Source organism: Anomaloglossus baeobatrachus, chromosome 3 (genome assembly GCF_048569485.1).
Source record: "Anomaloglossus baeobatrachus isolate aAnoBae1 chromosome 3, aAnoBae1.hap1, whole genome shotgun sequence".
Lineage (NCBI taxonomy): Eukaryota > Metazoa > Chordata > Amphibia > Anura > Aromobatidae > Anomaloglossus > Anomaloglossus baeobatrachus.
In genome coordinates, this window is record NC_134355.1 from 655,013,935 (window position 1) to 655,138,211 (window position 124,277).

The 124,277-nt window shown below is 47.9% G+C and overlaps 2 protein-coding genes and 2 long non-coding RNA genes across 4 annotated transcripts; 1 reads left to right on the forward strand and 3 right to left on the reverse strand.

Moving 5' to 3' along the window:
• Window positions 1-36,305: 36,305 nt before the first annotated feature.
• LOC142297384 (adhesion G-protein coupled receptor F3-like) lies at window positions 36,306-90,333 on the forward strand. The gene is made up of 14 exons (XM_075341610.1): window positions 36,306-36,351; window positions 42,471-42,650; window positions 47,480-47,583; window positions 49,980-50,038; window positions 50,127-50,257; window positions 52,031-52,258; window positions 55,105-55,326; window positions 55,944-56,075; window positions 62,267-62,466; window positions 64,729-64,911; window positions 71,800-73,176; window positions 77,804-77,842; window positions 87,309-87,344; window positions 90,253-90,333. The coding sequence occupies exons 1-14, from the start codon at window positions 36,321-36,323 to the stop codon at window positions 90,331-90,333; spliced, it is 3,003 nt and encodes a 1,000-aa protein (XP_075197725.1). The 5' UTR covers window positions 36,306-36,320.
• A 3,694-nt stretch (window positions 90,334-94,027) lies between these two features.
• LOC142295716 (uncharacterized) lies at window positions 94,028-96,851 on the reverse strand. The gene is made up of 3 exons (XR_012751534.1): window positions 96,781-96,851; window positions 94,379-94,468; window positions 94,028-94,155 (listed from the first exon to the last, which is right to left on the reverse strand). It is a non-coding gene; the product is annotated as an uncharacterized LOC142295716 (long non-coding RNA).
• Window positions 96,852-98,881: 2,030 nt separating this feature from the next.
• On the reverse strand, window positions 98,882-99,849 carry LOC142295717 (uncharacterized). Its single transcript, XR_012751535.1, has 3 exons — window positions 99,761-99,849; window positions 99,188-99,289; window positions 98,882-98,982 (listed from the first exon to the last, which is right to left on the reverse strand). It is a non-coding gene; the product is annotated as an uncharacterized LOC142295717 (long non-coding RNA).
• A 34-nt stretch (window positions 99,850-99,883) lies between these two features.
• Window positions 99,884-110,930, reverse strand: LOC142297385 (microtubule-associated serine/threonine-protein kinase 3-like). Its single transcript, XM_075341611.1, has 9 exons — window positions 110,668-110,930; window positions 104,796-104,897; window positions 104,231-104,324; window positions 101,803-101,873; window positions 101,439-101,524; window positions 100,907-101,115; window positions 100,302-100,440; window positions 100,069-100,201; window positions 99,884-99,997 (listed from the first exon to the last, which is right to left on the reverse strand). Exons 1-9 carry the CDS (start codon window positions 110,893-110,895, stop codon window positions 99,884-99,886), a joined length of 1,176 nt encoding a protein of 391 aa, XP_075197726.1. The 5' UTR covers window positions 110,896-110,930.
• Between the last annotated feature and the right edge of the window lie 13,347 nt (window positions 110,931-124,277).

The window sequence follows — 124,277 nt, forward strand, 5'->3', positions numbered from 1 at the left end:
GTATAATGGCTTAGTAACAATGAGTTTGAGTGTGCAATGCAGGCAGACGTGCTGCAAATATCTTTGCACTAGTGGGACAATACAGAAGTCCAACAGCCACGTTTAGGATGCCACTAGGTACACTCAGTGTTTGCTAGTATAATGGCTTAGCAACAATGAGTTTGAGTGTGTAAAGGGCAGGAGGGTACAGTGGCAGGGTTGTGGGTCTCTGGGTAGAGGAAAGGAAGCCTGCCTTTCTATCCCTCCTAATGGGGAAATGCAGCGAGGAAATCCCTGACCTTAGCTACACAGACGCTGTCATCTTGTGTAGCTGTTAAACTCTGTTTTAAACTCTGTCACCTATGGCTCTGACCCTTAAAAGGACTGATGGAAAGTGCTATCCCTATGCTGTACAGCGCTGTGTATGGAGCGTACACAGCAGTATCAGCGATAGGAGCTGCGCCAGTGATGTCTGACACCAAGGACGCAGAAGAGATAATGGCGTGCTGGTGGAAAATGTCCGGTTTTATAATGCAGGGACATGTGACATGGACATCCTATCACACATGCCGTTGCTTCTCTGGCTAAAAGTCCACTTAGCTGTGTGTGTGTCTGGGATTGGCTGACATGCTGGCCCGTCCCACTACACGCGCGTGCTTAGGGAAGGAAGACAAGGGGAAAAAAAAAAATGGTGATCGCCATTATCCATACAGCAGTGATCTGAATGCGCTGTTCCCGTACACTATACGCTGAAATATCATAATAGTGTGAGTCACAGAGTGACTTACACTGTTACAGCGGAAAGCCAGCTAGGAATTAGCTGTATTTTTTGCTGCTAGAACCGTTCTCGGACGTATCTAGAACTATCGAGCTTTAGCAAAAAGCTCAAGTTCTAGTTCGATCTAGAACAGCCCCCAAAATCACTCGAGCCGCGAACTGGAGAAACACAAACCACGAACCGCGCTCAACTCTAGTAGCGAGTAGAGATGAGCAAACCTCCCAAGGTTTGGTTCGCCGAGCCCACCCGAACATATGCTACGTTCACCGAATCATTTGCCGTACCAAACCAGAACCCTATTGAAAGTTTCCGAACCTCATTAAATTCAATGGAAGGCCAAATGTAAGGCAAAGAAAGCACCTTTAGGGGGACCAAAAAGCTTCCAAAACAGCAAAAATATGTTTTACAGTGCAGCACCACTGTTTTGGCATAGCCATTAGCTTCCTAGGCTATTGACAGAAGAAATATATATGTGGATAAGAATCAGGTGTAGGGCTGGTGCTCCTATACCCCTGCCAGTACAGACAAGACACAACTTGGAGACCCATCTTGTAGTCTCGACATTCAAAATCTTTTCAGGCAGACAGCTGTACAGTAACATCTATTGCCCCCCTCCCCATAGGGCCTTAAATGAGCAGGGAGGTATGATTATTGTTATTATTATTATTATTTATTATTATAGCGCCATTTATTCCATGGCGCTTTACAAGTGAAAGAGGGTATACGCAGGGCCGGATTAAGGTTGGTGGGGGCCCCTGGGCAGAAAATCTAGTGGGGGCCCCATAACGTTAACATTTTTAGCCATAAACAGTAGAGCGCGAACCGTAGCATTTAGATATAAATCCAATGAACATTTATCTTATCCTGTTCTGCCACATTCAGATTTACAGTACTTCAATACAGACACAGTCCAGGATCACTCACATCCGTCACTTATACACAGATAGTAGAGTTAGGCTATGTGCGCACGTTGCGTTTGTCTCTGCAGAAATTTCTGCAGCAATTTGAACAGCACACATGCGCTTCAAATCGCTACAGAAAGAGTCCGTAATGAAAAGCCAATTTCATGCGCTCTGAGTGCAGCCCCTCCCATAGACAGAGCAGGGGCTGCATCCAAAGCACATGAAAGAAGTGACATGTCACTTCTTAGAGCGCAGCGCTTCAGGCAGCAGCCGAATCGCTGCGCTCTAATACACCACGTGCACACGGCTCCTGCATAATCTTCATAGATTGTGCTGGGGACGCAGGACGCATGCAGTTACGCTGAGGTGCAGATCGCAGCGTAACTGCATGCAAATACGCAACGTGCGCACATAGCCTTACTCACATACTTTTTATTGATCCCAATGTTAAGGCAGCCAGGGCCGGCTCCAGGTGTTTGTGGCCTCCGGGTGAAAGAGTCTCAGTGGACCCCATCCACACACAGACACGCACATACACACACAGACACGCACATACACACACAGACACGCATATACACACACAGACACGCACATACACATACAGGCATACGTGTATATATACATATTTGAAGACAAATTCAGAAAAATACATATAAACAGACAAATATATGCACAGTCATATACACTGACATACATGCAGACACAGACGCATTAGGGCTCGTGCGCATGTTGCGTAATTCCATGCATTTACACTGCGTATAGCACTGCAGTGTAAATGCATGCGTCCTGCGTCCCCTATACAGTCTATGTAGATTGTGCATGATACGTGCGCACGTTGCTTTTATGAACGCAGCGATTTGGGTGCTAAAATGTTGACCCAAATCTGTGAGTTCATAAAATGAGCATGTCAATTATTCCGTGCACTATGGATGCAGCTCCCACTCTGTCTATGGTGGGGGAAGCAGCCAGAGCGCATGAAATCGGCATTTTTTGTAAAGAAAAACTGCATCCATTATGCAGTGTTTCTGCAGCGATTTGACGCGCACATGTGCTGTCAAATCGCTGCAGAATATTCAGCAGTTACGTGTGCATGAGCCTTTACAGGTATTAATATGGGGAAATCGCCAGCAGCCTGACTCACCTCTCCCGCTTGTTTCCGTCCAGCTCCTTTAGGACATGTGGCTGTGTTTCACGATGGCTGTCACTAACAGACATGACTGCACACTGACAGCACTGCTGTATATACATCACAGGAGGGGCTGGGGGCTACAATATATACATTACAGGAGGGGCAGGGGGCATAGACGTTACTGGAGTGGCAAACAGCTCTGGTGGTGTACTCATTACTGGGATAGGTGACATAGCGCTCTGGGGGATCCATATAGTTCTGGGGTGCTGCACAGACTGATTCTTACACACACAGCTCTGACACACACACACACACACAGCTCTGACACACACACACAGCTCTGACACACACACACAGCTCTGACACACACACAGCTCTGACACACACACAGCTCTGACACACACACACATACACAGCTCTGACACACATACACAGCTCTGACACACACAGCTCTGACACACACACACACACAGCTCTGACACACACACAGCTCTGACACACACAGCTCTGACACACACAATGCACCCACCCATCACCCCCCCTCCCCACACACACACACAATGCACCCCCCTTTACCCCTACACACACACACAAAATGCACCCCCCATCACCTCCTACACACACACACACACACACACACACAATGCACCCCCCTTTAACTCTACGCACACACACACAATGCACCCCCCATCACCCCCTACACACACACACAAACACACACTGTTAGGGCCAGGTGGACGGGCGGACCCAGGAGGTGGATCCACTGGGCCGAACACCTTACTGAAGGCAAGGGGTCCGGTAGCCGGAGCACTACGGGTAGCAGGACAGTCCGTGCAAAAGAGTGGAATGGAGAAGTCCCTGGGACCACGGAGTCACTGATGGTAGTCCGGGTGACGGAGCTCAGGTTCGGAGGCCGAGATGTTGTCAGGCAGAGTCCAGAACCGATGGAGCGAGAGGACGGGTCACCACAGGGATCTGAGATGGTACGGACTGACGGGATGGCAGATAGTCAGCGTTCGGGGTTCGGGAATCGGCAGGACCGGATGGTGAGGCAGGAGCGGCTCTAGGAGAGAGAGAGGTAAGTATATCACAGAGACACAAGGAGACCTGACTCCTAGCTTAGGAAACACAAAGAACAGGCCCCACCCACTTGGACATTAAACCCCTTTATACCCTGTACCTGTGTGTTCAATATCCTGTCTGTGGACGCTGGCCCTTTAAGAAAGGGTCAATGACCGCGCGCGCGCCCTAATGCGCATGCGCGAGGCCCGGGTGCCAGAAGCCAGGGCAGGGAGCGGCGAACAGGAGGCAGGGGAGACGGGCTGGAGCGAAGCTGCCGGCGGACGCTGGGAGCGGGGACCGGGACGCCTGGGGATCATAGGTGAGGAGGCCTGGAGGCTGTGGAGCGGGGGACGCCGGACAGAGGAGCCGGGGAGCGAGCCAGGGAAGCCGGGGAGCGTGGCAGGGGACCCGGGGAGCGTGACAGTACCCCCTCTCCCATGCCCCCCTCCCCGCAACCGGGACAGGAAGGCACGAATCAGAGGAGTACCCACATTCTCCCGGGGTTCCCAGGACCTATCCTCAGGACCATACCCCGCCCAGTCCACCAGGAAGAACTGTCGGCCCCGCACGGTCTTCATGGCCACGATATCCCTTACCGCATAGATGTCATCATCAGCAATAGGAGGAGGAGCCGAACTGGCAGCAGCGGAGAAGGGACCAAGGACAACCGGCTTGAGCAGGGAGACGTGGAAGGAGTTGGGTATCCTCATCGTGGCCGGGAGCTGCAGCTTGTAGGAGACCTCATTTATTCTGCAGAGGACTTTAAACGGCCCGATGTAGCGAGGACCCAGCTTGTATGATGGTAGCTTCAATCGGACGTACTTGGAAGCAAGCCAGACGAGATCTCCTGGAGAGAAACACGGAGGATCCAAACGCCTCTTGTCTGCGTGTCTCTTCATCCGCAGGGAAGCACGTCCAAGGGACGCCTTGACAGAGTCCCAAATTGTTGCAAAGTCACGGGCTACAGCATCAGCAGCAGGGACATCCGAGGAAGAGGATACAGGCAATGGGACGGAAGGCTGAAGTCCGTAAACGACATGGAAGGGAGAGCTGGAGGAGGACTCACTGACGTGGTGGTTATGGGAGAATTCAGCCCAAGGAAGAAGCGTGGACCAGTCGTCATGATGGGCGTTGACGTAGTGACGTAAGAAGGTGGTCAAGATCTGATTGACTCGTTCCACTTGGCCATTCGACTGAGGATGGTAGGCTGAAGAAAAGTCCAGAGTCACTCCCAGATGTTTGCAGAGGGCCCTCCAGAAGCGGGAGGTAAACTGAGTTCCTCTGTCGGACACAATGTGTGATGGAAAGCCATGCAACCGGAAGATGTTCTGTATGTAGGCGTCAGCGAGTTCCTGGGCCGAGGGCAGTCCAGCCATAGGGACGAAATGAGCCATTTTGGAGAACCGATCCACCACGACCCATATGACTGTGTGTCCGGAGGACAGGGGCAAGTCCGTAATGAAGTCCATTGCAATGTGTTGCCACGGAACTGAGGGTATAGGCAGAGGCAGATGACGGCCATATGGCAGGTGTTTGGGCGTCTTGTTCCTGGCACAAGAGGAGCAGGCTGAGACAAAGGACGCGACGTCCGTGCAAAGGGATGGCCACCAGTAATGACGTACAATCGTACTCCATGTTCTTTTCTGACCAGCATGGCCGGCTGTTTTCGAGGCATGGCCCCAGTGCAACACTTTTTACCTGTCAGTCTCAGAGACGTAGGTCTTCCCGGGCGGTATCTGGGCCAGGGTGACAGGGGCCACCGGAATGATTTTACTAGGGCAGATGATGGGCTGGGATGTCTCCTCCTCCTGCTCCATGGGCATGAATGACCTGGACAAGGCATCTGCGCGTACATTCTTGTCCGCAGGTCGGAAATGGAGCTGGAAATTGAACCTGGCAAAGAACAAGGACCACCTGGCTTGCCGTGGGTTCAGTCGCTGAGCGGACCGCAGGTATTCCAGGTTCTTGTGGTCCGTGTAAATGATCACGGGGTACACTGCTCCCTCCAGAAGGTAGCGCCATTCCTCCAGAGCCAGTTTGACTGCCAATAGCTCTCGGTCACCGATGGTGTAGTTGCGTTCAGGCGCTGAGAAGCTCTTGGAGAAGAAACCGCAAGTCACCATCTTCCCGGAGGAGGACTTCTGCATGAGCACTGCTCCGGCTCCCGAGGAGGAGGCATCCACCTCCAAGGTGAACTGTCGGTTTAACTCCGGACGGTGGAGCACAGGGGAGGAAGCAAATGCCTGTTTCAGGGAGCCAAACGCGGCGTCGGCCGCAGGTGACCAGTCCTTTGGATTAGCCCCCTTCTTGGTCAAGGCGGAGAGAGGTGCAGTCAGAACCGAGAAGTGAGGGATGAACTGACGATAATAGTTTGCGAATCCCAGAAAGCGTTGGATTGCCTTCAGTCCAGAAGGAGGGGGCCAGTTGAGAATGGAAGAGACCTTCTCCGGATCCATCTGCAGTCCGGTATCGGAGATTACGTAACCCAGGAAGGGAAGAGAAGACTGCTCGAAGACACACTTCTCGTACTTGGCGTACAGACGATTCTCCCTCAGTCTTTGTAGTACCAGCTGCACGTTCTCTCTGTGGGTCTGGAGGTCCGGAGAAAAGACCAGGATGTCATCAAGATACACTACCACACAGATGTAGAGAAGGTCCCGGAACACGTCGTTCACCAATTCCTGAAAGACTGCTGGTGCGTTACACAGGCCGAAGGGCATCACACAGTATTCATAGTGCCCATCGCGAGTATTGAACGCGGTCTTCCATTCATCCCCAGAGCGGATGCGGACCAGGTTGTAGGCACCCCGAAGATCCAACTTGGTAAACACACGAGCTCCTCTAAGCCGATCAAACAATTCGGGGATGAGCGGCAGGGGGTATTTATTTTTCACGGTGATTTGGTTCAATCCCCGGTAGTCAATGCATGGGCGTAGGTCGCCCTCTTTCTTCTTAACGAAGAAGAAGCCTGCTCCAGCAGGAGAGGAGGATCTCCGAATGAATCCCCTTGCCAGGTTCTCTGTGATGTAGGTAGACATGGCCCTTGTTTCAGCAGGAGACAGCGGATATATCTGTCCTCGAGGTGGTGTAGTTCCCGGGAACAGGTCGATGGCACAATCGTAAGGACGATGTGGCGGCAGTACCTCTGACTCCTTTTTATCAAAGACGTCCGCGAAGGACCAATAGGCCGAGGGCAGTCCCGGAGGTCGTCGGATGGGTTGAATAGTCTTCAGACAGTTCTCGTGGCAAGAGGAGCCCCATCGGGTGATTTCACCAGTACCCCAGCTGACTGAGGGAGGACATAGAGAGCGATGTTCTCGGTGTGCAGGGCACCGATACGCAGTTCCACCGGCTTGGTGATCCACGAGATGGTGTCAGAGAGGGGTCTCCCATCCACAGAGGCAATCACTAGGGGTTTGTCGAGTGGAGTAACAGGCACCTGGTACTTGTCCACCGTGGCCTGCTGGATGAAATTGCCTGCTGCCCCGGAATCGAGGTACGCCTCGGCCGTGAACCGCGTCTCTCCCGTTGTCACTTGAACAGTCCACGTAACCGGGTCTGAGAGAGTCCCAGCACCTAGGGTGGCCTCTCCTACCAACCCTAGACTTTGGAGTTTCCCGGCCTCTCTGGACAGGAGCGTAGAAGATGTGTGCCCTCTCCGCATTAGAAGCAGAGACCCTTGGCGAGCCGTTCTGCTCGGCGTTGTTCAGACTGCCGCAAACGGTCGATCTGCATGGGCTCGTGGACGGAGACACCAGATGACGTTGACTGAAGTACGGCGGGCTTCTGCGGAGGAGAGGAATGCCGTATCGGACGTCTCTCACGGGACACCTCTTTGGATCGTTCCTGAAAACGAAGATCCACTCGAGTCGCTAGGGCAATCAGGGCATCCAGGGTGGACGGCACGTCACGACCAGCCAGCTCATCTTTGATACGACCCGAGAGGCCTTCCCAGAAGGCGGCGGTTAGAGCCTCATTGTTCCACCCGAGTTCCGAAGCCAAGGTATGAAAACGGATGGCATATTGACCCACCGTCAGAGTCCCCTGACGTAGCCGGAGGAGAGATGAGGCAGACGCGGAGGCGCGTCCAGGCTCGTCAAAGGTGCCACGAAATGCCTGCAGGAACTCCTGGATGTTGGTGGTCACTGGATCCTCCTTCTCCCACAAGGGGTTCATCCAGGCCAGTGCCTCACCCTCTAGATGGGACATCATGAACGCGACCTTGGCTTGGTCAGAGGCAAAAAGGTGCGGCAGCAGCTTGAAATGGAGGGAGCATTGATTTATGAATCCCCTGCAGGTCTTGGGATCTCCGGCGTACCGGGGTGGTGACGCCAACCGAAGTCTGGAAGCATCCGAGGAGGCTGCCACCGGAGCTGTGGCCGTGGATGGTACAGTGGAAGCTCGAGATGCTGAAGATGTGACCGACGCTTGTAGCGTGTTCAGGCGGGCGTCCACAGAAGATATGAAGTTTAGCATGCGGGTCTGGGTCTCACGCTGGCGTGTGAGTTCCTCCTGCAAGGCTGCTAGTGCTTCGGCGGGATCCATGGCCTGTTCTTACTGTTAGGGCCAGGTGGACGGGCGGACCCAGGAGGTGGATCCACTGGGCCGAACACCTTACTGAAGGCAAGGGGTCCGGTAGCCGGAGCACTACGGGTAGCAGGACAGTCCGTGCAAAAGAGTGGAATGGAGAAGTCCCTGGGACCACGGAGTCACTGATGGTAGTCCGGGTGACGGAGCTCAGGTTCGGAGGCCGAGATGTTGTCAGGCAGAGTCCAGAACCGATGGAGCGAGAGGACGGGTCACCACAGGGATCTGAGATGGTACGGACTGACGGGATGGCAGATAGTCAGCGTTCGGGGTTCGGGAATCTGCAGGACCAGATGGCGAGGCAGGAGCGGCTCTAGGAGAGAGAGAGGTAAGTATATCACAGAGACACAAGGAGACCTGACTCCTAGCTTAGGAAACACGAAGAACAGGCCCCGCCCACTTGGACATTAAACCCCTTTATACCCTGTACCTGTGTGTTCAATATCCTGTCTGTGGATGCTGGCCCTTTAAGAAAGGGTCAATGACCGCGCGCGCGCCCTAATGCGCATGCGCGAGGCCCGGGTGCCAGAAGCCAGGGCAGGGAGCGGCGAACAGGAGGCAGGGGAGACGGGCTGGAGCGAAGCTGCCGGCGGACGCTGGGAGCGGGGACCGGGACGCCTGGGGATCATAGGTGAGGAGGCCTGGAGGCTGTGGAGCGGGGGACGCCGGACAGAGGAGCCGGGGAGTGAGCCAGGGAAGCCGGGGAGCGTGGCAGGGGACCCAGGGAGCGTGACACACACACACCCACACAATGCATCCCCCATCACCCCCTACACACACAATGCACCCCCCATCACCCCCTACACACACAATGCACCCATCACTCCCTGCAAACACACACACACACAATGCACCCCCCCATCACCCCCTACACACACACACACACACTCAAATACAATGCACCCACCATTCCTCCATACACACACACAAATACAATATACCCCCCATAACTCCCCCCACACAAAACACACATACAATGCACCCACCCATCACCCCCTACACACACACACACACACACACACACACACACAATGCACCCACCCATCACCCCCTACACACACAAAATGCATCTCCCCATCACCCCCTACACACACAATGCATCCCCCCATCACCCCCCCCCCACACACACACACACACAATGCACCCTCCATCACCTCTACACACACACACACAATGCACCCCCCCATTACCCCTCCCCCCACACACAATACAATGCAACCCTCATCACCCCCTACACACACAAATCACACTTCCCCATCCCTACACATTCCTGCCTCCCCCCTCGGAATACAGTACTCCTCCTCTGCCTGCCACAAAGCTGTGTTCCACTTCCTTCACAGATGTTCCCCGTTATGTGTCCTCAGCCCCTCCCCACTCATCATCATTAATTAAACCTGTCTCTTCGGCTCCTTCATGGAGCGCTTACCATCTGATGTCCCGTGTGCCGGCGCACGCAGTCTGCGATGACGTCAGCAAGGTGCTGATCTCATCACGTTGCTGCACGTCGGGGGCGGGGCCCAGTCCCGGCGCGCTGTTCAAATGTATTTACGTCTGAAAGACGCAAATACATTTGAATAGGAAGAAGGACGAAGCTGCGAGCACCGGCTCCGCTGCACTCCTCATTGTGTGCATGCCGGACACACAGCACACAGCAGAGCCGGCACAGCACAGCGCTGCCTCCTGCTCCTGCTGCAGCTAGTGTGTCGGGCCTGCATGCACACACTGCGGAGGAGCGTGGCTGCACATACAGCGGCCCATTACACCGTGTCCCTGCTTCTGGGGGGGGGGGGGCAGGTGCCCCCCGCCCCTCGCTGGGTACGCCCATGACGGCCGCAGCACATAGGGAGCTCATTGGCACACCTCTGACCCCGGAAGTGCAAGCACTGGTACTTCCGGGGTCATTCAGCGTCCTGTGCCCGCAGTTTGTTTTTGCGTCTTAAAGACGCAGATACAAATAAATGCCGGTGCACCGCCCCACTCCCCCCCCCCTCCGAAAACACAGCTGATTTATTAGACTGTCTTTACGGAGGGGGAGAGGGTGTGAAGAAAAAAAAAATGCTGACAAGTATGGCCCTGGTGGTGGGGGCCCCCTTAGAAGCTCTTTTGGTGGGGGCCCCTGGGCTGGAGCCCCGCCTGCCCCGCCTATAATCCGGCCCTGGGTATACGTACAACAATCATTAACAGTACAAAACAGACTGGTATAGGAGGAGAGAGGACCCTGCCCGCGAGGGCTCACAGTCTACAGGGAATGGGTGATGGTACAATAGGTGAGGACAGAGCTGGTTGGTGTACTGGACTGAGTGTTATTGTACTGTAGGTTGTAGGCTTGTTGGAAGAGATGGGTCTTGAGGTTCCTCTTGAAGCTTTCCACGGTAGGGGAGAGTCTGATGTGCTGAGGTAGAGCGTTCCAGAGTATGGGGGAGGCACGGGAGAAATCTTGTACGCGATTGTGGGAAGAGGAGATAAGAGAGGAGCAGAGAAGGAGATCTTGTGAGGATCTGAGGTTTCGTGGAGGTAGGTACCGGGAGACTAGGTCACAGATGTAAGGAGGAGACAGGTTGTGGATGGCTTTGTATGCCATGGTTAATGTTTTGAACTGGAGTCGTTGGGCGATGGGAAGCCAGTGAAGGGATTGGCAGAGTGGCGAGGCAAGGGAATAGCGAGGAGAGAGGTGGCTTAAGCAGGCCGCAGAGTTTAGGATAAATTGGGGGGGTGCAAGAGTGTTGGAAGGGAGGCCAGAGAGCAGGAGGTTGCAGTACTCGAGGCGGGAGATGATGAGGGCATGCTGGTTTTGCTGATTCTTATTTAAAGAAAGCACGGATCTAGGAGATATTTTTGAGTTGTAGTCTGCATGAGGTGAAGAGGGCTTGGATGTGTGGCTTGAAGGATAGAGCAGAGTCAAGGGTTACTCCAAGGCAACGAGCTTGTGAGACTGGGGAGAGTGAGCAACCATCAAGTTTGATGGAAAGGCTTGTTGGAGGAGATGAGTGAGGTGGAGGAAAGACAATGAACTCTGTTTTGTCCATGTTAAGCTTTAGGAATCGCGCAGAGAAGGATGAAATAGCGGACAGACATTGTGGAATTTTGGTTAGTAGAGAGGTAATGTCAGGTCCAGAGAGGTAGATCTGTGTGTCATCGCCATAGAGATGATACTGAAAGCCGTGGGACTCTATGAGCTGTCCCAGGCCGAGGGTAAAGATGGAGAACAGCAGGGGTCGAAAGAACTGAGCCTTGGGGGACACCGACAGATAGGGGGCGAGATGAGGAAGTGGTGTGAGAATGGGAGACGCTGAAAGTTCGGTCGGTTAGGTATGAGGAGATCCAAGATAGGGCCAAGTCTGTGATGCCCAGAGATGAGAGAATCAGTAGTAGGAGGGAATGGTCTACTGTGTCGAAGGCAGAGGACAGGTCCAGGAGGAGGAGGATAGAGTAGTGTCGCTTGGCTTTGGCGGTTAGTAGATCATTGGTGACTTTGGTTAGGGCAGTTTCAGTAGAGTGATGTGGTCGGAAGCCAGATTGTAGCTGGTCAAAGAGGGAGCAGGAGGAGAGGTATGAGGACAATTCAAGGTGGACATGCTGTTCCAGTAGTTTTGAGGGATAGGGGAGAAGGGATATGGGGCGATAGTTTGACACAGAGGAAGGGCTTTTTGAGGATGGGTGTAATGGTGGCATGTTTAAAGCATGATGGGAATACACCACTTGTTAGTGATAGGTTGAAGAGATGGGTTAGGGCTGGGATGAGGACTGGCGTGATGTTGGGGATGAGGTGCGATGGGAGCGGGTCCAGTGCACAGGTGGTTAGATGTGATCTTGAGAGTAGAGTGGAAATATTGTTTTCTGTCATGGTGGAGAACCTGGATTTGGAGGAAGAGAGCTGAGTAGCTATGATGAGGGGCCGTGGTGATTGTGGGCCAAAGCTTGCTCTGATGTTGTCAATCTTCTGCTTGAAGAAGGAGGAAGTCTTCAGTTGAGATGAGAGGAGAGGGAGGTGGTGCTGGAGGACGGAGGAGAGAATTGAAAGTGTTGAATAGCTGTTTAGGGTTGTGAGAGAGAGAGAGAGGATATGACGGATGAGAAGTAGGTTTGTTTTGCAGCAGTGAGTGTGCACTTGAAAGTGGTGAGGGACTCTTTATATGCACTGAAGTGCTCAGTGGAATGAGACTTCTTCCATCTGCGCTCAGCAAATCTGGAAGCCCGTCTCAGTTGTTTGGTCTGACTGGTGTGCCAGGGTTGCCTGTTGATTGTGCGAGTTTTGGTGTGTGAGTGGGCAGCTGATTCAAGAGCTACAGAGATTGTAGTGTTGTATAAAGTTGCAGCAGCATCTGAATCATGTAAAAATGCAATGTCTGTGAGAGGGAGAAGGGACTGAGAAAGTGCGTGTAAATCAAGGTGTTTGATATTTCTGCGAGGGTGTGAAAGTTTGTGGAGGGGGGGTTACTTGGAGAAGAGAGGGAAGAGAATGTGAGTAGGTTGCAGTCAGACAGGGGAAGAAGTGAGTTAGAGAGGTTAGATAGGGAACAGAGGCGAGTGAAGATGAGGTCCAGCGTGTGGCCATCTTTGTGAGTAGCTGCAGAAGACCATTGGGTGAGTTTGAAGCAGGAAGTGAGTGTTGGAAGTTTGGAGATAGATCAGTGGGAAGTGTCAGTGGGCATGTTGAAATAACTCATGATGATGGTGGGGATGTCGGTGGAAAGGAAGTGTAGTAGCCAGGTGGTGAAATGGTCAAAAAAGGCAGTGGCTGGCCCTGGAGGGCGGTAAATGACAGCCAGTTGAAGGTTGGTACGCCCCGTAGATGCGTACGGAGTGCACCTCAAAAGAGGGAAGAGTAACAGAGGGTGGTAGTGGAATTGGTGTAAATGAGCATTGGTTGGACAGGAGCAAACCAACTCCTCCACCATGCTTGTTACTGGGGCGGGGGGTGTGAGAGAGTTGGAGACCGCCATAAGAAAGTGCAGCAGGAGAGGCTGTGTCAGAGTGGGTGAGCCAGGTTTCAGTGATGGCGAGGAAGGAGAGTTTATTAGTGATGAAAAGATCATGCTAGTGGGACTGGGGGAGCGTGTGGCCATCTTTGTGAGTAGCTGCAGAAGACCATTGGGTGAGGCTGAAGGAGGAAGTGAGTGTTGGAAGTTTGGAGATAGATGAGTGGGAAGTGTCAGTGGGCATGTTGAAATAACTCATGATGATGGTGGGGATGTCGGTGGAAAGGAAGTGTAGTAGCCAGGTGGTGAAATGGTCAAAAAAGGCAGTGGCTGGCCCTGGAGGGCGGTAAATGACAGCCAGTTGAAGGTTGGTACGCCCCGTAGATGCATACGGAGTGCACCTCAAAAGAGGGAAGAGTAACAGAGGGTGGTAGTGGAATTGGTGTAAATGAACATTGGTTGGACAGGAGCAAACCAACTCCTCCACCGTGCTTGTTACTGGGGCGGGGGGTGTGAGAGAGTTGGAGACCGCCATAAGAAAGTGCAGCAGGAGAGGCAGTGTCAGAGGGGGTGAGCCAGGTTTCTGTGATGGCGAGGAAGGAAAGTTTATTAGTGATGAAAAGATCATGCTAGTGGGACTGGGGGAGCGGGGGCTGGGTGGATGGGTATGAGGTTAGAGAGGTTGCGGAAATATGTGTTAGATTGTGGATGAGGGTTTGAAGTGACAATAGGGATGTGGTGAAGAGGACCTGGATTAGGAGACATATCTCCAGCAGTGAGGAGAAGCAGTGAGAGTGTTAGTAGGTGGGAGCAGGAGAGGCCATGAGATGGTCGTGTGTGTCTGGAGACACTGGGGTGAAATGTGGAGGAAAATATCTGAGGAGAGGGTGAGATGGGTGGGGGGGATGGTGGGAGAGATGAAAAGTTCATTACTGGGTTTAGGGATCAGAGGGGGGCAGTAGAAAGTGAAGTATTATAGGGGTGTAAGTGAAGGTAAACACAAACATTGTTTACTGTGACTATGTATCCAGTTACCTTCCGGTCACTTCCGGCCCAATTGTGGTCTAATTCAATGCACCATACTTATATGGTGCAGACTTGTATTGGTGCAGATGAAAAGTCTTGTGCAGACTTTTAGGTGCCCCAATATATACATATACAAGTGCAATCCGCTGTGAAGGGGTGGGGTGCAACAAGAACCTCTTGATCACTAAATCAAAGAAGCCAGATGCAGCATCACATAGGCAGAGTAAACAAAGGTCATAAAAGGAATGGGGGAGAGGTCACAGTGAGATGCTGGAGAATGTCAGGGAGATATTGAAGCAAAGAGAGAACAGGCCAGAAATATTGGGAAAGTAGGGTGGATGATTCAACATACCAGGTATTAGCACACACAGCAGAGGAAAGGGGAGATCAGTTCAGTTCATGGGAAAGTAGGGTGGATGATTCAACATACCTGTGGGAAGATAGACATGATGATTAGATGATGGCAGAGAAGTGATGATAGATGACCAAGTGCATCATAATAATATATCTGGCCTAATTCAATGCATCATACTTATATGGTGCATACTTGTATTGGTGCAGACGAAAAGTCTGGTTCATGTAAAACACAGGCTGTGGCCCTGCATTTCAGTTTTAAAAATGAAGAAATGCTTGACTCACAGGAGTAGGCCTCTTGCTCCCGGAAGACTGGCACTACCCACAAGACAAAACTTGGAGACCCATGTTGTAGTCTCAACATTCAAAATTATTTCAGGTAGACAGTAGTACAGTAGCATCAATTGCCCATCTCACCATAGGGTCTTAAAAGAGCAGGGTGTGGGCTTGCATTTTAATTTTAAAAATGATGACATACCTGAGTAGCAGGTATAGGCCTGTTGCTCCCAGAAGCCTGGCAGTACACACAAGACAACTTTGAGACCCATCTTGGAGTCTGTCTCGACATTTAAAAACCTTTCAGCTAGACAGCAGTACAGTAGCATCAATTGCCCACATTCCCATAATATCTTTGCACAGCAAGGAAGTACGGTCCATGCAACACACAAGCTGTGGCCCGGCATTTCAATTTTAAAAAGTGAGAACACGGCGACCATGCCTTCTGCAGCAGCGTATATAGGACATAATAGTGCCCTAAAAATTTCTGTACAACCGGGTTGTTCCATGCAGTTAATATGTGTTGTTTGCCAGGCGTAGTACCACCACCAAGTTTGCACCGTAATTGCACATGGGCTTTCCTGGCTCCAGGTTCAGTGGAGACAGCCATTTATCAAACTCGACCTGGATAGTGTTCCACAACTCTGCAGTTGTGTCATTGCGTACTCTAATGCATATTAATTTAAGCACTGACTAATTGCGTTGACTTACACACTGACTGACATTTAAATTTTAAAACTCAACAGAAATGTTTAAAAATATTTCAGGCAGACAGCAGGACAGTGACATCAATGCCCCCCTCCATTTCACCATAGTGTCTTTGCACAGAAGTGAGGTATGGTCCATGCAACACACAGGATGTGGCTTGGTATTTAAATGCTAAAAATCAAGGGATGCATGACAGACAAGCGTAGGCCTGTTGCTCCCAGAAGATTGACACTACAGACAAAAATCTCTTTGCGTGTGAGGTGAAAACAAAAGGGTATCCTTTTCATGTAGACTGTAAACACATCATCAGACTTGGAGTGACTAATTTTTCACACTAGTTTAGCAGCGTTGCTACCCTTGTATACACAGATGAATGAAGACTCCATTTGGAAAGATCGCAGCTCAATGAGCCCATGCAGGCGTTTCTGCAAATATGATGAGAAAAGGACCTCTCACAAGAAATATCGAAGCAATATGGGACCAAGTAAACCAATTTCTGAACCAAGAAGAAATATATTAGGTTGCAGGATACAACTAAAGATGAACGAACCTCTGGAGGTTTGGTTCGCCAAGCCCAATCGAACAAGGGGTACTTTCATTGAATCTTTATTGAGCTGAACTTTGAACCTTTATCAAACCTTTTCGAACCACATTGAATTCAATGGGTATTTGGGAGGCCAAATGTAAGGCAGAGAAAACACCTTTTGGGGAGGTCAAAAAGCTTTTAAAACAGAAAAAAACATGTTTCACAATGCAGCACCACTGTTTTGGCATAGCCATTAGCTTCCTAGGCTATTGACAGAAGAAATATATATGTGGATGAGATACAGGTGTAGGGCTGGTGCTCCCATACCCCTGCCAGTACAGACAAGACACAACTTGGAGACCCATCTTAGAGTCTAGAGATTTAACAACATTTCAGGCAGATAGCAGGATAGCGACATCAATTGCTCCCCCTGCCCCATTGCCCCATAGTGTCTTTGCATAGCAGGAAGGTATGGTCCAGGCAACACACATGATGTGGGCTGGCATTTCCATTGTAACAAGTGAGAACACAGCAATAATGCCTTTTGCATCACCGCATCCAGGCAACCAGGCAAGAATAGTGCCCTCAAAATTTCTGTACAACCAGCCATTTTCCCTCCTCGGTGCTTTGTGACTTATTAGTGTTACAAGGTCTCAGGTGTGAATGAGGTGCAGGTGTGCTACATTTGGAGATTTGGAGTTATCGCTCACACACTCTCTCATACTGGTCACTGGAAGCTCAACATGGCTCCTCATAGTGAAGAGAATCTGAAAGAAAGAATTGTTGCTCTACATAAAGATGTCCGAGGCTATAAGAAGATTGCTAACACCCTGAAACTGTGCTGCAACACGGTGGCCAAGACCATACAGAGGATTAACAAGACAGGTTCCACTCAGAACAGGCTTCGCCATGGTCGGCCAAAGAAGTTGAGTGCTTGTGCTCAGCATCATATCCAGAGGTTGATTTTTCAAGATAGACTTATGAGTGCTGCCAGCATTGCTGCAGAGGTTACAGGGGTGAAAGGGGGGTCCACCTGTCAGTGCTCAGACCATATGCCACACACTGAAGCAAATTAGAATGTATGACTCTCATCCCAAAAGGAAGCATTTTCTAAAGATGAATCACAAGGAGTCTGCAAAAGTTTGCTGAAGACAAGCACATTAAGGACATGGGTTACTGGAATCATATACAGTGGTATGATGAGACCAAGATAAACTTATTTGGTTCAGATGGTGTCGAGCGTGTGTGGCAGTAAAGATGTGAGGAGTTCAAAGACAAGTGTGTCCTGCCTACAGTCAGGCATGGTGGTGGGAGTGTCATGGTTTGGGGTTGCATGAGGGATGCCGGCTGAGGGAGCTACTGTTCATTGAGGGAACCATGAATGCCAACATGTACTGTGACATACTGAAGCACAGCATGATCCACTCCCATCGTATTCCAACATAACGACCACTGCCTTGTTACAATCTGAGGGTAAAGGTGTTGGACTTGCCAAGTGTCTCTAGACCAAAACCTTATTGAGCATCTGTGGGGCCTCCTCAAACAGAAGGTGAAGGAGAGTAAGATTTCTAATATCAACCAGCTCCGTAATGTTGTCATAGAAGAGGATCCAGTGGCTCCTGTCCAAGAGAGTTAAGGCAGTGCTTGAAAATAATAATGGCCCCACAAAATATTTACATTGTGGGCACAATTTGGCCATTTTCACTTATGAGGTGTACTCACTTTTGTTGCCAGTGGTTTAGACATTAATGGCTGTGTGTTGAGTTATTTAGAGGACACCAAATTTACACTGTTATACAAGCTCCACACTGACTATTGTACATACTTAGATCCTAGGAGAGGCAATTTGTTGGCTGTTTGTTGGGCACACTCTGCTGGCGGTATTATTTATGGAGGACAGTTGGCAGAGTTTGGCTTATAGTGGACCTTTTTAGGTGATTGAAAGACAGCTATCACTATTATTGGGGGCCGCTCTGCTGACACTGTTTATGGGGGTCAATACTTTTGGTTTTATTTACAAGGGGCATTTTGCTGAACAGTTTTTAAAAAACGAATACATATTTAAGACTTCTTTGCTGTGATTCAGGATGAGAACCTCTCTTTCCGCATTATTTCTGTATCTGATGATTGGAAGAATCCAAGGTTACTGGAACTATGGGAAGCAGCAGAGCCTATCATCTCATGACCAGGTAAGAAAGTAACGGACTGTACTTTACATGTATCACTTAATCTACAAAATGTACCCTTTCATACTATAAACTAAATCCTAGCAAACAACAAAAAAGAACAAAAAGTATAAGGCCGTAAATAATTTTTTACTTAAAATTAAAATATAACAAAGTAAAAACTGTATGTTATGATGATACAGGTATAAGGACATTGCTATATAAAACCAGGTTAGTTTAGTGCTCCAACTGCCCAGCTTGCAACTCTCAACAAGTAGTAATAGTAGTAAAGGACCAGTGTGACCTCAACATGAGCATGTGTACCGCCCCGGGGCTCGGCTAGCAGCCTAGCCGCTCGGATCCGGGCTCGCGGTGGGTGGCTCGAGCGCCTCCGGACCCGGGGGTCACGTCGCTCTGAAGGGTAAGCTGGCGCTACCTGAGGGGGGTGGTTTTCGGTGGGGAGGTTCATGGCCGGGGCCGTGGTGTTTAGGGATTTAAGTTCGTGACGCCACCCATGGATTGTGGTCAGTGTGGACACCACCGCTGCCGTTAACTAGGCTCCCGGGGACGGTGTTGTGCAGCCTGGTGTTGACCCCTCTGAGGGCAAGGGGTGATGGTCTCGGGGCCCGATGGTTGCGAGTTGCGGGCGTGTTAGTGCGGTGCGGTGCGCGGCCCGAAGGCACTGTTGTACTCACTATGACAGATACACCGGAGTCTCTGGTAAACCAAAAAGATGGTGGTCGGTGCCCGCAGTCGGCTGCGTCTGATCCCCCACCCGGTTCGGTGGTTCCCGCCTTTCTCCTGCACCTCGTTTTGTAGATTTTGACTGCCTATGCTTCAGCGACGGTAGTCCGCTCCCTGGATTTGTGTGTGCCAGGAGAGCCCGTTTGCCCGCAGATGATGGCCCGTGGGATCTCTCTGCCTGAGCGGTGGCTTTCTATCCCCCTCGTTGGGCTGTTGTCTTCAGTCGGGACTTGGGTGGGAAATAACCTAAGGTCCAAACCCCAATCAGTGAATTCGACTCGGTCCAGTGGCTTTTGGGCCTCGTTCTGGGTCTGAGTACCCCTCCTGGTGCTCCGGTTTCCAGTTGGTTTCCCGGTTCGGTACCGGCGGGCCACTACCCTGTCCCGGTCCCTTACGGTTCCACCAGCCATCTTCCCGGCTCCTGCAGGTGGCAACCACCGTCTGCCTCCTGGCCACAGTATATCCAGGTTACGACCCAGATCCCTGACAGACGTTTACACTTAACTCCTCTCCAACTACTCCACTCTCCTCTCCCTCCTAACGGGTCTCTTGTGTTTTTCCCGCCTCAGACTATCCGAACTCCTTGGTGGGCGTGGCCAACCGCCTGGCTCCGTTCCCTGGTGTGAACATTAAGACCAGAGAGGGGTGACTCAGGGTTTTTAGGTTGGCTGCTGTTACCTTGTTAGGGGATGGGTGTTTGTGCAAGGGCCTGTCTGTGACTACCTGGCTAGTCCAGGGTGTCACATCCCCCCTTGGTTTAATGCAGACCGTCCGCGGGCTGCCCTACCACCACCGGTTTATTTTTGTTTGCTGTAAAAGAAAAACGAGAAAAACAGGTACAAGTATACTAAACTTGTTTGCATTTTAAGCAGGTTTTGAAATAATCCCTTACGGGAGGCACATTCTTAAAGGAGTGGTTCACCCATTTTTTTTATTTTCTGTATGAGCTCTACTTACCTTTCTAGGCGTCTTCTCCATTGGCTTGTGTTTCCAGTTCTGGCACTGAGCGGCGCTATCCTGCACGCTCAGTGCCAGTCACATGACCCCCTGGAGCTGTGGCCGCCGGCATCCTCTGACGTCCCGGCATTTCCGGGCTCTCAAACAAGACGGGTACGTCACAGGATGCCGGCGCCACTCAGATTGAGTGACAGGGCTGTGGGCGGTGACTACCGCACGTCACAGCTCAGCATCGAGGGGAGGATCTGGAGGACGTTTGTGTGGAGCCGGCGTCCTGCAGAGAGGCTGAGACACGGGGCGCCAGGGTGCAGTACGGGGGGGGGGGGTCTTTAGCTGAATCCCCCCCTGCACGTAAGTATGTGATCACACTGTCCACCCGCCCGCTCTGCTGCGATGTCAGGAGAGCGGCCGGTGTCGGGCAGTGTGATCGTGTGCTCCTCCCAGCAGCAAGACACTGACAGGCATGTCACCGCTGTGCTCTGCCATCTGTCCTGCTGCATGGGACCAACTGTCTGCACTCTGTCACCTGCACCACAAGTCACAGAGTGGAGACAGTTGGTGACAGAGCACCTCTGCCCCCCCCCCTGTTCTTTCCCCACTCTCTTCTCTCCCCCCACTCTTCTCCCCCTCCCCTCTTCCCCCTCTTCTCTGCCCCCCTCTTATCCCTCTCTCCCCTCTTATCCCTCTCTCCCCTCCCCTCTCTTTTCCCTCGCTCTTTTCCTCCCCCCTGCGCTCTCTTTTCCTCCCCCCTGCGCTCTCTTTTCCTCCCCCCTGCGCTCTCTTTTCCTCCCCCCTGCGCTCTCTTTTCCTCCCCCTGCGCTCTCTTTTCCTCCCCCTGCGCTCTCTTTTCCTCCCCCCTGCGCTCTCTTTTCCTCCCCCCTGCGCTCTCTTTTCCTCCCCCTGCGCTCTCTTTTCCTCCCCCCTGCGCTCTCTTTTCCTCCCCCCTGCGCTCTCTTTTCCTCCCCCTGCGCTCTCTTTTCCTCCCCCCTGCGCTCTCTTTTCCTCCCCCCTGCGCTCTCTTTTTCTCCCCCCTCGCTCTCTTTTCCTCCCCCCGCGCTCTCTTTTCCTCCCCCCCTCGCTCTCTTTTCCTCCCCCCTCGCTCTCTTTTCCTCCCCCCTCGCTCTCTTTTCCTCCCCCCTCGCTCTCTTTTCCTCCCCCCTCGCTCTCTTTTCCTCCCCCCTCGCTCTCTTTTCCTCCCCCCCGCTCTCTTTTCCTCCCCCCTCGCTCTCTTTTCCTCCCCCCTCGCTCTCTTTTCCTCCCCCTCGCTCTCTTTTCCTCCCCCCTCGCTCTCTTTTCCTCCCCCCTCGCTCTCTTTTCCTCCTCCCTCGCTCTCTTTTCCTCCTCCCTCGCTCTCTTTTCCTCACCCCTCGCTCTCTTTTCCTCACCCCTCGCTCTCTTTTCCTCACCCCTCGCTCTCTTTTCCTCACCCCTCGCTCTCTTCTCCCCCCCCTCGCTCTCTTCTCCCCCCCGCTCGCTCTCTTTCCCCCCCCCGCTCGCTCTTCCCCCCCCCCCGCTCGCTTTCTTTTCCTCCCCCCCCCTCGCTCGCTCTCTTTTCCCTCGCTCTCTCCTGGCATGGTCAGTACAGAAATCTCTCCATCGTGGAGGGGTGAGAGGGAGTAATAAACATGGAGTCCCTACTGTGTCTGTGTATTTATTTCTAATAAAGTATTTTTCTCTGTGTGGTCTTTTTTTTTTTTAACCCTTTATTGGAGATTCTTAATGGCCAGGTCAACCTTGGCCTGACATTTAGAATCTCGGGCTTTATACCAGCGGGTAAAACATAGCTGGTATTAACCCCTTATTACCCAGCGTGCCACCTGCCACCAGGGCCACTGGAAGAGTTGGATACAGCGCCAGAAGATGGCGCTTCTATAAAAGCGCCATTTTCTGGGGCGGCTGTGGACTGCAATTCGCAGCGGGGGGCCCAGAAAGTTTGGGCACCTTTCACTGCGGATTCCAATCCCCAGCTGCCTAGTTGTACCTGGCTGGACTCAAAAAATCGGCGAAGCCCATGTCATTTTTTTTTTTAATTATTTCATGAAATTCATGAAATAAAAAAAAAAAAAAAGGGCTTCTCTATATTTTTGGTTCCCAGCCGGGTACAACTAGGCAGCTGGGGGTTGGGGGCAGCCCGTAGCTGCCTGCTGTACCTGGCTAAGAAAGAGATAAGCTGCGCTCTACTACAAAGAGGATCGGTGCTCGGGAGAAAAAGCAGTTCCAATATATTAGAAAACCCGGCACACAATTGAAGAAAAGGAGAATATCCAATCAAGTTGCTTTTAATATGCTGGTGTTTTATTCGTGAAAAAATTCAATGCAGTCAATGTGTGGCAAAACAAGCAGGGTGAGGTCCAACGTTTCGGCTCATATGTGAGCCTTCACCAGGGACATAAGATGCTGAAACGGTATTGTACAGAAATACAAAAAGGGCACAATTTACAATAACATCATGATATAAATACATAGCATATCAACACAGCGTATGTGGGATGATACATGGGAAAAAGGGAGAGGAGAGGAGGGGATCAATTACCGTGCATGGGTGACGGGGTGTGTAATGGAATCTACATCAGGTGTGAAGGAGAAGAATATATGGTAACAAGGAGAGGAAAAAAGAGAGAAGAAGAAAGAGCGAAGGAGAAGAGGGAGGAAAGGGGAAAAAGGAAAAGAAAAGGAAAAAGAGAAATGCAAGCCAAGAGAACAAGAGAAACGAGGAAACAAAAGGAGGAGGCGGGGCTTACCCGTTTAATATTATAGTATTAAGGAAGAGTCCTGCACATACAGTATATGTGAAACGTACTGTAAGGAAAAGAAGTGAGAATTATATACAATGTATATAATGTGACGCAATCAGGAGATGAACTTCTATATAGACTTACATGTAGGATGGGGGCACAGCACAAAGCTATAGAAAATCCGTGGTTCGAAATGTAGTCAGGATAAGGGTTTATACGGGCTAAGATCATAAAAAGGAGAAGGAATTGAAAAAATGTAGAAGGAAGACATGAAACAGTATGGTTACAGGTAGTGGAAATATGGATACGTACCAGTGTTAGGGATATAATGTGTATTATGTAGGGGCTCACATCAAAAGGATGCAATAAAAGGTGATTGCTAGAAAAGGCAAAATATATAATGGAGTTAGGTATAGTATGAGTACAATGTAGGGAAAATGGAAAGGACATACCAACACTATGACGATGGGATACGTCAAGAAAGAGAAGCCTGTGGACTGTACTTGATGACCATATAGTAGGGGAATCACCCCATGTGTTTGGCAAGGCTGCAAGGATAGACAGTAAATGATGAGAGCTAGCAGACAAGAAACATATATGTATATGGTACAGTCCATAGGACCAGAGGACATACCTAATCAAGAGACGGTATACAGACCACAAAATGCTAGGTGACCATGTAATAGGGGAAACACCCCATGAGATAACCAGGCTGAGGAGATAGAAAAAGAATGGTGAAAACTGACTGTAGGAAACATATATGTGTGGTATAATCCATAGGACAGAGGACATACCTAATCAGGAAGCGGTATAAAGACCGGGGTAATCCGGGATGCCTACGGTTAGGGAAAGGGGTAGGCAAATTAGCGTTACAAAGAGGGATAAACAGGGTGGAACCAGAGATAGGACTAGTAGCCTTACCTATTGCAGCATGTGACCAGATAGAAGGAGCCCAAAGGACAGAGCGGAAGGAGGGAGGTTTATATACTGGTAGTGTATACTATGGCGTCTTAGCAGCATCCGGGTGGGGGGAAGCTGGGTAAAGGTGACGTGAGTGCGCGCATGCGCATTGCGCTGTAGGCACACTGCCTTCCGGGCTATGGAACGCAGGTGCCTGACACGCAATGTACGCATGCGCTGTGCAATCCGGCGTGACGACAGGACAAGGGCGTGCTGTACGTTCCTGTGAAGTATCGTGAGATCCAAGGCACAATATAGCAGGCAGCGGTGGAGCGTGTTCTAGAGGGAAATACTGTGCACGCTATAGGGACTGGTGAAAGGTGTTCTAGGACATCTAAAAGGGGAAGAAAAAAGGGGAAAGTTAGAACAATAATACAAGATGTAAAACAACTTTATATACACAAGCAACAGTTTTAGAGTGTTAACTACGGGTTAATAAGACTACATGAAATAAGTGATAACAAAATCCATAATGCATTAAACCATAGATATATGGGATATATAATGTATAATTGATACAGAAGGGAGATTGGGTCTATCCCCATTTGGAAAGAAATCACATGATAATGCATTATTAAACATCATTAATACCGACCAGAAGCAACCATCAGGTGCCAGGGGAGTATCACATGTACAGGGAGACTCCAGTGGACAATCTTAAGGGAAAATTGTTACAATGAGCACAACATAGAATTAAATGATATTAATCGACACAAGTAATGGTCAAGGATGACATTAATATGGTGAAAAATTATTTCTTATTTTTTAATTTTAGGTCCTTTAATAAAAAAATTTTTAAAATTAAAAAATTTTTTAAAATTAAAAAATAAGAAATAATTTTTCACCATATTAATGTCATCCTTGACCATTACTTGTGTCGATTAATATCATTTAATTCTATGTTGTGCTCATTGTAACAATTTTCCCTTAAGATTGTCCACTGGAGTCTCCCTGTACATGTGATACTCCCCTGGCACCTGATGGTTGCTTCTGGTCGGTATTAATGATGTTTAATAATGCATTATCATGTGATTTCTTCCCAAATGGGGATAGACCCAATCTCCCTTCTGTATCAATTATACATTATATATCCCATATATCTATGGTTTAATGCATTATGGATTTTGTTATCACTTATTTCATGTAGTCTTATTAACCCGTAGTTAACACTCTAAAACTGTTGCTTGTGTATATAAAGTTGTTTTACATCTTGTATTATTGTTCTAACTTTCCTCTTTTTTCTTCCCCTTTTAGATGTCCTAGAACACCTTTCACCAGTCCCTATAGCGTGCACAGTATTTCCCTCTAGAACACGCTCCACCGCTGCCTGCTATATTGTGCCTTGGATCTCACGATACTTCACAGGAACGTACAGCACGCCCTTGTCCTGTCGTCACGCCGGATTGCACAGCGCATGCGTACATTGCGTGTCAGGCACCTGCGTTCCATAGCCCGGAAGGCAGTGTGCCTACAGCGCAATGCGCATGCGCGCACTCACGTCACCTTTACCCAGCTTTCCCCCACCCGGATGCTGCTAAGACGCCATAGTATACACTACCAGTATATAAACCTCCCTCCTTCCGCTCTGTCCTTTGGGCTCCTTCTATCTGGTCACATGCTGCAATAGGTAAGGCTACTAGTCCTATCTCTGGTTCCACCCTGTTTATCCCTCTTTGTAACGCTAATTTGCCTACCCCTTTCCCTAACCGTAGGCATCCCGGATTACCCCGGTCTTTATACCGCTTCCTGATTAGGTATGTCCTCTGTCCTATGGATTATACCACACATATATGTTTCCTACAGTCAGTTTTCACCATTCTTTTTCTATCTCCTCAGCCTGGTTATCTCATGGGGTGTTTCCCCTATTACATGGTCACCTAGCATTTTGTGGTCTGTATACCGTCTCTTGATTAGGTATGTCCTCTGGTCCTATGGACTGTACCATATACATATATGTTTCTTGTCTGCTAGCTCTCATCATTTACTGTCTATCCTTGCAGCCTTGCCAAACACATGGGGTGATTCCCCTACTATATGGTCATCAAGTACAGTCCACAGGCTTCTCTTTCTTGACGTATCCCATCGTCATAGTGTTGGTATGTCCTTTCCATTTTCCCTACATTGTACTCATACTATACCTAACTCCATTATATATTTTGCCTTTTCTAGCAATCACCTTTTATTGCATCCTTTTGATGTGAGCCCCTACATAATACACATTATATCCCTAACACTGGTACGTATCCATATTTCCACTACCTGTAACCATACTGTTTCATGTCTTCCTTCTACATTTTTTCAATTCCTTCTCCTTTTTATGATCTTAGCCCGTATAAACCCTTATCCTGACTACATTTCGAACCACGGATTTTCTATAGCTTTGTGCTGTGCCCCCATCCTACATGTAAGTCTATATAGAAGTTCATCTCCTGATTGCGTCACATTATATACATTGTATATAATTCTCACTTCTTTTCCTTACAGTACGTTTCACATATACTGTATGTGCAGGACTCTTCCTTAATACTATAATATTAAACGGGTAAGCCCCGCCTCCTCCTTTTGTTTCCTCGTTTCTCTTGTTCTCTTGGCTTGCATTTCTCTTTTTCCTTTTCTTTTCCTTTTTCCCCTTTCCTCCCTCTTCTCCTTCGCTCTTTCTTCTTCTCTCTTTTTTCCTCTCCTTGTTACCATATATTCTTCTCCTTCACACCTGATGTAGATTCCATTACACACCCCGTCACCCATGCACGGTAATTGATCCCCTCCTCTCCTCTCCCTTTTTCCCATGTATCATCCCACATACGCTGTGTTGATATGCTATGTATTTATATCATGATGTTATTGTAAATTGTGCCCTTTTTGTATTTCTGTACAATACCGTTTCAGCATCTTATGTCCCTGGTGAAGGCTCACATATGAGCCGAAACGTTGGACCTCACCCTGCTTGTTTTGCCACACATTGACTGCATTGAATTTTTTCACGAATAAAACACCAGCATATTAAAAGCAACTTGATTGGATATTCTCCTTTTCTTCAATTGTGTGCCGGGTTTTCTAATATGCTGTACCTGGCTAGCATACAAAAATATGGCGAAGCCCACGTCATTTTCTTAAAAACGTTTTCAGGGAAAAACCTTTATAAAAAAAAAAAATGCTTCCCTGCATTTCTATTGCCAGTGAAAGTAACACCAAGCAGCGGGAGCCCACAAACAATGTGATTTTTTTTTTTTTTCTTTATTTTTAATTAATTTTTTTTTTAAAAAAAACGGCATGGGCTTCGCCCATCGAGCACCAGAGCATTTTACTGCTCAATTCATCCCAAGTAATCAGATGACTCCAGTGTCGGCCGATTACTTGTTCTGTGTCCCCCTGCATCCATCGCAGCGTGTTCGGGCTGTGAGGTCAGCGGAGTGGAGACAGTGACATGCTCTGCTCTGACTCATAGTGTGCTGCATGTCACTATCTTTCTCCACTCTGGCACTTGTAGTGCAGGTGACCGGATTTAACATGTCACTAACTGTCTCCACTATGGGACTTGTAGTGCAGGTGACCGGATGCTACATGTCACTAACTGCCCCACTCTGAGACTTGTTCAGGTGAGAGTGTATACAGTTGGTACTATGCAGCAGAAATCACAGAGTGGGGCAGTTAGTGACATGTATCATCCGGTCACCTGCACAACAAGTCCCAGAGTGGATACAGTGACATGCAGCACACTATGTGTCAGAGCAGAGCATGTCACCAACTTGCTCTGCTCTGTCACCTGCGGTGCTGCATGTCACGTTTTTGCCGCGATTTGGTGCCTTTTTTGCTGCGTTTTTGCTCACTGCGTTTTTAATCAGTGCACAATGCCATTAAAGATTGTTGATGAAAAAAATAAAAAAGGTCTGATGTCATTTCCTTATTCAAAATGTTCATTGTATGCAGGAGAGCAGACAGCAGCTGCAGAACTACAAGGCTCAGCATCCTCCATTCACTAGTGTATGCAGGAGAGCAGACAGCAGCTGCAGAACTACAAGGCTCAGCATCCTCCATCCAGGACTGTATGCAGTTTTTTACCCAAAAAGAAAAAAAAAATGACGTGGGCTTCGCCATATTTTTGTATGCTAGCCGGGTACAGCAGGCAGGTACGGGCTGCCCCCAACCCCCAGCTGCCTAGTTGTACTCGGCTGGGAACCAAAAATATAGAGAAGCCCTTTTTTTTTTTAATTATTTCATGAATTTCATGAAATAATTTAAAAAAAAAATGACGTGAGCTTCGCCTAATTTTGGTGTCCAGCCGGGTACAACTAGGCAGCTGGGGATTGGAATCCACAGTGAAGGGTGCCCATACAATCAGCTGATGCATCAGTAGAAAAAAAAATAAATAAATAAATAAATACTCACGTCTGTGCTGATGACCGGCAGCTCCTACAGCGGAGTCTGATCCTGGCCCATCACTGCAGGAGCTGCCGGTAATCAGCTGATGAAGTCCCCTGACGGCAGGATCAGCTGATAGCCGGCCGGGCGCGAAAAAGCCGGCGAGACTACGATCAGCTGATGCGTCAGGTGACTGCATCAGGTGATCCACGGCCAGGTGCTGCAAGCTTCGTGCGTGCCCCGGGGAGACTGCACACAGCCGAAGCGGCGGGACCGAGACAGGGGCTGGAAGCAGGCATGGCACCGGGACCCTGCAGACAGGTGAGTATGACATACACACACACATACACACTCACACACTGTATATATACACACACACACTGTATATACACGCGCACACACTTTCTTCCCCTGGCTGTGCAGAGCTGCTGTATCTGTGATTTCTCTGAGTGCACATCCACTGGGAAGAGGCAGGGAGGAGGGTTTGGGTGGGAGCAGAGTGTATTAGACACAATGGGTGTGTTAGATAAGCTAGACACCGCCCTAAAGCCACAAAGAATTCTGGGACTTGTAGGAACTGAACACAGGAAGTCAGAGGAGAGATTAACCCCATCAGAGCTGGAGCCAGCAATGACCGTGTGCTGCTAGTGCACAATGAAAGGTAATTTTGCTGAAAAAACATAATAGATGTGTTGAGGGGCACATATTAGCAAGATTTATCAGAAAAAAAAAAATCAGTTTTGGTAACTGGACAACTTCTTTAAACGTTGCAAACATTTTTATTGTAACTGGAAACGGGACAGGACCGGGTCCTTTCAGTCACCCACCCAAACAAACCTAGACCTTGGTGCCACCGCTAAGCAATAGTGCGCACCCCTTTTCCCCAGTCCAGGAAACAGGAACGGGTCCGGGTATTGCCCAAATGGGACGGGTACAAAATTCCATACCCGGTAGTCTCTCCAGAGGCCCCATGTCCAGGAGAACCCTGACCCGGAGGGTAGTCACCGGTTGCCATGGTGACAGGGCCTCAGCCTCCTCTGCCGCAGGCCCTTCCTCCAATCAGCCTCTCTGGAGACTGTAGGACCTGAAAGGGTGATCCGGGAATTATTTACAAACCCAAAAGTTATTGGGTGGCCTGCAAGTTCTCGGCCTTGTTCATTTAAACGGGCAGAAACGGGGATCAAACAAAGTCCCAACGGGGACGGGTAGTATGGTAGCCGGGAACCATTACCTCACTCAACAGTCCATTCTCCACCGTGGGCCTCCAGTACCACCTTCACATGGTACACTGCTCTGGACCCCGATGGTAGCTCGCTGCAGGCGATCTTTCTCCATATACATGCGGGCATGCACATCCGCTTTACACGCCTCTCAGGCAACGATCTCCCTGCGCAGCTGCTGTTGCTGCTGCTCCCAATACAGAGCGCCGGCTGCCTGCTCCGGGTCAGCCTGTGTGGGGGACGGGCCCAGCCGGAGTCCCTCCGTGCCGGCTACGACCGGCACCTTTGGCAACGAGGGACCCCGCTGTGACTTGGCCTGCTCTGCCGCTTGGCAGCTACATCCCCGCCGTGCCTCAGCCGATGCCAGGTATCTGGGAGCGGTCAACGTGACTTGCAGTGCTGGCTTCGGGTCGAGGACCGCCTCCATCTTGGCCGGGCGGACTGCCGAGATCGTTGTCATCTGGAGCGCGGCTTCCTCTGGGACCGCTGGTGCGTCCAAGTCGGGACGAGGTACTTTCTGGACGCGGGTGCGAAGTGGGGCCGGTATGGGTGTCGGAGAGATGACGGGCTGACTGCTGGCGTCTTCTGCAGGCGGGTCTTTGTAGGCTGGTAGAACGGACTCCACTGCCGATGTTGGTGGCAGCGGACCGAGCGGGGGAGCAGTGGCAACCAGTACAGGCAGCGAGGGAGGCAACATAGAGGGCAGGGGCAGACCAGGTCCCTCAGCCGCATCGACCGACCCCTCAGGGACATAGGGGCGTGGGTCGCTTACCCGCTCCTTCAAGGTTGCCTCCACTTCGCGTGCTCGCACGGTCGCAGCCAGCTCCTCCACCTCGGCCATCCACCGCTCCATTCGGGAATCAGCCTGGGCCTGGATCCTCCGACACATCCTTCCTCGTTGGTGTCCAGGAACGGGTTTCGGCAGAGTCCTGGCGTCCCTGCACTTCACAGCGTCAGTTACATGCCGCAGATCTTCACCCGCTCCCCCTTGGTCTTTTCGCGGCACTCGGCGCTCTTTCTGTTTAGGTTTGCTTTTTAGCTGCGCGCTTTCCTGTACCGCTCTGTTCCCAGGGGGCGGGGCTTCACTCTCCCACTGTTTTCGCGGGGAAGAAGACTTTGGCGGGAAACTTCACGCCAAAAGATGGCGGATTCTGCAATTTTTGAACGGGTCACCGCTGACTTCTACGTCAAGGCGCACTTCCACCGGTAAGTGGATGGGTTCAATCCTGCTCGTGACGCCAAAGAAGTCGATGTGTACCGCCCCAGGGCTCGGCTAGCAGCCGAGCCGCTCGGATCCGGGCTCGTCGGTGTGTGGCTCGAGCACCTCCGAACCCGGGGATCACGTCGCTCTGAAGGGGAAGCTGGCGCTACGTGAGGGGGTGGTCTTCGGTGGGGAGGTTCACGGCCGGGGCCGTGGTGTTTAGGGATTTAAGTTCGTGACGTCACCCACGGATTGTGGTGAGTGTGGATGTGGCGCCCTGGACAAGCCAGGGGCCACAGGTAACAACACACACACACACACCCAGCAGTTTCACAGCAGACATCCCCAGTGAAACTTGATTCCTTTCCTCGGGCTCAGACTGACACACCAGGTGGGCGGAGTCAGGAGATGGAGATGCCCACCCACGAGTTAGCTGGCCTGAGGCAGGAAACAAGCCCAGTCAAGTCCTAGGAGAGGAAGAGAGAGGAGGTCTGCAGAGAGGCAGACATAGCCAGGGGCCTAGGATTGGAGCCTAGGGCCCGCGTGCAGCAGAGAGTCAGGCAGACGGTAGTGGCCGTCTGCAGGGAGCCGGGGAGACAGTTGGTGGAACCGTAGGTAGCCGGGGCTGGGCGGTGGCCCACCGGTACTGAACCGGGGAACCAGTTGGAAGCCGGAACGCAGGAGGAGTGTGCACGGAGGTGAAAGAAAGGACTTATACAACCAAACTGGGTCAGGGGAGAAACAACAACCGCAGCCGTCTGTGGGCACCCGTCCATCCAGCCGAGTGTTTTACCAAGGACTGTGTCGTGATTACTGGCTGAGTGAGTACCCCGTGCCGTGCGGCACAGTGCTGCCCCTGCGAGCCTGCACCTCACCAGGCCCCGCAACCCGCCTGCTACCCATCCACCTACCTCACCGGGCCCCGGGACAACCAACCCCCTACCCACGGAGGGGAGAACTAACATCTAGCTGCTCCATACCATCACTCCCGGGATCCCCGTCCAGAGCAGCGGTGGTGTTCCAATCTCACCACAACCGTGGGTGGCGTCACGGACAATAAATCCCTTACCAAATCCCCTTTTACTGTGGAGCCTGGGATCACAGACCGGGTCACGCCACCGTGATACCCACAGAAGTGACCTCGTGGCCCGGATCTGAGTACCCCCTGGTCCCCGGGCGACACATTTGGCGTCACGAACAGGATCCTACCGCTCTGTCGTTTGGTAGAGGTGCGCCTTGTTACCGCCGGAGGTGTCCGGCCGAAAATTTTGCAAAGCCGCCATCTTGGGCGCGAAAAATTTCCCGCTCGAGCGTCTTCCCCGAGCAGGAAAGGCGTGAAAGTGGAGCCCTGCCCCCTGAAGAAGGAAGTGCTAAAAAGAGGCTAAGGGGGACGGGATGGCGTCCGGCCGCATGTGAACCGCGGCTGTGGAAGCAGGGACGCCAGGACTCTGCCAGTGTTTGGTTCCTGGAACACCGCTGCACGAGATGTCCCGTCCGGCCGGCACCGCTGAAACCTCAGTGCCCGCGGCCAACGCCCCGACTGACCCGTTACCCCTGTCACCGGTAGCGGAGCTCGCAGCGTCTGTGAGGGAGGGCCCAGGCCTTACCATCGTCACCGCCCTGCCACCGGTCCCGGCTTCCATCCCAGCCGCACCGCCGATGACGACGGCCCCGACAGTCTGCCCGGCCGTGACGGAGATGACGACGGCTCCGGCAGTCTGCCCGGCCGCAACGGCAGCGAAGCACCCATCCCGTTAACTATCTGGGCAGCCTGGTTCTGGACTGGGGTCAAGGGGTGCTGCCCATTTCTTAGGGGCAGCATCAGGGCCAGGTTGTTTGGGTGGGTGACTAAAGGACCCGTTCCACTGTTATTATTAAAAGTGTTTGATCACTGTTGCAACGTTAAAGTAATGTGCATCCTGTTGTGGGAAGATTGAAAATGCTTGTGTTTAATGTTTTAATCTTTTGCAGTTTAAAAAAAAAAACGAAAAATAAAACCGGTGATGGACGGGCAGCCCGGGGACGGTCTGCATTTTGCAAAGGGGGAATGTGGCGCCCTGGACAAGCCAGGGGCCACAGGTAACAACACACACACACCCCCACCCCCAGCAGTTTCACAGCAGACATCCCCAGTGAAACTTGATTCCTTTCCTCGGGCTCAGACTGACATACCAGGTGGGCGGAGTCAGGAGATGGAGACGCCCACCCAGAAGTTAGCTGGCCTGAGCTAGGAAACAAGCCCAGTCAAGTCCTAGGAGAGGAAGAGAGAGGAGGTCTGCAGAAAGGCAGACATAGCCAGGGGCCTAGGATTGGAGCCTAGGGCCCACGTGCAGCAGAGAGTCAGGCAGACGGTAGTGGCCGTCTGCAGGGAACCGGGGAGACAGTTGGTGGAACCATAGGTAGCCGGGGCTGGGCGGTGGCCCACCTGTACTGAACCGGGGAGCCAGCTTGAAGCCGGAACGCAGGAGGAGTGTGCACGGAGGTGAAAGGACTTATACCACCAAACTGGGTCAGGGGAGAAACAACAACCGCAGCCGTCTGTGGGCACCCGTCCATCCAGCCGAGTGTTTTACCAAGGACTGTGTCATGATTACTGGCTGAGTGAGTACCCCGTGCCGTGCGGCACAGCGCTGCCCCTGCGAGCCTGCACCTCACCAGACCCCGCAACCCGCCTGCTACCCATCCACCTACCTCACCGGGCCCCGGGACAACCAACCCCCTACCCACGGAGGGGAGAACTAACATCTAGCTGCTCCATACCATCACTCCCGGGATCCCTGTCCAGAGCAGCGGTGGTGTTCCAATCTCACCACAACCGTGGGTGGCATCACGGACAATAAATCCCTTACCAAATCCCCTTTTACTGTGGAGCCTGGGATCACAGACCGGGTCACACCACCGTGATACCCACAGAAGTGACCTCGTGGCCCGGATCTGAGTACCCCCTGGTCCCCGGGCGACACATGGACACCACGGCTGCCATTAACTAGGCTCCTGGAGATGGTGTTGTGCAGCCTGGTGTTGACCCCTCCTTGGGCAGGGGGTGATGGTCCCGGGGCCCGGTGATTGCGAGGTGCGGGCGTGTTAGTGCAGTGCGGTGCGCGGGCACTGTTGTACTCACTATGACAGATACACCGGAGTCTCTGGTAAACCAAAAAGATGGTGGTCGGTGCCCGCAGCCGGCTGCGTCTGGTCCCCCACCCGGTTCGGTGGTTCCCGTCTTTCTCCTGCACCTCGTTTTGTAGATTTTGACTGCCTATGCTTCAGCGACGGTAGTCCGCACCCCAGCTTTGTGTGTGCCGGGAGAGCCCGTTTGCCCGCAGACGCTGGCCCGTGGGATCTCTCTGCCTGAGCAGTGGCTTTCTATCCCCCTCGTTGGGCTGTTGTCTTCAGTCGGGACTTGGGTGGGAAAGAACCTAAGGTCCAGACCCCAATTAGTGAATTCAACTCGGTCCAGTGGCTTCTGGGCCTCGTTCTGGGTCTGAGTACCCCTCCTGGTGCTCCGGTTTCCAGTTGGTTCCCCGGTTCGGTACCGGCGGGCCACTACCCTGTCCCGGTCCCTTACGGTTTCACCAGCCGTCTTCCTGGCTCCTGCAGGCGGCAACCACCGTCTGCCTCCTGGCCACAGGGTATCCAGGCTATGACCCAGATCCCTGACAGACGTTTACTCTTAACTCCTCTCCAACTACTCCACTCTCCTCTCCCTCCTAACGGGTCTCTTGTGTTTTTCCCGCCTCAGGCTATCCGAACTCCTCGGTGGGCATGGCCAACTGCCTGGCTCCGCCCCCTGGTGTGAACGTCAAGACCTGAGAGGGGTGACTCAGGGTTTTTAGGTTGGCTGCTGTTACCTTGTTAGGGGACGGGTGTTTGTGCAAGGGCCTGTCTGTGACTACCTGGCTAGTCCAGGGCGTCACACATGTGTCGCGCCCAGGGAAGGGTGTACTCGGTCCCGGGCGGTTGCAAATGGGGATGTCACTCTGGTGGTCGTTGCCCGGTCCCATGCCCTGGTGCTTCATTTGTAAAAAGGGGGTATTTACAGTAGGGGTGAAAGTTAGTGTCCATGACGCCACCTGCGGGTTACGGTTAAAGGTGTAGAACCGCCACTGCTGAATGTGGGTACTCACAGAGCTGGTGGTGGTAGCAGCAATGATGTTAGGCCCTCTGCAAGTAGAGCCGTGCCTGAGAGATGGGAAGGGCAATAACGGAGATCACACAAGTTTGTCTTGAACAGTCTCTACTCACTCAGGCCCTTGGATTGCTGGTTCAGGTCCCTTGGAGTATCAGTGCCAATGTAGCGACCCACGTTGCGCTGTCCCCGTCACTCTCTGTTGGTTGGGAACCGGTAGCGTGGAGTGTTTGGGGCTCGACTGTCCCTTTTGGGGGTTGCAGTCTTCTTTTACATACGGCGGGCAGTGCGGACCCTGTGGGGAGGTAAGTGTCCAAACCCCATTCCTAGTTTACTGCTGATGCCACTAGATTATTTGGTTCGGTGAAGTCCATGAAGGTGTCCTCACCGTGCAGGTGATTATCAAGCCGTGTACAACTGGCGCCTGATCTAGGGCCCTGTGCCCCGTGCGTGCTCTGGTCCCAGTGGTATCTGTTTGTACCTGCCCTGGCGACCTCTCTCCCGTGCCCCCGGGTCACTGTTGCACAGACCCAGCTCAGGCAGGTCCACACACCTCACTGTGTGCCACCGACTCATTGTCCCCTGCCACCAGGCTGGCTAATCCCGGGACTCGTTCCTACCTCTAGGCGAACATCCCCTTTCATGGTTAACCCTCTATGCCTGGTGTGGTGTGTAGAACTAGGATTTTGGTTGTCCTTTGGTGGTATCGGCACTGGTGTTCCGGGTCCCAGGGGGTAGGTCCTGCATCACCAAGAGGATGCAGTTCCTTGTAGTGCCCTGAGTGGCTCAGGGGTGCTACACATGTAACCTAAACTGAATTTTGTAGTGACCCACAATAGACTGCGGCACTAAAAAATGGCTGCTATTAATCCTTATGTTTTCTTTTCGAACAGGAGAGAGAGTTTGGTAAAGAAAGAGTTCCGAGGGCGGTGTCCTGTAAGTACCGCCATATGGATATCTAAATTACAATAGCGGGATGATAGCAACAAACAGACATTTTTGCTCTGGTAGACTTGAAGCGTTGCTCTTATCTTCACCAATGAGTATAGTCGGATAGAGCTTGTAAAAAGACGTAGTTTTGCAATTTACGGCATATTAAAATTTTCAGATATTAAGATTTTTCTTAAATGTTTTTACTTTACTGATTATTGCCTTGGGGACTGACCACCGCTGCTAGCCAGCAGAAAATGCATAGTGCTTGCAAGTACATTTCTATCGTGACCTCCTAATCCCAGGCATCTTCAGCGCAGTGCTTACAAGCTAGATAGTAGCGGTGGTCGGTCTCCTAGGCAACCAGTTGTAAACAAAAGAAAAAAGTATTGATATCTCAGAAACAGCTGCAAATTATAATAAGCAGTAAATTGCAAAAGTACCAATCAAAAATATCTAAATATCTATCTATGAAGAAGGAAATAAAGGGAATTACTCTTTAATAAAGAGTTGGATATAATATTCCACTTCTGTTTGTTGCAGCTCTACAGAGTGTATATCAGTATGTGTATTACACGGACCTCACCCTGGAAGGATACGCCAGTGCTGCAGCTGAAGCTTATTTTATAAGCCCATTAGCTGTACCATACACCATCTATTTCAATTCTACTTTAAGCATGACCCTGGCACAGATCACGATCACTACAGGTAAAACTTTTATACGTTATCTGCAGCGGCGTAGCTAGGTGTTTGACTCAAGGCGGCGAACATTTCTGAATGGGCCCTTAACCAGGTAACCATGTTTACCCCTCTGTAACCCTCTTTCCTACACAGCCTGCACCCCTCTGTCACAGCCTGCACCCATCTGTCACACCCTGCACCCCTCTATCACACCCTGCACCCCTCTGTCACAGCCTGCACCCATCTGTCACAGGCTGCACCCCGCATCACACCCTACACCCTCCTGTCACACCCTGCAGCCATCTGTCACACCCTGCACCCATTTGTCACACCCTGCACCCCTCTATCACACCCTGCACCCCTCTATCACACCCTGCACCCCTCTGTGACACCCTGCACCCACCTGTCACACCCTGCACCCATCTGTTACACCCTGCACCTCTGTCACACCCTGCGCTCCTTTGTCAGACCCTGCACCCATCTGTCACATCCTGCACTCCTCTGTCAGACCCTGCACCCATCTGTCACATCCTGCGCCCCTCTATCACACCCTGCACCCCTCTATCACACCCTGCACCCCTCTGTGACACCCTGCACCCACCCTGCACCCATCTGTTACACCCTGCACCTCAGTCACACCCTGCACTCCTCTGTCAGACCCTGCACCCATCTGTCACATCCTGCGCCCCTCTATCACACCCTGCACCCCTCTATCACACCCTGCACCCCTCTGTGACACCCTGCACCCATCTTTCACATCCTGCACCCATCTGTCACACCTTGTACCTCAGTCACACCCTGCACCCTTCTGTCAGACGCTGCACCCCCCATGACCTCCTCTTCCCTCATTACCTGTTATGTGGCCTTATCTTCTACAGCTTCTCCTTTATTTCATGGTTCCTCCCACAAGGGTCACATGGGCTTTACGTTATCGTAGGTACTGCACCACTTGTAGATATTTTGTTCCGTCTGGGCTGGTTAGGCTGCTTTCACACATCCGGTTTTTGCAGTGCGGCTCGATCCGGCTCAAAAACCTATGCAACGGATACGGTGAAAAAAACTGATCCGTTGCATGTTTTTCCATGCGGTCCGTCCGTTTTTTGATGGATGCGGCTTGATACTAAGCATGCGCAGTTCAAAAAATCGTATCCGGCGGCCGGATGCGGTTTTTGCCGCAGGACACCGCATCCGGCGTCCATTGGCTTGCATTGTAAATCGTGCCGCATCGCGCCGGATCCCGTGCAATGCGTTTTTTTCGCCGCACAAAAAACGTGCCAGGCAACGTTCCATCCGGCTGCTGCATGGGCTAAATATGCCGCATCCGGCAAAAACCGGACGCAACACAAGGCCATGCGGCACAATACGGTGCTAATGTAAGTCTATGCGGAAAAAAACGCAACCGGCGTAAAAAAAAAAAAGGTTGCGTTTTTTCTGCAAAGCGCCGTATTGTGCCGCTCAGCAAAAACCGGATGTGTGAAAGCAGCCTTACCTGCAATGATAAGTTGGTCAATAGCAATTTGTTATTTCATACCCATATAAATCAGCTTTAATCTGAAAGAAGGTTACTACAATGAGGCAAGCATCAAAGGCACATGAAGAATTGTTAACTTTCTGATATAAAGAGTACCTATCTTTTTGGGTAACTTTTCAGAATAAGCTTTTGTGTGTTTTTCTGGTCCATATGATGTGTATTTTTCATCATTTTTCCCATTTGCAGGCCCTAGCTTCAATTTTCTGTTGTCTCTGAGCTAGTGTGAAGTCTTCTCCCACTAGCTCAGCGACAACTGAAAATTACAGCTAATTCCATGTCTGTAGTTCATATAGACACGAGGGATTCCTGTTCTCCCGTCCAGGGCTGTATATTCGGTTTCTGCTGCATTTTTTGTGCCAAATCAGTGGAGGGAAAACATTTCTCTGATATTTTCCTCTAGCTAAGTTATTCTTAAAGATAAACAGATCGATCCTCAGAGGATAAACTTCAAGTTTAATGTCTTGAGATCCACAGATACCCGGGAATCAGAACACTCTGCATTTCAATTTGTGAGGACCACTAAATAAACAATAACCAGTGTGATGTCACGCACTGCTGAAGTATCAGCCAGCGAGATATTCACATTTTGCACTTCACAATTTTCAGAATTACATTTTTTAAATAATTAGAAAACCATATATCATTTACTTTACAATTTCAAAAATACCACTTCGTGTTAGTAAAATCCATTAAAAATACATTTGTTTGTTGGGGTAATATGAAAAAAATGCAGAAAAGTTGACTGGGTATGAATACTTTTTCAAGGCACCGTATATAGTCACATTACCTACACACAGCCACGTTTGTAAGTGTATTACATATACACTTATTGTGCCTTCTTATAATTGCGCGAGACAGGAGCATGAATTTGTGAGTATTAGTGATGAGCGGACACTACCATGCTCGGGTGCTCAGTACTGGTAACTAGTGATGAGCGAGCACTACCATGCTCAGGTGCTCAGTACTGGTAACTAGTGATGAGCGGGCACTACCATGCTCAGGTGCTCGGTACTCGTAACTAGTGATGAGCGGGCACTACCATGCTCGGGTGCTCAGTACTCGTAACTAGTGATGAGCGAGCACTACCATACTCATGTGCTCAGTATTTGTAACTAGTGATGAGCGGGCACTACCATACTCATGTGCTCAGTATTTGTAACTAGCGATGAGCGGGCACTACCATGCTCAGGTGCTCTGTACTCGTAACTAGTGATGAGCGGGCACTACCATGCTCGGGTGCTCTGTACTCGTAACTAGTGATGAGCAGGCACTACCAGGCTCGGGTGCTCAGTACTCGTAACTAGTGATGAGCGGGCACTACCATGCTCGGGTGCTCTGTACTCGTAACTAGTGATGAGCGGGCACTACCATGCTCGGGTGCTCAGTACTCGTAACTAGTGATGAGCGGACACTACCATGCTCGGGTGCTCTGTACTTGTAACTAGTGATGAGCGGGCACTACCATGCTCATGTGCTCAGTACTTGTAACTAGCGATGAGCGGGCACTACCATGCTCATGTGCTCAGTACTTGTAACTAGCGATGAGCGGGCACTACCATGCTCAGGTGCTCGGTACTCGTAACTAGTGATGAGCGGGCACTACCATGCTCAGGTGCTCGGTACTCGTAACTAGTGATGAGCGGGCACTACCATGCTCAGGTGCTCTGTACTCGTAACTAGTGATGAGCGGGCACTACCATGCTCAGGTGCTCTGTACTTGTAACTAGTGATGAGCGGGCACTACCATGCTCAGGTGCTCGGTACTCGTAACTAGTGATGAGCGGGCACTACCATGCTCGGGTGCTCAGTACTCGTAACTAGTGATGAGCGAGCATTACCATACTCATGTGCTCAGTATTTGTAACTAGTGATGAGCGGGCACTACCATACTCATGTGCTCAGTATTTGTAACTAGTGATGAGCGGGCACTACCATACTCATGTGCTCAGTATTTGTAACTAGCGATGAGCGGGCACTACCATGCTCAGGTGCTCTGTACTCGTAACTAGTGATGAGCGGGCACTACCATGCTCGGGTGCTCTGTACTCGTAACTAGTGATGAGCAGGCACTACCAGGCTCGGGTGCTCAGCACTTGTAACTAGTGATGAGTGAGCACTACCATGCTCGGGAGCTCTGTACTCGTAACTAGTGATGAGCGGGCACTACCATACTCATGTGCTCAGTATTTGTAACTAGCGATGAGCGGGCACTACCATGCTCAGGTGCTCTGTACTCGTAACTAGTGATGAGCAGGCACTACCATGCTCAGGTGCTCTGTACTCGTAACTAGTGATGAGCGGGCACTACCATGCTCGGGAGCTCTGTACTCGTAACTAGTGATGAGCGGGCACTACCATGCTCGGGAGCTCTGTACTCGTAACTAGTGATGAGCGGGCACTACCATGCTCAGGTGCTCTGTACTCGTAACTAGTGATGAGCAGGCACTACCATGCTCAGGTGCTCTGTACTCGTAACTAGTGATGAGCGGGCACTACCATGCTCGGGAGCTCTGTACTCGTAACTAGTGATGAGCGGGCACTACCATGCTCGGGTGCTCAGCACTCGTAACTAGTGATGAGTGAGCACTACCATGCTCGGGAGCTCTGTACTCGTAACTAGTGATGAGCGGGCACTACCATGCTCGGATGCTCAGTACTCGTAACTAGTGATGAGCGGGCACTACCAGGCTCGGGTGCTCAGCACTCGTAACTAGTGATGAGTGAGCACTACCAAGCTCGGGTGCTCTGTACTTGTAACTAGTGATGAGCGGGCACTACCATGCTCGGATGCTCAGTACTCGTAACTAGTGATGAGTGAGCACTACCATGCTCGGGTGCTCAGTACTAGTAACTAGTGATGAGCGGGCACTACCATGCTCGGGTGCTCAGTACTAGTAACTAGTGATGAGCGGGCACTACCATGCTCGGGTGCTCAGTACCTGTAACTAGTGATGAGTGGGCACTACCATGCTCGGATGCTCAGTACTCGTAACTAGTGATGAGCGGGCACTATCATGCTCGGATGCTCAGTACTCGTAACTAGTGATGAGCGGGCACTACCATGCTCAGGTGCTCAGTACACGTAACTAGTGATGAGCGGGCACTACCATGCTCGGATGCTCAGTACTCGTAACTAGTTATGAGTGAGCACTACCAAGCTCGGGTGCTCTGTACTTGTAACTAGTGATGAGCGGGCACTACCATGCTCGGGTGCTCAGTACACGTAACTAGTGATGAGCGAGCACTACCATGCTCGGATGCTCAGTACTCGTAACTAGTGATGAGCGGGCACTACCATGCTACGAGTGCCGAGCATGTGAGCATGGTAGTGCTCACTCATCACTAGGTATGAGTACCAAGATCCCAAGAATGGTAGTGCCTGCTCATTATTAGGTATGAGTACAGAGCACCCGAGCATGGTAGTGCTCGCTCATCACTACTCTTTACTCCTCACCCTTCATAGAGTTTAATAAGCAGCTGTAACCTGATACTTTAGTGAGCTGGCAGTATGTCTTGCTTTGGACCAAGATGGATTTCAGCTATACAATGTGGAGGGATTGCATGGTAGTGCCCGCTCATCACTAGTTACGAGTACTGAGCTCCCGAGCATGGTAGTGCCCGCTCATCACTAGTTACGAGTACTGAGCTCCCGAGCATGGTAGTGCCCGCTCATCACTAGTTACGAGTACTGAGCACCCGAGCATGGTAGTGCCCGCTCATCACTAGTTACGAGTACCGAGCACCTGAGCATGGTAGTGCCCGCTCATCACTACCGTAGTTACGAGTACTGAGCACCTGAGCATGGTAGTGCCCGCTCATCACTAGTTACCAGTACTGAGCACCCGAGCATGGTAGTGCCTGCTCATCACTAGTTACGAGTACTGAGCTCCCGAGCATGGTAGTGCCCGCTCATCACTAGTTACCAGTACTGAGCACCCGAGCATGGTAGTGCCCGCTCATCACTAGTTACAAGTACTGAGCACCCGAGCATGGTAGTGCCCGCTCATCACTAGTTACAAGTACCGAGCACCCGAGCATGGTAGTGCCCGCTCATCACTAGTTACGAGTACCGAGCACCTGAGCATGGTAGTGCCCGCTCATCACTAGTTACGAGTACTGAGCACCTGAGCATGGTAGTGCCCGCTCATCACTAGTTACAAGTACCGAGCACCCGAGCATGGTAGTGCCCGCTCATCACTAGTTACGAGTACCGAGCACCTGAGCATGGTAGTGCCCGCTCATCACTAGTTACGAGTACTGAGCACCTGAGCATGGTAGTGCCCGCTCATCACTAGTTACCAGTACTGAGCACCCGAGCATGGTATTGCCCACTCATTACTAGTTACGAGTACTGAGCTCCCGAGCATGGTAGTGCCCGCTCATCACTAGTTACGAGTACTTAGCGCCCAAACATGGTAGTTGTCACTCATCACTCCTCACCCTCTATAGAATTTAATAAGTAGCTGTAACCTGATACCTTCCTGAGTTGGCGGTACGTCTTGTTTTGGACCAAGATGGATTTTAGCTACTTTTAATGAAGTGAAGATACAATGTGAAGGGGTCTGTAATACAATGTCGGAAAGGAATTCTCCAATATGACTGTCTCTTGTTCTAGAGTGTAATGTGACGGATACAGGGAAGATGTGCGCCTGTAAGACCGGATACATATGGAACATCGCTGTGTGCTACACCTATCGTCCATGCAGCAATTCCTCCTCTTTTTGTTCCTGCCTGATTATCCCGGACGACAATATTCCCTACTGTGAGATTCCTCGAAACATATCTGATTACAGAGGTAAGTCAGTATACTGTACGGCTACCATCGGGACATAAAAAGAACAATAGAGAAATCCAGGACACAGAGCACCAGATGTCCTCCTTTTTGTAATTTTATTAGTGTAGAAAATTCACAATATTTCGGCCATGCAAGGCCTTTATCAAGCCATAGAAAAAGAGAGATATGGCTTGATAAAGGCCCTGCGCTGCCGAAACGTTATGATTTTTCTCTACCAAAAACATTACTAATAGGAGGACGTCTGGTGCCCGGGTTCCTGGAATTCTCTGTATTGCTACAACCTTGTGGAGGGTTGCACCAAGTGCGCACAGAGTGGTGCTCGGAACTCATCTATTACAGATAAAAAGAAGCATACTTCTTACCTAAAGGGTTAATTGTTTGTGAAAGATAAGCTGGCATTTAGCTAGGTATAAACCCTTAGGGCGGCTTTGCACACTACGACATCGCAGGTGCGATGTCGGTGGGGTCAAATTGAAAGTGACGCACATCCAGCATCGCATGCGACATCGTAGTGTGTAAAGCCTAGATGATACGATTTACGAGCGCAAAATCGTCGTAATCGTATCATCTGTGCAGCGTCGGCGTAATCCATAATTATGCTGACGCGACGGTCCGATGTGGTTCCTCGCTCCTGCGGCAGCACACATCGCTGTGTGTGAAGCCGCAGGAGCGAGGAACATCTCCTACCCGCGTCACCGCGGCTTCCGTAGGATATGCGGAAGGAAGGAGGTGGGCAGGATGTTTACATCCTGCTCATCTCCGCCCCTCCGCCGCTATTGGTCGCCTGCCGTGTGACGTCGCTATGACGCCGCACGACCCGCCCCCTTAGGAAGGAGGCAGGGCGACGGCCAGAGCGACGGTCGCAGGGCGGGTGAGTGCGTGTGAAGCTGGCGTAGCGATAATGTTCGCTACGCCAGCTATCACAGATATCGTACCTGCGACGGGGGCGGTGACTATTGCGTGCGACATCGCAGCATCGGCTTGCGATTTCGCAACGTGCAAAGCCCGCCTTAAGGACCAAGCCATTTCACATTTCTGTATTTTACCTTCTATCCTTCCCGTTCTCCAAAATACTTCTTTTCGTTTTCAGTAGACATAGCCGCATGAGGCCATGTTGTTTTTTTTGTGCAGGAGAAGCTGTAGTTTTGAATGATTCCCTTCATTTTCTATGTAAAAAAAAAAAATTGAAAAAATTTAATTGTCTTCTTTTTGAAGTAAAGGGGTTTTCCAATTTGGGCTGTAGTTGGTTTAAAGAAACCTATGTTCTTTACCTCAGTGTTTGTAGCTAAAACCAGGAGTGGAACGATCAGAGGAAAAGTATAAAAGAAACATGGGCACCACTGCTGTATTTTTTACCACTCCTGGTTTTGGCTTAGAAATACTAAGGTAAAAAAATCTGTGGCCTAACAGACACTGCGAGCAGCCATGGAGACAAAGCGCTGATTCCAGGGAGGGTAAGAACAAGATTAGTTTTTGTTTTTTTACACCCCGTCATGACCTTGGACATATCAGTACATACGCAGGCTCGTGTGGTGAGCCCATGTTTCCCTGCAGATGTCTCATCAGCCGACTCGTGCCTCTAACAGGTGTGGGTGGATCGGTGATCCACACGCTCCTGTTAACTAATTAATTCCTACCGTCAATCTCTGGCAGTGGGATTTAACGCCGGCCTGTGGGGAATGCATCATTCCCTGCTGCCATCAGCGACCCTGCGACATGATCATGGGGCGCTAATGGGTTGTCATGACAGCCGGGGGTCAGTTGATGAGTAGTGATGGGTGGACCCGGACTGTAAAAGTCCGGATCCGTGAAGTTTCAAATCTGAGCTTGGTATCATAATATGGGGAGACCATACGCCAATTTACTTATTTTTATACAATGACAGGGGCCCACAGAGAGGTTTTGTGTTTGCAAGCAGTCAGACACTGTCACACAGGCTGGCAACACATCTGACTACAACCAATCACAGACGCCAGGACTGCTGGTGGGCGGGGAAAGCAGTGAATACGGATGAGCAAGAATGAATGGCACCGGAAGTAAAATGAGGGACCCGGAAGAAACTACAGCTGCGGCAGTGCCTCGGTATATATAGCGTGCTTGCTTTAATCCCCTTACACCTTCTACCACCATTTATAAGTGCCGGAGTGCGGAAATACCACAGTATTTCTACACATAGTAAAATTCATGGTCTCCTTTGAATCCTAGGCAGGTCTCAAGGGAGCTATGAAATGACAAGCCCAGAGGTCTTCAGTAGACCCCCAGCTTTTACAGCAGCCCATCAGCGCCCCATGATCATATCACAGGCACGTTAATGAGTACATAGCATGTTGCGCCCCCATGCCGGTCCACTGCTGTCAGAGTTTGATAGCGGCATTTAACAGGTTAATAGTTGCAAATGGCAAAAGGATTGTTGGTGATAGCTCCTAGCTGTGTCACAACTATTACCTGCTGGGTGTGGAGCGAGCTCACACCCACTACCTGCTTGCATGTACAGTACAGTGGATGTCGGTAAGAGATTAAAGGATATGCAATTAAAAGATTGGACCACCAACAAAAAAAAAAATTAGAGGCCCTGAAAAAGTTGTAAAATGAGAAAATAAAATAGGAAAAAATAGTAGACTTGTTTGAAAGTTTACATATATGATAATGTTCCCCTGAGGAAGTAATATGCAAAACGCGCGTCGGGTGCATTTTTCCTGACTAGTGGCTTGAATCATATGTCACTGTACATTTTTACCTTTCTCATTCCCATTCTTATGGGTCATTAATTATTCTATATAATAACTTTATTGCACCATTCGGATCTCCATTTGTAACTATTTTGACCTCTTATATTATACTAGAAGATGGCCCGATTCTACGCATCGGGTATTCTAGAATTTACATATTGTGTAGTTCATGTATGATTTTTGTTATATATATATATAGATGTTGTTGTGTGTAGTCACCAAGTGTTTGTGTAGGGCGCTGTACATGTTCTGGGTGTTGTCTGGGTGTGGCGGGGGGTGAGAGCGGTGTTGTATGTGTGTTGCGTGTGTTGCGTTGTTTGTGGAGTGCTGTGTGTCTGTAGCGTTGTGTGTGTGTGTTGCGCGGTTTGTGTGGGTGTGGGGTGTGTGTGTGTGTTTTGGGGGGAGGTATGTTTTGTGCAATGTGTGTGTTGTGCGGTATGTGCGTATATTTATGTATGCCGCGGTGTTTGTGTGTTGGGTGTTGTGTGTGTGCGGCGTTGTCTGTGTGTGTGGGTGTCTGTGTAGGGCGGTGTTTGAGGTTCCCAGTGTGTGTGTGGTGTGTTGTGTGTGTGTGTGTTGGGGGGAGGTGTGCACCTCCCATCGTGCTCCATCCCCCATGCTGTGCACCCCCCATCGTGCCCCATCCCCCATGCTGCGCACCCCCCATCGTGCTCCATCCCCCATGCTGCCCAACCCCCATCGTGCTCCATCCCCTATGCTGCGCATTCCCCATCGTGCTCCATCCCCGATGCTGCGCACCCCCCATCGTGCTCCATCCCCCATGCTGCGCACTCCCCATCGTGCTCCATCCCCGATGCTGCGCACCCCCCCATCGTGCGCCATCCCCCATGCTGCGCACTCCCCATCGTGCTCCATCCCCCATGCTGCGCACTCCCCATCGTGCTACATCCCCCATGCTGCGTACCCCCCATCGTGCTCCATCCCCCATGCTGCGCACCCCCATCGTGCACCATCCCCCATGCTGCGCACTCCCCATCGTGCTCCATCCCCCATGCTGTGCACTCCCCATTGTGCTCCATCCTCCATGCTGCGCACTGCCCATTGTGCTCCATTCCCCATGTTGCGCACCCCCCATCGTGCTCCATCCCCCATGCTGCGCACCCCCCATCGTGCTCCATCCCCCATGCTGCGCACCCCCCATCGTGCTCCATCCCACATGCTGCACACTCCCCATCGTGCTCCATCCCCCATGCTGCGCACTCCCCATCGTGCTACATCCCCCATGCTGCGCACCCCCCATCGTGCTACATCCCCCATGCTGTGCACCCCATCGTGCTCCATCCCCCATGCTATAATAGTTCTCCTATTATACTCAGAGAGGAGTATAATAGGAGGACTATAATAGGAGGAGTAGTCCTGGGGGGAGAGGAGTATAATGCCGGCTCCCTGCACATGTGTACCGGGATCCGGTGTACGCTGGTAACTATGATACACATCGGGTAACTAAGGGACCTTAGTTACCCGATGTGTATAATGGTTACCAGCGTTCACCGGCTCCGTCATGATCCCAGCATCACAAGGGTATGTTTGGCGCTGCTGGGATCGTGACGGAGCCGGTGTACACTGGTAACTATGATACACATCGGGTAACTAAGGGACCTTAGTTACCTGATGTGTATAATGGTTACCAGCGTACACCGGCTCCGTCGCGATCCCAGCAGCGCAAGGTTATGTCTGGCGATGCGTGCGGAGGGCCGAGGCGAGCGGGCAATCCATGCGGAGGGCGGGGCCAGGCCGAGGCGAGCGACCAATCCGTGGGGGGGCGGAGCCGAGGCGAGCGGCCAATCCGTGTGGGGGGCGGGGCCATGGCGAGCCCAGCGGCCAATCAGCTTTGTGTCACCGTAAGGACACAATTTTGGAGCAAGACAGACAGACAGACAGACAGACAGAATAAGCCAATTATATATATATAGATCATATCTGTATGTTCATATACTAAGTAAGATTTATAGACGACCTAAAAAACAACCACCTCTAATATACTGGTTCATTTGGTTCAGATTTACCTTTAAAAGTTTTCCACCATTTCTTTACATTTTTCATAAATATTAAATTGTATTTTTGTTTTTACTTCTCCAGTTTACATGAAGGGGTCAATTACTCTAAATGAAACCTTTACAACAGATCTCCTAGACCCAACCTCGGTAAAGTACCAAGAGATGGAAATCAATATAACTCTTTCCGTAAGTATCACTGTTTTGTCCTGGTACTAGGACTTGTTTGTCCAAAAGCCCCAAATGTGAAGGTAACCTTCTTTCAGTATTACTAAGGCCTCCTTCACACCTCCCTGTCTCCCCATGTGAGGTGTCCGTTTTCACACGTACCGAAGCCACTTTAACATGCATTCTAATTAAAGTCATTAGAGAGCTTCACACCTCTGTGTTTTCACATGGACCGTGTGCCCATATGAAACAACTGCGTGTCCAGGTGATTCTCATGGAGACAAGTCAGTTTTTTTCCGGCAGCAAGGGTCAAATACGAACTTCACAAGGATGGCATCAGTGTGACATCGGTGGAACTCGTACTGGAAAAAACAGATGATACTAAAATGAATGGTTTTCTTGGTGTAAAAGATCATAGAATCATAGAATGGTAAAATTGGAAGGGACCTCAAGGGCCATCGGGTCCAACCCCCTGCGAGTGCAGGTTTTCCTAAACCATCCCAGCTATATGTTTATTCAGATTCCACTTGAAAATTTCCATTGATGGAGAGCTTCCTACCTCCCGTGATAGCCTGTTCCACAAATGTGCAAAGTTAAAAAATGATAGATAAGTGAGAGATAGAGGGAGAGGTAGAATAGAGTAATATAATACAACAGAGAGAAAAGAGAGATAGTTAGATTTATTAAATAATTTACAAAAAAAATGACATGGGGTTCCCCCCTAATTTTCATAACCAGCACAGGTACAGCAGCAGCTGCAGGCTGTAATCCTCACCTGTCAGCTGTACCTTGGCTGATTTTTAAAAATAGAAGGGATCCCATACTGATTTTTTTTTTTTAATTATTTGAAAAAAATAATTACAATAACGGCACAGGGTCCCCCCATTTTTTCAAAACCAGCCAAGGGAAAGCAGACAACTGGGGGCTGATATAATTAGGGTGGGAAGGGTGATGGTTACTTGGTCCTTCCCAGCCAAAAAATAGCAGCCCACAGCCACCTCACAAGTGGCGCATCTATGAGATGCACCAGATCTGGCTCTGTACTTGGCTCTTCCCGTTGCACTGCTGCAGTAGAAAATTGGGTAATATATGTGGTTGATGCCAGCTGTGAATTGACAGCTGGTATCAAGCCCTGGTATTAGTGATGGGTGGGCATTTATCGGACACTCCCATTACTAAGCCAGTAGTTAAAAATAGAAAAAAAACAAGTATAAATATAAATATAAAAATATTTATTTAATACAATATTTAAGAAAACACCACCTGACTACAGCCCTTGTTCACCAATTTATTTAAAATTAAAAAAAAGCTTTGCTGTAATCCATATGGAGGTCCCACGACATTCACAAATGCGAACCTGAAAAACAGTTAAAGAGAAAATTAGTGAAGAAATAAAGACAGAACACACCCTCATTTACAAATTTATATCCCTGTAAAATCCCTAATCCAAGTCACCTGTAACCCATATTGAGGTCCCACGACGTTCCCAGACTCAGTGTCCCAGCCACGGACAGCAGCCACGGCCGGCTCATACATTGTACTGTGTGATAACCATGGCAGTGACTTGCAGTGGTCTCATGAGGGCCTATGCTGGGGGTTGAAACATTGCTGCCGTTTGTTTATTAGTGATGCCATAATAAAACAAACTGAATATTACTGGATGCTGAGGTCATATTATTTTACTTGGACTTTAAAAGGACTCTATAAATGGGTTATTGCTACCGCATCTGAGAACAGCATGATGTAGGCAAAGAGACTCTGAATCCAATGATGTATCCCTTAGATTACTGGGTACAGCTATTCTGAAACAATCAGAGATTTTAGATTGAGCCATGCAGCAGAGTTGAAAATGCTGGCCCCGCCCACACCAGGCTCTCTATAAACATTGTTTATTGACAGTGAGGTGCCAATCAGAGGAGGGGGTGTGTTTGATGGCACAACCAGCTAGTCAGAACAATAATAAGGTCCTGCTTCTAAATCATACATTGTAAATAAACAACACCACAGATCTTGACAAGAGAGGTATTACTGAATTCTCTGTGTTAACCCTTACAGCATGTTGACTTCAGATTACATAGCAAAACCCTGCTGAGAGATTCCTTTAACTATTTTATCAAACTATCCGAAATTACTTCAACCTATCCAAATGTAACCTTAAATTCTACACTTAACTTTTGCATACTGGTATATAAAGCAATTGAATTGTAATTATGACTGGCAGACTTGCATTTGTTGGCACCTTCCCACTAACCTTCCTATTTCTTTCCTAATTCCCTAATTCTATGTATCTTACTTCCCCCTCTCTAATATCACCTCCTTTCCTGTTTATTATTAAAATAAATTAAAAAAAAAATCAAATAATAAAAAGCAAAACCCAAATGCTAGTTTCTCAATGATGCCTGTGGATTTTCTTGCAGCTGCTGAATGCCTATACAAAGATTTGCAATCCTCTCAATGTGTCAGTGCTTGGTTTCAGGTAAAAATAAATAAATACTTATAACAAAAAAATGCCAAAAAAAAGTTAATTGATGTTGATTAAAGATGTCTATTCCTACTGTTCTAAGTCCAGGAAGCGTGGTTGCCAACTATAGGATGGTGGTTTCAGGTCCCCTATCAGCTTCTCAGTTGTCATCAAGCAACACTATGGTTAAACAATCAAATCCAGGCGTCATTTCATCACAGCTCAAAACCGCAGGTAATGAACGCAGAACACAGAGTCTAGAAAAGCTCCAATACCTCCTGTGAACAAATTCACTGGACGCGCTTCAAAAAGTAATATTACATTTAGTACAAGAATCTACATAACTACTATAATACTGCCTCTATATACAAGAATATAACTACTATAATACTGCTCCTATGTACAAAAATATGACTACTATAATACTGCCCCTATGTACAAGAATATAACTACTATAATACTGCTCTCTATGTACAAGAATATAACTACTATAATGCTGCCCCATGTAGAAGAATATAACTACTAAAATACTGCTGCTATGTGCAAGAATATAACTACTATAATACTGCCCCTATGTACAAGAATATAACTACTATAATACTGCTCCTATGTAAAAGAATATAGTTACTATAATACTGCCCCCTATGTACAAGAATATAACTATTATAATACTACCCCCTATGTACAAGAATATAACTATTATAATACTACCCCCTATGTACAAGAATATAAATACTATAATACTGCTCCTATGTACAAGAATATAACTAATATAATAATGCCACTATGTACAAGAATATAACTACTATAATACTGACCCCCATAGTACAAGAATATAACTACTATAATACTGCCCTCTCTGTACAAGAATATAACTGCTATAATACTGCTCCTATGTACAAGAATATAACTACTATAATACTGCTCCTATGTACAAGAATATAACTACTATAATACTGCCCCCTATGTACAAGAATATAACTATTATAATACTACCCCCTATGTACAAGAATATAACTACTATAATACTGCTCCCTATGTACAAAAATATAACTGCTATAATACTGCCCCCTATGTACAAGAATATAACTACTATAATACTGCCCCCTATGTACAAGAATATAACTACTATAATACTGCCCCCTATGTACAAGAATATAAATACTATAATACTGCTCCTATGTACAAGAATATAACTAATATAATAATGCCACTATGTACAAGAATATAACTACTATAATACTGCCCCCTATGTACAAGAATATAAATACTATAATACTGCTCCTATGTACAAGAATATAACTAATATAATAATGCCACTATGTACAGGAATATAACTACTATAATACTGACCCCCATAGTACAAGAATATAACTACTATAATACTGCCCTCTATGTACAAGAATATAACTACTATAATACTGCTCCCTATGTACAAAAATATAACTGCTATAATACTGCTCTCTATGTACAAGAATATAACTACTATAATACTGCCCCTATGTACAAGAATATAACAACTATAATACTGCACCTATGTACAAGAATATAACTACTATAATACCGCCCCTATGTACAAGAATATAACAACTATAATACTGCACCTATGTATAAGAATATAACTACTATAATACTGCTCCTATGTACAAGAATATAACTACTATAATACTGCTCCTATGTACAAGAATATAACTACTATAATACTGCTCCCTATGTACAAGAATATAACTACTATAATACTGCCCCTATGTACAAGAATATAACTACTATAATACTGCTCCTATGTACAAGAATATAACTACTATAATGCCCCTATGTACAAGAATATAACTACTATAATACTGCCCCTATGTACAAGAATATAACTACTATAATACTGCCCCTATGTACAAGAATATAACTACTATAATACTGCCCCTTATATACAAGAATATAACTACTATAATACTGCTCCTTATGTACGAGAATAAACCTATGCTAAGACTTCTCACATTCTTTTTTCTACAGGAGTGTCATATATGGACTCTAGTTACCTGGAAGTGAAATACTGGGACCCCATACAACTGACCTGTCAGATTAATGAATCAATTAGTAATGTAAACTGGTTTGTGACCATCAATAACATCACCAATATGATATATAGTGGTGGGAAGAACGTGAACATCACAATGCAGGACCAGTTAGATAAGACCATCTCTGTCCTCATCATTAATAAGGCGGATGTAATGTGGGAAGGTCAGTGGCTGCTCTGCATTTTCACTCCTGATCCAAATAACAGTCTAGTTTATTAGTTCCTGTGAATACTAAAGGATTGTTGAGGACTTTGAGACATTTTAGATCTGCTAAATATTCATATTAATTATGTAAAAAGCATCTGGTTAGCCATATAGACCTGAACATACAAATATAGTTCAGCAAGATTCTTAGGACTAGCTGAGTTACATAGGCCGAAAAAAGGCATAGGTCCATCATCAACCTTTCTCTACCAGTTATAGACTGTCTATCACTAGATTATTTATAACCTGCAATGACATTTGAGAAATGCTTACATACCATTTCCAACTGCTGATATAGTGTTTGGCATTACTACCTCTTATGGTCGGCATTCCACAGTCTGACTGCTCTAACTGTAAAGAACCCTTTCCTATTTAGCCATCGGAATCGCTTTTCCTCCATATGTAATGAATGTCCCCTGATCCTGTGTATGGTACTTGGAAGGAATAAGTCATGTGCCAGTCCTTTGTATTGACCACACATGTACTTATACTTATAAATTATATATCCTCTACAGTCTTTTTTGTAAGCTAAACAAGCCCAACTTTTCTACCCTCTCATCATAAGAGAGGCCTTCCATTGCTTGTATTAAAACATTTGCCACCTTTGAACTGATTCGAACTTCTCAATATCCTTTTTGAAAATGTAGATACCAGAACTGGATCCCATAGTCTAGGTGTGGCCTTACAAGGAATTTATAGAGCGGAAATAATACCTTTAGTTCCTAGGATTTTCTCTCTTTTTTTATACACCCTAAAATCATGGTTGCTTTTGCAGCTGCTGCTTGACATTGAGCACTGCTGCTTTTGACCAACTCCTTCTCCTTGGTCAAAAGATGCTCAGATGTCCTTCAACAGATGGATTTCACGAAATATGTGATGGTGGCTAAATAAAGCCCCACAACCTATATTGCAAAACCTTTTTTTCATATACCTAAAATGTCGAAAAAGGAATAAACTGGCTATCTTGTGCTACCTATAGGTGTTGGCTACCATGAAAGTCAATATTTGACTCTATAAAGGAAAGCAGATAAGAGGATCATGCTGCCTGAATCATGAGAAGCATGACTCAGACACTAGTTGTATTATTGCTCAGAAATGATGCTGTGTTTCAGATTAAGCTTTTTGAGAAGCCAACTGGAGGACTAAGGCGGACTTTACACATTGCGACATCGCTAGCATCAGCTAGCGATGTCCAGCGCGATAGTACCCACCCCCGTCACACATGCGATATGTGGTGATTGCTGCCGTAGCGAACATTATCGCTACCGCAGCTTCACATGCACATACCTGCTCGGCTACGTCACTGTGAACTATCCCCCCTTCAAGAGGGAGGTGCGTTCGGCGACACAGTGACGTCACCGTGACGTCACTAATCGGCCGGCCAATAGAAGTGGAGGGGCGGAGATGAGCGGGACATAACATCGCGCCCACCTTCTCCCTTCCGCATTGCCGTCGGGACGTAGGTAAGGAGATGTTTGTCGCTCCTGCAGGTTTACACACAGTGATGTGTGGAGCTGCAGGAACGACAAACAACATCGTACCTGCGGTCAACCCGACATTATGGAAATGAACGACACTACACAGATCACCGATTTTCGACGCTTTTGTCGCTACCGGTACCGGATGTGCGTCACTAACGACAAGACCCCGACGATATTTCGGAAGCGATGTCGCAGCGTGTTAAGCCCCCCTAAGTGTCTTTTATGATTAGTCCAAAAGGATGATCCCTGGTAGCTTCATCTTGCCATGATGCCCTAGACTTGAATGCCCTAGATTGACACATCTATCTCTATACATATGGATTGGAAGAGCTCAGTCAGTCTGGCGCAGCATGGTAGTGAGAAGCTGTCAAGGACCAGCCTCTTAGACAAGTCATTAAATATGCCAAAGTATGTGTTCTCTTGAGCACAGAACAACATACTCGGTTACAATAATGGAGCCAATGTCTGATTCATGCTTCCCAGGGTCTCAGGCAGCATGAATGTCCAAAAATGTCCTTGCAACGAGCCTTGTAAAATGACTATGGATATTTGGCTAAACCATAGTCTTCTCCAATAGGAAATAAACCCATCCAGAGAAAGCTGTTTTGGGATTCTTGTCCCTTGTCTGTGCATAGCCTAGTACTGGTTAGCTGGGTGAGAGGCCTTTAATGAAGGTCCAAGAGACCATTTGACCTTAAAATTAGCATTACTCAGAACTACCATGATCGCACTGAAAAGGGACAAGATCCTCAAAACATCTGTCTATTGGATGTTGTATTTTACTTTTGGAGAAGTCTCTAGATTAGTAAATATCTATATTCATGTTGGCACATGAAGTCTTCGGCATTGACTTATAAAATAACTTCAGGTTGTGGTACAGAGACAGCTTTCTTCCTCTTAGAGTAAAGCCAATTTCCATGCTCTTCACAATTACCATGTTGTATAAGTCTCCCTTTACCAGCTTTAACCTCTGGCTAGTCCAGACTAGTCCGGCCCGACACCGAGTCACCTAAGGCCCTGGGGTGGGCGAGTCATCTGCATGAAAAAACCATGATCCCGACCAGGTATTATATATTCATGCTATATTTTTCCTATATGAATCTTCAAGGAGTTAATTTTGACATTGTCCAGTAAGGTTGGCTCCTTAAACTAGTATGCCTAATGGAAGATCTTCCACCAGTCCCTTAGGTGTCCCATATGTATGGGCACAATGTAGTCTCTGTGGGTACTTTAGACTTGAACTTCGGAATTCTGTCCTTGAATGCCTTTGTTTTGTGTTCTTTAAAATACTAACATATGTCATAAGATTCTGTCTTTGTTTCAGGGATATATACTTGCCAGTTCTTTAATGACTCCCTCTTACATGAAGCAAAAGCATTGGTCAATATTATCCTACTTCCTACTGAGATCATCATCAACCCAATCCAGAAGACTTTGACCCAACTGGTCACTTCGCAGTTCGTGCTGGAATGTTGTGTGGCATTCGATGGTGAAGAATACAACGTATCCTGGACTTATGATAATATAACATTGAGCGTACAGCCTGGTGAGTATACAATATTACCAGTTTTGAGTTTGCAGTCATTTACTAAAGTTGTCCATTAATTTGAGGTAAGTGAGGCTCAGCCTTTGGCTGTAGGGAGGACAGGCTTCTGTCAGTGATCTACCAGATGACTATTGTCATCTACCGTATGGTGAAGTGAGAGCTGTGGCTCCCGCTCACTCCCTGTTGATTACTTACTGTATATGTCGAAGACAGGGAGAATAGCCGGCGGTAATCGGGAGGGGGGCACATGAGACGTCGCAACCTCATGTGAGCCTCGGAAACACAAACACTATCACCACTAGAACTACGCCGGCATGGGAGGTGAGTATAAGCTTTATTATTTTAATAGGGGTCAAATATCAGGAATGTCCTAGAAGTAGACAACCCCTTTAATGGATCTACAATTCAGTGGAGAACCTCAATAATGGAAATATGTTGTAATGTAAAGGCAATGTTTAGAAATCCCATAATTCTGATATACACCCAGAAAACAATTGGGTGTAAAACAAAAAATGTTTTCTTAATTTTGGGTCTAAACTTCAAAAATATTTGCAGCAAATCTGTATTACTAATGGGCGTCAGTCAGATATGTATAAAAATATCTTTTATCTTGACAGGTAGAAGGACAGACTTGAAATGTTATTCGTTGGTTCCTCCTAGTCCAACTAATGACACTAATTACACCTGTACATTTACAAATAAAGCTGGACAGCATAAAGAGTCTACGATCCCTGTGACTGTAATGAAAGGTATGTACCTTGGATCACGGGACTACAGTGAGAGGTGGTCCTCACCAGAAAGGTCCTCACCAGACAGGTTCTCACCAGACAGGCCCTCACCAGAGAGGTCCTCACCAGAGAGGCCCTCACCAGACAGGCCCTCACCAGACAGGCCCTCACCAGACAGGCCCTCACCAAACAGGCCCTCACCAGACAGGTCCTCACCAGACAGGACAACTGGGGAGAGAAACCATCATGGTAAATGCATCAGAGATAACAAAACAAGCTTGAAGGTAAAAGAGCAAAGTCTGAATAACAAAAAAGGAATCTACGGTATATGTGGTAAATAGGACATTTTAAGGGCCAAAAACAGAAATTGGGGACTTTAACGTGTACCAACAAAAATGTCTCCATATGAAAACATTGCATATGGAATCAATGAATATGGAAACCTAGAATAAAGCCAATAATGACCATCTTAAGACTGGGACCCAGCTGATGATTCCCTGCACATATCGGCTGATCTGATGTCCATGTCCAGCTGTTGTAAATGTTAGTTATGTTTTGGCTGCTGGGAGGCTCCCTCTGGTGGCCAGGAATGGTTTGGACTTGGACCAGGTGTGTTGTGCAGTGGGTGTTTCCTTTGCTAACTCTCTGCTTATTTAAGTCCTGGTCTGATTGCAGGCTGTTGCCGGATGTCAGTTGTTCTTTGTATCTCCAGCCTGCTTAATCCTGCTCTACACCACATCTTCCCCAGATAAGTGCTTGCTCTTTATTTATTGTCTGGTTCTTTTGCTTATCTGGGTTTGTCATTAGTTGTGGTTGGTTTCAGTTTATTTCCTTCCAGGGATTTTCCCCCTCAGTGGATTGTTGAGGAACTCCCTGCAGTTCTGTGTGGAGTATTGCTCCTTTGGGTCCATGTGTTTGTGGCTTGTTGACTTTGTTATCATTCTTGTTTTCTGTTCATTGATATGACAAGGGCACCTGGTATAGGACGGAGTTCAGATCGTGCGATCTGAGGGCCTTTTTGTACTATCAGGAAGTTGGTATTTTGCAGGGTTTTTCTCTGGCCACCATCAGTCCCTTTCCTGTCCTTTCCTATTTTAGTCAGCGGGGCCTCACCTTTTGCTAATCCTGTCATCTACCTGTGTATTGTGTTTTTCCTATATCACCGCAGTCTTTGAATGTGGGGGGCTTGCTATTCTTGTCTATTTTCCGAAGCAGAGAGTTATTCATCTTTCCTACCTTTAGGATAGTTAGTTCTCCGGCTGGGTTCGCGGTGCACAGGATGTTAGTTCACCCCTTGGCTACTTCTAGTTGTGATGGTTAGTAAGGGGATGGTGGCCAGATTAGTTGCCAATGCTCTTGTCACCTTTTGCCAATGATTTGTGGTGGTCTTCCATGGTTCCGGATCATAACATCCAGCTAACAGATCCACTGGGCCTGTTAACTAGTTAGATCGCACTGTCAAACTCTGTCAGCTCGATCTAACACAGTCTAGCGAGGATTGCACCATTTCCATCGGCGGCTCCGTGAAGCAATCATAGGGCGCCAATGGGTTGCCATGATAGTATGGGGTCATGTGATGACCCCTGTCACTGTCATGACTCACTTCCTGTAAATGCCGAAAGCATCGCTCTGAAAAACAGAAGCGATCGGATATTGCAGGCATAAAGTCCCCTAAGGGACTAATAAAATCAATAAAAAATGTAAGAAAAAGTTTTGAAAATTATGAAAAAATAAACCTGAAGGTTCAAACCACTTTTGCCCCATTGAAAATAGAACAATAAAGAAAACAACTACACATATTTCACAAGGTCACAAATATCCGACCTAGCAAAATATGAAATAACTTAATCTGATCGGCAAAGGGCGTAGCGAGAAAAAAAAATCAAAACGCCAGAATTACTTTTTTTGGTTGCTCTTACATTGCACTAAAATGCAATAATGAGCGATCAAAACATCGCATCTACCCAAAAATGGAAGAATTAATAACTAGGGATGATCGAATACCTCAAATATTCGGCTTTGCGAATATTTTCCAAATAGGTCTCCGATATGCGAATATTCGATGTGTAATGTAAGTTTATGGGAAGCCTTACTAGATAGACTTACATTGCGCATCGAATATTCGCGAATAGTCGAATAGCGGTGACCTATTTGGCAAATATTCGCAAAGCCGAATATTTGAGGTATTTCATCATCCCTATTAATAACATGAGGCCAAGATGCAAAAAATAAGAACCCTAGGCGTCTTGGAAAATGGCAACAAAAGCGCAATTCTTATTTTAAAAAAACTTCTGATTTTTTTTCACCACTTGGATAAAAGTAAAACTATACATGTTTGGTATCTACAAACTCGTACCAACCTGCGGAATCATACTGCCAGTTCAGTTTTACCTTATAGTGAATATGGTAAATATAAAAAACTAAAAAACAATTGCACTTTTTCACCTCACTTGTAATTTTTTTCCCATTTTCCAGTACAATATGGGGCATAATGAATGGTGTCATTGAAAAGTACAACTAAAACCAAGCCATCATATGGCTATATTGATGGGGGGAAAATAAAAAAAAGATATGGCTCTTGGAAGAAGGGGAAGAAAAAATGAAAAAACGGAATATGGCCCGGGGTTGAAAGGGTGAAAGTTGAAATAAAAAAATAATTCAAGGGTCTGAAAAAGGACCATTTACAATTCTGGTGATTCGATGTCATTAGGATTATTATTTCATTATAAGATTATGACCAGGTATAGCATGATTGAAAAGTTTATATCACTACTGAGGACCAATCATAGTATTCTTAAAGGGGTTATCCGGCTTCTTTGACTTTTTTTTTTATTTCCCTATTGGGCTACATTGGGGCAGGTAAGTAGATAGAGACCACTTACCTGCCCTGCTGTCAGCCCCTCTCCCCCGGCTCAGAGCGGTCATGTGACTGTCGCGGGCGGGGAGGAGGGTGCCGGCACCTCGCTCACCCCTCTGCTCGGGTTCGGCTGCTGCTGCTCAGTGGTGGCTCGAGCGGTGGGCTGGATCCCAGGGGTTCTCGAGCGGCGCTCCTCGCCCGTGAGTGAAAGGGGATGGGGTTTTGGGATATAGTCTATTGTCCGTGACGCCACCCACAGTTGTGGTGATTTGTAGCACCACCGCTGCTCAATATGGGGATCTCGGAAGTGGTGATGTGGAGCAGCCAGTTGTTGTGTTGCCCCTCCGTGGGTAGGGGTTGGTGATCCCGGGGCCCAGTGATGGTGTGGGAGATGCAGGGCCTGGTGGGCGCAGGGACGCGGGGGCAGTGCTGTGCCTTCCGGCACTGTGGTACTCACTCAGCCTGAGACGGTGACACAATTCTCGGTAAAACACACGGCTGGAAAGACGGTTCCCACGGACGGCTGCACTTGCTCTCCCAGTAGGCAACGGTGATGTCCCTTTGACCTGCACCTAATGTTTCTGTGTTGGTAGCGATGGGTTCCCACCGGTAACCCGCTCCCCGGCTTGGATATGGGCCGGAGGAGCCCTACTTTGCCCGCAGACGCTGGCCCCGAGGAACTGGTGCCCTGGCGGTGGCGGTGTTCCTCCTTAATGGTTGGACTTTTGCTTTCAGTCGGGACTTGGTTGTTTGGAGACAGACGTCCCCTTCACTGACGGATTCGGCAAATTATGGCGACTCCTAGCCTTGCCGGGGTCCGAGAGGCCCCTGCCCTGGTGCTGACTGTCCTTCGTATACTGCTCCAGACCGCCGGGCCACTACCCGTCCGCAGTCCTTCCAGCAACCTCCGAGCAGTCCCCCTCCAGACAATCACCGCTGTTGCTGACCTTGCTGACACTGTCCTGCACTTAGCCGGACCAACTTCAGGCCTTTCTACTCTCACTTTTACTCTTTTCTTCTTTGCTCCACTACTACTTCACTTTCACTTAGCTCCTCTACCACTTCCTTCTCCTTCACTCCCCTCACTTGACTGCCTGGTTCCTCCCGCCTCCAGGGCTGTGAACTCCTCGGTGGGCGGAGCCAACCGCCTGGCCCACCCCCTGGTGTGAACATCATCCCCTGGAGGAAGGCAACAAGGATTTTAGTAGCCTTGGTGTTCCTAACTGGGATGTAGGGTGTGGTGGTGTGATGACCTGTGACCCCTGGCTTGCCCAGGGCGTCACATGACCTCTCCTGCCGCGATTTTGCGGCTTCCGGTCATTTCATGTCAACATGGGCAGGGCCATGTTGACATGCAAATGTGGAACAGCATGTCGCCTCCCTGCTGGGCTGTACAGTGCGAGGAGTCCCCGCCCCCTTCCCTGCACCCTCCCACACATTCCCCCGCACCTCTTTTACTCTCCAGTAACCTCCCCCTGCACTGCTGTGGGGTCCGTGACCTGGGGGAGGGGCTTGGCGGCAGCTGCCGTGGTGTCAGCTCCAGCACCAGGCCCCTGCTCAGGATCACACATTCAAATGTACCGGCATCGCAGATCACAGATGCCGGTACATTTGAAAGTGCTGATGAGAAGCAGCGCAGCGCTGCTTCTTATCACTGTCCCTCCCGCTGTCTGTGCTCTCTTCAGCACAGTGGTGACGTCACTACTGTGCTGATATGTCCAGAGCACAGACAGCGCGAGAACGTGCAAGAGCGGCGGGGACCGAGGAAGGGTAAGTATGTATTCCCTACATGTGTTCCCTATGGGGGGGGTGCACAGAGTCATATGTGTGCGTGTGCAGAGCCATATGTGTGCGTGTGCAGAGCCATATGTGTGCGTGTGCAGAGCCATATGTGTGCGTGTGCAGAGCCATATGTGTGCGTGTGCAGAGCCATATGTGTGCGTGTGCAGTACAGAGCCATATGTGTGCGGTGCAGAGCCATATGTGTGCGTGTGCGGTGCAGAGCCATATGTGTGCTGTGCAGAGCCATATGTGTGCGTAGCCATATGAGTGCGGTACAGAGCCATATGTGTGCGGTGCAGAGCCATATGTGTGCGTGTGTGGAGCAGAGCCATATGTGTGTGTGTGCGGTGCAAAGCCATGCGTGTGCGGTGCAGAGCCATATGTGTGCGTGTGCAGAGCCATATGTGTGTGTGTGCAGAGCCATGCGTGTGCGGTGCAGAGCCATATGTGTGCGTGTGCGGTGCAGAGCCATATGTGTGCGTGTGCGGTGCAGAGCCATATGTGTGCGTGTGCGGTGCAGAGCCATATGTGTACGTGTGCGGTACAGAGCCATATGCGTGCGGTGCAGAGCCATATGTGTGCGTGTGCAGAGCCATATGTGTGCGTGTGCAGAGCCATATGTGTGCGTGTGCGGTACAGAGCCATATGTGTGCGGTACAGAGCCATGCGTGTGCGGTGCAGAGCCATATGTGTGCAGAGCCATATGTGTGCGTGTGCGGTGCAGAGCCATATGTGTGTGGTGCAGAGCCATATGTGTGCATGTGCGGTGCAGAGCCATATGTGTGCGTGTGCGGTACAGAGCCATATGTGTGCATGTGCGGTGCAGAGCCATATGTGTGCGTGTGCGGTACAGAGCCATATGTGTGCGTGTGCGGTACAGAGCTATATGTGTGCGGTACAGAGCCATATGTGTGCGGTGCAGAGCCATATGTGTGCGTGTGCAGAGCCATATGTGTGCATGTGCGGTGCAGAGCCCGATGTGGGGCTGTTATTTGCAATGCTGTAGTGATACCAGGTCAGGTGCTGGGGAAGAATACTGACAGGGAATGTGTGTGCAGGGGGCGGGCAGAGGGTGAGGCTGGACACTGGGGTGGGGCTGGACACTGGGGTGGGTGGTGACAGCTCTGACTGAGGTTTTGCACAGGAAGTGGTCATGTTTGCTGGATCTGAATGTAAACAAGAGCTGCAGAGAATAAAGGGATAATTCAAGAGGAACAAAAGTTAGAAAACAAAAAATAACAATGTAGGTGTGATTTATATGACAATACAGCACAGATAAACTCAAAAATGTTTGTTCAGCTAATGTCGGACAACCCCTTTAACTACTTCTCATTTTCCTTTGAACTTTTTAATATGCTTTTTGCATTATGCAATTTTATTTTACTTTAATGTATTCCTTATTTATATATTGGGGCATATTTATGAAGGTCACAGAGTTTTGACGCCTGATCCCTGGAGTCCAATGGCCCCCAACTATGGCATATTATAGGAGATAATAATATAATAATAATATAGGAGATTCATGTAAATTTGCTGTATAATCTTAAAATTTAAAACTAATTTTTGTTTTTAGCACAAGACAAATTTTGCAGTATTGACATGAATTACGGGGTGACCTGGAATATTACAAAAGCTGGCATGTCAGCTACCGCAACCTGTCCTTCTGGGAAATCTGGATATCTGACCCGGGATTGCACGGCAGATGGAGTCTGGCTGTTAGTACAGGACAATTGTATAAACCAGATCTTGCAGATGGCTCTAAATAATGCTCAGGTACCAACATCATCCTTACCTTACGTACCATAACATTTGTAAGAACTGTGCTACTAATTTTTGTAAAAATTTTGCATATATTTGGTTTGGAAAATTAATTTTCAGATACACTATGAGGGATTTCTGAGAAAATAGATGAGGTCATAGAGAAGGTCAGCTATGGGAAGCTATAAAGTATAAAGCTGGACATACCCTTGAGACAGTAGTCGGCCAGACATCTCTCCTGACTCCTCCATACACATCAGTGCTCAACACTGGTGTCTTCAATGTCAAGAGAGGAGACTCTAGCAGACCAGAAGCTTATCTTTTCTGAAAATAAAAAGACCGATGTCATGATATCGGTTTGGCTCAGTGCCCTCTGAGCCGTGGCAGGTTTCTATCTACTAGATACAGGTCATTGGAGGGGTTAAATTCATTATGCCTCGTTCTGGAGGGCAGGCCGCTATATCCTGGCGTTGCACCTCCGGAACATCACCAGTAACAGTTTCTGCTCGGCAGCATGCGTGTCTGGCTCTCGTGAGTGTACCTTTATCCATTCTATTTACCTGCTACCCTGTGCTGACCTGAGTCTTCTTTGTATCATTTGTTCCGTCCCTGTTCCCTTACTTCCCGATCCTGCCCATAGTCTTCCCCATCCTGTCTGTCTCTTAGTCCGGTTCTGACCTCTGACTCTTCCTCCCTGTATGTTACTCTGATCTCCTGGCTCTGACCTGTATTTTGGCTCTTGACCTCGGCTCCGGTTCTCCCTCATGTTGTTTTTGTGACCTCTCGGCTTCTGAACCCTTGGCTTCCACCTGACCATGATTTACTCTTTCCTTTGCTATTGACGAGACCTCCTGTTGACTACTCATTCGCCCTCTAGCGGGCTTGTCTGCTAACTGCACACTGAAGCTGCACCTCCAGCTAGCTCCAATGCTCCCATAGCACAGCATGAAAACTGGGCATTAAAATTCTATCTTTGCGAGCTTTCTCAGCCTTGATATCATCTGTTGGTAGGCCTCCATACACATAAGATGGTCTGCTGGTTCTACTAAAATTAGCAGGTTTGGCTGATTTTCTTCCTACTACTCCATACACATCAATGTTCAACACTTGTGTCTTCAACGACGAGAGAGAAGACTTTAACAGACCAGAAGTTTATCTTTTCTGAAAACAAAAGGTCCAGGCATTAAAATTCCATCTCCCCGAACCTTCTCAGCCCTGATATCATCTGTTGGTATACCTCCATACACATAAGATGGTCTGTCGGGTCTGCTAAAAACATCAGGTTAGGCTGATTTTCTTCTTGAATCCTCGAAGTTTGTCTTTTCTGAAAACAACAAGACAGGGCATTAAAATTCCATCTCCCCAGTCTTCTCAGCCCTGATATAATCTGTTGGTAGACCTCCATACACATGAGATGGTCTGCTAAAATCATCAGGTGTGGCTGATTTTCTTCCTGACTCCTCCATACTCATGAGGGCTCAACACTTGTGTCTTCAACGATGAGAGAGGAGACTCTACCAGACGAGAAATTTATCTCTTCTGAAAACAAAAGGACAGGGCATTAAAAAACCATCTTCCCGAGCCTTCTCAGCCCTGATTTAATCTGTTGGTAGACCTCCATACACATAAGATGGTCTGTTGAGTCTACTAAAATCAGCAGTTTCAGCTGATTTTCTTCCTGACTCCTCCATACACATAAGGGCTCACGGCAATAGAGGAGACTCTATCAGACCAGAAGTTTACCTCTTGTGAAAACAAAAGGACTGGGCATTAAAATTCCATCTTCCCGAGCCTTCGCTGCCCTGATATCATCTGTTGGTAGAACTCCATACACAAAAAATGGTCTGCTAATACCGGCAGGTTCGGCTGATTTTTTTTTCCTGACTCCTCCATACACACAAAGGCTTACGGCAATAGAGGAGATTCTTTCAGACCAGAGGTTTACCTCTTCTGAAAACAAAAGGAACAGACATTAAAATTTCATCTTCCTGAGCCTTCTCAGCCCTGATATCATCTGTTGATAGGCCTCCATACACATAAGATGGTCTGCTGGTTCTGCTAAAATCATCAGCTTTGGCTGATTTTCTTCTATGTATGGTGGTCTCAACCATTATTTAGAGGACTCAACTTTTCCATATATTACATGAACATCAGATTGATTTCAATAGGTACTGTATGTATTTCAATAGGCAAATTGTATGCACCCAGTAGATTTCTATGGGATTTATACTTTTATTAGAATGTATGGCTTTATATACTTACTGCTTTTTTTTCCAGACATTGGATGATGGGCTGGGAAGCGCCAATGTAAAAGTACCAGAAATAATCCAACAGATGACCAACAGTAGCGGGGCAGTCATTAACAATACAGCGGAGGTGTCTGCGGTGGTCAACATACTGGGCACCATCTCTAGAATAGCATCAGTTCTCAACAATACATTTGATTCTGATGTGGTTACTGTAAGTTCAGATACTATTTTTCTTTCTTTTTATTTTGTTCATTGAAAACCCAAACTCACCTTCTCTCACATAAGTGCTGGAAAAAAGGCTTGACATCTCTATGAGGGATACTTCTGTCTTCATAAATTATACCCACTTAATTACTATATCTATAAATAATGACGAGACAACTTCCATTGGACGAATGGCCACAGCTTTATTTAACAAGTATATATATATGTATATCTTTCCCGCGGCTCAACATGCCGCCCCTTTAATTAAAACCATAACTGATATATATATATACATTCCAAACACCACAAACCAAACACCGATAGGTCCGTCCCAGAAGCAACCAATTCTTCCTATCCCCTGGCCGTATCCTAAAACCAGCCCAAGGGACCACCTCGGCCGTGACCAAAACCAACCCGAGGTGTGAGAGGTATTAACGTTCCATCGTTAAATACCCCTCCCCCGAATCTGCAGGACCTACGCCCACAAGTTCCCAATTTCGTACGAAGCCACTACCCCTGAGTGACTTCGTACCACCAACCGAGTATCGGTACTCCCAGCCTCTGACAACGGACCTATCCCCCCGCCACCGACCGGCCACGTGACCCCTTACATGGCCCGGGCCCTCCACACCCCCACTGCGTGCTCCAAACCTTCCCGCAAACCGAGTATCCACAGATCCAAACCAATATCAGTGAAATGAACTCCGTCCTGCCGCAAATATTGATCCGACGACTCCTCTAAGTCCCTGTGCCGCACGACAAAGCCTCCATTCCACGCCACAAACTGGCCACTCGCCCTGTTCAACTTGCTACGCGCCCTATAAATCCGCGAGACTGACCTGGCAAAACGCCAACTCATCCGAGCCACGATATCTGACCAGACGATAACGATACCCGGAAACTCTCACCACACTAGCCAAAGGTCCAACTTAATTTTCCACTTCAAATGTCTGGCTGCCCGCACTCCCAAATCATTTCCTCCCGCATGTAAATTAAAACCTTGGGATCCTGGTCAACCCTAGCATAATATGCCACCTCCACGCATACTCTCCCCTACATCAAACCACGAATCCCAATCCATTTTACTCGCTCCTCCTCTCTCGCCATTCCGAGTTGTCGACCGTCCGTATGCACGTCCGCCCGCAATGCCCCCCAGTACACGTAGGAATGCCCGAGTACACAGACAAGACACACACCTATAAGCTTATAAACACCATTAAGAACAGAAAAAACCCACATGCCGCACAGCCATTAAACATCCCCTATTAACCTCCAAACTGAATCGATCACCCTCACTCGATTCCTTGGCACTGCTCCCACCCGTGCCAAACAAGACTTCAATATTGCTACAAATTGAAATTTAAACAACGATGACCCGTCCTCATGCCTCAGGAAGGAGCCAGGGTAACCCCCGCACATCCTTAAAACCTGCCACCTGTGCAACCGGACACCAGTGGTGTCCTGGAATGCCATACAACACCGTCAAATGTCCACGACCCATCTGATCCGTTTTGGAACGGTGCAAAGTACATTCAACTCGACCGTCCCCCAGCCCCACATCCCCTATTAAAAGGCCTCCTGCCACCTGCTTTGCAGGACTAATCAATTCACTAATGCGAAAAGCACCAAAAAACGACAAAACAAGCGCCACCGCAAACAATGCCTGCTCATACTGTGAACTGTGATGAACACACCTCGCCCAAACAACGCACCATAAGTGCCAACAAGTGAATAGAAATTGGTCTTCTTGTGTCCCGAGCCCTCGGCCCTTTCCTAAAACCTTCCATGGCTTGCCGCACCAGAAAATCTTTTGTAGCATCTGTAACCACATGCAATTTAGACAAAACGCTAGTGCCGCCAACCTGTGTCCCATCACCGACACTGATCAGCCCGCCAAAAATTCTCAGCTAACAAACGTCAAAACCCCCAACACCCGTCCATTGTAACCAGGCCCCATTAAACCCTCTCGTTCCAATTCTTCCCATTTCTTCCACACCGACTGATATCGGCACCAAGTGACCTCGGTCACCGATCTCCTAATCTGTTCGAAAGGGACACCGATGCCAGATCACACAGCCAGCCTGGACATTGTTCTCCATCCTCGTCGACCCGCGGCACCAGTCTCCTGAATCTGCGACACTGAAATGAAAACAGTGCGTCAGCCACCCCAATTTTGTACCCCCTGCACATGCCTTGCCACCACACAAATGTTGAAATCCAAGCAACGCAGCACCAAATGCCTTAAATACCCCACTACTGGGGGTGATTTTGCTGACAAAGTGTTAATAGCATGCACCACCGGCATATTATCGCAGTGCAAGCAAACCTTTTTTCCAACAAATTCTAAACCCCACAACTCGATTGCCACTACAATCATAAAGGGTTCGAGCAACGCCAGATTTTTTACCAACCCTTTCTCCTTCCATAGCCGTGGCCACTCCCCAACACCCCAGTTAGTCTGAAAATCGCTCTAAAACCCACCGCTCCTGCCGCATCCGTAAACAGTCCCAGCTGACTATAGGACATTGTTATACTCATCCACAACATCTTTCCATTGTACTTGTCAAACAAGGAGTCCCAAACCAGCAAGTCCCCTTTCATCACCTTTTCCACTCTAACAAAGTGATTTGGCGATACGACACCTGAGGTCGCACTTGCCCATCTTCTATTGAATATCCGCCCCATCGGCATAATGCGACATGCGAAATTCAATTTACTGAACACCGGCTGCAAAACCCTCAACCTTACCTTTCTTGCCTGATACAACGCTCTAACAAACGCTTTAAATCCACCAACTTCTCTTCTGGCAGCCGGCACTCCATGGCAACCGTATCGATTTCGATGCCCAAGAAACGTAAAAACCGTCGCTGGTCCTTCCGTTTTTTCTTTGCCAACGACATACCAAAACTCAGCGCAATCCGCTCCAAAGTAAACAATAACAAGGAACAAACCGAGGAACCCGCCGACCCAACACACAAAAAATCATCCAGATAGTAAATTACTGAATGAACCCCTGCCACGTCCTGCACTCCCCATTCCAGAAAGGAACTAAATGCTTCAAAATAAGCACATGAAATAGAACAACCCATGGACAGGTAGAGATCACATAATATTCTCCATTCCACATGCACCACAACAAATGATGGCTATCTGGATTGACCGGAAGCAAGCGAAAAGCAGCTTCCACATCTGATTTCACCATCAACACCCCCTGTCCTGCCGCTCGCACTAATTCAAACACCCTAGCAAATGAAATGCAAGAAACTGCGGACAGATCCGGTGAGATCCCATCATTAACCGACAGCCCGGCCGGGTAAGATTACTGATGTAAGAGCCTGAATTTCATCGGCTCTTTCTTGGGCACAACCCCCCAATGGCGAAATCCTGAGGTTAGGGAATGGAGGGTCCTTACTCGGACCTGCCATCCGACCTAGCTCCACCTCCTTAGTTAGCTTGTCCCTCCCAACTTCCAGGTGTTCCGTTGCAGACCTCAAATTACCTGGGCGAAAAACTGGTGCCCGAGAAACAAACGGGAACCTGCAACCGTCAACCAAAACCGTGCCGCAATAACCCTGCCGCCTGCCCATCCGTATACCTATTTAGATAGGGAAGCATCCCTCTACTTTCACTGGCATCCTCATTCTTTCCAGCCCCTTCCCCTGACTTCCCCTTTTCTTTTTAAAACACCTGATCAACGGGTGGGCACCTCAGCAACCGGAACTCTCGTGCTTGAACCGACACGAGGCCCCAAACTTGCAGTGCCCCTCATTACACTGTCAATATGCCCCCTTTCTTTTGCCAGCCGTTGCCCATACCCGGGATCCCGGCACCCCCACGAAAGGGCTGAGCCGGAGCCGTCATCAAACGCATCCACAAGGATATATCCTTGTGGTCCCATCTAAGGCCAGGACGCAGAGCATTCCGTTGCTGGAACTGCTCATCATATCTTAACCACTCCAAACCTTCGTACACTCGATATGCCTCCCCACTGGAATCCATATAGCCTAAAAGGGGCAGAGCAATGCTCCGGCTCCCTCTCCCTGATGATACTAGCTAGTATGGCAAACGTTTTCAGCCAATTAGTAAAGGTTCTGGGGATGAACCTATATCTCCTCTTCTCCTCATCCTCTTTTTCCTTCTTTGAATTGCTTAGTTTAACTTTAATCGAGATTAAACTTCTCCCTCACCTCCTTCTTCAAATGGACCCCCAGCGGACTCTCAAAGCACACATACACTTCGCTCCGCACCCTGTCATCTAAACAAACTACCTCATCCTATTTCTTCTTGTCTGCATCCTTCTCTTTCGCCGTCTCAACCCCAGCCGCAACCCCGGCCACTTGTGCTTCCACCGCAACCGCAACTCCAGCTCCCTGCACCCCTTCCTCCTGTACCACTGCAACCGATTGCCCAGCCCCAGTGGGGCCCACTCATGCACCCGCCGGAAACACGGACCCGCTTGCTCCCGATCACTTTGCCACCAACCCCTGAAACATGTACTTACAGCCGCAACCGACCCCCCACCCCCAGAACCCACAACATTATGCACAATCGATGATCTCTCACCGGGCTGCCTCTGGTCCGATCCTGGAGCAGCCGTGACAAGATATTCCTGCTGTCGCTCCTCTCCTCCAGATGCGTCTATTCGACGTTCCTCATCGGCGGAATCCGTGGTGCTGCTGGCGTCCTCAGGGGGGACCCTCGGAGGGACAAACCGCTCCCGGTGGCCATCAACCCCCGCGGTCATCGCCCCTGCTCCGCCAACTGTCTCCTGCTGGTCGTCCGCCTTTTTAACGGACGCGGCGTCCTGCTGCCATCAGCCCTCGCCGGATCACTGCCCATCTGTGAAGCCACCGCTCCATCGGCCGTCCTCAGAGGTCTCCCTCCCTGCCGGCTGCAGGAAGGCCGTATGCAGTCCGCCGTCTGCCGGGTCCGCCCTCCAGCCAGATCCCCGCTGGAGGGGACCGTCACCATTGATTGCAGTCTGTGGCCCTGCCGACTGCAGGAGCCACCATCCCCTCCTCCCTGGCTGCTGTCCTCTGGCTTCTCGCTCTCTCCAGCCCACTGCCGATTCCGCCGCGGGCGGCTCCCCTGCTGCCACCTCAAGCTGGGCTCTGCCCCCCGGCCCGCACGTCACCGGGGGTTGCCGCACGGCTGGTCCGGGTCCTTGCAGGCCGCGAACCGGAAGTAGGCCTCAGTGTAGCTCCGCCCACTTCCGGCTCGCGGGGTCACAGACGCGGATTCCTCCCGGTGACCGGAGGGGGCTCCGAAACTGTATTCTAATTCCCCCAGCCGGGGAGTAGCGCTCCAGTGGCCGCGAGCCTGAGCGCGCAGCTCAGGCCGAGGTGCAGGATCAGGCACCACCGGACCGGGAGCGCACACTGCAGCCAGCTGCTCACGTAGTGCCTCGACTCCCAGCACTCCAGAGGCTCCCCGGACCATCTCCATCAGGGCCTCCAAGTCAGAAATCCTGCAGCTCTCCCGATGATGATGATGACCACCAGCACTTCCAGCAGCATGTGGCCACGCTGATCTTCCTGCAGCAAGAGGAGGTAACCACTGCCTCACCCCACCTATATACCCCCTGATCAGCCAGCCTTTTACTCTATCCCCCCAATCACAACTGCCCCCTTTCCACCAATCCCATAACCCCATAGAATGCACACTTCTGCATTCCAAACATTAACCCCTTCAGACCCTAGCCCCCTCCAGATTGTCATGGGCTTATTCGCCCTTATAGGGCTCACTTGCCCTCTAATCTAATCTATTCCCAAACATTTGAGTTTTAAGAACCTGCAAGATGCGAGAACCTTTGCACCCAGGTTTGGATCCCTCAAAACGTGAGTCAAGTTGTAAGGGCTGAAGAACATGATGGCATCTAAGAACCCCTATTCAAACCACTAAGGACAAATATTTCACTTGTTTTGAATTTTGCCCTACCAATCAATCATTCATTCCTTTCTGGTTTAACAGTAAAATGTCCCAAAGGCTGCAATAAAAACCTCAAACAGCATTATTTACCTACTGAATCCTCCTCTCCCACTCCAGCGATGGCTGTCGATTCATCCCCAAGAGTCTTTGGTGACAGGGCTACAGAAGTCACAGCACATGACCTCTGCAGACAATCACTGAGCTAAACAGTCTTGCATTTTCAACATTGGCAGGAATGTTGAGTCCAGTGATAGAGTGCAGCGGTCATATGCTGTAGATGTGTCATAGCCATTTCAAGAAAGATAGGCAATAGGGCTGTCTAGTCTTGGTGTACAAGTCTGCAATCACTCTATGTAGTGTTCACACAGTCAGGATTCTCCTGTGCTGGGAGAAGGAGGGCATGTGGCCACAAGTATGCAATTTACATACATGTGGTTATATGCTGACTAGACATATGCGTCCTCTCTTAATACAAGTGGTACTGAATGTGCCAGATACATAGATGGAATGTGGCTTGAAATATGCATATTGAATACTTGTGGATTCATGACCGCTTGCCCCAGAGTTAGGGACTGGAGAATCCTGACAGCACGTCCACTGCGCGATGTGAGGATTTACAAGTCTGCAGATGTGTCACATAGAGTGACTGCAGACGTGTACCCCAAGGATGGAGAACAACTTTAATGTGGTCCTTTTCTTTGACATATAATATACAATGATATTTATCCAAAAGACCACTGCTTTGAGAAGACTACTTGATTACCTTTAACAAAATTTCAACTCCACTAAATATCATGCATGCCATCAGGAAGACAACCCCACTAGGAGGACGACATTACAATGTAATTATATGTAGTTATCCCAAAGAGGTATGTGTATAAGAATAAGAAAATGTGAATTCTACACATACAGTAGCTGGTTATTAAAGCTTCATTCACCCCATTGACCGATCTTCTTTTATTTCTAGGGTTTCCTTAGTATGGCCAACAACATCACAAACCCCAGCTACACATCTCTGTGGAGAGACCCAAACAGTCCCCCGGCTTCTAAAGTACTTCAGTCGGTAGAGCAGTTTAGCCAACTTCTTCGTGCAGACAATGGCTCCTTTGAAATTGATTTAGAAAATATCCAGTTAAAAGGCGATGCATATGAAACTGGCCAAGTTCCGCAAGACTATACGAAGACATTTGGAAAAGTTGGTGTGACCATGTTAATTGATGACCAAGCTATATCCTCACTTCTGCAAAAAGGCAATGTCAAGATCACCAGTGTAGTCTTCAACACCATTGGAAGCCTCCTACCAAGTACCACTGAGAAGTTTAACGACTCACAATTGAATAGCCTTGTGCAATCTACATCTATACGGCTATCGGATTCTACCTCAGCTTCTTGTGATATCTTAATGACTTTCAAGACAAATACGTCAGATAGTAGATATTCTCAACACTGCGTTTTCTGGAACTTCTCACTACCAGGTTCTGGTGGGGCTTGGTCAGATGTTGGTTGCACTGTTGTGAGGGTGGAAGACAATGTTACCTACTGTAGTTGCAGGCACTTGACCTCGTTCGCGATACTTATGTCAATAAAGGCAGAACCCTTGGCTCTAATCGAGGAGATAACCTATGTTGGACTGGGAGTCTCAATACTTTCGCTTTGTATTTGTGTCTTCGTTGAGTGGTATGTATGGAAAGCCGTAGTGAGGACAAATATTTCATATTTTCGACACATCTCCTTGGTCAACATCGCAATGTCTCTACTATGTGCAGACATCTGCTTCTTGTCTTCAGCATTTCCTTCTGTCATCACCAAGAAGCTTATCTGCCTCTCGATAACCTTTTTAAACCATTTCTTCTACCTAGCCCTATTCTTCTGGACCTTTGCCCAGAGTGTTATGCTCTTGCACCAATTGCTTTTTGTCTTCCACCATCTAAGAAAGAAGGTTTATGTGACCCTGTCATTTCTCATTGGATATTTTATCCCAGCCATCATAGCTGCTGGCACATTTTTGTATTTCTACCCTAGAGGTAGATATAGCCATGATCAATTGTGTTGGTTGAATCCAGGGAGTGGTGCCATCTACGCATTCGCCATACCAGCTGGATCTATTATCGTCTTCAACTTTCTTACTCTTTTGGTTGTCATCTCCAAGTTATCTCGTCCATCTGTTTCCGATAAGAACCATCCAGAAGACAGGGATACAGCAAAGAGCATCTTGAAAGCCATCCTGGTTTTAACCCCTGTATTTGGATTGACTTGGTCTTTTGGCTTTGCTCTATTGACTGATCTTGATAACTTGACCAAACAGATATTCTCATATGGATTTGCTACAATGAATGCTTTCCAGGTAATAAAACTAAGGTCCATTTTAAAAGGGGATAGATACTGCTAAAACTATACTACACATAGTATAAATGATTTAGGATCTATGCTTACAAAGTCCATGTGAAATGTCCGTGTACTGCCCGATCACGATTTTAATATCAAAAGGCACACATTCCAAAGAGTTTCATGAAAATCACAGGTCCAAGTGTGATGTCCATGAGAATCAGAACATGTCCTATTCTGACCCAATTTTGAGGATCACAGTAGGACATATTCAATGGGTCTGGGTGCTGTCCTAAGACAATGGACGGGACACCGACACTTCACACAGATATGTAAATATAGTCTTATGTGAATGGAGAGAATTATGTGTTTCTACTCCTTCACTGTGTAAGGGACTGACGAAGTTAGATCTCAGTCAAAAGACCTGTACATTTTTTTTCTCATTCAGATAGTCAGGTATTTTTTGTGCCTTTTTATGTCACTGTCATAGTCCCTTTTTTTAACTGATATCAGGCGATAACATTGAGAAAATAAGGTAAGTATGTTTTTTCCCATTTTTTTATTTTTTTAGGTCTTATGACTACAAAGGACCACTAAAATACAAAAAAATTGCGTTCTCCATTTTTTTACAATTATTTAAAAAAAAAAAAAAAAAAGTCTTATTTTTACAGGTTGGGCCTGTAATACCAGCAATTTGGATAGACAGTGGCATTTTTATTTTATTTTTTCTTTTTATTTATTAATTTATTTTTTTCAGTTTATTTTACACATTGTGCATCCTATAAGGTCTTTAAAAACCTCTGGGGAGGAGCAAATTAATATATTTTTTATACAAGTAAAATATATCTTTGTACCGTGTTAGCCAGTAGAGATAAAAAAAAATTGTTTAAAAGAACAGAGAGTCCTCAGTGGTTGATACCTTTTAATGGCTAACTGAAAAGATTACCATCTTTTCAGTTAGCCATTAAAAGGTATCAACCACTGAGGACTCTCTGTTCTTTTAAACTATATTTTTTATATTAATTCTCCTGTAACTGGGCCAGGTATACTAGCCCCAGTTACATGGGAAATACACTCTCTTGGCTGCCTAGCAGAGCTGTCTGTCTCCTATGATTCAGCAGCTCCTGTTCTTTCTCTATACTCAGCGATCACATGACCGCTGTGTATGGAGGAGGAAGCACCATCATCACTTCCTATTATTATTATTATTATTATTATTTATTATTATAGCGCCATCAATTCCATGGCACTTTACATGTGAAAGGGGTATACATAATAGGGACAAGTACAATAATCATAAACAATACAAGACACAGACAGGTACAGGAGGATAGAGGTCCCTGCCCACGAGGGCTCACAGTCTACAAGGGATAGGTGAGGATACAGTAGGTTAGGGTAGAGTTGATTGTGTGGCGCTGTATCAGACTGAAGGTTACGGCAGGTTGTAGGCTTGTCAGAAGAGGTGGGTCTTCAGGTTCCTTTTGAAGCTTGTCAAGGTAGGCGAGAGTCTGATGTGTTGAGGCAGAGCATTCCAGAGTATCAGGGAGGCACGGGAGAAATCTTGGATGTGATGGTGGGAAGAGGAGATGAGAGAGGAGAAGAGAAGGAGGTCTTGTGAGGATCGAAGGTTACGTGCAGGTAAGTACCGGGAGACTAGGTCAGAGATGTAGGAAGGAGACAAGTTGTGGATGGCTTTATATGTCATGGTTAGTGTTTTGAACTGGAGTCGTTGGGCAATGGGAAGCCAGTGAAGGGATTGGCAGAGAGGAGAGGTCGGGGGGACAGGTGGATGAGCCGGGCAGCATAGTTTAGAATAGATTGTAGGGGTGTGAAACTGTTAGAAGGGAGGCCACAGAGCAGGAGGTTGCAATAATCCAGGCGGGAGATAATAAGGGCATGTTCTTTAGCGCTGTGTATACAGTGATAAATGAGAAACACATGGTAATAAACCATCTGTGTGCTGTTGTAATGCTGCCACCAGGGGAAGCCAGAGCTCTGCAGTAGACGACACTACACAGAGCAATGAGAACCAGGAAGGAAATGCACAGCGTTCTCATGCACTGCCTAATCAGCACAGCTGAGAGGCAGAACTGCAGGGTATGTGAGGAATAGTCAGACAGGCTGGGTCAAACACCATACGGGCAGAAGCAGGACCGGAGGAGCGAGCAGAAATGAAGTCAGAAGTCAGGCTAAGGTCAGTACCGGAGGAAGCAACTGAGTGGGGAATAGGAGGGGGGACACAGGACAGGAGGGACGACCAGGGGACAGAACACAGACAAGGGCACGGGGGCACAGGAACAGACAGATTAGGATATCACTCACAGGACCAGCAATCACTAGCAAAGCAGAGCTAAGCTTATAGACGGCGCTGGTTCACTGGAAGTGTCAGCTTTTAAGGCATCCAGGGGCCGGAAGTGAGGCTTGAGAGAAGGCTCCGCCCCCTAGCCATGTGGATAGGGAGGCGAATCATGACAGCTGTACAGTGTGTCTGCCACTCTGTATAGAGAGGCTGGGCAAAGTAAATATGAATTCTTTGAAAATTTGGAGGACTAAATCAGCTTAGTGGCTCAGTGGTTAGCACTGCTGCTCTTCAGCACTGGGGTCCTGGGTTCAAATCCCATTATGAGCCCCATTAGGGACAGCAGTGGTAATGGCTGTAAAACACTGTATGATATAATAGTGCTATGTAAGAAACACAGAAACTACATTTTCAAAACATCTTGATTCATTCAATATCAAGTATGAGTGCCACATCCCGGAAATCCCAGCACTTCCAGCCTCGGCTATTATCAATGAGGTCTGAGGAATGTTCTGCCACTGAATGCACTTGGGCAAATCATCAAGATCCTCTGTTGGCAGCTCCTTTGCAATTGCCAAGAAATTACATCCCAGTTGTGCTCGATGAGAGACAAGACTGGAAGATGCTGCTCACTGTAGCACGAGCAATATGCGTCCTGTTATTGTCGTGATGTGAAATGGCTCCTGAAACATTTAGGAGAAATGGCCACACCACAGGTTACACTATTGATCCATTCTGTACTGCAAGTCAAACTGGACATAAATGTCACGAGGTGCAATATGATATCTGGGAGGAGGGGCGCCTAGACTGGCTCTCAGAGTAGGGGACCCAAAGCTGTTCCTTATTCCAAAGGTAAGCCTGATGGTGGTGAGGTTTGGACCGCCAGTGTAGTCTTGATTTCTGAAAACCCCTCATCTAACATCCCCACATCACCACCCAAGGGAGAGCTGGGACAGGAGAAATATATCCCATACACAGTGACAAACAGGGGAAAACCAAAGCTCAAACTCACAGCAAGCACACACAGAGGAAAAGACAATACGTGCTCAGGGAGAAATAAAGTACAGGGAGGAAATAAACAAACAACAAGGATATTTCCACAGCACATTAAATAGCATACAATCATGAAATCTGGATCAAATGCAAAGGACTGGTGTCGCTGGAGCAAGCTAGAGCTATATTCAGCATCTGGGATGAGATTCCACCATTTTTAAAAGGGGGCGGAGTTGGCTGTGATGGGTCTTCCATAATGTGCTCTCAGCAGCAATTCACAGACCAGCAGGAATTAACTCCCGCTAGACCAGACACCAGAGAGAACAAAACCAGATGACACCCTGCCCTGACTGAGCAACTTATATGCACCAGGTGACATGTCAGACTCTCCAGTGTGAACAGAGTCTGAAGACGCCAAGCCACTAGGTGAGTTAAGAGCAGAATACCGCATGACAATAACATACCAATGACCTAATACCACTATTCTCTTGAACAATGAGTCTCCCTATTGTCTTGAAAGAAAAGATAGCTGGACATTGTTCTGACCATGTAGGTCATGAGGAATATCACACTGGTCCAACTCCCAGGATTATGGTGGGAAGTGGCATAATGTACGGTAAGCAGACCCCACTAGTCTTCATTACAGTTACATTACCAACTCGGTATAACATTGATTTAGTCGTGGAACCAGTGGTATGACCATTTCTCCAAAGTGTCCCAAGAGCCACACTATGCCGCATGTTGCTCGTCCTACTGTGAGCAGCCTACATGACCTAAACATGCTACCATGACTGCAACGTCTCTGGACTTGTCTCCTTTCAAGCACATTTAGGACATCATTGGTTGGCAATTACAAAGGAAGCTGCCAGCAGTGGATCTTGATGATTTTTGCAAGTGCATTTAGTGCGCAGAAGATTTCTCACTTCAAACAACTATTAATAACCTCACTGGTAACAGCCAAGGCTGAAGGCGCAGGGAATTTTGCATGCTATTCTGAATACATATTTATATCATTTGCATATTAATAACATGTTTATCTATCCTGTAATTTCCATAAATCCACCATTGTATGAAATTCTTCCCCAGAATCAGTGCTCCTATTGTCTTCTGTCTGTGTTTGGTATTGCAGCTTATTTTTTTCTATATGGTAGCTATTACTCCGCTGTTCACATATATATCAAATCACAGCACAGTATCAGATCAGACAGACTAAGATGTCTTATACCGCGGGTCTTTCGGTTTCTAACTTGGTATCTGTCCTTTTGATGAGATGATCGTATGCAGATATCAACCGAGCCTTGTATATGTTATTTTATACATTTGTTATACTTTAATCTTTATGTATTTTTGGCAGGGCTTCTTTATCCTACTAACTTGCATTACAGAAAGAAAGGTAAGTTATTAAAATTACATTTTATAGGTTCCTCAATTGGATTGGCCAGAAGAGGTCTCACGTGAGCATAGAGGGCGGTAGACAGAGATGAGGGTGGAGTTGTACGAGGGGTGCCATGTTGTATAGAGCTTTTTGGGTGAGAACAAGCAATTTAAATTGGATCCTATAATGTATGGGCAACCAGTGCAATGACTGGCACAGAGCGGAAGTGTCCAAATATCGATTAGCCAGATAGGTGACCCTGGCTGCTACATGAAGGTTGGGCTGCAGAGGGGAAAGTCTTGTGAGGGGGAGGCCAATTAATAGAGAATTACAATAGTCAAAGCGGGAGTGGATCAGGGCTACGGTGAGGGTTTTTGTAGTTTCCATGATAAGAAATGGGGGGATTTTAGAGATGTTCTTCAGGTGCAGGTGTTGCGGGAGACCGCTATGGGGTCTTCAGGGTCACAGAGACAGATTCCAAATCAAATCTGCACAGATATATATATGAGGAAAAATGACCACACAGAGATGTGTCTCTATCCGGGAGAAGCTCAATCCTCTTCTAACCCGTATATTATAAAATACACACAGTTATTCAGTTCAACATTGTCCTTGATTGGTTGGAGATAACCGACAAAGTCTATATAGTACATCATCAGCCTGCTACTGGCTTTCTAATACCAGTTTGAACCAGCTACTGAATACTTCTTTGTTCATTGTACATTTTGGCTTTTTCATCTTGGTTAGTAAGAGATAAAGCCCCAGCTTCACATCCCAGCTGGTGAGAACCAACATGTTATGAATACAATCAGTGTGTTTTGAATACTTGCATTGCTCAGCCTAGTATAATTTGCTTCACATTCCAAAGGCGCATCCTGGTATGCACATAGCAATAATCATACAAACACAAACACAGATGATCTTATTATATGGACAATTGATTCATAGCCTGGACCTTCACAGTCCCCCCTTAATAAGATTATCTGTCTACCTTCATCTTAAATCTAGGGGTTTCCTAGGGAATTTTATGTCCCATGCTACAATATAAATAATGATTAAGGACTAGAATTTTCCGAAACGCGTCTGTTTTGTGACACCTTGGCTGTCTGATAATTATTTTGTACTACGATTCCTATGAATTTTTTAAATTTATAAATAAAAAAATTGGAATTTTAGAAGATTGGTTGCTGGAAATCCCTTTTTTTCTACTATTCAATCCTCTGTCCTGCATTGCAGTCTCCGTGCAATGGATCTTCATGGGGGTAAGGTGAGCTGAACAAACCTTGTCTTTATGCTACTATAGGTACGTGCTAGTCATGCTCTCGGACCCTATACTCGTCTGGGACCCCCCTTGGGACTCCAATTACATTTATATATACGTGGGGGGTCTACCAATAGGTCATTATTTGACACAGCTCTATGGGCTCTGGCTCCACCCTTGGATACCTATTTAATCTGTTCGAGGGTAACGTCATGATTTACATGAGCTATTAGGATTGGCGTTATTACTTTCATTAGGGCACATTGTCCTGACCAAGGAAAATTAAGTTTAGATCTTATCTTGAGGTCAGCACATAGCCAAAAACACATCTGCTACAGATTCTCTGTGGTTCTTTTTTTGGATGTTAAATGAGAAGGCGGATACTTGGTCAGTGCTAGTCCATCCAGGGCCGACTTGGTGATCTGCTCTTGATAAAGAGCCAAAGCGTGATGAGGCTTGATGTGAACAGTTTGAGGTGCTGACTCAGAGAAGCCTTCTGAGATAATGGGTGGAATAGCAGCCGCTCTTTGCTTTAGTTGTTTTAGGTCAATTTGTTTCTGAGGCAAGACGTTAACTCACGTGTCACTGCCAGTGCTCAGCAGACTGGACCGGGGAGACATCAGCCTGGTGAGATGGGCTCTTCCAAAACTTTCCCCGAGATTAGAGAGTCCACAGTTGGCATTTTGTATTACGGAAAATCACTGAATATATTCATATATGAGTTAGTAGGAAACAAAAACATTCATAAATATGTTAGGCTACATCAACTAAACCACATATTTGGGTCTGTGAATTAGCTGAATTAAGTATTTCAGGTTACTCAATTCGTACCCTCAACAGTCCCCCCTAAAGACTCACTTCTGCCATTTCCGAATAGTAAGGGTACTGTGTTCCCTTAGGAAGAGTGGAAGAAAGATCTGTTGAGAAAACCTGCCTGACTGAACGTTGAGGCATGGGCGGATAGGGGTAAGGGTTTTCTTCACTGGTTTGAGACCAAGGACCCCTAGGCGAGTCCTCACCCTTTGTAGTTACATTTTCCCATGTCTCAAGGCTCTCTAAGTCCTCTCTTCTAACTGTTTTGGCAATGATGGTCTGAGACTGTACAGATCTTTTGAAAAGGATAAATACAAGCAAGATGCTCAGTGCAGCTCCGGTGGACCGACCCTTCTGCAATACGAGGCATGAATCCATGTTGTCCTGCCGTTGAGCTTCAGCAAAATTTCTGTGGTTGGAAGAAGCTGGATCAGCTCATCTAGTCTTGTCTCATGGCTCTTTCTCGCTTGTCCTTTTAGGATCACTCAGTCCCCTGACTGAAGACCATATGCTTCTAGCTCTGATTTAGGATCTGGAATTAGAGAATACATCTGTCTATTACACTATTTAGTCAATCATATAAAAATTGTACATGCCTGTGCTAAACCAAAAAACATCCCACAAATAGACCTGTTAATTACTAAAGGGAAACAAAACACGCATTTGGTTCATGACTTACCAGTCTCCACCTTTCCATAAAATATACACTTCTTTTACCTCAGTAAACCCATTTTTTACATACCACCTTCATCATGTGGATTTTCAGCAATCACGTTGTTTTCTGTACTGGAATGCCTCTGACCAAACCTGGAAAGAAATTTACACAACAGGCACAAACTTGCATAAAATCTGCTCATGACATACATCTATAATCAGACTGAAGTCTCTCAAATGGGTAGAGCAGGTGCAGGGTGTGTTTCTGCGGACTCTTTACAGTTTTTCTCACATTGTTTTAAGGACATGTTTTACAAGACTGGGTGAGTCTGCCCACCTGGGTACTGAACCCTGGTGTCACCCACTGATAACTATCTTCCACAGATGTTAGTCCATAGATTACCTGGGGCATCAATGAGAAGAGATCTCATAGCAGAGAAAGCTTACCACCCTTTATCCACAGACTTTCTTCAGTCAGCTAACTCCCTGCGTCTCACACCCCATTCCTTGTTGAATCGCTTGTTCCTGTAAGGATTTAAGAATACAAGGAGTGACAAATGTCACGGACGTGACAGGTGCCACCGAGGTTGCAGCGGTCTGCATTGGTAAAGGACTCCTCAACTCTAGGCCCGTTCACCGCTTCTTTGTCAGCTGCACCTTTGCGGGGATCTTCTCCGGTTCCATCAGCTCAGCTCTAGACTTTATCTTCAACATACCTAGCTCATTTGACAACAGGAAAAATGTACATCCTACATACACATTTGACCATCTTACCTACTGCTGTTCTACCCATCTAGAGAGGGCATCAATACATCGCTGCCTCCTGTACCTATAGGAGGGAAAGGAGTGGTTCAAATTTTGATTAGATGATGTTATGTAAACCGTAGCATATCCAGTGTAGAATCGACCAACATCTTGTTTCATCTATGAAAACAAAACCTAAAAATATGCATTAGATCATTCTTATAACAGACATATTTCATAGCAGTCCAGTAAATATGACTGTTGCGCTCCAGAGCTTGTCTAATATGTCTGCTACGCCTTCTACTGCAGGAGAAATATACTAGATAACAACTTCCCCCCTTTTTTTATTTTTGTTTTTTTTGTTTTGTGTACCAATCTAGGATATTCACAGTTTTATGCAGCTTCTCCCTAAAAGAAAAATAAAACAGCAGACAAAACTTAAACAAAACAAACACTGGACATAACCCTTGTCTCTTCAACAATATACACTACTGGGGAATTTTGAGACCTTACGATAGACAACACGGTTCATATATACTGTACACTAATATCCATGAAAGAAAGGAAAAACAAAATAAAATGTTAATAAAATGCTGGCAGTCTGTATGCAGAGTCACAAAATAAAAATATCACCATAAAAAACAAAAAAAACTAATTTGCATATCTTAAGAAATCTAATTTTCCCTCAAAGTTAATTTAATCATTCAGGTATGAGCAGGATGCTATTGATAATTTCTTGTGAAATCCTGAATTCTATGGGTTAAACAAGACCTGTCCCACCAGCTGAGAGGGGCCACATCCCACCCACCAGCACAGAGCGAGACACAAGCAGCCCTACATATTCCACCCTCCACAATCCACATCTCTGCTGGAACTATTTTTTTTTTCTACTCAGTTTTTTTTTCTCTGCAACTTCTCATGAGCTGCCTAGCCCTACCTTTCCAGATGTTGGGGGAGTCTCTGCTCCAGCTTTCCTCTGTTACAATGATCACACACTCCTACACATCGCTGCAGGCATCTGCCCTCTGTTTCTCATTCTCCTGCGTCAACAAACCTCCCGTGCCTATCCTTAACAAAACCTGAGCCCCTGAGGGCGTAGTGAGTATCTGGGCATATCGTGAATTGAAGACCTCTGGACGGGTCCAGGACCGCTCGGAGTAGGGCTCATTATATGCCCTGAAATAAGTGTGGGGGGTGGGGGATTGGCAGGAGATAGAGTCAGGGTGCTTGGTGTCAGAATGGCTGGTGGGGAGAGGGACGGCATTACAGGTACAGGAGGGGCCATGGGCAGAGGTGGGGGTGGCAGCTCCTGAATCTGCTCAACTGTTCTCTGTTGTATGGGAGGTACATAGTAACCTCTGTCTGTGTTCAGGACAGGGAAAATAGGGGCGGGTTTGTGGCTGTGGCTTGGATCTGGGCGGTGAATTGCACAGTTATTACAAACATCTCTCCAGCCCGGGTTTTGATAACCACACTGGTAACAGATCCAACTTGCTGGGTCATATAGGGGTGGCTGCTCAGTTGGGACCAGTTGGGGATAGGTAGTGGGGAGTGGTTTTACCAGCTGTGGGGTGGGGGCTGCTAACACCGGGGCAAGGATCGTTGGGGGGGGGCGGTGTGGGTGGTACTAAAAGATCTAGAGGATCTTGGCCAATGGGTGGGACAGCAACATCCATGAGCAGCTCCGGGACAGGGGGAATAGAATGGGGATCAGGTTGTGGGGTAGCAACAAAAAAACCTGCCGGAGAATCCTCAGATCTGTCCTCAGACTTGGGTAACATATAGTAAAACACAACATCTCCCTCCGAGTCTTCATTCTCTAACTCCCCATATCTTTCGGATAGAAATGCCTTCGCTACTATGCCAAACAACTCCGCATCATCCAACAAGCTTCTGTCTTTCAACTTGCCTTTTTTTTTTTTACTTTCAGTGCTGCTGCCCACTGAGACGGCTGTAACCGACCTCCTTTCGGTAATCCTAACACTTTGAAAATCTCCGGGGCATGACGCACAGCTTTCTTCCCCTCTCTTTCTGTGAATCCTCAGGCTTCTCAACTTCCTTTCTTCCCCATCTGAACATCATTTTTATCTTGGTGGTGATCTGATTACACTAATTTATGACAATATGGTGCGCGCTACAGTCCGGCCGCCGCTGAAACGTTCCACCCTATACTAGCTGCTCCCTCAGCTAAATATAAAAACAAAGGTATCCCGTGAGCAGAAGAGGACGTACAAAAATGCTGTCTCAGGTCACAGATCTCCCTTTCAATAGGTCACTGATCTTCCCAACAGGTCACAGATCACCCTTTCAATAGGTTACTGATCTTCCCAACAGGTCACAGATCTTCCTTTCAATAGGTTACTGATCTTCCCAACAGAATCATAAGAGATGAGGGGGCACCTTTCCCCTAATGGGATCACCACCAGCAATAATGGACCATATTAGAACAGAAAGAAAAAGAATTGCTGTATATAGGGATCAACCAATGAGATTTTGTTCAGATTAACAAAAAATATAATTTATTGGTACAAAATGTATGCATACACAAAATCCACATGGAACAGTGAAAGAGTTAAAATATTTAAAATATCACAATTAGACATTCAACAAACACCCCAATACACAGTTCCATGTTAGGAACCTGACACCAAGATCCTGAATAAGGCTGCACTAGATGTACCAATCAATAATATATGCAGGCATAAATGCAGGACCTGTGTACAATTTCTCACTGCAAACCATATGCCATATAGTACTCAAGAGTATAGTACCCTATCTGGCACCACCATCAAGAAATACAATATGGTAAATACAAAATGCTAGAAGGAAAAGTGATGAAAGAAACCTTGTAATAAGGAAATCAGTGTACCAAAATCAATGATTAGACCAAATGAGCCACTGACGGTCCAGATTCGTCCAAAAATTCATCACCGAGATGTATTACCACCTGCTAGAAGTAAAAAATAAGGTGGTGTGAAGTCCCAGGATCGGCGCAAGTGGGGGGGTGTTGCCCTACGCGTATCGCCACTGGAGATGTGGCTTTCTCAAGGGCCAGAAAATAAGTAACTTATTACTTATATTCTGGCCCTTGAGGAAGCCACATCTCCAGTGGCGATACGTGTGGGGCAAGATCCCCTACATACGCCGATCCTGGGACTTCACACCACCTTATTTTTGACTTCTAGCAGGCGGTACTACATCCCGGTGATGAATTTTTGGACAAATCTGGACCGTCAGTGGCTCATTTGGTCTAATCATTGATTTTTGGTATACTGATTTCCTTATTACAAGGTTTCTTTCATCACTTTTCCTGCTAGCATTTTGTATTTACCATATTGTATTTCTTGATGGTGGTGCCAGATAGGGTACTATACTCTTGAGTACTATATGGCATATAGTTTGCAGTGACAAATTGTACACAGGTCCTGCATTTATGCCTGCATATATTATTGATTGGTACATATAGTGTAACCTTATTCAGGATCTTGGTGTCAGTTTCCTAACATGGAACTGTGTATTGGGGTGTTTGTTGATTGTCTAATTGTGATATTTTAAATGTTTTTAACTCTTTCACTGTTCTGTGTGTATTTTGTATATGCATACATTTTCTACCAATAAATTATATTTTTTTTTTATCTGAACAAAATCTCATTATTTGATATGGTAATAAGATCTTCCCAACAGGTCACAGATCTTCCTTTCAATAGGTCACTGATCTTCCCAACAGCAGGCCTAATCCATATCTTCGATCAATGGTGTCCCCCCTGCATCTTTAATTACAGACCGGGTCAGTCTAAATAGCTATATCCGACCACCACCTTTTTCCCTAACATCCGTCCTCTGGATCCCGTGTGACACTATCGATCCACACCTCAGGATTAGGATCGTGCTACTGGGCCCCAGCGGGCACCAAACCTGAGTCAAAATCAGGTACCTTTAACACCGATAAGGACACACAGCCCGTTGCCCCCTCCTCTCCAAGAACAACCACATCGGTAGTGATTACACAGTATGTAACACTTACCGGGGTCGGAAGGTGATCAGCCTGGTTGGAGCAGAGGGAGATCTCAGTACGTGACGGCAAATATCGGTGTGTCCAGGAATGGCGGTGCTTCCTTTTAGGGGCCCCACGTTACAGGTGCCAACTGTTGGGGGAGACCGCTATGGGGTCTTCAGGGTCACAGAGACGGATTCCAAATCAAATCTGCGCAGGTGTATGTATGACGAAAAATGACCACACAGAGACATGTCTCTATCCGGGAAAAGCTCAATGCTCTTCTAACCCGTATATTATAAAATACATACAGTTATTCAGTTCAACATTCTCCTTTATTGGTTGGAGATAACCGACAAAGTCTGTTTAGTACATCATCAGCCTGCTACTGGCTTTCTAATACCAGTTTGAACCAGCTACTGAATACTTCTTTGTTCATTGTACATTTTGGCTTTTTCATCTTGGTTAGTAAGAGATAAAGCCCCAGCTTCACATCCCAGCTGGTGAGAACCAACATGTTATGAATACAATCAGTGTGTTTTGAATACTTGCATTGTTCAGCTTTGCATAATTTGTTTCACATTCCAAAGGCGCATCCTGATATGCACATAACTATAATCATACAAACACAGATGATCTTATTATATGGACAATTGATTCATAGCCTTGACCTTCACACAGGCGACAAGAGCTGTCGAGAGATTATATATAGGAGGTGATGATAATATTGATGTCAAGCATAACACCCAGACAGCGAGCCTGCGGTCTAGGCATTATTGTTGCACCATATACAAAGAGGAAGATGTCAGGTTTAAGGAGGTTAGTAGACGGAGACAGTTGAAGAAGTTCAGTTTTGAAAAGGTTAAGTTTCAGATAGAGAGCAGACATGATGTTGGAAACTGCAGACAGACAGTCACTGGTGTTCTGTAGTACACCGGGGGTGAGGTCAAGGGATGAGGTATATAATTGTGTACCATCAGCATAAAGATTGTACTGGAAGCCAAATTTGCTGATGGTCTGTCGAATTGGGGCAGTGAGAAGAGAAGATGGCTAAGGACTGAACCTTGAGGGACCCCAACAGTGAGAGGAAGAGGAGAAGATGTGGAGCCGGCAAATGATACGCTGAAAGAGCGGCCAGGAAGATAGGAAGAGAAAGATAAAGTTAATGGGCCCAGAGGGGTGTAAGAAAACAAAGTAATATACACTTACCTTGCCAATTGGTGCTACTGCTCTGCACTCAGTACTGTGTCCTCAGGTGGTCTTCCGGCATCATCATCCGGTGGCCAACATCCATCTGGTGGTGTCCTAACGTTCACATTCTATCCAAACAGTTTCTTCCTAGTGGACAGCTTCCAAATGCAGTTGTCTTCTGCTGAAATTTGGGTTTCAAATTGTGTCACAGCCTAGTCTAGCTAAATGGTTAAGTGGTTAACTGTTTTTTTAATGGGCCAGCCCAACCTTAAGGTCATATAAAACACATCAGTCATATAATCGTCGCACATGATGAAAATAATTTTGCAATGCAATTAAATATACATAGACCAGTTTTTATAGCTGGAGGGTGCAAGAACCCTAAAAGTAACTTTCTTTGTTGCCTCCAGCATACCCTAGTCAGACCCCATACCGCGTTCATTCATGGTTGGATGTCAAAATTCCACCCATCTTCAATATTTTCTCTTAGGTCTTATATATATAACATATTATTCATGGTTTTCCAGCAATTAGTCTTTATAATGTGTAAACTGGACGCCACTAAATAAGACCATCCCATCTAAGTGGATTGTTGTCTGCTTATGTGAAGTCACTCAATATTTACGCAAATTGGCATTCCGTAAACCTAAATGTCACATTGCTTTTAGGACAATGTAGGTTTAGTTCCAACACTTAATAACTTTCTATTTTCCTCTTTACGTTTATACAAGTGGTTGTGCCCAGTCTTGGTATTACACGTATTATTTGATGTAGCTCAACGTCTACTGATATTAATAATGCAATGTAATTATTAAATCTACATTTAGGTGCGGGAGGTGCTCTTCAACAAGCGATCGTCATCGGTGAGTCTCATGCTTGGTTACTCTTATTATTAGGACTGTTTTTCGGGACTTCTAAATGTACTCAGATTATTACCCATTTTATTGATTGCTTAAAGGAGAATATTTTGAGGTTTGCTGAGGTTTTGCAACTGTTGTATCAGGTCTAGACAATCTGCCGGACTTCAGAATAACACATTTTACCTGCAATGATGCAGGACAGGAGAGGGATTTGTAATGTTCATCTATTCAGCCTACAGATAATTGTCTGGACTGGTATAATTGTACCAAGCAACCAGCTGCGTGAATTAGCAACTGGGGTCCACAGGTGATATATGTGTGTGATCGCTCGGGGGTCTAATCCTCACCAATCATGAGAATGAAGGTCCTGAATTCTCCTGTTTTGATGACACATTACTGAGCATCTGCAAGCACTGCCAATAGGTGTTGTAGACAGGAAATGGGTCCAAGGTTGTACATACTCACCTGGTCGGTCGGTGCGTGCGCAGATCTCATCTACGCACGTGCCGCCTCCGGGCACCATTCCTTTCAAGCCCGTACCTGCCTCACCATCCACAGCGCAGCAGAGCCCACATCACAGCAGAGCTCAGCGCCGCCGTCAGCAGCAAGCATCTGGGACACCTGTTGCACCGACAGCAGAGTCACCCTACTCCAGCATCGCCACTGCCTCCTCCGACCCTGCTCCACCACCGCTGCTGCCCCCTCTTCAGTAAGACACCACTGGATTATAAGACGAACCCCATTTTTTTTTTTTAATTTTTTTTCCCTCTAAATTTGGGCATGAGTCTTATAATCCGATGCGTCTTATAAAGTGAAAAATAAGGTAATTTTGCCTCTTAAGGGCCATTTACACGCTGCGACATTGCTAACGATATATCGTTGGGGTCACGGTGTTTGTGACGCACATCCGGCGTCATTAGCGACATCGCAGCGTGTGACAGGCTGGATCGACCTTAAACGATCGCAAAAAAGACAAAAATCGTTTGTCTGTGAGAGGTCGTTTATTTATGAAAAATCGTTGTCTGGTCAGTAGCGATGTTGTTCCTCATTCCTGCGGCATCACACATCGCTATGTGTGACACCGCAGGAACGACGAACATCTCCTTACCTCCGTCCACCGGCAATGAGGAAGGAAGCCGGTGGGCGGCATGTTCCAGCCGCTCATCTCCGCCCCTCCTCTGCTATTGGACGGCTGCCGTGTGACGTCGCTGTGATGCCGCACGAACCGCCCCCTTAGAAAGGAGGCGATTCGCCGGCAATAGCGACGTCGCAGGGAAGGGAAGTCCATTTGTTGGGTGTTAGCGATGTTGTGCGATTTGCCCGTGACGCACAACCGACGGGGGCGGGTACGCTCACTAGCGATATCGATACTGATATCGCAGCATGTAAAGTACCCTTTAGCCACACATCACTGACCAAGAAAACTTGTCCACATGCCCATGAGATCACAGGTGGGTGGATTTTGTTTTGGGCATATATCCATACACAATATATTGATCCACAAAAAGCACCAGCTCTGGTTCATGGGTGGAATTTACTATTGCAGCTCAGCTTTATGGGAATAAGTTGCAGTGCAAGACTCAACCTTTGGACAGAAGTGATAGTGGCATAATGGGGTGTTTGCCTAAAGTGCCAAATTCTAAAAATTTAAGATCCACCCTGAAGACTCGATCTAGTCCTGGGCGGTAGACTCTCCGTGAGAACCTTGTCAGCTGCAGCTCAAAAGGGAATTTAGTGCTCATCCAAGGGCCTGTGAGCTAAATAAGCAAAGCAGTCCAATAGCTGCTTTGTCGCCTCAGTCGCTGTAGCCAGTTGCTATGCCGAGCGCATCAGTCCAGACGACTTTGTCACCAAATGCATTGCTCTACCTCAGCAGCGACTAAAGGGTACTTTACACGCTGCGACATCGCTAGCGATATATCGTTGGGGTCACGTCGTTAGTGACGCACATCCGGCGCTGGTTGCGACATCGCAGCGTGTGACACCAATGAGCGACACTCAACGATCGCAAAATCGTTAAAAAACAGTGATCGTTGACACGTCGCTCATTTCTTTAATATCGCTGCTGCCACAGGTACGATGTTGTTCGTCATTCCTGCGGCATCACACATCGCTACGTGTGACACCGCAGGAGCGACGAACATCTCCTTACCTGTGTCCACCGGCAATGAGGGAACGAAGGAGGTGGGCGGGATGTTACGTACCACTCATCTCCGCCCCTCTGCTTCTATTGGCCGGCCGCTTAGTGACGCCGCAGTGACATCGCTATGACGCCGAACACACCTCCCCCTTGAAGGAGGGATTGTTCGGCGGTCACAGCGTCATCGCTGACAAGGTATGTGCTTGTGATGCTGCCATAGCGATAATGTTCGCTACGGCAAAGAGCACCAAATGTCGCACGAACGACGGGGGCGAGTGCTATCGCGCTCGACATCGCTAGCGATGTCGCAGGGTGTAAAGTACCCTTACGATGATAGAAGCTCTCATTATCTTGAAGTGAGATTTGTCATCTTGGTTGCTGGTTAAGCAGATCACAGCACTCAAGATGAGTTTGTTATCGGCTGCTGCGCTCTGCATAGGCAGAAACCAAGATGACAAAGCTCACTACATTATAGTCAGTGTGAGAGCTTTAGTAATCTCTGTCACTACCAATGTAAAGATGAGTAGCTGATGAGCATAGACAGTATTGAACCATGTGCACTGTACTCTGCTATTTTGGAGCTCTCTGTCGCCCTCTCACAATTTTGAGTATACAACTAATGCAGCAATAAATCATGGCTTATAAATATTAGATAATCAAGGGATGAAGAGTCCAGAAAATGTGATACTGATCCCACGGATGTCTGTTACTATAATGGGGTAAATAATCTATTTGAATAATATGTAATTTATGAATATTATTATTTTACAGCCCACGTCCACATCCACCACCACAATGTCTACATCTGAAGCTCCCAGCAAAATGCCAGCCTCAATAAAAAAGAAGAAATGATGGACGACACGGCGCCGTATCAGCTTTTCCCTCCATAATCTGTAATATAACATATCATATTATAAAGCTAAAAAACACCAATCCTATATAATGTGTATGCCGGATTCTCACCCCGAGAAGCGTCATATGTTTATATATACAAAATCAGTGCTATATATAAAAAATAATGTACTTCTATCTGAAAAAACAACATCAAGCGACTCTTGACGGATCTGTCACTCATTTCGGCTCCCTGTTTAGTACTTTTGAGTGCTGGAAAGAAACACTTTTGTAATAGAATATGAAGGAAGGGAGGCAGTATTTGTTTCTTCATGTATTATTATATTGGTGTTGCCTATTAGTGTGTGTGATCTACAATGGATGCCTGGCTGAAATCAAAATCACTCCTAAAGGCTAAAGAAAGATAGTAGTAAAGCAAAAGGCATGTCGATTCGTCTTCACTCCGTGTAATTCGTGTCTTTGGATTGAATAAAGAATCTTCTATTGTACTCCGATGAGTGCGGCATCGTACAATCTGTGTGGATGAATCACCAGTTATTCTAGATCAGCAGCTGAGGACGGCCGACACATGACAGCGGGGCTTCGTCATTATGAAAACACCGGACTGCGATGGTCACACGTCTAAAAATCTGCCCACGCATGGCAGGCCAATGGTCACACAATTGGGAAACTAAATCACGCCATATTCAGATGGTCGAAGGCAGAGCTTTGGACTTAAGGTGGCTTTACACGCAGCAATATCTCTGGTGAAAGCACTCGCCTCCGTCGTTTGTGTGTCACGGGCAAATCGCTGCCCGTGGCGCACAAAAACGTTAGGAGCCGTCACACGTACTTCCCTGCCTAGCAACTTTGCTGTTGCCGGCGCACCGCCTCCTTTCTAAGAGGGCGGTTTGTGCAGCATCACAGCGCCGTCTCCAAGCGGCCGCCCAATAGAAGCGGAGGGGCGGAGATGAGCGGAACGTAACATCCCGCCCACCTCCTGTCTTCCTCATTGCTGGCGGCCGCAGGTAAACTGCAGTTCGTCGTTCCCGAGGTGTCACACGTAGCGATGTGTGCTGCCTCGGGAACGACGACCAACATGCGTCCTCAACAATCAACGATTTTTTGAAAATGAATGACATGTCAATGATGGACGATTTGGTGAGTATTTTCCATCGTTAACGGCCGTTTGTTGGTGTCACACGCAACGACGTCGCTAACGATGCCGGATGTGTGTCACGGAATCCGTGACCCCGGCGATATATCGTAGATACGCCGTTGCGTGTAATGGGGCCTTTACAGTCAGCATCTATGTATTTATCTACCTAGCTTATATTTATATGTTTCACATATATCGTGATTTTCCAAGAATAAGACACTGTCTTGTACTTCTTTTGCACCAAAACAAACGCTAGAGCTTATTTTTGGGTAGGTCTCATTTTGGGGGAAACACGGGTGGGGGGTAAATTTACCCCGTCAAAAAAGCAGACCCCCCTTACCAGACCCCAGACGTCAGCTTGGCTCCCAGGTCCTTCTGCAATCTTCGGTGGGCGCTCCCAATGGGTATGCAACACACTGTCCACCCCTGCTTCTAGCCAACACACACACATACATCAGATCGCACGCATACACACGTACATCAGGTCGCACACACAATCACACATCAGATCCCACACACACACTTCACACACCCACTTTAAAAGATTTAAAAGATGGTGGAATCTTCTCTTCCATGCCGATAATAACTTTTGCAAATATGGTCAATGTGCATGGTTATCCAGCTTCTAGTGATCTTCTGTATGCTATTCTGGTGTGTTGTAGAAATACTCTTGTCGTTTGATTATTTCCTTCCTTGTCTTTATTTCCTCCTGAGCATGTTTTGTCTATACCCCTGTGAGTGATTGCTGGGAGTTTGTGTTAGGGTTTCCACTAGTCTGTCTTTCTGTGTGGCAGTTACCTTTCCAGTACCGACCCTCACCTGGTTTGGGGATGAGGTGGGCAATAGATCTAGGGGTGATCAGGAGTCAGGGCTATGCTGGCGATCCAGACCTCTTCACCTTCAGAAGTACCTCTGCGATAAGGGACAGCTTGGGCCTCCTAGAATGAGAGCCAGTTTAGGAGCCCCCATTCCCAGTTACTATGTTACTTGAGTGACAGTACCTAGTAGCCCTCCCTTTGGCAAGTATCAAACTTGTAAATGCTTTTTGTAGCCAGCATAGAGTCTTTTATTTCTTGTTTGAGGGATTTTCATCCATTCTTACTTGGAAAAGTCTTCCAGTTCTGTGAGATTCCTGGCTAGTCTTGCATGCACTGCTCATTTGAGATCTAGCCACAGATTTTTTAGATCAGGGGACTGTGAGGGCCATTGTAAAACCTTCAGATTGAGATAGTTTATTGTAGATTTTGACTTGTGTTTAGGATAATTTTCCATTTGAAAAGCCAACCTCTTTCAACGTCCGCTTTTTTTAAAGATGGTGTTATGTTTGCGTTAAGATTTTTTTGAAATTTCATTGAGTCCATTTTTTTAGTTACCCATGAAATATTCCCTGTACCAGTAGCTACAACCCATTCCCAAAGCATGAATGAGCCACCCCCATGCTTAATGGTTGGTGATATGTTATTTCCTGACGTTATGTGCCCTTTTTTGCATACTTCTGACGTTGAATTTTATGGTAAGGACACAAGAGACTTTTTCTTCTGATGACTCTTCCATGAAGGCCATATTTGTGATGATGTCTCTGAACAGCATAACAATGTACTACAACTCCAGAGTCTGCTTTGACTTTCTGATTTGCCTCTCTAGCAATCCTACGAGCAGATCTCACAGATATATTGCTTGGTCTTCTAAACCTTATATTGACCTCCACTGTTCCTGGTAACTGCCATTCATTAATTACATTTTCAAATGAGGAAAGGGCAACTTGAAAATGTTTTGCTATCTTCTTATAGCCTTCTCCTGCTTTGTGCGCCTCCACCATTTTCAGAGTGCTAGGCAGCTGCTTAGAAGAACACATGGCTGCTGTTTTTTGGCACAAGGTTAGAGGATGTTGGATTTTTTAAATTAATAGATAAAATTATAAAGTGGTTAAATGAGCAACCTGTTCATTCTGTTGGTGGCTTTGATGTGGAAGCCGCTCACTACTTTACATAGTTAACAAAAAAAAATGATGCCGAATGCAAAAATGACAACACTGGCATTTCCCTCAAATGTCTTCCTACAGAGAAATAACTCAGCAGGTATGCTGCTGTCTATAAGATGTGTGCACAGACCTATAGGAACAACAAAATCTATGGTCCTCTCCTCCACTTTTAGTAAGGGTTAATGGGAGACACAGAACTAATATTCTCGCATTTAGTCTCCAACCCATCAGACATTGATGACATGTACAGTATTGATATGGAATTATTGCCAGAAATATTCAATTAAATTCTAAAGAACATTAATCAGTTATATTTGTTAAGAATTTCATTGGGGCTCACAATCTAATTTACCTATCAGTATGTCTTTGGAGTGTGGGAGGAAACCGGAGTACCCGGAGGAAACCCACGCAAACACGGGGAGAACACACAAACTCCTTGCAGATGGTGTCCGTGCTGGGATTTGAACCCAGGATCCCAGCTGCAAGGCTGCAGTGCTAACCACTGAGCCACCATGCCGCCCTACAGTATTGATGGTGGTTGTGCTGTACTATCTTCAGGGCTCTAGATGTCAGGGTTCTCCATACTCGAGCTGTTTAAAGAGCCCTGGGCAACAGCATGCAAAAATACAGCTTTCTCTGATGATGCGAGCAGCCCTGGATAATCTACACCGGCAGGATGATATCATCCGGCGGAAGATAGAACCTGTGAGAAGAGATGGAAAACTGATGTAAGTAATGGGACTCCATACTAGAGGACACTACTGTGGTGTCACTGTGACCAGTCGGTGGAGGGATCCTCTCCATACACCGGTGCAGGGTCATTGTCAGTCATCATACATGTGACAATCCCACCACTGACAGATCATATCTGCACCACGTGAATCCTCACTGACATCATACAACATGGAGGTTATTCTCACACTTACCTCGCCTTCTTTCCCCCTTTTCCACTTTCTCAGATGTTTGTTCTTTTCTCAGTTCTTGTGCAGATGTTTTTGTCTTCTGAACTGGAGATTCTGATAAAAAGTCAGAAAAAGATGCTGATTATAAGCTCCAAAAATATTAGCTGTATATCTACAGAGTTATATAACTGATTACTGTGCACCTATAGGTTTTCTGTGTGCCGCCATGTGGTGTCCCCCCAAGGAACTTTGTCCCCTTAAAACGCAGTCACAGTGTTATGATATAATTCAGTGTAATTTTAAAGAGGACTCACTACCAGATTAGCACTGTCACTGCCTTCTATGCCCGCCGAGTTCTCACGTCTCGCGGGCAGCCCGAGACTGTCACTAGCAGTGACGTCATGGGCTCCCGCGATTCTTCGCTGTGAACGCGGCGGGCATAGAAGGCAGTGACAGCGCTGACGTCAGGAGAGCAGGAGATCGTCATAGCAGGTAATGATCTCATCTAACCTCCTGACAGCAGCGCTCGTCATCCCCTGCAGTGACCTGGGCTGACCTATTGATGTTAGCTCAGGTCACTGCACGGCTCTCCCAACCAATGGGGAACCTTCTGTTCTTTATTGACTGGGAAAGTGACTATGGTATGGATCATCGTGGGACCCCCTTATTGGATTACGCTGGACCCGGATTTGATTGTTCTTTTCAATAAATTGGTGAAAGAGGGAATGTTTTGGGGAGTGTTTTTTCAAATAAAACTTTTTTTGTTGTGTATTTTTTTTTTATTACTGACTGGGTTGATAGACGCGTGACATCACTAACACCAGGGCTGGATGCCAGGGGTGGATGTGGATGTGCCACTTCTGGGGCGGTTGTGGCCTGCTATTTTTAGGCTGGGGAGTGTCCAATAACAGTGGACCTCCCTAGTCTGAGAATACCAGACCACAGCTGTCAGCTTTACCTTGGCTGGTGATCCAATTTGGGGGACCCAATTAAATTAATTTAAAATAACAGCGTGATGTGCCCTCAGTTTTGGATTACCAGCCACGGTGAAGCTGTCAGCTGTGGTTTGCAGGCTGCAGCCATTTGCTTTACCCTAACTGGCTACAAAAGATAGGGGGGACCACACGTCATTTTTTTTTAGTTATTTATTTATTTTTTTGGCTAAATACAAGGCTAGGCACCCTTTAGTGCCACATGAAAGTCACTAAAGGGTGCCAGCTTAGAATATGCAGGGGGGTAGGACATTATATATGTCTTTCTCATCTATCTATCTATCTATCTATCTATCTATCCCTCCATTCATTCATTCATTCATTCATCCCTCTGTCTCTATATCTGTCTATCCATCTCTATATCTACTCATCTATTTATCTTTCTTGCTGCTTCCGTTTTTCTGGTCTCAAAAAAAAACGGAAGGCACACAGATGACACACGGATGACTTACCGACCGTATACGGTACGGATGACACACGGATGACTTACAGACCGTATACGGTACAGATGTCACACGGATGCCACACGGATGCATCCGTGAAAAAAAAAGGACCGTTTTTTGCGGCCCGAAAAAATAGAACGGTCATGTGAATGTAGCCTAAAGTAAAGGGAACCTGTCTGACATATTAGCAGACGCATATTTGCCCTATTAGCAGCTCCCTACCCATCACTGTGCTGTAAAATTGTGTAATATGAAAGCAATAAAAAACATTTTATTACTTTCATATTTCCTATGTAGATTACAGAGCCCCTGTCCCCATGGGTGGCGCCTTGCCCTGCATACTTTCCGTGGTATCACGCCCCTGTGGGCGTGATACCATGGAGTCACATGAGCAATGTCCCAGTCGCTCATTCTATCCTGCGCGTGTTTATACTTACCATTGCTGCAGACTTCTCTTCCGGGTTCTCCTTGTCAGTTTCAGACGCGCACTGCGAATGCGCAGTGCGTGTCTGAAGCCGGCGAGTGAACACCCGGAAAAGAAGCCTGCCGCAATGGTAAGTATAAACACACGCAGGATAGAATGAGCGACGGAGAGGTGAACAATTCCATCCAAAAGAACGGCAGCTGTAAGTCACCATCTGTAACTGCACTGTGATCTCTTGTATGTGCTGCAAGACCGATATCTACCTCTATATTGTCACCATATAGTAGTAATATCCGTGTCATCTGCTGAGGTTCCACTATACCCACGATTAGTCTGCGCCACCGCAGTTATCATGGTTACTTGGTAAGGGGTTCACTCAGATGTTTTGCCCCCCCCCCCGAGCTGAAACCCTAGCTACGCCACTGCTACAACCGTATGGGGGACTTTAACAAAACAAAAATCTGAATATTCGGGGACAGCAGTAATTTTCTGAGCCTTCATGGGCAGATTCACATCACTCTTTTTGATTATAGCTTATAATAGGATGACCTATAAACCTGTACACACCTGAGAATGAGGACGGAGATGACTCGCTGTTTTTAGGAGTGAAACACTTATTGTCAACATCAGTTTTGGAAGAAGAAGATTCTTTCTGCCTGTTTGGGAGAAGAAAGTCAAATAAGTTACAAGTAAAAACAACATAGAAGGAAGAAAATCTGTCTGTAAGGCAATTATTGTAAGACAACATGAAGGGGTCACCCTGCTCAGGACCCCATTCTACCAGAAAATATGAAGCCTGACTCACAATGATCAGCTGTTATTGCCAGTGTTATCGCAAGCCAGAACCACAGAGACCAGCAATCATGGGGTGGTGGATGCTGGACGTAGATTTGTGTTCTGAACATTTATCAGATCTAAACCCCCTAATAATAATAACAATAATAATAATAATAATAATAATAATAATAATAATATACTCACATGGCTGAGTGTTGTTCCCTGTTCTCTGGTGAACACTCTGGAGGTGACACAGGCTCTGCATTGGTCATCATCTCAGGGTGTTGTTCGCTTTTCTCTGGAGAACACTCTGGAGGTGACACAGGCTCTGCATTGGTCATCATCTCAGGGTGTTGTTCGCTTTTCTCTGGAGAACACTCTGGAGGTGACAAAGGCTCTTCATTCCTCATGATCTCAGGGAGTTGTTCCCTGTTCTCTGGAGAACACTCTGGAGGTGACACAGGCTCTTCATTCCTCATGATCTCAGGGAGTTGTTCCCTGTTCTCTGGAGAACACTCTGGAGGTGACACAGGCTCTGCATTGGTCATCACCTCAGGGTGTTGTTCGCTTTTCTCTGGAGAACACTCTGGAGGTGACACAGGCTCTGCATTGGTCATCATCTCAGGGTGTTGTTCGCTTTTCTCTGGAGAACACTCTGGAGGTGACAAAGGCTCTTCATTCCTCATGATCTCAGGGAGTTGTTCCCTGTTCTCTGGAGAACACTCTGGAGGTGACACAGGCTCTTCATTCCTCATGATCTCAGGGAGTTGTTCCCTGTTCTCTGGAGAACACTCTGGAGGTGACACAGGCTCTGCATTGGTCATCATCTCAGGGTGTTGTTCGCTTTTCTCTGGAGAACACTCTGGAGGTGACACAGGCTCTGCATTGGTCATCACCTCAGGGTGTTGTTCGCTTTTCTCTGGAGAACACTCTGGAGGCGACACAGGCTCTGCATTGGTCATCATCTCAGGGTGTTGTTCGCTTTTCTCTGGAGAACACTCTGGAGGTGACAAAGGCTCTTCATTCCTCATGATCTCAGGGAGTTGTTCCCTATTCTCTGGAGAACACTCTGGAGGTGACACAGGCTCTTCATTGCTCATCATCTCAGGGTGTTGTTCACTGTTCTCTGGAGAACACTCTGGAGGTGACACAGGCTCTTCATTGCTCATCATCTCAGGGTGTTGTTCCCTGTTCTTTGGAGAACACTCTGGAGGTGACATAGGCTCTTCATTGCTCATCATCTCAGGGTGTTGTTCACTGTTCTCTGGAGAACACTCTGGAGGTGACACAGGCTCTTCATTGCTCATCACCTCAGGGTGTTGTTCCCTGTTCTCTGGAGAACACTCTGGAGGTGACACAGGCTCTTCATTGCTCATCATCTCAGGGTGTTGTTCCCTGTTCTCTGGAGAACACTCTGGAGGTGACACAGGCTCTTCATTGTTCATCACCTCAGGGTGTTGTTCCCTGTTCTTTGGAGAACACTCTGGAGGTGACACAGGCTCTTCATTGCTCATCATCTCGTTTTTGGTGGTAAATAACTAAAACAGAAAAATATAAAATAGATTAAAAACTTTATTTCTGTAATTAGAGGGTTTTATACATTTTATTGACCACATACTTACTTTAGAAAACCGTTGAGAGGATGATGCAAAATGTTGGACTTCTGGCCAATCATTGTCCTCACATGTGTCCTCCTCATCTGAATCCATATCTTTGTATGTGAGAAGGTGAGCTGCAAAGTGCAAAGTGTTATCAGAGATTATTAGCACAAGACCGGATCAGTCATCATAATGATGGGAACCATCACATAAAATGAAAGACAAGACACACAGCAGATTTCTGCAGATGACGTCTCATTGTACTTACTACTGTTAAAGTAGTGGGTGTCCTCATCTGACTTTATATCAGGAATGAACAGGGGCTTCTGACTTAGAAGATTCTTGAAGTCTAAGTCTCGTAGAAATGGATGAGTTCTGACCTCATATGCTCCTCCTGGAAAAAGAAGACAAGAAATAAAGTGATAGTCATTCTCAGAGATACTGCTCCATATCTGTACAGCTTATGTTCATCTGAACTGAAGATGTAACACAGCCGACATGCAGAAAATGTCCTGACAGTCATAACATGAAGAATGGGGAATGGACAAGGCGGTAGAGACTCGGTGTAATAAGTAATTAGTAGTCTATTATAATATTACCTGTCCCAAGTCTTTGTGCTGGATTTTTTCTCAGCAGCTCAGTGATGAAATGACGAGCTCTGCTTGGAAGAAAGTGATTCTGAAGTGTCCACGGGATGTCATCTGTTATGTAAAAAGCAAATATTACAGGAAATAAAATATCTTCATTTATTTTCATAAAAACATTTTCCTTAACAAATCTAGAAACTACATAACAGAAGCAAACAAACTGAATAACAGCGACATCACATAACATTTAGATTTAGAGTTGAGCGAGTACCCAACTATTCGTACTCGCGATACTCATAACGAGTACTTTCTAATACTCGCATATTCATTCCGAATAGCGTGTACAATGCAAGTCAATGGGTAATACTTGCAATGTAACGAGTAACCCGAATTCCGTACTATTCGCTACTCGCACGAATAGTGCAGCATTCGGGTTACTCGTTACTTTGAGAGTTGTTCCCCATTGACATGCATTGCACACACTATTCGGAATGAATACGCGAGTATTAGACAGTACTCATTATGAGTATCGCGAGTACGAATAGTTAGGTACTCACTCAACTCTATTCAGATTACTTTACTTACCCCGGAGGACCTTCTGGAAAGTTTTCCTCTTGGAAGCCCCATTAAATGGAGTAATTCCAAAAATAAATTTATATAGGATGATCCCTACTGACCACCAGTCAACAGGCCGTCCATAGCCTATCTTTAGGATAACTTCTGGGGCCATGTAATGAGGAGTGCCAACAATCTGGAAACCAATAGAAGAATGAGATGATCAATAGATATAATTGTAACAAATAACATCAGAGGAAAGGTTTCCTAGAGAAATTATAAGAAAAGGAAAAAAAAATGAGATCTATAAAGTACAAGATCCTGTAAGTAACGCCAACCTCATTATCAAGGAACTCGCTGGTGATGTCCTCAACTGGAACATAGTAGATGTCTGATGTTGGCCTCATGAGGCCGACTTTCGAAACCCCAAAATCCGTGACTTTAATGTGTCCGGTTGATGTTATCAGGAGGCTGTGAAAGAAAAGATGGAGTCAGTCCCAAGTAATAACCCATAAACGGTACAACAAAATCTACCATTCTTCCCCTTCATTATACTACTAAGGTCACTTACTTGCCCGGCTTCAGGTCTCTGTGCACCACACCGTAGCTGTGCAGGTATGCCACCGCAAAGACTGTTTCTGCAATGTACATACGGGCCAAGGTGACAGGTAATGGACCTCTGGACTTTATAAGACTGGCACAGTCTCCCCCTAAAGGACAAAAACAAATATGAAAAGTGAGAGTTTGTTCCAATGTAAATTACACAGTGTGAAGGTGAAGTAAGCGGAGATACTGGGACAGGATGTCAGATATAGATATATATTAAGGTAGATATTTTATTGTATACTGCAAAGTGACCCTATACAAAGAGACAGGGCCAGGTCTCATCTACAAGCCTCTAATATATTTATCTGTGAAAGTTCCCATCTATAAAAACTTTTCAAATGAAGACAAATCTCCCTTTTATTCATAGTGGAAGTTGCAGCCATGCTCAGTGAGGGTGAGGGTGAGGAGACTTTCACAGAGATCAATGGTTCCTCAGGCATCCTGGTAACAGATAACATAGTAAATGCAGTGTGGACGTGTAACCATCCATGTGGTCACATTCTGGTTATATACAAGGTGCTAGGATTAATCAGACATGGGCTGGATATAGATACAATGGATGTGTCCTACCTGGTACATACTCCATGACCATATTCAGATGAAGCTTAGTAGGAAAGGAGCAGAACATGGAGGCCACAAAGGGACAATCCGCGAATGTTGAGATGTCCCTCTCCAAAAAGGCCCGTTTAAGTCTCTTTGGTTCTTTCAGGTTCTGCTTGTCCAGTTTCTTCACAGCGCATAACTGGTTTGTGTCTTTATGGCGCACTAAGTGGACAGCTCTGGAGAGGAGGAAAATCCATGATTTATTATAAATTGTTACTAACAGTCTGTCTATAGACCTCATCAATCAATCAATCAATCTCCTGTAAGACTAATATTAGATGTTTGGCCTTCACTAGACATCCATGTCTAGAATTATGTAAAATAACACTTCAGAAATGATCACTTAGGGGAGGTCCTCCTCCTCGTCACATCCTAACTGACAATTAGATGAGGACTCATATAATTTCTCTATAGGAACATTGTCCGGACAGGACACTGAGACATAGGCATCATCATAAGGAACCCTAGGAAATTAATATTATATCAAAATAAAGCTCACCCATAAGATCCACGGCCGATCACTTTGATCGGTTTATAGTCGCTCTTACAAGGAATTCTCCTTGAGTTTAATGATCCGATCAGGGCCTAAAAAGGAATAAGAAATGACTGTAAGAAATAGAATATGCAGGAAAATAAAAGCTCCAGATACAAGAAGGTCTCCATTATATATTATGTCCCCACTGATTACACTGCAGCAGATGTAGAGGATTTGATACAAGCCAGACCAGAACCTCCACAGAATATATTATATTATAGGGGGGATGTCCTCCATACACATATATCATTGCACTGCAGGGGAAAATATGGGACATGCAAGCCATACCCACTGATCTGATGATTATACAGACATCACTGATACTTACACTGGCAGATTCGTGGATGATCTCTGGTGTCTCACAAATTCCACCATCAATATTTGCCGGCACGGTTACTCCTAAAACAATGATAAAATAATAAAAGAGACAATATGTATTAGCTTATAGCAGCACTTATTATATAAAACATCCATATTATGAGGGGGAAAATGAGAAGATCCTTGCACCTAGAATAATACCAGGTATATGGATACTCTGCACACATTAATATATATATATATATACTTGAGAAAGTATTCTGCCCCCTTGATTTTTTCAATCTTTTCCCACATTTCAGGCTTCAATCATAAAGATAAAAATGTTAATTTTATGGTGAGGAATCAACAACAAGTGGACACAATTGTGAAGTTGAATGAAATTTATTGCTTATTTTAAAAAATAATAAACTGAAAATTGGGGCGTGCAATATTATTCGGCCCCTTTACTTTTAGTGCAGCAAACTCACTCCAGAAGTTCATTGAGGATCTCTGAATGATCCAATGTTGTCCTCAATGACTGATGAATATAAATACAATCCACCTGTGTGTAATCAAGTCTCCGTATAAATGCACCTGCTCTGTGATAGTCTCAATGTTCTGTTTAAAGCACAGATAGCATCATGAAGACCAAGGAACACAACAGGAAGGTCCATGATACTGTTCTGGAGAGGTTTAAAGCCGGATTTGGTTACAAAAAGATTTCCAAACCTTTAAACATCCCAAGAAGCACTGTGCAAGCGATCATATTGAAATGGAAGGAGTATCAAACCACTGCAAATCTACCAAGACCCGGCCGTCCATCCAAACTTTCATGTCAAACAAGGAGAAGACTGATCAGAGATGCAGCCAAGAGGCCCATGATCACTCTGGATGAACTGCAGAGATCTACAGCTGAGGTGGGAGAGTCTGTCAATAGGACAACAATCAGTCGTACAAGGAGAAAGCCATTTCTCAAAGATATCCATAAAAAGTGTTGTTTAATGTTTGCCACAAGTCACAAGGGAGACACACCAAACATGTGGAAGAAGGTGATTTGGTCAGATAAAACCAAAATCAAACCTTTTGGGCACAATGCCAAACGATATGTTTGGCGTAAAAGCAACACAGGTCATCACCATGAACACACCATCCCCACTGTCAAACATGGTGGTGGCAGCATCATGGTTTGGGCATGTTTTTCTTCAGCAGGGACAGGGAAGATGATTAAAATTGTTAAAATGGATGGGAAGATGGATGGAGCCAAATACAGGACCATTCTTGAAAAAAACCTGTTGGAGTCTGCAAAAGACCTGAGAATGGGACAGAGATTTGTCTTCCAACAAGACAATGATCCCAAACATAAAGCAAAATCTACAATGGAATGGTTCACAAATAAACGTATCAAGGTATTAGAATGGACAAGTCACAGTCCAGACCTGAATCCAATCAAGAATCTGTGGAAAGAGCTGAAAACTGCTGTTCACAAACGCTCTTCATCCAACCTCACTCAGCTCCAGCTGTTTGCAAAGGAAGAATGGGCAAGAATTTCAGTCTCTCAATGTGCAAAACTGATAGACACATACCCCAAGCGACTGCAGCTGTAATCGCAGCAAAAGGTGGCGCTACAAAATATTAACTTACAGGGGACGAATAATATTGTACTCCCCAATTTTCATTTTTTTTATTTTTTAAAAATAAGCAATACATTTTGTTCAACTTCACAATTGTGTCCCAGTTGTTGTTGATTCTTCACCATAAAATTAAAATTTTTATCTTTATGTTTGAATCCTGAAATGTGGGAAAAGGTTGAAAAAATCAGGGGGCCGAATACTTTCACAAGGCACTGTATATCTAATATATAAAGCTGAGTATATGTATGTATGTATGTATATATGCATCTATGTATGTCCGCTAAATGAAATTGCACCGTTGACACTCCATTTCACTCAGGGAACGATGTAGAAATTTTAACCCCACGCTTTAGGTATTCACCAAAAAATTTGCCTCCATTAAAGTCAATGGAGCTGGGAGCCACAGTGCAGCCAGAACTTCAGAAGAATGCGCAGCCACGCCCTTAAATGTAATGTTGGCATGTCACAATGTAGCCAGAGAAAGAGACAGACACAGACAGAGACAGACAGAGACAGACAGACAGGGACTGATAAAAAGACAGGGAAAGACACAGACAGGGAGAGAGACAGACAGGGAAAGAGAGAGACAGACAATGAAAGGAATTCCAATAATGACACGATTGAGGCCTATAAGCCTCTTTGTACATTTCTGATCTTAAAAAGCCCAGAGGAAAGAAGCACAATCACATGAGCCCCCTCCTTTATAGTCTATAAGGGGTCCAGGAACCATCACCAGCCTCATACAGAGGACAATGAGTAAATCTACATATTCTCTTCTGTTCTCTATAACTTAATACTTGAATGTAAAATATGAGATGATCGTCTTACCGTCCATCGGATCAGTGTTTAGCTCTCCCTGACGGCTATCAGACTCAGGGATATTCAGGCTTTGCCCCTCTTCGGAGTCACCTTTTGATGTTTTCTGAAGGATATAATATATACAATTAATATAATATTGCACAAATACTAAATTACCGTGTATACATATATATATAAGGCAGGAAGGACTAAACCTGGATTTACTTGATAATTTCAGCATTAAACAGACTATGCATACCCGCCCCCTCCAGTAAACCCAAATTAATATATCAGGGACATATATATACATCTGATCTGTAATAACTTGTATAAGAACTGCAGCATTTACAAGAAGGAAGATTGTGGTGATCGAGTGAGACACATGGGGAAATACAAGCCCCGCACCGCTGAGTACTGACTGTCATCACAGATGATGGAGTCCAAAGAAGGCCGACGGCAATAAAGTGACCTGTGTCTGCCGGGAGCGAGCAGAGAGGCCTCTAACATCATAAATGTGACTTTCTGCTATGTGACCTATAACCTGGAGAAGATCAGACAACAAGGACATGAGATATAGAAGATGATTGATCCTTACCTGGCGCTCCATTGAGTAGGCCGGATGCTCTAATACCTTCAGGACATTTTGGGCCAGTTGTTTAAAAAAGGCCAATTCTCCGCTTTGGGCTTTTTTTTCAGCCTATAGAGATAAAAATAAACAAGAAAGGAAAACCATGAGAGAAAGTGCAGAATGGAGGAGGCCATTGATATCTCCATGTTACTCCTGCTATCTGCACCACAACTGCTACATGACAGCTGACGAGGGAATCGGTCACTTATAAACCTTTAATTTTCCACGTCCTCCCTCCATACCCAGTGTATGTGTGGCGCCCCTGACCTGGTCAGGCACCACTGAGTACTGCACCCATGCTGGGGACAGTACAATACAGGTAATCCAGAAGGCTGACAGGGGTGTGGAACACAGGCGCATAGTGATCAGGTCTCACACATGTACCCATGAGAGGACCCCTGGGGATCCCAGGAGGGGGCAAGCCTTCACCTTCACTGGAATAGTGGAGGGGGTAGAGCCTCCATCTCCTCTCAAGGGGTGTGGTGGAGAGTCTAGTTGCTAGGTGGCGTAGGCAAGAACAGGAGAGGAGGGGCAGTGAGTCAGTTAGAGCAGAACTCCATAGAGCTCAGTGAGGAGCAGACCTGTGGGGCTGTTGCTGTCTAACAGCGCCCGCGCAGTGGCTACAGACGGGGGAGAACGGTCAACTAGGAGTGCTGCCTGAAAGCCAGCTTCAGCTAGAGAGTGCAACGGAGTGGGAAGTAAGGAGACTGCTAGAGAGCACCAGGCCCAACCGGGCGGCAGATCCCGAAGCGGGGATAGATTCAACTTTCTTCTGCTAAACCTGCCGGTGTGGGGCTCTTAAAGCCCACACCACAACACCACAAAAGCCGCAGCCACGTAACCACAAGTTAGGGCCCATAGGTCATAGGAGGCAAGAGGCTGGAGTGGCCTGGTCCGGGGAACAAGCACACGGCAAACAACAAGGGGAGAGAGGCTGCAGCATCTTCCCTGGGTGACCCCCATAGGGACTAAAAGTCGGGGTCACCCCAAACCACCAAGGGCTAAGGAAGGCGAGTCAGTAGTCACCCTCATAAAGTCAGCCTGAAGGATACCTGGTTCCCACCTGGTTCATCTCAGCTACGCCCGGGCTACTCACCCTGCCATCAAATGTGAGTAAAGCCCTTGAAAGACATTCCTGCTTGTGTGGTCATTCTGCGCCTTGTGGTACTACAAACTCACACCGGGCCCTGGGGCTTGCCTCACTCTCAGGAGGCTATTCCAACTAACTGCACACACCATCAGCCCCAGGCGTCCCCTAACCTGCAGTGGCGGTCCCCACTGACCGCAATACTGAGAGTGGCGTCACGATCAAAACAGAAGATTTCCTACCAGTGACGGAGATCCAGCTGAGTGGAGTCCCTGAAGGTATGCACCGATACAACACCCGTGGGGCTTCACATCTGGCGTCACGAACAGGATAAGGACTAGACCTGTTCAGACAGGTGACCATGTGCCTAGGCGGTCCGCTTGAAAAATTGGAAGCGCCACCATATTGCCACCATGAAAAGCGCGCTGAAAAACAACAGCAGCCCGCGCTGGGAGAAGTTACCGCCCACGAAGAGGTGTGGCTACCCAGAGATCCCCTGCAGAGTCCTGACCTCGCTGAGGAAGAAAGCGGAAGCGTCCAGAGACGGCGGAGCAGAAGAGAAGCCAGTAGCTTGTTAGAGGAAATGGAGTCCAGACGCGGATACCCAGAGCCAGGCTCTGCTGCCTGGTGGTGCCGGGAGCTTGCCATCTTCTGCGACCGGCTGGAGGCCGGGATTGTGCGACAGCTTAGGGAAGAACGCACGGAGCTCCTGGAGATGGCTGCGGCGGTGCGGACCTACGAGGAGGGAGCCGCGCGACGCATGTCAGACCGAGCGGCGACGACGCAGACCCCGATGCAGCCACAGATGGGTGAGTCGAGTGATGCCCCGGCCAGCACAAGTGCCCCGACCCCTGCTGCCACGCCCGTGGTCCCGGAAGAGGCGCCCGGTGCGGCGCCACCGAACCAGGCCGCAGCCACGCTAGATGCGGCCCGCCAAATCCAGGCCGCCGCAGCCATGCCCCGCCTGGCCCGCAAAGGTCCGACTACCACTGCGATACTGATCCGTGCCGCAGGTGTGACACTGACCCAGGCTGCCACCCTGCTGAGCCCAGTCCGCCAAGACCCCAACGCAGCAGCGACGCTCATCCGCGCCGCAAGTGATATGCTGAACCAGGCCGCAGCCCCGCCGGGTGCGGCCCGCCAAGCTCCGATCACTGCAGCGACGCCCGGCTCAGCCTGCACGGACCCCATCGAGGCTGCGACGCCAAGTGAGACCGCGGCTGCAGTGTCCAGTCCGGCCCGCCAGGAACCGGCCGCGACAGAAACGCCAATCCAGGCCGCCGCCATGCCAGGCGCGGCCCGCCAAGACCAGGCCGCCGCCATACAGGGCGCGGCCCGCCAAGAGATGGCATCACTATTTTCCCCGGCCTGCAAGGCCAGAGCAGACACCGCTCCCCAGTCCAGAGAGGTCCCTGCTAGGAAGACCCTGATAGGAGAGGACCCTGAATACTGGAAGCTGAAGGCTGACCTAGAGGCCCAGTTCCCACAAGAGATGGTGGATCGGTATCTGCTCCCTCCGCATACCCCCAAGGAGATTCAGGCAACCCCTGCAGCCGCGCCAGAGAGTCCACCGCCCAGACCAGCTGAAGAGAGCCCATCCCCAGCACTGCCACAACCAGAGTGCAGCGAAGAACTAAGGGGGAGAGGAGGCCAGGAAGCTGAGGAGCTGACTCCGGAGCCACCAGCAGTGGATCTATACTCAGAGCCGGAGATGCTGCCCTATTCACGCTGGGATGAGGAAGATTTGACACCGTCTGCAGACGAAGATCAGCCCAAAGACCTCACCTGGGAGCCCGCAGGCATGAACCCAGCTCGCAAGACACGGCGCAGCAGAACAAAGTATCCTCCAACACCACAGTCTCCAGAGCAGAGAGAGGTCACAGCCAGAGACCTGCAGGAGAAAAGGTGCCTAAGAAGGTCCAAAGCCCAGGCCAGAGGACCCCTGTGTCATGGCGTAGTGGAAGATTTCAACTTGAAAAGTGGTTATGGATTCATTGTAGCCCCTGGCATCAAGGAGGGGATATTTGTTAACAGGAGAGATGTAAGCGCTCATCTGCCTAGAGGACACCCTGGCAGAAATCTAAAGATGGGAGACTCAGTTCAGTTCACCATGCATCAAGGCGAAAGGGGATTGTATGCCCTGGACGTAGCGTTATGTCCCAGCAAACCTTACAGCCATCCCATGCTACAAGAAAGACAAGAAAGACAAGAAAGACAAGAAAGACAAGAAAGACAAGAAAGACAAGAAAGACAAGAAAGAAAAGACAGAGATAAAGAACCAGATGTAGAAACAGACGAAGACCAAGAAAGGAAAGATAAAGATCCTACAGATGAAACAACCACAGACAAAGATCCTACAGATGAAACAACCACGGACGACGACGGAGAGCAAGAAAGTCACAGGTGCCGGTGCCCTACATGCCCACGCCCTGGTGAAATGGAGGAGTAGAGTAGAGAGAAGTAAAGAAATACAGCAAGTTACCAGTTGAAGTTTTGACAAGTTTTGTTTGCAACGTTTAAGAACTGCGCCCACAAAAACTATTGTGAGAAAACCATAAACCTTAAGGCTATGAACTTGCTATAGCCACAAACTCTCGCAGTGTAAATAGTTACACCAGTGGCACCACCACCAGGTCCAGCCTGTTTAGGGGCTTGGCTCGTCTGCAACCAGGGGGGCCCGTCCGTAGAAAAGGGCCTTGGCTCACCTGCGACCAGAGAGCACGCCTGTTTATGGGGCCTTGGCTCACCACCACAAAGAGGGTACCTGGTCAGCACCAACTGTGGAGGCCGCCTCTGAATCCTGCCAGAAGAGGCTGACGGCGCGGATCCACCAGGCCAGGTATACCCTGAAACCACCAGCCCATGAAAGCCGCCTCTACATCCTGCCAGAAGTGGCTGAAGTCGCGGCCAACGGGAGAGGAAGATTGGAGGAAAGGTCTGGGGAAACGGATGGCCCAGACCTGGTCACCAACAGGACCGGTGACCTGCCTCCTGAGAGGGTTTTGGGTGGGTTAACGGACTTGTGGGTGGAGGGTGGTGATGTCTGATATCTGGTGGTTTTAAAAAAAAAATGTTTTACATGTTTTAATGTTTTATGTATTTTAAAATGTTGTCTTGCAGCCCGAGGACGTGCTGGTGATAACTAAGGGGGAATGTGGCGCCCCTGACCTGGTCAGGCACCACTGAGTACTGCACCCATGCTGGGGACAGTACAATACAGGTAATCCAGAAGGCTGACAGGGGTGTGGAACACAGGCGCATAGTGATCAGGTCTCACACATGTACCCATGAGAGGACCCCTGGGGATCCCAGGAGGGGGCAAGCCTTCACCTTCACTGGAATAGTGGAGGGGGTAGAGCCTCCATCTCCTCTCAAGGGGTGTGGTGGAGAGTCTGGTTGCTAGGTGGCGTAGGCAAGAACAGGAGAGGAGGGGCAGTGAGTCAGTTAGAGCAGAACTCCATAGAGCTCAGTGAGGAGCAGACCTGTGGGGCTGTTGCTGTCTAACAGCGCCCGCGCAGTGGCTACAGACGGGGGAGAACGGTCAACTAGGAGTGCTGCCTGAAAGCCAGCTTCAGCTAGAGAGTGCAACGGAGTGGGAAGTAAGGAGACTGCTAGAGAGCACCAGGCCCAACCGGGCGGCAGATCCCGAAGCGGGGATAGATTCAACTTTCTTCTGCTAAACCTGCCGGTGTGGGGCTCTTAAAGCCCACACCACAACACCACAAAAGCCGCAGCCACGTAACCACAAGTTAGGGCCCATAGGTCATAGGAGGCAAGAGGCTGGAGTGGCCTGGTCCGGGGAACAAGCACACGGCAAACAACAAGGGGAGAGAGGCTGCAGCATCTTCCCTGGGTGACCCCCATAGGGACTAAAAGTCGGGGTCACCCCAAACCACCAAGGGCTAAGGAAGGCGAGTCAGTAGTCACCCTCATAAAGTCAGCCTGAAGGATACCTGGTTCCCACCTGGTTCATCTCAGCTACGCCCGGGCTACTCACCCTGCCATCAAATGTGAGTAAAGCCCTTGAAAGACATTCCTGCTTGTGTGGTCATTCTGCGCCTTGTGGTACTACAAACTCACACCGGGCCCTGGGGCTTGCCTCACTCTCAGGAGGCTATTCCAACTAACTGCACACACCATCAGCCCCAGGCGTCCCCTAACCTGCAGTGGCGGTCCCCACTGACCGCAATACTGAGAGTGGCGTCACGATCAAAACAGAAGATTTCCTACCAGTGACGGAGATCCAGCTGAGTGGAGTCCCTGAAGGTATGCACCGATACAACACCCGTGGGGCTTCACATATGTAAAACACATGACTGCTTGTGACCTCTGACCTCCATAGGAGGCCATGATTTTAACTACATGCTGCAATACTATGGTACTGCAACATATAGTATAAGCGATTGAATGTTCGCATGTTTAAGTCCCCTAAGGAACCCTTACAAAACATGTAAAAAATAAAGAAAAAAGTTTTAAAAAATGTTTTAAAATATAAAAGTTCAAATCACCCCTCTTTATAAAAATTAAGGAAAAAAATTAAGTGAAAGTCTGATCTATGAAAATATGGAAATAATTAACACAATCAATAAACGTCATAATCCAATTAACCCTTTAGATACCCCCTCTCCCTTGTCATGTAGCCTGTAAACCCTATTTCGGCTCCCTGGCTGTTCTTATCTGGATATTTGGTACAGGATAAACAAACTAGTATTTCATTATTATTTTCCATTACTAATATTAACTGCTATTTACCTGTTGTACTAATGTCCTGATGTTCTTCTGTAAATGCTCAAGATATCGTAAGCTTATACGACCTTGGTTGTATTTGGTCAGGCAGTCTCTCACAAGCTCCATTACCAGCCGGTAAGTGAAGCTGATGACGCCATCGGATAGTGGCAGCACAAGGTTAGGGTCATAGGTGGTAAGAATCCCCTCAAGTCGTGCTAACACATGAAGTTTGTCTGGATGAATTCCAAACATTTTAAAGTAAATCTAATCGCGATCAATATATGACTAGCTATATAGCAAATCACTGACAGCAAGCAATGACCACAAAGTGTCAAAGTGACAGTCAGAGTGAAAACACTTCTATAAGAAGTGATGGTTAATTGTGATGTCATAATGGAATCGTGTTCTTGATTCTTAAATCGGAATCTTACCATATAAGGAAGTTGCCTAGCAATCCTTAAGGCTACACGCGCACACTGCTTTTTTTGCTGCGTTTTTGGTGCGTTTTTGGCTGCAGTTTATTTGTCAGGACTTTCTGACATCTGACTTCCCAGCAAAGTCTATGAGCAGTCAGATTTGCTGTGCGCACATTGCAGTTTATTTGTCAGCGTTTTATTTGTCAAAAGTTTGTGACGAAAAAAATGCAGCATGTTCATTCTTCCTGCGTTTTTGTCAACATTTGTCACAAAAACGCAGCAAAAACGCAGGTTATGAAAAACGCACCAAAAACGCTCCAAAAATGCACCGAAAACGCAGCAAAAACGCACCTATAATTACAAGCATTTTTTGTGACATTTCCAGGCTCTCTCTGACAAGGTGCAGTTTTGGCTGCAGTTTGTGAACACAAAAAGATGCAGCGTGCGCATGTACCCTAAGGAAGCATTAATATAGATGGCGCATCAGTAGTAGACGCGGGCATGGAGGAAAAAGCTATGGGTGCTTTACTTTTTTAATTAGCGAGGGTAATTTTATGTTGTAAGATAAATTATTTTTATCTGCTATTCACAAAAATTATAAACTTTTTAATCAACAAGAAATTAAGATTCTGGAGCTAAAAGAAGTTTCTTTACTGAGGAAAGAGAGGTGGACTGGGACCACATCCCGCCCTGGCATATGATGCTTGGAGGCCCTTGTTTCTCTCCCTCCCCCACTTCAATAGATGGGGTATCTATTCCAAATATGAACCTGCAATCACTGGACAAAGTCAAATTGCACAACTACCAATAATACACATTTATACATTTCTGAGGGGCACACTTAGGTGTTTCTATAATATTATATGTAATGCCCCTGAGACCCTCAGTGCACTACAGGGAACTGCATCCTCTTGGGGATGCAGGACCTACCCCCTGGGAGCTGGAGTACCAGTGCCGATTCCACCAACATACATCTAAACTCCTAGTTCTCCTCTCCACACTGGGCATAGAGGGTTAACCATGTAAGGGGATGGGTGCCATGGAAATGAGTCCTTGGGTATTGCCAGCCTGGTGAGAGGGGTCAGCAGGCAGTCAGAGGCAGTCGGGAGCACACAGGAGAGGTGTGCGGACGTGCCGAAGCTGGGTCCGTGTAACGGTGACCCCGGGGCACAGGAGAGGTTACCAGTATGGGTACCGAGATACCGCTGGGACTGGAGCACGAACGGGGCACAGGGCCCTTGGTCAAGCGTAAGTTTTAGACTGTTTTACAAATACAGTACCTGCACAGTGAGGACACCTTCACAGACTTCATCGAACCAAATAATCCGGGGGCATCAGCAGTAAACTAGGATCGGGGTTCGGACACTTAACTCCCTGCAGGGTCTGCACTGCCCACCGTACGGAGAAGGAGACTGTACCCCAAAAGGGACAGTCAGGGTCCCCAAACGCTCCACCCTACGAGAACTCAATCTACAGAGAGTGACGGGGAAAGAGCAACCTGGGTCACTACATTGGCACTGGTCCTCCTGGGACCTGAACCAGCAATCCCTAGGTCCACAGTGAGTAGAGACTGTTAAAGACAACCCGGTGTGGTCTCCATTATTGCCCCAGTACATCTCCCAGGCACAGCCCTACCTGCGGAGGGCCTACCATGACAGCTGCCACTACCATCAGCCCTGGGAATACCCACATTGAGTAGCGGCGCTTCCCCATCCTTAACCATAACCCGCAGGTGGCGTTGTGGTGCCCTGGACTAGCCAGGTCGTCACAGATAACACACAAACACCCCCACCCCCATTAGACAGTGACACCAGCCAAACCAAAAACCCTTGTTGCCTCCCTCCAGTGTCTGATGTCCACACCAGGTGGGGTGGAGCCAAGCGGTTGGCCCCACCCACCGAGGAGTTCACAGGCCTGGAGGCGGGAAAAGGACAGTTTAGTCCAGGAGGTGGAAGTGAGAGGAGTAAACACTGAGTGTCTGGGTTTGTGGCCCAGGCACTGACAGCAAGGTTGGCAGACGGTGGTGGCCGTCTGCAGGAGTGGTGAAGCAACGCGGAACTGTAGGACCGGGGTCGGGCGTTGGCCCGCCGGTACCGACCGGGGAGCGAAGTGAAGCCAGCACACACAGGCAGGGCCATCGGACCCCGACCAGGCTTGGAGCCGCCGACAATAGTCAAATATGAGTGTGACCGGAACCCCAGGGGTTTCCTAACCGCCAAAGACCTGATAGAAGGCAACCGCCCACACCGTGAGGGTATACAGCTACCACCTAAGGCTAGAGACCCAAGGGCCAGCGCCTGCGGGCAAACGGGCTCCTCCGGCATCCATCCACCAGGGAGCGGACTACCGTTGGGGATCCATAGTAGTCAACTAAGTACATCAAGATGCAGGGAAAGACAGCCGACATCACCTGTCCGGGGAGAGACACTGCAGCCGGCTGCGGGACCCATCCATCCAGCCGTTTGGTTTGCCGAGGACTTTGTGCATCTCTTACTGAGTGAGTACACCCGTGCCATCCGGCACCGCGCCGCGCTGTCCCTGCAACCCTGCACCTCACTAACCCAGCCTCCCCGTTACATCACCGGGCCCCGGGACCACCGACCCCTACCAACGGAGGGGGAAAACAACATCCCAGCTGCTCCCTACCATCGCTCCCGGGATCCCCGTCACCAGCAGCAGTGGTGCCCATTTTCACCACGACCCGTGGGTGGCGTCACGGAATAAATCCCCCAAACCAACCACCCTTTTCACTCACAGACGAGGAGCGCCGCTCGAGTCCCTGGATCCGGCCCACCGCTCGAGCCACCGAGCAGCAGCAAACACAGCAGCGCCGGACCCGAGCGTTAGCGAGTGTGCAGCAGCGGCGGCGTCCTCCCCGCCCGCGACAGCGTCACATGACAAAAACTCTTGTCTCCCCTGTAAATACCCCCCATTAACAAAAGGGGCCCAGATCACGGGCCTGGGCAATGGCCACCAGAGTGACATTACCATTTCTTACCGCCTGGGACCGAGTACCTCCTTCTCTGGGTGCTACATTAGTACACAGTCAAACCCCTTTATAATAACACTGTTCCACATATTTTCAAAAGTTGTCAGGTTCTATTATGAAATCAGCCATTTCTCAATCATTTTCACCTCCTAAATTCAAATCTGACAATGACATTTTTTTGTTGGCTCCTGTTTCTGTGATTTCAGAGTTTATCACTTACTGCTATATATTAAATCATAAAAGTTTCAGTACTTTGAAACATTATTATTTTTGCAAATATAAAGATGCAGTATATTTTGCCAATTTTCTGATATTTATTTAGAGGAAAATTAGCAACAATTCAAATAACTAAAACTTGTCTAAACACCATTGTGATGTAAAAAAAAAAACGTTTGTTTAAAAGAACTGAGAGTCCTCAGTGGTTGATACCTTTTAATGGCTAACTGAAAAGATGGTAATAATAGCACATTGTACATTGTGATGTATGAAGTTACAGAAATTGTGCTGTAAAATCTGTTTCTCATTCAGTGACAATTCGTTTGTACTCCTGCATCAGGTCATCATCTAATAGTAATCTGCAAGCATTGATGGACTCCATTTTCCCTGATATCTTTTCACATAGCACCAGTGGCATAACTAGAGTGCGATGGGTCCCGGTGCGAAAGTTGGGCCTGGGCCCCCCTCCGGACGTTATTCAAATGAATGGGCACCTGTAGCGTTCTAAATTCTATAAAGACATATTAATTGCCCCTTCCCCCCTTCATTATGCAGTAATGTTCCCAATCTTGGTACATATGTCCCCCATACTGGTAAATATGTCCCCTGATATACATGGTATTGTCAGGGCCAGGCGGTCGGGCAGACCCAGGAGGTGGATCCACTGGGCCGAACTCTAAGATGGTGGTAAGGAGTCCGGTAGCTGAAGCACTATGGGCAGTAGAACAGTCCGTGCCAGTGAGTGTAACGAAGGAGTCCCTGGGACCGCGGAGTCACAGATGGTAGTCCGGGTGACGTAGCTCAGGTTCGGAAGCCGAGGTGATGTCAGGCGGGGTCCGGAACCTTTGGAGCGAGATGACGGGTCACCGCAGGGATCCGAGATGGTACGGACTGTCAGATGGCAGACGGGCAGCGTGCGGGGTTCGGGATTCAGCAGGACCGGATGGCGAGGCAGGATCAGCTCTAGAAGAGAGATACGTGAGTATGGCAAGACGACACAAGGAGACCTGACTCCTAGCTTGGAAAACACGAAGATCAGGCCCCGCCCTCTTGGACAATACACCCCTATATACCCTGTACCTGTTCAGCCTCATTTCCTGTTAATGGACGCTGGCCCTTTAAGAAAGGGTCAGTGACCGCGCGCGCGCCCTAATGCGCATGCGCGCAGCCCGGGTGCCAGAAGCCAGGGAAGGAGGCTGAGAAGAGGACGCAGGGGAGCCGGCCAGGGCCTGGGAGGCCGTCGGGCGCCGCGATCGGAGACCAGGGGGCCTGGGAAGGACGGGCACCGGAGCCAAGGACCCGGGGAGCGTGGCAGGTGAGCCGGGGAGCGGGGCTGAGGACCCGGGGAGCGGAGCGGAGGACCCGGGGAGGGGAGCCAAGGACCCGGGGAGCGTGACAGTACCCCCCCCCCCCACGCCCCCCTCCCCGCAACCGGGACATGAAGGCACGGATCAGAGGAGTGCCCACGTTCTCCCTGGGCTCCCAGGACCTATCCTCAGGACCATACCCCTCCCAGTCCACCAGGAAGAACTGTCGACCTCGTACGGTCTTCATGGCCACGATATCCCTTACCGCATAGATGTCGTCATCGGCAATAGGTGGAGGAGCCGGACTGGCAGCAGCGGAGAAGGGACCAAGGACAACCGGCTTCAGCAGGGAGACGTGGAATGAGTTGGGTATCCTCATCGTGGCCAGGAGCTGTAGCTTGTAGGAGACCTCATTGATCTTGGCGAGGACCTTAAACGGCCCGATGTAGCGAGGACCCAGCTTGTAGGAAGGTATCTTCAATCGGATGTACTGGGAAGCAAGCCAGACCAGGTCACCAGGAGAGAAACACGGAGGGTCCAGACGCCTCTTGTCAGCGTGTTTCTTCATCCGCTGGGAAGCGCGTCCAAGGGACGCCTTGACAGAGTCCCAAATGGTAGCGAAGTCACGGGCTACAGTATCAGCCGCAGGGACATCCGAAGAAGGGGATATAGGCAATGGAACGGAGGGCTGAAGTCCGTAAACGACATGGAAGGGAGATTTGGAGGACGACTCACTGATGTGGTGGTTATGTGAGAATTCAGCCCAAGGCAGAAGCGTGGACCAGTCGTCGTGATGGGTGTTGACATAGTGACGTAAGAAGGATGTCAAGATTTGATTGACCCTCTCCACTTGGCCATTAGACTGAGGATGGTATGCGGAAGAAAAGTCCAGAGTTACTCCCAGGTGTTTGCAGAGCGCCCTCCAGAAGCGGGAGGTGAACTGAGTTCCTCTGTCGGACACGATGTGGGATGGAAAGCCATGCAAGCGGAAGATGTGATGGATATAGGCTTCCGCGAGTTCCTGAGCAGAGGGCAGTCCAGCCATGGGGATGAAGTGGGCCATTTTGGAGAACCGGTCCACCACGACCCATATGACTGTGTGTCCAGAGGATAATGGCAAGTCCGTAATAAAGTCCATCGCAATGTGTTGCCAGGGAACTGAGGGTATAGGCAGAGGCAGAAGACGGCCATAGGGCAGGTGTTTGGGCGTCTTGTTTCTGGCACAAGAGGAGCAGGCAGAGACAAAAGCAGCGACGTCCTTGCGAAGGGATGGCCACCAGTAATGGCGTGCAATCGCACCCCATGTTCTCTTCTGGCCTGCATGACCGGCTGTTTTTGAGGCATGACCCCAGTGTAACACTTTTTGCCTGTCAGTCTCAGAGACATAGGTCTTTCCGGGCGGTATCTGGGCCAGGGTGACAGGGGCCACCGAAATGATCTTGCTAGGAGAGATGATGGGTTGGGTAGTCTCTTCCTCCTGTTCCATGGGCATGGAAGACCTAGACAAAGCATCAGCGCGTACGTTCTTGTCCGCGGGTCGGAAATGGAGCTGGAAGTCAAACCTGGCAAAGAATAGGGACCACCTGGCTTGCCGTGGGTTCAGTCGCTGAGCGGACCGCAGGTATTCCAGGTTCTTGTGGTCCGTGTAGATAATCACGGGGTACACTGCTCCTTCCAGGAGGTAGCGCCACTCCTCCAGAGCCAGTTTGACCGCCAATAGTTCTCGGTCACCGATGGTGTAATTGCGTTCAGGTGCTGAGAAGCTCTTGGAGAAGAAACCGCACGTCACCATCTTGCCGGAGGAGGACTTCTGCATGAGCACTGCTCCGGCTCCCGAGGAGGAGGCATCCACCTCCAAGGTGAACTGGCGGTTTAACTCCGGACGGTGGAGTACAGGCGCGGAGGCAAATGCTCGCTTCAGTGAGCAAAACGCGGCGTCGGCCGCAGGTGACCAGTCCTTTGGATTAGCCTCCTTTTTGGTCAAAGCGGAGAGAGGAGCAGTCAGGGCAGAGAAGTGAGGGATAAACTGGCGGTAGTAGTTGGCGAATCCCAGGAACCGTTGGATTGCCTTCAGTCCAGAAGGGGGAGGCCAGTTGAGTATGGAGGAGACCTTCTTTGGATCCATCTGCAGTCCAGTGCCCGAGATGATGTATCCCAGGAAAGGGAGAGAAGACTGCTCAAAGACACACTTCTCATATTTGGCGTAGAGACGATTCTCTCTCAGTCTTTGTAGAACCAGCTGTACGTTCTCTCTGTGGGTCTGGAGGTCCGGAGAGTAGATAAGGATGTCACCCAGATAAACTACTACACAGATGTAGAGAAGGTCCCGGAATATGTCGTTCACCAATTCTTGGAAGACTGCTGGTGCGTTACACAAGCCGAAGGGCATCACGCAGTATTCATAGTGCCCATCGCCAGTATTAAACGCGGTCTTCCATTCGTCCCCGGAGCGGATACGAACTAGGTTGTATGCACCCCGCAGATCCAGCTTGGTGAACACACGGGCTCCTCTGAGCCGGTCGAACAATTCGGGGATGAGCGGCAGAGGGTACTTGTTTTTGACGGTGATCTGATTCAGACCCCGGTAGTCGATGCATGGGCGTAGGTCACCCTCTTTCTTCTTAACGAAGAAGAAGCCCGCTCCCGCAGGAGAGGAGGATCTCCGGATGAATCCCTTTGCCAGACTCTCTGTGATGTAGGTAGACATGGCCCTGGTTTCGGCGGGAGACAACGGATATATCTGTCCTCGAGGTGGTGTTGTTCCTGGGAGCAGGTCGATGGCACAATCGTAGGGACGGTGTGGCGGAAGTACCTCAGACTCCTTCTTGTCAAAAACGTCTGCGAAGGACCAATAGGCCGAGGGCAGTTCCGGTAGGTTCTCTGGAACCGGAGGTCGTCGGATGGGTTGTATGGATTTCAGACACTTCTCATGACAAGCAGGGCCCCATTGGGTGATTTCGCCAGTACCCCAGCTGACTGATGGTTCGTGTGTCCGCAACCAGGGAAGTCCCAGCAGGATTTGATGGGACATGTGTGGTAGGACGTAGAGAGCGATGTTCTCGGTGTGCAGGGCACCGATACGCAGTTCGACCGGTCTGGTGACCCAGGAGATGGTATCAGAGAGGGGTCTCCCATCCACAGAGGCAATCACTAGGGGCTTCTCGAGTAGAGTAACAGGCAGCTGGCACTTGTCCACAGTGGCCTGCTGGATGAAATTGCCTGCTGCTCCAGAATCGAGGTATGCCTCAGCCGTGAAGCGCGTCTCTCCCGTAGACACTTGCACAGTCCACATAACCGGATCTGAGAGAGTCCCAGCACCTAGGGTGGCCTCTCCTACCAACCCTAGGCTTTGGAGTTTCCCGGCCTTTCTGGACAGGAGCGTAGGAGGTGTGTTCCCTCTCCGCAGTAAAAGCAGAGGCCCTTGGCGAGCCGCTCTGCTAGACGTTGTTCAGACTGTCGTACTCGGTCGATCTGCATGGGCTCGTGGACGGGAATCCCAGCTGTTGATGACTGAGGTACGGAGGGCTTCTGTGGAGGAGAAGAATGCCGTACCGGACGTCTCTCACGAGACAGCTCTTTGGAGCGCTCCTGAAAACGAATGTCCACTCGAGTTGCTAGGGCAATCAGGGCATCTAGGGTGGAGGGCACGTCACGACCCGCCAACTCATCTTTGATGCGACTCGAGAGTCCCTCCCAGAAGGCGGCTGTTAGGGCCTCATTATTCCACCCGAGTTCTGAAGCCAAAGTGCGGAAACGGATGGCGTATTGGCCCACCGTCAGTGTTCCTTGACGTAATCGGAGAAGAGATGAAGCAGACGCAGAGGCGCGTCCCGGCTCGTCAAAGGTGCTGCGAAAGGCCTGCAGGAACTCTTGAAGATCCTTGGTCATAGGATCCTCCTTCTCCCACAACGGGTTCATCCACGCCAGTGCCTCGCCCTCCAGGTGAGACATGATGAAGGCGACCTTGGCTTGGTCGGAGGCAAACAGATGTGGCAGCTGCGTGAAATGGAGGGAGCATTGGTTTATAAACCCCCTGCAGGTCTTGGGATCTCCGGCGTACCGGGGTGGTGAAGCTAAACGCAGTCGGGAAGCATCCGAAGAGGCAGCCACGGGAGCGGGGGACGTGGCTTGACTAGTGGCGGCTTTGGATGTTGAAGACGTGACTGCCGCTTGTAGCGTGGTCAGGCGAGTGTCCACGGACGTCATAAAGTTCAGCATGCGGGTCTGGACTTCACGCTGGCGTTGGAGTTCCTCTTGCAAGGCTGCTAGTGCTGCAGCGGGATCCATGGCCTGATCTTACTGTCAGGGCCAGGCGGTCGGGCAGACCCAGGAGGTGGATCCACTGGGCCGAACTCTAAGATGGTGGTAAGGAGTCCGGTAGCTGAAGCACTATGGGCAGTAGAACAGTCCGTGCCAGTGAGTGTAACGAAGGAGTCCCTGGGACCGCGGAGTCACAGATGGTAGTCCGGGTGACGTAGCTCAGGTTCGGAAGCCGAGGTGATGTCAGGCGGGGTCCGGAACCTTTGGAGCGAGATGACGGGTCACCGCAGGGATCCGAGATGGTACGGACTGTCAGATGGCAGACGGACAGCGTGCGGGGTTCGGGATTCAGCAGGACCGGATGGCGAGGCAGGATCAGCTCTAGAAGAGAGATACGTGAGTATGGCAAGACGACACAAGGAGACCTGACTCCTAGCTTGGAAAACACGAAGATCAGGCCCCGCCCTCTTGGACAATACACCCCTATATACCCTGTACCTGTTCAGCCTCATTTCCTGTTAATGGACGCTGGCCCTTTAAGAAAGGGTCAGTGACCGCGCGCGCGCCCTAATGCGCATGCGCGCAGCCCGGGTGCCAGAAGCCAGGGAAGGAGGCTGAGAAGAGGACGCAGGGGAGCCGGCCAGGGCCTGGGAGGCCGTCGGGCGCCGCGATCGGAGACCAGGGGGCCTGGGAAGGACGGGCACCGGAGCCAAGGACCCGGGGAGCGTGGCAGGTGAGCCGGGGAGCGGGGCTGAGGACCCGGGGAGCGGAGCGGAGGACCCGGGGAGGGGAGCCAAGGACCCGGGGAGCGTGACAGGTACATAACGTCTCCATCCTGGTATATATTTATCCAATCCTAGGCTGATCCTAGTAAAAATGTCGCACATCCTGGGCCCATCCTAATATATGTCTCCCATCCTGATATACAGTATATGTTCCTCATCCTGTTCGTATGTCCCCCATCTTGGTATATATGGTCTGGGACTGTCTCTAATGCATAATTAAAAAAATAAAAATAATTTAAAAAAAAAAATACTCATCTTTCCTCTGCTCCCACATCTCCCAGTGTCCTCTGTAGCGAGCGCGGAGTGGCCTGCAGCTGACATCGGAGTGCGTGTGTATTGCAAATATAAAAATGGCTTTTTTTGAGCACATACATTATGTTATACTATAACATATTGTTTAACCATACAGAAAAAGTGTACATGGTGACAAAATCTTGTGTATGCTTAAGGGTTTCTGTGTGTTTGTTGTATATGTACAGACAGACAATATACCATTGTAGGAGAATCCTTATGATTTACTTTAGTTCAACAATCTGATGTTTTATGGGTTTGCTATATACACAGACAGACAATATATCCATTTACCTAGCTCAAATACCTGATGTGTATTCTTGGGAGATTTGAATATCTGTGGGTTTATTACCCCATTGTCTGATGTGTGGTGTATCTCTGATTCATCTATAGGCCACTTCACACATAACGAGATCGTAAACGAGATCGTTACTACGTCACAGTTTCTGTGACGCAAGAACGACTTCAATTGCGATCTCGTCACGTTTGACACGTACCAACGATTCACCCCCTGCTGCGAAATCGCTGATCGATGCCGAACAGCTTGGGCCATTTTTGGCTCGTTGGAGTCCTGCTGGGCTGCATGAATCTGTATGTTTGACACCCTATTAACGATTTCGTTGACGACCTAGATGAGATGCACGAAGGCGTGTTGTTGCGTCCCCGTTTCCACGCCCCTTCTGCACCCATTGGTTGGCGCTGAGAACAATAGTGTGTAGTTACGTCACCATTTCCGCGCCCCTCTCTGCACCGATTGGTTAGCAATGAGAACACTATTGCATTCTGATTGGATGCTTTGTTCCCTTTTGAGTCTTCTAGGAGCAAACCTGTGACTACACCCAGATTCATTCGTGCTTTGTTCCCGCTTGCTTGGTTTTCGGATCAAAGCTGCATCTTCCCTCATTCGTTCCCGAGCGTGTCGCTGTATTCCAGATTCATTCGTGCTTTGTTCCCGCTTGCTTGGTTTTCGGATCAAAGCCGCATCTGCACTTGGATATCCCTCATTCGTTCCCGAGCGTGTCGCTGTGAGGATCGAAACTGCGATTATTAATAGATAGCATAGACGGCTGCATTTTCTGGACGCGGTAAGTCATTTTCGAAAAGTCTTTGTTACTTGTTCCATGTTTTTGTTATAGTATTGAAAGTATTTGTGTTTATAGATAGTAATTATTTTTGCGGATAATGAAAGTGGTTGGTTGTTATCTGTATACACATTGCCTTTTGTGCGTCCATCGTCCTTTTATGTGTCCTTATCTAGTATTGCTGGCTATTTTGTCTCTCTGCTACAGCCGCCATTTTGTTTCTCTGACACAGTTACAGCCGCCATTTTGTTTCTCTGACACAGTTACAGCCGCCATTTTGTTTCTCTGACACAGTTACAGCCGCCATTTTGTTTCTCTGACACAGTTACAGCCGCCATTTTGTTTCTCTGACACAGTTACAGCCGCCATTTTGTTTCTCTGACACAGTTACAGCCGCCATTTTGTTTCTCTGACACAGTTACAGCCGCCATTTTGTTTCTCTGACACAGTTAGAACTGGTGCACTTCTATGGGGGCGGCCATTTTAGTGTCTCTTCTACACCCCCCCAAAAAAATGTGATTGGTTTATAGCAACTTTTCTCATCTTTACATGTTTTTTTGCAGTGTGGACAACATGAACGACATGCAGCGTGTTGTGCTGGGTGCTGCATTGATGTTTGAGGCCGGTCGGCTACGTGAAGGGGAACAGAGGCGTTCCAAACGAAAGCGCTGCATGTGGACCAGAGAGTGGCTGCAGAAGAGGTACAAATACTCCCACATGCAACATGCAATTTTCTGCGGATGTCAGAAGAATCATTCAGCCTTTTACTCGAAAGAGTTACGCCAATTATTCAGCGCAAGAATACAGTGATGCGTGCTGCCATCCCGGCAGATGAAAGATTGGCAGTCACGCTGCGTTTGCTGGCCACCGGACGCTCCCTGCAAGACTTACATTTTTCTTCTGCAATTTCAAGGTCCCTGCTCAGCGTTCTTATTCCGGAGACATGTAGAGCAATTTTCCACAGTCTGCGTAACTACATTGAGTTCCCCAAAACTGTGGAGGAATGGCAGAAGATTGCCTCCGATTTTGAGCACCTTTGGCAGTTCCCAAACTGTGGTGGTGCTTTGGACGGGAAACATGTGCGGATCACTCAACCACTGAACAGCGGCTCCTATTTTTATAACTATCAGGGCTATTTCAGCATCATCCTAATGGCCCTTGTGAATGCCAATTACGAATTTATTGCTGTTGATGTTGGCATGAATGGCAGGGTTTCTGACGGTGGGGTTTTAGAACACACAGGCTTTGGTGAACGTTTGCAAAATGGTGAACTGCACTTGCCCCCCAACTCTGACACTACCGCAAACCTTAACTTTGTATTTGTGGGCGATGAAGCCTTCCCACTTCATCCCAATCTCATGAAACCATTCCCCCAGAAAAGTCTAACGGCGGAAAGACACAGGTTCAATTACAGATTATCAAGGGCACGCAGGGTTGTGGAAAATGCCTTTGGGATAATGGCAAATCGCTTCCGAGTTTTCCACACACCAATTAACCTGAGTCTACCATCAATAGACGCAGTTGTTTTGGCCTGTTGCGCCCTTCACAACTTTCTTCGACGGCAAGATGCTATTACGTACTGTCCAAGAGGCTTTGTAGACTCTGTTGACTTAAATGGTGAAGTGGTTCTTGGCGAATGGCATTCTGAAGATCCCGCAATCGCAGGACTTCAACCATTGGCGCCCGGCAGAAATACCGATGATGCGAAGGCCTGTCGAGAAAAGTACTGCCAATATTTTAATGGTCCTGGTGCAATTACGTGGCAGCATTAGATAAACTTGTATTGAGCACATTTATGCTGAGTTTTATTTTCTTGTATTGATTTGTTTAAGAAACTTCCCTTCTTAATTTTAAAATATATGGTTACTTGTATTGTTATGTTCATCACATTTATACTAAAATGTCATTTTTGAAAAATGATTACTTTAATAAACAGTTGTTTTTACTTTCCACAAGATTTGTTTGTCATTCATTCACTAGTAAGGGCTACTGTGGGGAGCAGTACCACCATTGCTGCCGTTCCATCACCCCCGGAGGCCCCATACAGCAGCGGCGGATTAAGGTGGCGTCACGAATATAAACTACAATCACCCCCACTGAAGCCATGACTCCCGCCACCACTTACGACCCCCAGACTAGTCCGGCCCGGCACCGGGTGTCATCACCGCTATCATTGGGCCTCCTGCTCCGGATCGCACATTGAGAGTGAGCGTAGCGAACAACAGCGTGCCAAAATATGTGCCAAACCAGTTGATTTCCACCACATATTACATATGGGTGCACTAAGA

Bases quoted from the DNA above. Each gene is read 5' to 3' on its own strand.
- LOC142297384 (XM_075341610.1), top strand. From the start codon at position 36,321: ATGACCCTGGCACAGATCACGATCACTACAG. The intron at 50,258-52,030 runs GTAATGAACGCA...TTTTTTCTACAG, and splicing joins ATCACAGCTCAAAACCGCAG to GAGTGTCATATATGGACTCT. The intron at 87,345-90,252 runs GTGAGTCTCATG...ATTATTTTACAG, and splicing joins TCAACAAGCGATCGTCATCG to CCCACGTCCACATCCACCAC.
- LOC142297385 (XM_075341611.1), bottom strand. From the start codon at position 110,895: ATGTTTGGAATTCATCCAGACAAACTTCATGTGTTAGCACGACTTGAG. The intron at 101,525-101,802 runs GTAAGTATCAGT...ATTCCTTTTTAG, and splicing joins TCATCCACGAATCTGCCAGT to GCCCTGATCGGATCATTAAA. The intron at 99,998-100,068 runs GTTGGCGTTACT...TAATTTCTCTAG, and splicing joins GCGAGTTCCTTGATAATGAG to GAAACCTTTCCTCTGATGTT.